The following is a 144,179-nucleotide window of genomic DNA, read 5'->3' as shown; positions in this document are numbered from 1 at the left end:
CATCGCTGACATGCTTGGCGATAAAAAAACGGGCCGCTATTGCCTGAAACCTCGCACTAAGGTCCATTAGCTTCAGCTTGCTAATACTGTGATAAAAATATCACTGCGTTAGTTGCAGAAAAGTATTGGTCCTCCCTATTTCGTTCATTCTCCAAAGAGATTTTGATGGAATGCGTAAAATGAGAACAGGTAAAATCCATTCCATGGTTATCCTATGTTAAATAAAATTCTCAGACCTAGAACTTCCTCAATTTCTTTTCCCCTAATGAACTTACTGGCAATGTAAAAAGAGGTTATAACTATATTTTACCAACTTAGAACCCAGAGGAGACTCAAAAAGCAACACTCTTCAGTTACAGTATCACGCTACTCAAACCTTAAACAAGAGGTGGGGTTGAACACTATCTTCTTTGAGTAACTATTGTAGAACATAGGTTCTATCTTACCTGTTTTAGATTAGGCACTGTTCATTTCTTGGTATCACACTCCCAACGGTGCCCTTGGTTTCATAGTTTACCATCATGTCCCTGTGATGGCATTGCCAAATAAATGCTTGCCAACAACTTATGTTTTTTGTGAGCTCTATATTCAATGCAGAAGGCTTTTTCTATGGTCTACATTGCAATCTTGTGGTGCCAGACCTTATAGTACCGCCTTTTACGTTTACAATATAAATTGTGTTGCCTCGTGATTATTAGTTTTATCTGTGGGGCCTTAAAAATCAGGAAATACATGAGCTAAAATGTTTCAGCAATAACTGAACCATATCAATATTACCTGAAAATTGTGTTTGCACCCTGGTATTGCTCATTTTAATTTGGTTGAGTGTTCTTATTTAAAATGCCTTTGCATATGCAGTATGTTTTGATTATTATGAATCTATGCAGATTTAGGCTATATTGATTGATTAATTGACTGAAAGTTGGCGGTTAAGACGTCCCAAGCAACTTAGCGGACCCTTTACATGTCCTTTTAATGGATTATTTGGAGGTTTTTGTTTCTCTGGTTCTGTCTCTTAATCTCATGGCACTTTATTGTCAATAGATATATTATGAATGTAATTCATTTTAAACATTTGCTCTATGATCTGTTTTTACTTTGTTTTACATTTTTATACTGTGCACTTTTATGGTTCGCTGAACCGAAATAAAGATGATTAACTGACTATGGGCTATTATGTACATATATACATTTGCTTATTGGGAAATGAATATTGTACACATTTTCTGAGCCAAAATCGCTGCAATTACAATTAAGTATCCATATTCATGACACCCTGCAGGCAGTGGAAATCCCAAATTCGATTGCATATACAAATTCTGCTGCAGAAATTATGCAGTAGATATACCACAAATATTTTTGTTGAGCACAGGTTTGTTTGGGAATTGCTTGTGCCTCACCCTGACAAGGATTGTGGTTGCTGCTTGAGTAGTGTTTCACCCGCTCTCAACCAGTAACTAAATTTCCCAAACTCTAAATTAGCATATCTGGCATTCAATTAAGTCTTTGCTCTGCTTGCTCAATGCTCACCCCTAGGAAATTGGGTTACTGGTAGAGGGGGGTGAAACCCCACTCAAGCAGAAACCACAGTACCTGTCAAAGTGAAGTCACAAACAAATCACAAATTAACCTGTGCTCACCCTCTGGTAGCTTGGCACCAAGCAGTCAGGCTTATTTTAAGGCAATGTTTAAAGTATTTATGCGTAACTGTAACAAATGATAGACAGAATGCTGAATGATTCAAACAATTTCCCCCAGTCATGAGATCTGGGTTAAATCCATCAATCTTTTGCCCGCTATGTCACCCCAGTTTGGGCCCAGCCATATGCAAATCAGTCTTGACCCTGTGGCTCATGGGAACAGTCCAGACCGAATTGCCAAGCCAGGTCCTCCCTGGCCCGGAAACAAGCCTCCTGGGACCTGTTTTAGGGTATGTCACCCTTCGTCAGCCAGGCTAGCTTGAATCCAGTGGCAGAGTGAGCAAGGGACCCACGTCTGGGCATACCCATCCCACTTAGGGTGAAAAGTGAAACTGCAACAAATGATGGACGGAATGCTGAATGATTCAAACATTCTTCCCCAGTCAAGAGATTTGGGTTAAATCCATCATTCTTTTGCCCACTATGCCACCCCAGTATGGACCCAGCCATGTTCAAATCATTCTTGACCCTGTGCCTCATAGGAATAATCCAGACCGAACTGCCAAGCCAGGTCCTACCTGGACTGGAAGCAATCCTCCTGGGACCCGTTTCAGGGTATGTCACCTTCCTAAGCCAGGCTAGCATGAATCCAGTGGCACAGTGAGCAAGGCACCCACGTCTGGGCATACACATCCCACTTAGGGCGAAAAGTATAACTTCAAAAAATGATGGACAGAATGCTGAATGATTCAAACATTCTTCCTCAGTCAAGAGATCTGGGTTAAATCCATTGTTCTTTTGCCCACTATGCCACCCCAATTTGTACCCCGCCATATGCAAATCAGTCTTGACCCTGTGCCTCATTGGAAGAGTCCAGAATGAACTTCCAAGCCAGGTCTTCCCTGGGCAGGAAACAAGCATTCTGAGACCGGTTTCAGGGTATGCCACCCTTCATCAGCCAGGATAAGTTGAATCCAGTGGCACAGTGAGCAAGGAACCCATTTCTGGGCATACCTATCAAATAAGTATTGACCCTGTGCCTCATGGGAATAATCCAGACCGAACTGCTAAGCCAGTTCCTACCTGGACCAGAAGCAAGCCTCTTGGGACCGGTTTCAGGTATGTCATCCTTCATCAGCCAGGCTAGCTTGAATTCAGTGGCACAGTGAGCAAGGGACCCACATCTGGGCATACCCATCCTACTTAGTGAGAAAAGTGTAACTGCAACAAATGATGGACGGAATGCTGAATGATTCAAACATTCTCCCCCATTCAAGAGTTCTGGGTTAAATGCACCACCAGCTTCGTGATCGTTATGACGGGGAGGGGAGACGTAACGTCTTCTGTCTGCTTTCACCGAGCTACTGATAACTTCATAACGATCGCGAAGCTGGCGGCGTTTATTTAATCACATCGCCCAAAATACTTGAGATTTTGTCTCCAACCGGCTGGTGGAGACTCAAAGGATTTTTCTACATTGTCCCAGACCACGACTGCTTGGTGTGTGTCTACAGATGCTGAATTCATCCAGATCCTATACTATTCATTCCATAGGATCCTCTTCGATTAATTTCGGCTGTCAACTATTGCTCATCTATCCCTTGTCCTGTTGGAGACCCGCCCTTGACGCATCTTAAACTGCGCTAGTTCCTAGGGTCGAAACGTCAACGTTGCAGTCACACTAGTCTACACAGTTGCACACGCCCCAACACATTCTTGGGTTGTGTATTCATGCATTGAGAACATTGGGAAGTATTACATTACTATTATTGCTCTAACGTCTTTCCTATTTGTATAATATATGTATAGCACATTTTCCACGTATCATCACAAAGTCACCTTTTTGCACTTTAATCACTTTATTATCCTACCTTGTATTGCTTTATTGACAGCCATGTTCAGTAATTTATGTACAATACAAAATTCCTTGTTTGATTAAAAAATAATTGTCCTTGTGGTGTATTTGGTTCTCCAGTAGGGTCTTTGAACCTTTAAAAAAAAATCAGGTACTTCACAAAAAGTCAAATGTTGTGGATACAGTGATTTCACTTGTACAAAGCAATTGACACCTTCTCGCCAGAACCATTACTTTGTGTCATTAGGCATACCATTGGAGGCACACTGGTGTTCCCATGCAACCATCCATGGGTTCTATCAAAGTCCACAAACAATTGTAGACAGAGATTTGTGCAAAAAATGTACACATCCTTAAGGCATGCGTAATCTTAGAGAAAAGTTTTCTCTTCTCAAAAACAATTAGAACTTTGAATGTTGCATGTACTGTACAGCACACACTCAAAGTATTAAACATATTAAACTGCATCAAGGCATTTGTTTGTGTACTACAAGAATCCCCTTCAGTACAAAACCTATGCTTCACTTACACACTCAATCTTGCACTCTGGTGCAGTGATGTGTGTTAGTGCAAGGCAACCTAAGGTGGGCCAGCAAAGGAAGAGTGTAAAGACATGCTATTTGTTAGTAGGTATGGCACTCTTCTGCTCTCTCACTTTCACAGAAAGCAGCACAACAACTCTGGTTGCTGCTCTGCAGTGCCTACAATAACTGTAAATCGGGTCCCAAGTCTGGTTTTACGCTACAGAAGTCACATTCGTGATGCCCTCACATTAACCTTTCCATGGAAAAATCTATTGTATTGGCAACTTGATTAAATTTGGCACTTTCGCCATTTTTTTGTTGTGCAATGCAGATTTTCTTCAATCGAGCGCCGGTGCAAAGGAATAGTAAATCTGGGCCAAAGTATGCATTACAGCTTTGCTAAAGGCTTGCATTTACAAATGTCTACTTAAACATGTGGAAATGCCTTGTTTTATAGTAGGCACAAGCATCAGTAGGAATGTTATACCTTATTCTGCACATTAAACTTCCCATCTTTTATCAATTATTCGATAGAGACATGAGTCACTACTTGTGGTGCAGAACTGCAGAGGGCCCGTGGGTTCACAGTCCAGCCAATGGTTTACAATTATATTGCCTAATGATCTGTAGAGAATGCTTTTAGCAAAGTTAAGCAAATTACTTGCTTATCCTCATGACAGGAAAGACATTGAATTAATGTTAAACACATAAATGCTGTGCTGCTCTGCACTGAATCTAATGCTATCGATAAATAATTAATCGTAATAGTTTTTAATACGTCTATGGTTTTGCAAGATATTCTAATCCGTTATAATTACATGCCCTGTTCATTAAAACGAGCATTACCATATTTTAAGTAGATTTCCTTTTCTTATTGCAATTGTAATGCGTTGACTTTACATTAAAAATCTGCCTCTTTGTTTGGAGATACATTAAATTAATTTTAGGCACTATTATACAGCTTTAAGTAAAGGGATATGCCCAATAATGAAACATATATATACATTTACCAAGTGCACCAACATCTGGCCAGATCAATATCTGAATATATGAATTTGTGCTTTAATCTAATGAAGTAATGCAAATGAAATTCGTTCAACATTTATACTAGGTAAAATAATCAGTAATCATATAGGGCAAATAATAGAAATTCTGTTGTGGCTGCTCAAGGACTAACCTATTTTTAAAGAAAATGTAGTAAAAAGAGGGCTATTCTAGTTGCGTTTAAAATGATGTGCACCGTACAGGCATACAAAAAGAACATTTCATTTAGCTTCTGCATAGGAAGTAAGCCATTGCTATCACCATTATTTACCATCACAATGAGTAAGTGAGTCTGGGTCTTCTTGTACTGCACTCTTAACGAATGGCAAGGGCTGTTCAAGAAAACCTGCCATTTATGGGAACAAGGCACACTCTATTTCAATAAATGAAAAGTATGCGTGTTGTATTGTAATGCATGTCATTTCGACTTTTCTGAGAAGGGATTTTATAAAGTGGTACAATTTGCCTCTCAGAGAGCCAATTCATCATCGCCAAGTTTGATATTTCTGCACGTATTTCAGGAAATATGATCTCATTTATTCTGAAGAGATTGTAGGCCTCTTTTTTTGTGTTTGAAAATCTTTATTTGGATAATAACAGGAAATACATAAGGCCAGCAAATACAAAGAAGGTCATATCAAAAAAGATACCTAAACGAAAAACTAGCTAGCTACAAAAGCAAAAATGCAAGCTGTTTAAGTTTTATAAATAAATAAGGGAAAGGGAAGGGGGAGGGGAGACAAAGGGAGAAAGGAGCAACTCTTACAACCACAGACTATGTTATATTGCACAACTGCAAATGGATGTAAACAGTAATCATGTTACAATTAATAAATACAATATGCCAAAAGAAGGGTATAGAGAAAAAGAACAGAGAAACTAAGGGCCTGATGTAGGTAACTCTTATTTACCACTTCTTAAATACCGAATTTTACCGATTCGGTATTTAAGAAGTGGTAAATATGAAGGGGGGAGATGTAGGTATTTCAGAATCTGTAAATACCGAATCGTTAAGATTCGGTATTTACCGATTCTGTAAATACCGAATCGGTATTGCCCATTGATTCCTATGGGCTTTGAAGCCCCTAGGAATCAATGGGAAATACCGATTCTGTAATTACAGAATCGGTAAAATTACCGAATTTGCAAGGGTGACAGGGTGTCACTTTGACACCCTGTTGCACCCCTGTTCCTGGCTTGTGTGCCATGTGACACACAGACATGCCCTTAGGGCATGTCTGTGTGCCACATGGCACAGGTGTACATGCACAGATGTGCATGTACACTGGAATTCGTTATTTACCATGGAATAGTATTCCATGGTAAATAACGAATTCTAAAGGCCCTGTAGCACTGTTTAAAGTGCTACCTACATAAGAAAATACAGATTCGGTAATTTTACCGATCGGTAATTTTACAGAATCTGTAAAATTACCGATTCGGTAAAATTACCGAATCTGTATGTTTTTCACAGCCCTACATACCAATGTCCAAATACCGGTCGGAAACGGCCGAAAATCGGTATTTTCGGCCGTTTCCGACCGGTATTTAGACACTTACATCTGGCCCCAAATGATTACGAAAGTTTGACATTTTCAGAATTTAAACGAGAATTATTTATTAATCCCATTTTGCCTCAATAAGCTGTAAGTGACAACAAAAAAAGCTCTCCATTAACCCTTGGATTGCAAGAGGAGGCAAAAGCAATATCAAGTCGAAGATGGCACTTTCTGTTCCACCAGTGTTGGACAGAGAGTGTTGTTAGATGTTTCCAATTAAGTGTTATGTGCTGAAAAGCCAAAGCTAACATAAAGTCAAAAAGACCATGTTTATAAGTAGGGATATCTAAATACTAAAACAAACTCCCAAAGAAAAGAATGGGATTAGAAAGAGGAATGAGAATGTTAAACAGACAAGAAACGTAAGACCAATTATTCTTCCAAAAATAAGAAATGGGAGAGCAAAGAAAAAGAAGGTGCATGAGGTCAGCAGCAGGGGAACCACAAGTCTAGCATTTTGTGCCAGTAGAGTGGGAAAAAGTAGCTATAGAAGAAGGGGTGAAATAAAGTCTATGTTAGAGGAAGAACATAGATTGAGTGACAGAAGCAGATCTGGAATTTTTTAGAGAACGGGACCAGAGTTTATCCCAGAAAAAATTGATAGTCCATTCACATCCCAGATTCAACACCCACGCAAGTTCTACTTTACTTTTAGGGTGATCTGGAACAGGAGATAAGGTGTGTTTGTAAATTAGGGAGATTGATAAGAAGATAATTTCCTTAAGAGGAAAGAGGAATAGAGAGGAGAGAATAAACAGTATCAAGAATAACTGACATTAAAGTAGAACATTTCTGTAGAAAAGAACAGGGACAATTAAAGGTGGCCTGAAAATGGGGGAAAGAGCTGGGAGATAAACCATCAAATAGTTCTTGACCCAGTCTATTCCTTTTAATTGCCAGAATTTCCAAAAGACAGTTCTATTATTGATGGTAATAAGGGAATTATGCCAAATTGGAGAATCTAAAAAGGATTGCCTAGCCATAGTTTTAGGTTGGGTCAAAAGTTTCAATAGAGAACATGTATGTTTAAACAAGGGATGAGAAGTTTGAGGAGTTTTGGCAGAAAAGGACAGAACTTGCTTTAGAGAGAAGGGTGGAAGCAAAGAACGTTCAATAGAGAACCATAGGGGGGGTAAAAGGGGAGGAGTCAGAAAGGATCCATTTCGAAGCTTGATGGAAGCAGAAGGATTTATGATAAGTATGAAAATCAGGAAAATTACCACCCCCATTAGATTTGTCTTACGGAGAAGAGATAAGGATATTCTGGCTTTTTTTCATTTTTCCAAAGGAATTTGGAAAGGCGAGAATCTATGTTTTTTTTAAAGTAGAAGGCGGGAATATAGATAGGGAGCATGGAAAGAGTATACATTAAAATGGGAGTGATCATCATTTTAATTGAGTCCAACCGACCCCACCACGAAAGAAAAAGAGGATTCCAGGATGAAAATAATTTGTCAATATGAGATAAGGCTTCAACCATAAGAAGCAATGGAGTTGGAAAACCACATACCTAAGTATTTGATTTTAGAACTATTCCAAGAGAAACCAGTGGAAGAAAAGGAATGTTGAAAACACAATTTTGTTAAAGGGAGAATCTCTGTTTTATCCGCATTGAGTTTGTAGCCAGAGACGAGGGAGAATAAAGAGAATTTGAGTAATAAAGGAGGAATAGAAAATTCAGGAATGGAAATAAGGAGTAAAATATAATAAGCATATGCAGAAAGTTTTAAATGATGGTCACCATAAGAAAAACAGGAAATAGATCCATTATTATGGAATGATGATTAAACAGGGTTTGAGGGCAAGGATAAAGGGAAGAGGGGAGAGAGGAGAGAGGGCAACCTTGGTGAACTCCACGTTGTAAGGGAAAGTAGGAAGATATACAACCATTGACTAATACCGAAGCTCTGGGGGCACAATATATTAAAGAACTAAGCTAAATCAACTTGGGAACAAAACTATGCCACTTCAATGATTCAAATAAAAAGGACCAATCAACTCTACCAAATGCTTTTTCAGCATCAACGGAAATTGCCGCCAAGGAAGTGGAAAGAGAAGGGATTTTATTCAAGACATTAAGAAAAAGACGAGAATTATCTGAAGTTTATCTGCCCTTGACAAAACCACACTGCTCCTTACCAACCAAATAAGGAATAAGAGGTTCTAGACGTTAAGCAAGTCATTTAGCAAATATGGTATAATCTACATTGACCAAGGATATCGGCCGATAATTTTGACAAAACAGGGGATCTCGTTCTTCTTTGTGGATCAAACAAATAGTGGCTTCTTGAAAAGTGCTGTCTGCCTTATCAGAAAGAAAAAATGAATGAAAAAGTTCTAAGAGTTTAGGAAGTAATACATTAGAAAAGTGTAAATAAAATTCAACTGTAAAACCATCCAGACTGGGTATATTTCCTTTCTTTAGGACTGTTAAAGCATTTGATATTTCATTAAGGGATAAATCTGTTTCAAGTTTAGAAAAATTAAGATGGTCGTCGGAAGGGGCAGGAATATTATTAAGATATGAATGAATAAGGGAACTAGCAGGAGGAGACTCTTGGTTATAAAGATCTTTATGAAATAGCACACACTCATTGAGAATGTCTTGGTCCTTATGAATGAGGTTACCATCTGGGGAATATATAGAGTCAATTAGAGTACAGTCTTTATGGCATTTAAGATAATTTGCCAAAAGTTTACCAATTTTATTACACCCTCCATCATATCGAGCACTGCGACAGAGAAGTATGGAAGGCACATTATCAGTAGTAGTTTTATTAATGGTTAATTTAGCACAGATAAGATCCTAAAAAATAGAGTCAGACAGTGAGGTGTAGAATTTGTGCTCTAAGGCCTTAATATTGGCTAGAGTAGCTTTGAGTTGTTGAAGGAAATGTTTCTTTTTTTGTGGGACGAAATCTATGATAAAACCCCTCGCTGTTGCCTTAAAAGAGTCCCATAATATATGGGGGAAGAATTATGGACACTGTTCAGTTAAAAAAATAATTTACCAAAGGCGGTAAACAAAGAAAAAAAAGAGGGTCAAGAAGAAGATAATTATTAAAACGCCCCTTCTGTATCAATTTCCTGCGATATAACTTTGCATTTCAAGGATTGTTCTTAGTAGAAGTAGGAGAGACTAAAACTGAACCAACCCAACCGTTTTTGAATTTAAATGCCTTGGATTCTGTAAGGTGGGTCTCTAGTAGGAGAACCAAATCAGGGTTATAAGATGCAAAATGTGATAATATTCTCTGTCTTTTCATTGGACTAATAAAACCTTTCATGTTTCAAGAAATAACTCTGAATGTAAAAACAACAATGATGAATACAGAACAATACTTGTAACATTGGAATAATGAAGTAAGAGAAAAGAAGAGAAAGAAGGAAGAAGTAATAAAAACAGACTAGGTGCCAAGGAGAAAGGAAAAATGCATAGAAGAGGAGATTGAAGAAATCATATAGAGATAAAAGCATATCAGAGAAAGAAAGCAATATCACCGGGAAAAAGAAGGAGAAAGATGCAATAAGGAGGGAAGAATCAAAGGGAAGACAGAATAAAAAAAAGAGAAGACAGTGCATGTCAAAAAATGACGACTGATGTACGTACCTTACAGGAAACAAAAGGAAGGATGAGAAGCGGCAACAGACAAACGAAAATAGCATACCCAACAAAGGGCAACACACCACACTGGGGCTTCAGTTAGACATAAACAAAAGTGGAAACATGGATAAGAACACCAAGAAAATCAAAGAACCTATAAAAGGAAACATAAAATTATGCAAGTGATAACAAGAAGAACATTGGAAGTTGATATTATAATGCTATAACAGTATATTCAATTAAATAGCGAACAAGAGGAACAATAAAGTCAAGATTCAGGAGGAGGACCAGCAATCTCCATCAAACCAGTAGAATGAGACTGAATGAATCTTCTGAGATCAGCCGGATCTTCAAAAGGAGAGGTCTAGTTTAAAAAGGTGACCTTAAAGAGGCACAGGTGGAACAATTCATACTGCGCACCCAAGGATTGAAGAGCCAGACGAAGATCAAGGAATTATTTTCACCGCTTGGTGGTGGCCGTAGAAACATCATGAGAGATAAATACTTTTGTGGCAAGCCACGTCAGCTGTTTCTTGGATTGCGCTGCCCTTATCACTAGTAGTAGGTCTGTGAATTGTAAAAATAAGAGGATTACTCCACAAGGTTTAGAAAGGGCCGTTGAGATGGATAAAGGAGAGCTCAGGCTTTGTGCTCATTGTATATTCAATTTGGTCGAAGAGGAGAGACCCAAAAACTGTGGAAGAAAGGAAGTAAAGTATGCAACAGGGTCATCCCCTTCAAGGCTTTCAGGAAGCCCCTAAATGCGTAAGTTACTGCGACAATTTCTATTTTCAAGGTCTTCAGTGGCTCTTCTCAGCTGTTGAATCTCTTTCTCCAAAGAGAAAATTCTGGAAGATGAAACCTGTACCTCATCAAGATGTTGTTCCACCACAGTAAGTCGGGATTCCATGGATGACCATTTGTTATCCATGGTCTGAAGGCGAGAGTTAGTTTCCTCAATAAAAGGTCTAAGGGCGTGGATTTCCTCCAAAATAATGTCCATAGAAACCGGAGAGACAGCTTTAGTAGGGGAGGGGGGATCATGTTTGAGTCTCTTAACGGTAGTTGAAGGAGATTGAGCTTTAGATGCCATGGTCAATAGAGCTGAGTTATTAGTACAAGCCTCTTCCGCCAAGACCTTAGAAGAGTGTGAGGAATTATTAAGAGCTGTAAAATTGGTAGAGCGAGCTGCCGTGTCGTTAGCCTTCTGTTTCGTGGTGGAGTAGTGTAGGTATTTGCTTCTACCCCTTCAACGATATGTGGAGGGCCAGAAAAAGGCTATTTAGAGAGGCACTATATGAGAACTTAATGTAAAATTACCTCACAAGTGCAGCAAGTCTGTTAAGAAATTAGACCTTCCAATTTTGAAAAATATACACACGAGGAAAAGATGACGCAGATAGAAAAACCGACGAAAAATAGTCTATCAGAGCACTATGAGAAGAAGTTTGAGAAAAAAGTTGAAGAGGAAAAAACAAAATGGCGGCCGCAAATCAGTTAGAGAGTCACTTTTATAGGGTATCCATGAAGATGACGGTTGGAGAAGGCAGCATGCTGTTGGGCAATCGTTCCGATTTATAAATATGCCCACATGCTGTCAGAAGAAGCACTGGAACTGCTTTAAACACAACTGCGGTGTCCGGAGCAGTGCGGAGGGCCAAAGCTAGGTGGCCATCTTGAGTCGCAGTGAGCGTAACTCCCTCTAGGCCTCTTTTTAAAATGTAAATGTTCTTAATTTTTTTTGTTCTTTTTTTCATTCCTATTGTGTACTTGAAGCCCTTGTGTGCATGACTTAAAATCCTCTAATAAAAGATAGAAAGGTTTTGGACTGCTTCAAAAAGCACACCCTGTGGTAGCCCTCTTACAGGAAAATTATTTAAGTGAAAAATACCTCTGTACAAAAAGTTCTGTACACTTCTTTGGTCAACTTGTTTCGTCTATGATTTGAAAGTTTGAGTGTGGGGCAGGGTCAAAGGGAAAGAGAATGCGTCAATGGTTCGATGAGCATGGGCAAATGGATGGGTGAAGAAGTGGGTACCTGAGTGCATGGGAATTAATGAGCTGCACTACTATATGCCAGCTACGATGTATGCCCATAGACTGGTCTTGTAGTATCTCTTTGAAAAATACACAACAAAGAAGTAAACATGAACAGATAATAAGCCACTACTGAGTTAGTGACCACTGGATGTAGAAAGAGACACAGCTAGAAAGCTGACTAGATAGATCGGTAAGAAAAGAAATGATTGTTTTTGTAGGCAATGAAGTCATCCACTGTGCCACACCAAAGCATCAAGCAGACATTATGGGAGAGTTTTTGCACTGAAAATAAAATATTTTTTTTAATTGAGTGATGTGCAAAAATTGTAAATCCTGCTATGTGAAATGAGGAGAAAAGGTTGTCAAATACCCAGCAGCATATGACAATGTAATGTTACCTAAAGCCTAAGGGGCATATTTACGAGTCATATTTATAATCCCCCCAATCATAATCTCCAAACTGGCAGGAGAACACCCAACCATTAATCAGGGATTTGTGAAATGCGCTACTCACCCATGATGGCCTCAAGGCACTCGGAGGGGGGGTCATGCAGCTGTGTGCGTCTCTATCTTACCCAAAGAGCCAGGTCTTCCTGAAGGCATTCAGGCAAAAATCTAAGTCAGTGACGAAATGTGGTAGCAAGAAGGTGGCTTGGTAGGCTGGTTTCAGCATGGCCATGAGAGAGCAGAGGAGCAAGAGGGAAGTTCTGCTCTCCTAGCTGAGGTCCTCATGCAGTACATGGTATGGCGATGAGAAGTCGACTTCTGTGCCTCTAAAACGTGTAAGTGAGCCAAGCCCACTGATTCCACAACCAGACCACATAGTTCATGAAATCTACACAACATAAATACAGTGCACAGAAATTGTTTAGTTCAATTGCATTTTAGTGTTCAAAGTTCAAAAATATATAAAACATACTATAAAAAACTAAACATATACAGTACTTTCATGTCCAGCCATGTTAATAAAGTTTTGTTGTGTTGTATATTAACCCAGAAATACCAACTTGTAACTGGCCTGAGGTCTTACCATCACTGTAACTTAGCAACTATTCCAGGATGTAAAACATCAGCTAGTAGTGCACCTGTGAACAGTAGTCACGTTGTCATTCAACAATTCACCTAGTAAGGGCATGTGGAACTGTTATACTCTATCTTGGTAAAAAAGCAATACTGGGATGCCTTCTAGTATTAGCCTGATGTAGCGCACATTTGTAATTCAGCACCTGAGGTAGGTCAGAGAGTATTTGGCCTAATTTAGAACATGGTGATGGCCTATTTCTCCGCTAGAGTGTTGTAGAAAATTACTCTGTTGCCCTGATGGTGGTACCTTTCACCTGATTTTGAAATGACCGCCATGCAGTTGGTTATTTCTTAAAGGATTGTCAGGAACTTCCATCACAGCGGTTCCTGTCAATGCGTTTTACAGTTTGGTGCAGGGCTCCAGCAACATGTCGGAACCCTACATCAATCTGTTTTCTTTTTTTACAAAAGTAAATCCTGAAGAGGTATTATCTTTTTGAAAATAAAAAAAAGAATGCCCCCTTGCCATGGGAGTCACCTCCTATGGATTAAGGGCCATTTTGTGTTTTTTAATATCCCTCACTCCCAAGGTTTGGCTGTCAGTGAGAGGCAGTAATAATCAGCTATATATCTGCCAATCCTAATTGTGGCGACAGAACAAATAGCCAATTCTCTTAGTAGGCACAGCCATGGTCAAACTATGGTCTTCTGCATCTATATCGGGCAGATGGACCACTATGTAGGCAAGGCGGAAATACTGTCACTGTTGCTATGAAACTCTGTCTCCACCAACATCTAAATTAGGCCCAATATTTTGGTAACAGGTTGTCGTTGTACTGCACTACTGCATAGTCAGTAGGGGTGAGTTACAAATGCAAATCCTACTCAAGATTTCAAGATTTCAAGATTTGTTTTATTCGATTTTCACAATATATAAAATCATAAAATCCGCAAGTACATATGTACATCATTTCATCATTTCATAATAAATAACATTAAAATAGTATTAAATTGAATCATAGAATTCCGTTTCCTCAGGACATTTTTTTAAAAAACAGTCATGGTCATAATACATGTTACATTTTCCAATTGCTGTAGGCTTAGATACGCAGGCCTGCATTGCCGCCAAAAACCCTGTCTCAAATATTGTTTAATCCATCTTCTGCGTTCATTCTCATAAAATTTGCAAAATAAGAATCACATGAAATGTGGATTGCAGTGATAGATTGTCACATGGGCATAATTTCAAATTTCTAGACAAATCATTCTTTATCGGAAAAGTTACCAGGCGGTGGAATAAATCAAATCTCAACCTGCTCAAAATGAAACAATCAAAGCCCTTGGTACAAACAGATAAGTAGGGTTGAATTGCATAGCAGGTCAGGGACATTTGATGTTGAATTACAGTTTTTTTCGAGTATTCACCTGTGCATCTTAGGATCTCAAAATGATTCATGCATAGGCTTTTTAGTTCTTTCCTAGATATCCCACACAACAATTCTGGATTACGAAATAATTCCGGTCTTTGCAGGTCAATTAACGTTTTCCTGACATACTCAAGCCATGAAATTTGTTTTGCATTATCTAGGGCCATAACATCTTTAATAATTTCCCGGTTTAGTCCCAATGCTTCAGAGGCCCATATTCTCTGCCAGAGTAAAAGTGGTTATAATGTTATAAGGTCGGAAATAAAATCCATACCTAGTTCTGCATGGCAGTTAAAAACAGACGTGCCCTGAGGAAGCGCTAGCAAGTATATTAAAAAATGATTTTCTGCTATTTGTAGGGACGCTACGTTCTGGTGGCCCCAAATGCCCGCCCGTAAAGTGCAATGCTTCTACATTTTGCCACATATATTTTTAAGAGAATTTCGGGAGGTCTTTTCCCTAATTTCTTTGCAAAATTCATCAAAGCCGCAATAGAACGTTTAAACAATAAGGTCCTGCTCTTGACCTCCGGACCCCACGAGCCAGAGCCATCCAAAAGTACCCCCAAATATGGAAAGGTACTAGTATGTTCAATTGTAAGGCCATCCACCTTAATGGGCTTACATTTAGCCCGACCTTTCCCACATAGCATCACAAAGGATTTTTTAGCATAAATTTTTAGACCCCTTGCTTCCATAAATTCTACATATTTTGAGAGTGCCTTCTGGGCGCCCATCCTAGTTCTGGCCATTAGCACTGCGTCATCCGCATAGAGAAGGGAGACAACCTGCTTTTTGCCATACATCGGGGCATCAACTGTGCTGGCCTCCAATTCCACCTCCAGGTCGTTCGTATATAGGGAAAAGAGGAAAGGAGCCAGCACGCAGCCTTGTCTAACACCCTTCTCTATGTGGAAAGACCCTGTGCATTCTCCCCTCAACCCGTATCTCACCTTAGCAGTTGCACCAGAATTCAGCTGTCGTAGAAAGTGCACTACAGAAGGCTCGACTTTCATTTCATTCAGTATATGCCACAGCTTTACGTGATCTACACCGTCGAAAGCGGCTGAAAGGTCCACAAAAATGGCATAAAGACAACCACCTTTTGCCCGAGTATATTTCCCTTGTAGCATCACAAAGTTAAGGACCTGTTCCACGGTGCCCATCCCCTCCCTGAAACCATACTGGACAGGGCTTAAAATATTATTTTCATCATCCCAAGTTTGTAATTTCTGTAGAACCACCCTGCCCGCAATCTTCATAAGGGAGTCCAATAGGGATATGGGCCTATAGTTTGATGGGCTCTCCCTATCCCCTTTTTTGTAAATCGGTATGATTACCGATTCAGACAATGTTTTAATAAAACCTTTAGCACAACAAGCCACTAGGACACGTGTGCAAAGTGGGGCCCAAAGAGCAGTAATCATCTTATAGATATCATTTGGGATCCCGTCAGGGCCTGGCGCTTTGCTATTTATGCTGCTGTTTATTGCAAGTAGGACTTCCTCATATGAAATATCTATGGGTATTGGAAGCTGATCATACTCTTGTCTAGACAACCCATTTGTCTCTAGTGGCATCCCCGTTTCGCCACCTACGTTTTTATATACATTAGAGAAGAAATCTATCTATGTGTTTTCATCTATAGCGATTTCAATTCTTGCAATGTCTTTCTTAGTAAAGTAGGGAGCATTTATTGTCTGCCAAAACAATTTAGAGTCTCTACATTGCGACGCCATCAACAGGTTTTGCCAAGCCAGATCTTTAATTTCTTTTTTTCGGTTGTTCCGGGCTAGATTATAAGCCTTTCTGCGGGCTCTGATTAATTCAAGATCCCTCGGTTTAGTGCTTAGTGTAGCTTTAAGGTGCGTATGTGCTTTGGTACATTGGGAATCAAACCAACCATTACTCTTATTACATCTCTTTGTATTTGTTTTAGTTAGTAAATCCTGGATGACAGTGGTAACATGCCCAAAGGCATCCAGGATTTCATTGTTGGTGGATTCCTCATCTAAGCAAGCCAGTATCGGTATCAGAGCCTTAGATATAATATCATTAGTGGTTTTCCCTGGGTCCATTCTACTCCACTTTAGTGCATACCCATTCTGGCGTGCCAATACTATGTCTTGTGACCAAGCCAGGGACTCAATGGTGGCAGAATTATTACAATCAGGTAAATTTAAATACACGCTATGGGGCAAATGGTCACTAAGGCCATTTGGATGGATCACACATTTTTCCACCCATTTAGAATATCTAATGGGGAGAATAATAGAGTCAATGACAGATTGAAAACCCCTGGCCATAAAGGTCGAACTGAATTTGACCTCTGGCGAGCACATCATATTGGCAAAGCCAAGATCAAAAGTGGCCATGATATCATTTATTTTTTCCCCTCTATCGTTGTGTATAAAAGGATTTATGCCATCACTTTCTTCCCCGACATTTTCCCGAGATCCACATGCAGCCAAATTACATACCTTTATATTGAAATCACCCACCCAAACCAAAATTACATCTCTTCCTTTGGCTGAGTTTAGGTAGTTTAAGTCTGCTTGCAAGTTATTTAACACTTCTATAAAATCAGCATTTTTAATATTGTTATAAAAATTTACCACCACTAACTCTAAACCTGAGTATAGTATAACCGATACCATTTGAAAATATGATATGTAATTTTTCCTTTGAATTCTCTGGACCTTCAACAGATTAGATACATATACACAGATACCACCTTTGTGTCTACCATGCGCGGAGCGTACCGCTGGGATGTGAAAGGTTTTGTAACCATCCAGATGCTTTCCATTTAGAAGCCAGGTTCCTGGACGCATAGTAGATCCAAATTTTGCATAAACTCCCCCCAAGCACTGGTAGACACCTTGCTCTCCAGACCACAAATGTTCCATGAGACAACCCTTATTTGTCCTCGAGAAGGTGGGGGGCTAAGTGGTATAGAGCAAACATTATCAATAGGGAGCATAGAAATCTCCACATTAGCAGCAATATCCATACATTCTGCGTCCTTCTTTACCTCACGGGCATCAGCTTCAGGGCTGGCTAGTATATTAAAGCTATTTATCAAAATTTCATCAGCATTCCTATTTATGTTGCAATCTAGTGCTCTTTTGATAGTCATAGGACCTTCCTGCCATACTAATTCAGACACATTTTGGTTTTCAATGGGACCTTTTCTTCCTGTGATCCTCCTTCTTTATTCGCTTTGTGTGCTAACATCTGGGGCCCGATGTAGGTGGCCATTACCGGTCGGTAACGGCCGAATTCGGCCGTTACCGACCGGTAAATGGGACATTGAGATGTAGGGGGCTATGTTTTACAGAATCGGTAAATTTACCGATTCTGTAAAATACCGAATCGGTAATTTTACCGATTCGGTAAATCCCACATGTAGGTGGCACTGCAAACAGTGCCACGGGCCTTCAGGAGTCGGTATTTTACCCCCCAATCCAATTGGGTGGTGAAATACCGAATCCAGGTGTGCATGCACATCTGTGCATGCACACCTGTGCCATGTGACACACAGACATGCCCTTAGGGCATGTCTGTGTGCCACATGGCACACATGCCTGTAATTGGGGTGCCAGAGGGTGTCAAAGTGACACCCCCTGCACCCTTGCAAAATTCGGTATTTACCGATTCGGTAAATACCGATTCGGTAATGCCCATTGATTCCTATGGGCTTCAATACAATACAATTACCTACATCTGCCCTCCTCTTTTTTACCACTTCTTAAATACCGATTTGGTATGAATCGGTATTTAAGAAGTGGTAAAAAAGATTTACCTACATTGGGCCCTAAGTTTGAGAACGGGCTGTAACTGCAGTTATAGTCATTGGCTACTACGGTATTACCACGCAGTCAGTCGCAGTCGTTTAAACCAAAGTGTGCTGCGAATCTATTTTGCCCTTCAAAGAAGGAAGAAAACCCCTCTCAGCCCCAGCTAATTTCACCTGGTGGCCTCATCCTTAGTTTACCCTGGGCCTGTTGTGCTTGGTAATACGGCATCCGGGTGTGTATCCACCCGTTCCATTTATCAAATCTTGGGCGTTTCTGTTCCCCATAAAAAAACTCTAGTGGTAAGATCTCGATACCCTGGCCCCTTGGCCCCTCACCGTACATAACTTCACTTATTACCCCTTCTACTGGGGCTGGACTGTTGAAATTTATTACAATACAGTCGCCACTTTTTGATTTTCTCTTCCTGCCCAACCAAGACACCCGTCGGGCCATTATAACACTATACCCTACCCTGCTGCCTACTGAAGTGTTATGTGATAGCCAGTGGCCACCTTATTTTTTAACTGGCTATAGTCCTCCTTTACTCCCTCACCAAGTGGTGTAACGTTACCTAGCACCAATACCAAGGGTGCCGATTGGGGCGGTAAGTCAATAACAGGGAGAGTGACCACATTTTTGATAAAATCGGCCTGGTCTATACCCTCCTTACCCTTTTTTGATGAAGAGGTTGGTAAAGGCATGTTCTGTCTATTTTTTTAATTTATTTCCTCGTCAATATTTTTTTCCCTTTGCCTTCTTTCGTCAGCTCCTCCTTATCTTTAGATGGCCTCAGATCGTCCGCTACAATCTTTGGTAACGGGCAAGTATCAAGTAATAATATTTCAGCCTGATTATTTAAATCTACACAGGTACCCCTATTCTGGCCATTAGGTGTAAAGTTCGCCAGTTTAAGAGTATTCTCTGTAGTAGCCTCATACAAGAGGTCCAATTTATTGTTAATTACCTTTAATGTCTCAATGAGAGGGAGCGTAAACAATTTGAGTAGCTGTTCCATATGAGATACAGTGAGTCCCGCGTCTCCAGGTGCAGCTCGAATATTAATTGGAGGCTGGGGACCCATGTTATATGAGAGTCTTATTGGGGCAGGCAAATGTATGGTGGGGGTATTAGATGTATTAAATGTAGAAATTACTTTAGTAGGCATTGATTTTGCAAGTTTGTCAGATATTTTTGATACTTTTGGTTTTCTACCTATTTGGCGACCCCCTCCCCTCTTTCTTTTACCCATTTGTTTGGAGCATGTGGCTGTATTTTTAGGTGTTTCAGCAGCCTGTGTATTCTTGGTGGTAATGGTTATAGGATGAAAATCCTCGGAAGATAGGCTAGTACAAGAAGATATATTTACGGAAGTCATGCCAGTTCCCCTTTCTAATCCTTTGCCTAGAGAACTTAGACGAGTTGTGCTTAGTCTTTGGCAGTCAACATGGTCCGGTGTAACAGCATTCTTTAAATCGCCCAGGGAGGATCGCTTTGATCCTGTTAGTTCCAGGGATAGCCGTTTCTCCGTGAGGACTATTTCTCGCTCTATCATCGCGGTTGCTCTCGTGATGAAATTATCAAGAGTCCCAGATATACTCGGTACGCATTTTCTCCCCTTCCCAACATGATTCGCCATGTTTGGATGTAATGTGACAAATAGTGCTGGTTACTTTAAGTCAGGAAACCCTCTGGGTACCACGTAAACATTTGTGTTCTTACCAGTCTAAGGGTGACTTTAGGGAGATGGCCCAGCCCAGCCTTGTCCTGCCTTGGACGGCCGTAGACGGCCCGCCCTTTGCCCGGGCTTAGCCCGGCGACGCCCGCGCGCGTCCCGCGGCTCGGAAGAAGCACCGGAGTTTTGTGCGCCTCCAGACGCGAAAGTGCTCGTAGGTGGGCGCGTCTGTCCCGCCGGGAATTATGGGGGCTGTAGTCCCCCTGCTCAGTGGCCGCAATTGATGTAGTGAGCGGCGGTGGGTGCGACCAACAACCGATATGGCAGTGCGCTTAACAGCGCTAGACCCCCAATGCAGCAGTCCTCCCAGGCAGGGCGGCAAGAATCAGCAAGTCCCGGCAAGTGGTGAGTGGCGTTTATGAGTCTCCTACTCAATAACAATAGGTATGCAGCCAATTGTGCTATATTTATGCTTCAGGATTAGGGGAGGAGTGTATCTTTTCAAATATTAAACAGAGAGAAGTGTGGTCCCATGTCTCAGAAATGAAAACTTATGTCACCGTTTAGTAGTATTTAAATCACTAGTGAAAATCCCCACTGTATTCTATCTGGTGGTTGAAGGGTGGAAGAAGCAATAGTGAGAGGAGAGGAAAATGTGTGCCACATTTTAAGGATTGGATTTCTTGTTTATATCATTTTCTGTCAATCTGTTTTTTGATTTAAAAAAAAGATTACGCTTCAAGCCTGATGTGCAGGCATTACTGTAATGCTGCAATGATTCCAAGCTACATAACGTCACCAACTAACAACAAATGGTACTGCACTCTTAGGGTCCGAGCCACAAAGTTTGGTGTAGTACTCGTTTGTGACTTACACTTTACTCCAGGCTTTCTCCCCCCCCCCCCCTCAGAAGGGCATACTGGAATTAAAGTCCCATAAGGCCAACAACAGAGCAACATTCCCTTCATAAAAAGCATCCAGGTTTGCTAATTAGAATGACTGGGGAATTAGCCAGGTTTTCAAAGCGTTCCTGAATGTTAGCAAGTTGGGTTTCTTGTGCAAATAAAAAGGTAAGGAATTCAATCTGGCGGATTTGTTCGCAGAAGAGGCTCGCCCACCAAGAGTGGATTTTTGAAACTAGATCACACGTAGCAAATGATTCTTGAATGTCAAATCCAGGGGCGCTCTTCTGCTTGAGCAGAGGAATGTCGCCCCACTTAAATTCCCCCAAAAGCCCCTGATGAAAAATGTAATGGTAATTCATTACTATTTCATTTTTCATCCCACACGTCTTGAGCCGAGCCTCAGGGCGGGGGTGGGGCTGTTGATTAGTGACACCAGAAGGGAAGAGGGTGGGCTGGTATTGCAATGTCTAAAGAATTTATTTCTTGAGATAGCTGGGTTAGAGAAAGCCAAAGCCACCAGAGCGATGTGGAGTGCAGAGTGAGGCCGCCCCCACCAATCCTAGAATGGCTCTCATGTTGGCAAGAGCAGCACTAGGATTGGTGAAGGGATTTCCAGCATCCGGTTCCTGTGGGCGTCGGCGAAAGAAGATGAGCTCCGGAGAGGAAGAAGTCATGTTTAGTCAGTCTTTTAATTTTAAATTAAATTTTCTGTGTACCTGCGTCCCCCCACCCACCCCTGCAGATGCCAGCTGCTCCTGATCAAATCCTGCCAATTCCTCAATGTTTGCAGGTTGCAAAATGGCTCCTAATAATGACTGTATCCCTGTACATTCACTGATGATTATATGATTGATTAGGTATTCAATAGTTTGAAGAATTTCCCAACATGTGCAAGGCAGTAGTCAAAGTGAAAGAAGCTGTTGAGGAAAAACTGTGAAGGGTATTGTGTGGACAGAGAAAGGTAGCTAGAATGACAGAACTATTGTTCCTAATGCATGCCATCCTGCCTAATATTAATCAAAAATACCACTTGCTCTAAAGGGGAGATCAGCAGAATGCAGGAAAATGGGGTGCTGTACTGTATTACGACAGCAGCACAAACCTGTTCTTGGAAACAATTGGGTAGGCATGAGGCCCCTAAAAGTATGGTTGCAATTTCAGCATAATTCTGCTGTTATGTCCAATAAAGTGATTTACCTATCATCTATTTATTGTACTAACAGGCAGTAATATGCAGCATGAATGTAAATAGTAAATGATTGTTAGGCTTATGAAAGACACTATGATCAAGCAATGTTAGAAATTGTGATGGATGGGGACCAATGGCTAAAACCAGGGGCCCTATTATAGATAGGGTGCACTTTTCCTGTTTGCACCTTAAAGCAGGTGCACCGGGTGCCAACAGGAAAAGTGAACCCTATGAGGAAGCATGCGCTGCCCTCAGGGAAGCTGCACACTCGCTCTGCCCCCCGGCAGTGCATTTGAGGGCAATACGAAGCAGTTGTTTAAAAACTACTCTATGTTTCTCTGCGCAGGGGGCAACACTCCTGCACTTTGAAGGGGGATTAGAGATCGCCTTGCTGGTGGGCGTGGTGAGTCATTGCACCTGCCTGCGAGGGGAAGTCGGGGGTTCCCATGGTACTCCCTTTCTCCCCTCTAGAGGGCTGACTCTCTGATATGCACTTTTAATGCACCAGCTTTTTGTGTGCCTTCTCAGGGCATATTGCCCTGTGCGCCCATATTGGTAATACTGAACGGTGCAGAGGCAAAGAGATTATCACATTTGCATTGGGCCATGTTCCCCATGCAAATGTGGGAACACCCTCTCTTGATGGCGCTACATGTGCGCCAGTGCTATCTGTATTACAGAAGTCACCGCACAAGCGTTTGTGGCTTCTTCTGCAATACCAAAGTACCCCGGGGTTCCAAAGAGGCCACACTCATCTGTTGCACCCCTGGGACACTTCACCTGAAGCTGTACGTAGAAAGTCTAAAAAGCAAGTGGGACTAAAGATAGTCATTCAAATACTCAGTTCATTTAGCATCTTTCTTATAGTTTGCTTCTAAGGATCACCTTCGTTTTCCCACAGCTTTTTGACACACATGACACAGAAAGTGCTAACCTAGCACTTGGGGCCAGATCACAAAACATTTTTAGCTGGCGTTATTGCATGCGTTTGGTGCTATGTAAGTGAGTGTTTGGTGCAAACACCTCTTATCACTACATTATGAAAACCTACTTGTCCTGTTAGCAATTCATAGCTATAGCCTGTGTCCATAGTTATTTTGTAGCATTTTGCTATGGTGGTTATGTGATGAGTCCTTTTTTGTGCATTGTGATTTTGTGTTGCAGGATTGCGTAGCATTTCATTGTACTGTGATTGTTGCATTCAATTTTAATTGATTTGTTGTGTCCTGTTACATTTTGCTGTTTTATTTTGCTTCTTGCTATCCTATAAAGTTGTGTTTTGATTATGTATTGTGGTTACTTAGGAAAATTAAACAAATGTAGCTCCATTTCGTGCTAAAGGCAGAATTTACTTCTAAAAGTCCAGTGACAAGCAACCATTTACCACTGTCTGAGGTGAAAATATACTGCGACTACTGTTCCAGCTCCTAAGATATTAAAGCGCCTGTCAGCTGAAAAACCGGCAATGCCCATGCCGTAAATTAGTCCCTACTTTATGGGATCCAGGCATAGCCTGCCACAGTTTTAGGCTGACTAGTGTCTTAAATAGCAAAAGAGAAGCAGCATCAATATTTGCCACTTTTAAAAGTTGTATAAAGTTTGTCACAGTAACTTTAAAGGAATGTGTTGCTTTTGGCTGGAAATGTAATAGTTTTTAACATCTCTAATGTAATTAGAGCGCACAACTCAGAACAATACAATAATACAACAAAAAGTAAACTATCAACACAACAAAAGCACAAAAAGGGACAACATAAAAACAAGTCAGACCCGAGTGCATCCTAGGCACCAAAACACGCCGCAACAATAACACAATACAGCACAAAATCATGACAGCACAACAATTCAACTCTTCACAACAACAAGAAGCAACTCAATAAATAGGCACAAAGATCCTGTTAAATATTGACACCTTCCCAATTTTGCTTTCATAATACAGTGGTAAAACATGGGTGCATAAAACATTGCTTCATTTACCACATAGGAAATGTAATCGTGCCAGTCAAAAAATGTGTGTATTATGACCACTTTTATCGGGTCCAGTTAGCAGCCCATCACCACTATATGGACTGCTGGTTCAAGACTTTATGGGTTTCACCCCATTTACTTTTATTTGGAGTTTTAGTTGTTACCCAGTGTAATGTTATGTAGAACACCCCTCACTCAGTTTTAGCAGTGGGGTTGTCTTAGCAGGGCCTGTTGTGATGTGCGTGCTTTAGATAAAAGTGTATTCTCCCAATGATCACAATAACATTCTTTTTTTTCATGGGAAAATAGAACAAAATCTGCACACAGCTTTGTCATTGGATGCGCAATCTCTCCTACCTGCTGTTGTCAGCACTCAATAGATAGCTATACAATCATCTGAAGATTCTCAAAATTCAATCGGTGTACTGACAAAATTAATTAAATTGGAAACAAGCTACTTTTAAATCCTGGTGGAATGCTTGTGTTTCCATCATAGACTATTGTTAAAGTCATTACTGTGTCAGATGATGTCTGGAAAGCTCCTCAATTTCAGTCTTTGACGTTTTCTCCTTCGATTATTAGAAGATTATGTATGCTCTTATATTTTTCACCATGTTAATTTTAGTTTTACTTATTGTTATGCTTACAGTGGTAATCATTTATTACTCTTCCTCTTTATTCTTATATTATAATTTAATTACATATTGTTCTCACCCCTTTGGTTTATAATGTCTATATTCTTCTTTGTATACAGCTTGATAATCAAATTCCTCACATATCTTACGTTCCATATAACTTTTTTATTAAATGGGATTTGCTGTACATATTACAATGCAATTCAGTTTTTTGTAATTCCTCAATAAACTCAAACTTAAAAAAACATGTAAACAATAAAAGCAAAAGTAAGGAAAGTATTGGATAGCAGAGGGGTAAAAAATACTGGGGCATATTATCAAGGGGGTTTATCTCCGCTTTTTTGGCTTTAAAAGCCAAGAAAGCGGAGATAAAATTATCTCCCTATTACCTAGCTGTCGCTAACACCAGTTAGCGACCGCTAGTAGGAGATAGCGACCATCTTGGGCCCCACTTTGCATGTCAGTGATATTTATCACTAATGACATGCAAAGTGGGCGTGCCAAGATGTTAGCGACTGGAAACAGTCGCTAACATCGCTATCTCCTATTACCAACTTTTGGAGATATTCGCGCTAAGCAGTCAGTGCAACAGTAGGGAAAGGGTTGGATAGCGGAGGGGTAAAAATTACAATTTCACTCCAGTCAGTGCACCAGTAGGGAAAGTGTTTTATAGTGAAGAGATAAAAATGACTATTTCCACTCCAGTGAGTGTAACAGTAGGGAAAGTGTTGGATAGCAGAGGGGTTAAAAAATTACTATTCCCACTCCAATAAGTGCAACAGTAGGGAAAGTGTTGAATAGCGGATTTGTAAGAATTACTATTCGCACTCCAGTGAGTGTAACAGTAGAGAAAGTGTTGGATTGCGGAGGGATGAAAATTACTATTCCCACTACAGTCAATTCAAAATTAAAAACAAACAAAATTTTAACAACAAAATATTTAAAAAACGAAATCTATTTAAAAAAAATCATAAAAATATATATAAATGTAAAAAAAGTAAATACGAATATATTTAATATTATAAAGTAAAAATTATATTATAATGTTAAATACATATCACTATTACTTACAAATATTATATTAAATCAAATATGAAAATAATTTTCGAAGAAAGAAATATTTTTAGTTGCAAATTATTTATAAATGAAAACATTATTACATAAATTCATTTTATTTACATCCTATCCTATAACACCACAGAATTCGCAACCCACATCTTTGTTCAAAATAAAATGTACTACCATCATTTTTTTTTTAGTCCTCATACCACCATTATTTGCAAATTGCAGCCTGCTAGCCATTCTCTACCTCCCCAGATAGAGTTCGGTTTTTAAATTCTTATTATGCCATTCCAATTCTGCAAAAGCCTCCCAGATCCTATAATGCGTATTAAACTCTAAACCTGTATCCTTTTTACAAGTGCTTTTTGCCACCTGGAACCAATCTACACTGAGGTGTGGGGCAACTTCTATCCATTTTTTAAAAATGTCTCACCTAGCAAGGAGAACCAGATAAAAGAGCAGGGCCTGCTTATCCCTACTAAGGGGCGAATTTAGCTTATCTTCTACTCCCAACATTATTAATGGTAAGCGTATTTTAATGTTGGCACATAGGATTTGATTTATAGCCTTTTTCCACTGTGGAACAATAATCCTTTAACAGAGGGCATTCAAAAAACATATGGCTGTCATCAGCACTCAGCGCACCACATCTATGACATCTTGGCAGCTGTTACAAACTTTGCTAATTTAAATGGTGTCCAATAAAATCTGTTGAACGTAAAAAAAATATTCCTTTTTAAGTTTGATGGTTTAACTACTTTATAAAGCAACTTAAAGGAGAGTTGCCACAACTTCTGTGGGTCCCACATCTGCATCACTCTGTCCCAGATCTCATAGGGTGCTTTGAATTTTTTCCCCTCAAAAACACCAATGTTTGATACCGGTTGCTTATTACTTTCTTCTTCATTGGGGTTTCATTCTCAAGTTTTTTTTCAAACTCCCAAAATCCTTCGGTCTCATTGATATTTGCCTACCCCCAGGACAGCAGCTGGAGATACCTAAACCTTGAAAGAGCTCCCCCTGTCTTTGCCCACAATATTTCCCATGGCACCACCTCTTTCAACATTATAAGATACCCCCAAAGCTCTATTCCAGCCCGCCTAAGTGGAATACTTAATAGATCTTGCAAACATTCCGGCGTGCCTGGCGTATTCCATATTGGGGCCCCCCTGACTAGTATTCAATTCCTAGTGTTTTCCTAGTTCTGACCCATAGAATTAGTGCTGCCTTTAGCGTCTTCAATTTTACTTTTTAAAAATGTTTTATTTGCCCCGAATCTAAACAAAAACCATTTCGCGCCCCACTCTTTAAACATTTCCTCTAGCAAGCCACCCCACACCCTGTGCCCCAGTGTACCTAATAGCACTCTACAGTTCTCAAACTGGAAAGCCATGCAATATATCCTTAGGCCTGGTAATGATCACCCTCAATCTGCCAATTTGCGCAGCAGTTTCATCCAGGACATACGTTCTCCCCTATCTGCCAACACAAAACTGCTCAATTTGCCCTGTATTTTATCCATCAGGCCTCTCTAGAATGTAAGAGTTATACAGTTAAAAGAAATGTAAGCTTTGGAAAACTGCGGACAGCCACGCAGCACACAAGGATGCCATCTGCAACCACCACCACCTCATTAGGGGGGCCAAGAGGACCTCCTTCAAAGACCGCCTCGACAACAATGCACACAATAGCAAGGAGCTCTTCAACATCGTGAAGGGACTCTCCAACCCCAGTTTCAACATCAACGACATCCCGCCGTTGCAAACCCAGTGCGACTCCCTCGCCACCTTCTTCCACCGCAAGATAGCAGACATCCACAACAGCTTTAACACCCAGACAGCCCCAAATGGCAGCAACACAACAGACCCTTCGCACACCATCGACCATGACCCCCTACTAGCCTGGGCCGATTGAGCATCAATGACACCATCAAGACCATGCGCACAATCCACTCCGGCTCTCCGTCAGACCAATTCCCGCACCACGTCTTCAACAGAGCAAGCATCTCCATCGCACCCCACCTGCCCAACGTCATCAATCTCTCCCTCGAAACCACGACCTTCCCAGAGATCTGGAAACACGCCGAGATCAACGCCCTACTCAAAAAACCTAAGGCAGACCCAAGACACCTGAAGAACTTCCGGCCCATATCTCTGCACCCCTTCCCGGCCAAGGTCATCAAGAAAACCATTAACAGACAGTTAACCCAATACCTCGAAGAAAACAGAATCCTGGACCCTTCCCAGTCAGGGTTCTGCAGCAACCACAGCATCGAGACTGCCCTCATCGCCACCACCGATGGCATCAGGACCCTGCTGGACAATGGTGATTTCGCAGCACTCATCCTCCTAGACCCCTCTGAACCTTCAACACCGTCTGCCACTGCATACTACGCGCACGCCTCCATGCCACAGGGATCCAAGACAAGGCTCTGGATTGGACCACCTCCTTCCTATCCGGCAGAACCCAGAGCGTCCGACTCCCAAGCCTCCGAGATCATCTGCGGCATACCCAAGGGATCCTCCCTCAGCCCGACTCTCTTCAACATTTACATGGCCCCGCTCGCACACGTAGCCCGAGAGCACAACCTCAACATAACCTCCTACAACGACGACACTCAGCTGATCCTCTCTCTCACCAATGACCCCATCACCGCCAAAGCCAACCTCTACGAAGAAAAGAAGGCCGTCGCCAACTGAATGAAGACCAGCCGTCTGAAGCTGAACTCGGACAAGACGGAGGTCCTCATCCTCGGCTCCAATCCTCAGTCTGAGACGACTCCTGGTAGCCGATGGCACTGGAGGCAGCCCCGACACCCACCGACCACACACGCAACCTGGGAATCATCTTCAACTCAACGCTCTCAATGACCAAGCAAGCCAACGCCGTCTCCTCCTCCTGCTTCAACACCCTCCGCATGCTCCGCAAGATCTACAAATGGATCTCAACAGATACAAGAAAGACAGTCACCCAGGCCCTCGTCAGCAGCAGACTTGACTATGGAAACACCCACTACTTTCTACGCGGGAGCCCCCACCAAGCTCATCAAATGACTGCAATGCATCCAACACGCCTCGGCATGACTGATCCTCAACATACCACGCCACGGCCACATCACCCCACCTGAGAAACCTGCACTGGCTCCCCATCAACAAGAGGATATCCTTCAATCTCTTCACCCACGCACACAAGGCACTCCACAAGACCGGCCCAGCCTACCTCAACAGACGGCTGTCCTTCTGCATCGCCAACTACCAGCTACGCTCCGCCGACCTCTCACTCGCCACCTTCCCGCGCATCCGAAGAACAACCACCTGTGGGAGATCCTTCTCCCACCTCGCCGCCAAGACATGGAACACCCTCCCACTGAGCCTTTGACAGACCCAAGACCTGCTGACCTTCAGGAGGATACTCAAGACATGGCTGTTCGATCAGTAGCGCCCCCAGCGCCTTGAGACCCTCACAGGTATGTAGTGCGCTTTTCAAATGATTGATTGATTGACTTGATTCGGCAATAACACAGTTTTTATAAGATTAACCCTTCCATATACCATCAGTGGGAGATTCTTCCACCTGGTTAGTGCTTTCTCAATATCCTTATCAACCCTCTCTTGATTATGTTGCGGTATATCCTGCAATGTGTTAACAATACTTATTCCCAAATACCTGATCTCTCTCTTGACACTCCCCCCACCCCCAAGTCTGGAATATTCCAAATTATAATCCTGTTTTTTTCCTTATTTACTAGGTATCCTGCATAGGCCCCATATTCTTCTGCTAATCGTTCTACTGATGGGATTTTGGTAACAGGGTCTGCTGTATAGACAATTAGGTCATCAGCATGCAAAGCGATTTTCTTTCCAAATGCTCCCACATGGAAAGCCTTGACCTGGTCATCTAGAAGGAGCACCTGGGTGAATGGCTCAAGATATATATATATTAGACAACAAGGGAGAAATGGGTTAGCCCTGTCTCTTCCCTCTAAAGATCATAAAACTCTTAGTAAGAGCTCCATTTAGGAAGGTCCTGCCCGTAGAATGATGATATAGGGCTTTTAGTGTAGTTAAAAAGGAGGGCCCAAACCCCATAATTTCCAGTACTGCCCATAAATACTCCTAGCAGACTCGGTCAAATGCCTTGGGGGAGTCCAATGTGACCACTACCAAGGGAGCCGACCTCGCTGTAGCTATATCAATACACCCTATTAATTGCGGGGTCGATTCATGAATTTGTCTCCCAGGAATAAACCCTGCTAAAATGCTGACAAAGATCCTATAATCTGCATTTAGCAGGGATATCGGCCGATATGATATTGCCTTTACCGGGTCCTTAGCAGGTTTTAATATCAGGACTTAAGTGGCCTCCCTCCAGGATTCTGGGACCTGCCCCTCCCCCTATAAATCATATTAAACAGAATTTCCCAAACAGGTAATATTTCTTGTGTTGCTATTTTGTATACTTCTGATGGACAGCGTCGAGCCGAGCGGCCTTCTCATTTTTAGATCTTTTAATTATTTCCCTGATCACTTCTTGCATAATTAGGGCTTCCATCATTTCCTTCCCTTCCTCATTCATTACCGGAAGACCAAGCAAGCTAAGCCAGCTTCTTAACTTTGGAAAATCAGGAATGATATTTTCCTTATAATGTTGCGAAAACAGTGCTACTATATGTTCCTGCATAGTTTCCCAGCTGTTCTGCTTCACCTCTAAATCAATTCTTAACTCTTTTATATCATTTCTTGATCTTTCAACCCTGGCTTTCTAGGCTAGCAAGGCTCTTGCTTTCTCGCCATACTCAAATTCTTTCATATTCTCTGCTTGTCATCTTGCCTTGTACTTTCATTCCAGCCTGATTTTCAATTCGAATCTGACCTCTTCTAACCTTCTTTCGGTCTTCTCCCTTTCCTCTTCTGTGCTTATAGTGTGCAAAGCCTACTCTAAAATCACAACCTCCTTTTCCAAATTCGCCAGTTCTGCCTGATCTTCTCGATTTTTTGCACAGGTGAGGCTTTTTAGGATCCCCCGCATATATGCCTTAAAGGCATCCCATACAATTCCAAGGGGGGCAGTATCTTTGTTGTTGACAAAATACTCTATTGCTGCTTTCTTCAGAGCTATCTCCACCCCCTCTGCTAAAAGAAGGGCATGCTTTAGTATCCATCTCCTAGGTGGCTGCAGTCCAAATGCTTGTAAAGTTACTATAACGGCTGAATGATCTGCCTGTGAGCTGTTAGAGTTTCGATCTTTTTAATATTCATTGCAAAACATCTATCAATTAAAAAGTAATGTATTCTAGAAAAGTGATGGTGCTTTTTACTGTGATACGTGTACCCCCTCATCCTCCCCTTCAGATACCTCCACACATCAAATCGATCAAGATTCCGTATCATACTTTTCAGGGTGTTCCTCATTCTAGGGACATACACACTCTCCCTTCTTGTTGAGCAGTGCAATACAGGACCCATAAGTACATTAAAATCCCCGCCCACAATTGCAGGAGCTGAAATTTCAGTGAGCCTTAGTTTTAATTCTACAATATGCTGTGGATTGTCCTCATTGGGCCCGTAAAACCCCACACATAACAAATCCCTATCCGCCCACTTTAAACAAGCTAAAGCCCATCTACCCGAGCTGTCTGAACTCAACTCCTTAAATTCTATCCCACATCCTCTCCTAACTAGGATTGCTACACCCTTACAACATTGTGGTTGATCTGAAGCGATGAAGTTTTGGACCCATACTCACCTACCAAACATCTCCTTACTTTCATTTGCTACTAAGTGCATCTCCTGTAAAATCATAATTTGTGCTTGTTTATTTTTTAAATATTCCATCACTTTATCCTGTCTGGGTTTAGACCCAAGACTATTCACGTTCCATGTAAGAATGTCAATACTCTGAATGTTAGCCATAATGCTTCCCTAGTTGTTCTGTTCCTTGCTTTACTAAGTTATTAAAGTTCTCCTACATAGAAGATTCTGAGGACTTTTTTAGATGTTTTTCCCACTGCTCCCCACCCGTGCTTTCCCACCACCTTAACACCCCACCCACCTACACCATCCCTGGGGAACCCTTCCTATCTTTTAAGGCATAACAATGCCTACGGTTGTACCGTAGGGGAATTCCGAAAATACATTCAAATTTTCAAACTCTAGAGAGCGACCTATCCTGTAACCCTATTGATCATTTAGAAGTAGCTCCCTTTCTGATCCTGTCAACTAATGAATCCACATCCTCAACTGTCTGAAAGTTATACATTTGATTATTCCACATGAAACAAAGCATTGCAGGAAATGTTAGCTGAACTTTTGCTCCCATCTTCCGGAGCTCCTCCATCTTGCCTCCTAACTTCTACTGCCTCTGTTCTGTAGCCTCACACACATCAGATCTAACAAGCAGGGAATATACCTTTACCAAGAAGGGACCATTTTTTAGCGCTCTACTGAGTATCTCTTCCTTGATGGTATAGGAGAGAAAGTTAACCAAGATCTTCCTAGGTTTAGTTCTTTCCAAATTGCTCCCAAACAGCTCTCTATGCGCCCTTTGAATTTCATGCATGAGATTTATCTCTTCCTCATCTTTCAGGATCGTTTTCCGTAAGAGCGAGATTATGAAGGCCTTCATATCTGACCATTCCTCGGTTTCAGGAATATTCAGAAACCTTAGATTTTTTCTCCGAGAATGGTTCTCCACTCTCTCCAGATCTTCTCTTAGAGCTTGATTTTGCCTTCCAAGTTTTGGAATCTCTGATATGCTCTTCTCACCATCCTGCTTCACTATGCCTACTTCTTCCTCAAACTTCTTAGTATGCAGGGTTACTTCATCCAGCTTCTGCGTTAGCTCAGAACATGAAGCTTGAATGCCTAGTTGATTTGCCTCTGAGATCTCAAAGTGCTTTTTTATATCACTTTTCAGATCCAACAATATGCTTGCCAGCGAGATTCTTGCATCAAGTGTTCCCATATCTGTGCTATTTTGCCTATCCCCTTTACTTCTTAGAGCAGAACTTCCTGGTCTTCAGGTGATGCCAGCACGGCAAACCTATTGCTCAAGGGGACAGTTATGCTATCTCCCTGGGGTGCCCCAGTCTCATCCCTTGAGGTGCTCAATTCCACCAAGTCACCGAAACTATTTTACTCTTGTCCGCATTGATGGTAATATCTGATGCATTAGCCCTGCACCCAGCCCTACTCCCAGGCGTTTCTGAGGTGCACTCGAAGGTACGCTCTTCTGAGCTGGGGCTTGAACTCTCTACGCCATTTTTCTGCATACTTCGAAGCACATGGGAAAATGTGAGGGAGTAATTTTAACTCTAAAGGGTAAAGCACCAGATTTTTTGTGCCTTTCCCCTCGTTACTTTTCCCAACTGGTAACTTTCCTGATCCCCTACCTTGCGAACTCCCTCCTCATCACCACTGCTTTGCCTTAATAATAGATTTAACTCCTTTTGCCAATTCTGGCAATGCGTCAGGTGAAATAGGAAGGAGATTTGCCTTACCTCCAATGTTCCTGGTCCACAACGTGTACCTGGAGGGAGCGTGACCTTCCTTGTTATTTCCTGTCCCCATATGCAGATGCAGCTCCCCACTCTTGCTCAGCTCTCCACCCTTCAGCTGCTTCCCCTGTTTTGACACTCTGCTCAGGCTCCTCCCCTCGCCTCCCACCTCCTCGGCATACTGCAGGCAAGCTTGACTTGTTCTGACTCTGCCTCTGCCTCCAGTTCTGATCCCAGCCTGCCAGACTCGCTGAAGATTTCCTGCTGCCTCGCTCCAGTGCGTCCCTGGGGACCACGGCATCCACCTCTGGTCTCCTCCCAGCTGAGAAACGCGACGTTCCGGGATCATCCCAGGTGCTCGGAGCTCCGTAAGAGCATGCTCCTTTTCTGCTCCGATTTCGACTTTCTTAAGACCTCGGATCTGCCTCTCTCTCACCAGCACTTGTCCCGTAATGGTGCCCGCGGCCCCTAGCGTCTAGCTAGTAGCCACCATGTTCCTGCACACTCCTATGTACTACCATCATTAACATAATAATTAACAATTAAATAAATAGTATTAATTAAAAAACTATTTAAAACACATAAATATTAATTAACTTCCCATCTTTTACCCTATAAATCCAACAACCCACACCTAAAATTAATTACCAATTCCCATATTCAATTTTCAATTAATAAAATGTAATTAATTAACAACTAATTATGAATTAATTAAAATTACTTCCCTCCCTTTACCCCTATAAACAATACAACCGGCACCTACAAATAATTACACAATTTCCATATTTAATTTCCAATTAAATAAGTTATACTAATTAAAAAACGAATTAATAATTAATTTAAACTAAATTTCACCCTAATAAATACAACAACCCATACCTAAAATTAATAAAACAATTTTCATATTTAATTTTCAATGAATTAATATTAATTAACAACAAATTAATAATTAATTAACATAAATTACTTACCATGATTACAACTATAAAATATTAATCAAATATTAATCCATAGAAAAATAGCAATATAATTAAATAATTATAATTAAACTAATTCCCACCCTATTCCCCTATAAACCCACAACCAACTATGGAACTAAACCATGCTAAATGTAATTAAAATATAATGGATAGCTACTAAAATTATAACACAAATATAAAAAAACATAAACAATACTTCTACAAAAAATTACATCACATTTAAAATATATACTAAATACATAACACTAATTCAATCAATATTTTAAACAACTAAGGGGCCCATTAGGATGGCGGGCATATTGCCCCTGCCGGGCCAGCGGTAGCCAACGCTGACCCGGTGGTGCGATCTGCCCACCACCCATACCAGAAAGACCCCCCCACCAAATTAGTATGGCTGGGGGTCTGAGGCGGACGGAAAGACTGTCCGCTGCTTTTCCCCCGGTCGACTTGTTGACCGGGCGGAAATGGGGCATAACATGGTAGCAGCGTCTGTAAGACACCGCCATCCATATTATGATAATGGCCGAGATAAACTAAGACATGCGGCTTCTGCTTTTGGGTGCCCATTGCCCAGGGTGTTGGGGGGGTGGGGGTGCACATGGGGGATACCTATGGTACCCCCCTGCATTTGCATGCACAAAGTGGCAGGCATTTATTACAGTGTGGTGGGCGCATTTGGTCCCCTTCCCTTTTCTTTCTTTGGTTCTCCCTTTTAGCCTCGCATATTCTTATCATTAATTTTGTTGTATAGGCGGAAGATGTGTTGTGATGATGGATATGGTCCGAGCTATGGACCATAGTGACGTAACCACCCTTCCCCTCTTCCCATTGGCACCGTACTTCACACCACTCCTCACATTCCAAAAGTGTCTGTTGCATTTGTGGAGTTTGGCAGTTGTTAGCCAGCCAGCTGAAGTGTTGGTCGTGTTGGATTTTGAGAGAATAAACTTACAGTTCAAATGCTGCTCGTGTCATTCTTACACATCTCTGCACAAGTACCTTATTTACTTTCATAAGCATGGTACCAATGGACTGAAGAGGGGTCAGCTGATGCTCGACTCCGGTATTATTACTCCGGATTTTTGAGTAAAGCTTCAACTTCAAAAAGTGTAAAGAAAAACACTATAATTTCTCTTCCTTCGAGATGGACCACTAAGGGAAATCGTTCCTTCTTGCTATCTTTCAGCTTCTACGTTTACTAACAGCGCATGCACCAAAGAATGTAAATCTTCCTTCTCGGTCTTGTTAGCAAGAGTTACAAAAAACATGCAACCTGAACACTCACTTTATGAAATAAAAAAACAAAAGAAATGTAAATATTAAGAAATTGTTAAACAAAATAATAGTAAAAAGATAGAATATTAACAAAATAATAGGAACATTTTAAAAAACTATAGAGGCTATGTTGCACACATCAATTTTCTGTAGGAATTTGGCTTCTGCTATCAGCCATGCACAGGAAACTGTGTGCCTCAGCTGTGTGTCTTCCTGGTTGATCTCAAGTGCCCACTTTTATTGCTGCATTAATGCATCCCTTGATTTCCTTGCACTCAACAACCTATCTGCCAGCAGCTGGTGCAGTTCTTGTCTTGACCTTAATCTAAAGATAGGATAATCAGTTGAGTCTCCTCGTTGAACTACATGTTCCAAAATATTTTTGGGCTTTTGAAGGACAGTTAGCAGTCTGCCCACAATCTCTTTCTCTGACTCAACACAGTTGACAATTTGTATAACTAAAAATACTAATATTCAAACAGGTACTCAGTTACCTGACCACAAGACAAAGAGTCCCACAACCTTTCCTCAGCAACCAAAAAAGGTATGGAAGCAGGCTGAGCAATACGGTTATTGCACTTCATTGAGATGTTAAGAGAGGGAAAGGGTATCACACTCTGTTGACCTTGCATGACAGAAAAGGGGTTGGCACTGTTGAGAAGTGTACTGACTGCCCCTGTTCTTTCATGTCCTTGCATCATCCTACCTTATTAGACCCTCTCTAGAGTTTCCTACCTAATTGTTCCAAGACACAATCAGATGCAACTGTACTCCAGTCCACCACAAGAACAAACCTCTGGCAAGTGGATATAATGGAAAGTCTGATTTTGCCCTGCTGTAACACCAGGGCCCAAGGAATACTCAATCCGTAGAAGTCCACATGATTCAGTCAGGGTACTGAAATGAATCTAAGGAAATACCCAATGCAAGAACCAAAAGGAACACTTTGTCTTTGACTCACCACAACCTCTCAGAGGGGCTTATTCCATAGTCATTGGACTGCATGGATTTTTGAGAACTTGATCCCTACTTACATATTTTTTTTTTACATAGTTTTATATAGGGCGAACTTGACCCGAATCGGGTATCAGAGCGCTTTACATAGCACCAGTTGCATTACATGAGGACACATTCATTTTTTGTTAGGCACGGGTAGATTAAGTGATTTGCCCAGATTCGCAGGATGTTCAGCATCATTGCCGAGACTCAAACCCAGTTCCCCAGATTCAAGGTTGACCGCCCCGGCCGTTTGGCCAACTCCTCTCCACTATAATAAAAGATGCTTGGTCTCTTTTTCTATGCTTACCGAAGTCACTGCTGAGTTCTTCTGACATTATTTCACCCACTCAGGTAGGCCTTATAGCATATGTGTTCCTTTATTCCATTTGGGCCAGTGGTTTTGTGGATTTTTTACCTTCTCATAGATGTTCTGTCAGATATTTGGCTACACTTTGGATCCTTGAGTCCTGAATTTACATGCACAAGCTAGTCACTTTGTAACCATGAATGGCCTGACCTGATCCCCATATACATCTTGAGCAGGTAAAACCATAAGTAACTTTCTTGTGAAATACCCGTTTAATTATCTATGAAAGAGCAACTTTTTTATAACTGCCTTCTTGGTCTTATTGTACTTTCTCATGACATCATAAGCACAATGCTTGTTCTTCTGCTGTATTTCTATGTTCTCAGTTCTGCTCTGTTTTAGAAGTGTTTGACTTTTGCAAACTCCATACTAAGCTATGATTATTGTGATCAGCCCAGCTACCTGATATTCCATGTTGTGTAATTGTCCTGCAATAACACAACTGTGCCTTGTGCAACAAAACTGAGAAGAAAAAATGAATGACTTCAGTCCCTCCATTCAGCATAATTTAGAGTGTAGTACTCCAAGGGCCATCAGTGATGGAAATACATATTCATTTATTATGTAGTTATTCGGATTTTTTATATAGCACCAATAAACCCCAAAGCCAACAGAATTATTTACATACGGAATTTTATAAAAGATGAGGAAGCACTGGCCACACATGAGCTCGAAGGAGTTTACAATTTAAATACAATATGATGTACACTGTTTGTCTCAGGATGTAGTCTGAAATTTTTGCAAACAATTTTAGATCCGTAGCAAAAGGGAACACACATTTGCAATACAATTTGTCTTGCCTTTGGGACCTTATATGTATTTAGCTATGCAGCACATTAACCTGGGTGCTGAAACATCTACTGTTCTTTAACGTGGACAGAAAGTAAGCACCAAACGGCGTGTCACACCAGGTATGGGAACACATGGAGAGAAATATTGCCTTTCAGCGTGAAATGGTATGGTCCAAAGCTCTGTTTTTAATATAAAATCAGGGCCTTCGGTGGTCATATCACTGAAAATAAAAGATTTGAAAAAAATATTATTGTCTATGGGTGCTCGTGTAAGAAAGTTTCTATGGACTGCAATCTAGAGAATGCTAAAGGGGTTCTGGTATTTTATTGACCTCTGATGGTTGTTTTCTATCAAGAAATTTAAATAGAGGCAGTTAGCAGAGAAATATATAAAAGTAAGTCCCTCAGCAGAGAGCAGTTCTGGTATTTTACTGACCTCTGCTGGTCATATTCTACCAAGACAGTTATATAGAGGCAGATGAACAGAAAAAAAAGTCCCTAAGTGGAAGCAGACAAGTCCTAGGACTGATCTCCAGAGTCCACAATGTACATACACATATAAGTATATACTAAAGTATTTAAGTATAGACAAAAGTATATACAAGAGGTCTTGAATGCTCAACATAAAAATGAGTACATAACACATGTACACCATAATATGCAAAACAAAAGTAGAAGTGCATGCACTTTCCATAACACTTTCCCTTCTGCTTTGCTGGGAAATACTCGGGCTGGAATTACTGATTGGGCCAATATCCTTGCACCAAAATATGAGGATTACAAGCAACTTTCCAAAGAATTATAAATAAAATGTGGACCCAGACATAACAGATTCGAATTCGTGCATTTACCCCTATCTTGGCTTTGTTTTTTTTTTTTGCGTCTGGTTCAGGGAGTGAGAGACTGGGCTCGGAGGAGGGCAGAGTAAGTGAGTCAGAGCATGGGGACCATTTGCAGCAATCCTAACGCTTAGAAAAAAGGTAATTGGGGGCTAGGCACCACAACTACCAGAAGTCCCCTCAACACCACAAAGTGGTCGGGATCTAGAACTCCAGAATCTTGAGTTACCAGGGTCAGAGTTTGTGGAGCCAGTATATGCGGGCTTGGGTTCACTGGGCAAGTTGGAATGTCTTTGACTCCTTTCCTCCCAGGGAAATACTGCTCTGGATTATTTCTCATGAAAGTTTAGTTCTCAGTAGAAAATTAGCAAGATTCACGCTTCGAAAAAGAGTGCAAGTGACTCTCAAGATGGAGCGTGGACGTGGCAGTTTCCTAGAATTTGTTTTACCTCTTTTCTGAAGCATAGCCGATGAAATATAGCTCCAGACTTTAGGAGCGCAGCCAGAGTAAGCCCGTTTCAATGTATGTGTTTTGTTGAAGACAGGCTTTCCAGGTAAATTAAAGTCAGAGCTTTAAGACATTTTATTTATTTAAAAAGTAATTTAAAATGCCTAATAATATGTAACTAAAAAAGAGAAAAGCTTCTGCACATTATAGACCAACAGTGGTCCCTAGGTAGACAAGGATAACAGTTAATACTAAATTATTTAATGTGATACATGTGAATTGAAGGCGCAATGATTGTATCGCAGTTACATCAGCAGAGATACAGCCCATGAAATATACATCAAATCAATAGGGATGGCATCAGTATTGTATTAAACAGACCATTTCCCTATTGATTAAACACATCGTTTTGAATTTATTATATGGTTTGGTATTCCATTTTATCTTTGTCTACTTAGAGACCATTGTTGTTCTATAATTAATCATTTGTAAAAAGCCATATCTCATGTTCACTTACTCAGTTTTTCATCAATGTACTGACTAAATCGGTCTTTACTGTGTTTTTAACTTTAATATTAATTTGGTACTGATTGAAACTATCACCTACTCCTCTGGGAAGTGCCTGATGCTTGTGCCTAAGCTACCTGAGTTCAACAGGGTTTTTCTGTGGTTTGTTCAACAGCCTAATAAAATAGGGTTTTGTTAATATGGCACACCCTCTCAAACTAATAAGCCACTTTCTGACAAATACTCTTAGAAACTATTCAACATGTTTAAAGTACTATACACTTTTGATGTTAATGTTATGATCTGTTCCATGTCCGTGGTTTGCAAATGGCTCAAAGTCCAAAGAACTGGTTTGGCAGAGCATGGAAATGTTTCACAGTAATCGTTGCCAAGCAGTCCCATGTCCCCACATCCAGAGTCTAATGTTTGGCTCACTTGCCTGTTTTGGGGCTGCATAACACTGGCGAGTGGGGTCCATCAAGGAAGGAAGGTAGGTGTGGGGACAGTGGGGCTGTTTCCTGAAGCTGTAGGCTGCGGCTTGTCCCTGTTGTGTGGAAGAGGCTGGCATTAGGCCGGTACGGCTTTCACACAGTGTGTCGGCCAGCACTAGCCCAGTCTCACCACACCACAGCACTCCACAAAGCTGTTTAGAGACTCCCAGAGTCTGCCTGACCTACTGGCCTTCCAAGCACAAGTAACAAGCTAATAAAAGACCTTTTTTGTGGTGGAACAGGTTGCCTTCCAATGGGGGGCCTTGAGGAGAGACTTGAGGGGCATAGTCCCCAGCACCCTGGCAAGTGGTGGATCAGGCTGCCTAAGCAGTGGCCCTTTGGATCTATAAAACTCAGGTTTCCAGCACCTTCAAGAAGTGCGCAGGAAGCAGGAGCAAGGATCATCCACAGGGGCAAAGAAAGCCACGAGGGCTAGAGCAGCATCAATCCATTTTAAAATATACTTTAAATATGAAAATAGAACACACGGTCAAATCGTTATCTCTTGACCACCTCCAAACACAGACCTCTCTGTAGGCGTGCTCGTGCATCTCCCCTATTCACTTCATCCGAACTGTATTGTACTGTATTGCACTGCACTAGGGAGGCAAGCCGGTGCCCAACGATTTGCAAATTATTCTGAAGGGGGAAGTCAACCGGGCCAAGTGATCTTGGGTACCCTGGCCTGTGGAACCCACCCAACGAGTCAGCAAGTAGAGATCTTGCAATCCAAGGGCCCATTCGGGTAGAAACTCACAGCCTAGTGCCCAGAAGAGAGCTTAGGTAGAGAAGGCAACTGAGTGTAAGTTGCAAGATAGGCCGACAGCCCAAGGCTCTAAAAAAAACTCTGTAAAGCCCAGCCCTCTCATACAGTGGATGGTTCAGCTAAAAGAAATCAAAGCCATCAGCACCATCAGAGACCCGAAGCACCCAAGGATACCTAAGTTTATTCGGTTTGGGAAGATATTTTGGAAGCTTTCCTACAAAGTCTTCCCCTAAAGGGGACTTCTAGCAATGCTCATAAGGAGGTCACAGAAAACAGCAACTACTACAAAGGTGACAATGACAGTGGCAAAGGGAAGGGGGCATCCTCCAGGTGCTGACCCCTATGCTCGATTGTCAACAAAAGCTGGTTGAGCCAGACAGGGAGGGGGATCCATTGCAATTTGGCGAAGCTCGGAATAGTCCAAGTAAAAAGGGTGGCCAAGAAAAGGGGATCATGTCACAAGCAGTCTCAAGGAGCTCCAGGGAGGTCGCCTGCTATTTACCCGTTACACAGCAGACTTGGGACCAGCTCTAGCTGGCGCCACCCTTGTCACCCCAGGAATTTGTTAAAGGAGAACCCATCTTATGCAGCACACGGATGATCTTGTGCTACTTGACCACACAAAAATCAGTTTCCAAAAAACTCTTACCACTCTAAACACATACAGTCTTAGGAACAAGCTTGCAGCCAATGGGAATAAAATAAAAGTTGTGGTCTTTGGAAACTACCCAAAAAAGTGACTCTCCAGATGGTGGCTGAGGAAGCAAAGGTTGGACTGCAAGCAATACTATAATTATCTGGTGGTGGGGCTAAGTGAAACCAGGACCTCGATCCGGCCCCTAAACAAAAGGAAATATAAGGCAAGAATGTCACTTATTCAATGTGCAATCTAAACTCCACCCTTGATAGTCCAACGTCCACCCCCATACAGAGGGTAGTCTCCGCCAAGCTGCTCTCTACTCTTAATTACACCTAGCAACTATTCTCAGGCTAGTTGGCTACCACCTTAGAAAAGATCCAGTGCACAGCCTACAAGAAACTATTCCACCTCCCAAAGCAAGCAAGAAGCACCTTCATTAGGCTGTGAGGATCACTGACAGAATATCGACGACAGGAATATCAAGGTACACAAATATCGTGTACAGAATATGGATGTCAAGAATATCGACATTCTATCTCTACAAAGGTAAGTACAAAAATATCGAAATCAAAATAGTGTTGTTCAAAATACCGTTGTTCAGAATATTGTTTTTTTTTAAATGTCTCAAAAATAATATGAAATAAAATAAATAATAAATATAATTAATAAAAACATAGCTAGAATTATTAAAAATGATACAAATTTGAAATATAGATAATGAATTATAATATTTAAATACATATTTAATTTTAAAACAACATTTTACACTACATTAACTAAAACATTAGGGACAATGTTGGATAGCGTAGAGGATAAAATTACAATTCCCACTCCAAGGAAAGCAAAAGTAGCCAAAGTGTTTGAAGACAGAGGGGATAAAATAACAATTCCCACTCCAGTAAGTGCAACAGTAGGGAAAGTGTTGAATAGCGGAGAGAAATAATGTACTATTCCCACTCCAGGGAGTGCAACAGTAGGGAAAATGTTGGATAGCGGAGGAGAATAATTTACTACTCCCACTCCAGCAAGTGCAACAGTAGGGAAAGTGTTAGATAGCGTAGGGGATAAAATTACTATTCCCACTCCAACAAGTGCAACAGTATAGAAAGTGTTAGATAGTGGAGGGAATACAATTAGTATTCCCACTCCAGAAAATGTAACTATACAAAAGTGTTAGATAACAGAGGAGATAAAATTACTATTCCCACTCCAGGGAGTGCAAGAGTAGGGAAAGTGCTGGATAGTGGAGGGAATACAATTACTATGCCCACTCCAGGGAGTGCAATAGTAGGGAAAGTGTTGGATAGCAGAAGGGAATCATTTACTATTCTCACTCCACGGAGTACAACAGTAGAGAAAGTGTTGGATAGCATAGGGGATAAAATACCTATTTCCACTCCAACGAGTGCAACAGTAGAGAAAGTGTTGGATAGCGGAATAGAATAATTTACTATTCCCACTCCAGCAAAATAATAAACATTAATTAACAAATATCTAAATAATAAAATATAATTTACCTCCCACCAAATCCCCCTATAAATGCCACCAGCAATATTGTAAAACATGACACAATTAACATAATTGCTTAACAATTAATTAACTAATAATAATAAAAAAGCAAATTAAATACAATAGGTAATACATTTATTCACACTATTAAGACTATAAAATAGCAATAAATAAATATTATATAAAAATATATTACATTTGAATTACTTCCCACACTACTTCCCTATAAATACCACTCAGACAGGCTTCCACCCTAACCATGGGACAGAGATAACTCTGTTTGCAGTTGTGGTGGAGGAATCCAGGAAGATCCTTGATCAGAGAGGTGCAGTGGCGGTCATTTTGCTGGACCTGAGCACCACATTCGATACTGACAATCACGACATCTTATCTGACAGACTTAGAATGGTGGGAGTCTCAGGCCAGGTTTTGTCATGGATCAAGTACTACCTGAAGGATACAGTATTTCAGGTGTTCGAGGGGAACTGCACCTCCAAATGCCTACCACTTCAGTGCTACGCTGTCTACGCAAAATGCGTAGGAGGCAACACTACGCCTACTCCGTGGGCGTAGCCGATTCGGACGCCCAGGCTTACTTTCCACCCTTTTCCCCTATAAACCCACAACACGCTACAGAACTAAATCACAATATTTTACTTTTATAGAACTAATAACTTCTAAAAATGATTAATAAATATATTACAACTACCCTATTCCCCTAAAACCCACAACCCACTACAGAACTAAAATATACAAAAATTACTTAACATAAAATATTTACTACGAAAAATGTCAATACATTTGAAAAATAAACTATACTTTTAACATATATACTAAAATACAGCACACCAAAATAAATTCTGATATTATTGACAATGATATTTTACCTAACGATATTACTAACATCGATATTAACGAAAAACAATCTCCATATTCTGGTTGACGATATTCTTGTAGGTCGATATTGTGTCCCATCGATATTTAATATCAATATTTACACATCGATATTATGACTCTGTACCGCACCCAATAACTCCATGAAGTCGGTGATAAAAACAATATTCATAAGTGCCAACAATCCTTGGCCTCGGAATCTAGAGCTAGCAAAGGAAAGCCTGCAACTAGCAGTGGGAAATTGGGATAGAAACATGATGAGTTATCCCTTCATCACAACTGCAATAAGGAAACAATTGTACGACTGCTCCCGTGAACTGGGCATTGAAGCCCTGTCAGCCACAGCTCCACATGAATCTGTAACAGTCCCCCAATTTAATACTCAAGCCAAACACTATCTTCACCAGGCAGTGGGCAAACATGCACTATGTCTAATTTTAGCCGCACGACTAGTTTTACTCCCATTTAGGGAACTGAAGGAACAGGATCAACATACGGTCATAGCTGCTAAATAGTCTACTATGCGAAATAAAGGGGGTGTGACAGAGAGGCGTGTCTTAATGGAAGCATCCAACTTTGAAGGTCTCTAGTTCCGTACAGTGGCATGGTTTGACCAGGATCACCATACTGCAACCTAGCTTTTTGTTGCATGCCAGTAGGCCAGCTACATCCTAATGCATCCAATGTTGCCCCGTACTGCATAACCACTCTAACATCCAGTTCTTAGCTGCTTGTAATCTATTAGATCCATATTATTTTTATGATTTTTTTAAAGTATATTTATTAAGTCCTTTGTGCTGAAAGTTTGAAAAACGTATTGCCTTTTTGCAATGTTTTTAAGTAATCACACAATAGAATTGTCATTGTCATTATCAGTAGGGGTGGGCAGAATCGCGAAATTGAATTTCGCAAATTATCGCGAAATTGCGCAAAATCTCCGTGAGCATGCGGAATTTTCACGAAGATGCGGAGATTGATTTTCCCGCCCGTTTGCGATGTGTTTTTGTGTGCTCGCGGGGAATTGTACCCCTAACATGCGGTCGCTAATGGGCACGGCCTTCTTGCTCGCGATGCTTATTTCCTCTTCCGGGTCGAATGACGTGTTCCGGGTCGCAAATTCGCGTGGGATAGCACGACCGGTTACCAATAATCCAACATTTCGTGGCGCACGCGAACGGATAGGAAAACTCGTCGGCGAATTCAGGGACCCGGTAAGTCGCTACCGCGCTCGCAAGAACGCATTTTTAAAGCGCGAACAAGAAAACACTTCCATTTCGTGGCAGATTGCAAAAGTTTTGACATGTTCGCGCTCTTTGCGGAACGCGAAAATGTCAAAATATCGCAAATTCCACAAGCGTAACGAAATTTCTCACCCAGGCCTAATTGTCAGTACCATCTTATCAGGGCTAATATCAGCCAGTCCTAGCTTTTTCGATTTAGGGGTGTGTAGTGTTTAGTTTGCCATTGGTATGAGCCTACAATTCCCAGGTTACATGTGCATAGAGCATTAGACAAACTGTTCATTAGTAAAAAAAAAATTCTTTTTTCTTTTAAGTGAGAAATGCTTCTTTCATGTATCTCCATGCCTGCTTCAATCTTGGAAAAACAGAGGCTGATTGGATACTCACAACATTATATGCTTTTGGGCAGTTGATGATGGTGACCACATTGTGACTGACTAAATCCACTAACTCTCAATAAGCAACACCGAAAAAGATTCCTAGCAGCCACAAGTATTGTTACATCTCCAGCCACTTAAGACTTTCTCTAGCCAACTTCAATCACTATTCTGGAATTAGTTTTTTTGCTTTTCCAATTTAGCTGAACACATAACAATCACAACAATGTAATGTGCTGCTACATAAAAACACAGTACTAGCAAAAGATGTCACACATCACAAATGGCCACTTGGCAGCAATGTTGAAATGTCACAAACCAGTTGTCCTATCGGTACACAATATACGGAGATGGCTGCACTTGGTTTTTTTGTGCAGCGTCACCTCCCCTTAACCCTAGCAGCAGCACGCAGGCATGGGTCTGGGTACGGGATCCGGGAGCGTCACCAGTGGTGGGCAAGGGTGTGTCAGGCAGTGTTTCACTGCTCTGATGTCTGGCGCACCCATAACCAACTGCCACACCGGTGGGCCGTCATCCTGGACCAATAGCAGAACCTGCTGGACCTTCTAGGTGCTGAGGTGACGGGGCTTGGTCAGTAGCTAATTAATATCACCATTGTGTGTTCTATGTAATTACAAATACAATTGGAATAGACCGCTTCCGGCACACCTCCACAATGAAATCATAATGGTCAGAAGGGTGCCCTGGCTGGGTAAAACTGCCAAAACCATAAACGGCGATTGCATAACGGTCAGTTTTAGAGACCCTAGAACCGTTTTGCATATCTGTAGAGGTTTTAATAGGTCTTTTGACTCTACTATCCAGACCCTCCCAGTGTCCTTCTTCTTTCCACCCAATCATATGAACTTTGGTAGAGGTAGAGAAGATTGGACCAGAGTCGAGCGGAGGGGTAGATATAGACGTCATGATGTAAGCTCGGCCATGCTGCCCCAGTTTGCCCCCCTTGGTGATTTCAATCGGTTTAGCTGTCTAGATGGCCTAGACGGAGTGGACTGACTACTCTTCGCTGCCCACGTTCGAAGATCTCCCCCCCATATACTGGTAGTGGCTCAATGGCTGGAGAGGTTAAGTCATTTGAACCACCCCCTGCAGAGCACCGGCAATTGGCTGTAGCTCACATGAAGTCACCTCCCCTCATCACATTAAACCCCTAGAGCTACCCCAGGAAACAGATCCAGCTGATGACTCCCACCCATTAATCCCTTTGGATTTATCTGAGGAGCCGATAACCACTTTAATGCCCCCAAGTGTCCTTGGGCTTGATGAGTCCACTTTTTGTCCCCCTGGCTTCAAGATAATGAGCTGGAATATCGCCGGTTGGCGACAGAGGATGTCGTCTTTGGGCTGGAGGGAATCCATCTCCAAGTTTGACATCCTCTGTTTTCAGGAGACCTGGTCTACAGACATCTACTTTGATGGCTTTGCGGCCTACAATTGTTTAGCACAAGAGTCTAATATGGGCAGGGCAAAGGGTGGCCTTGTAATTTTACTGTCTGTGAACTTTCCAGTATGTGTAAGATCCCACACTATTGTGGGTTCTCACTCGCAAGTCCTAAGGTTAGAACAAAGAGGGGGCCGTGACGCTCTGTTAATTAACCACTACAACAACTTGTTTGATTCCACCAGTACCCATGTTGTAGATGAACTTGAGACAGCTGTAAAAAAAATTAGTAGAGACATTCACAAGCCCTGTGATATTATTTGGGGAGGGGACTTTAATATCCGGACCTGCCCCAACTCTTTCACAAATGTATGTGAGTTTGATGGTGATAATGGGGAGAATCGGGCCCACTTTACTCACTCTCCTTATGGCGACTCCCTTAATACCCTTTTGTTAAATTTTGATCTGGTAATCCACCAACCTGCTGTAGACAAAGATGGTAATATTGCACCGACCTTTGTTGGGAGGAACTCAACCTCCGTTATTGACCACCTGTTGTTATCGGTGCATATTGCCCCACTATGTACGGTCCCCATTATTGTTGATTTTGGCATTAGTGATCACAATGCCATTACCATGTCGATTTCCATCTGGGGGACTATGTCTAGTTCTAAGCGCAGGATTGTTGATGATATTACCCCTTGCAGGCAAAATGGTATTAGAATAAAATGGTGTGGGGACAACTCAGATAAACTGCTCCAGAAAATAGTGGGAGCAGGTTCTGAAGAGCTATTGCGTTGCCTTGATGTTGATGCGTCCCCCTGGTGTATTATTACCAATTTTGAGAGACTTGGCGATAAAATCAAACGGTTCCTCACTGTTGCTAAGGGTATATAAAAGAGGGCTGCCGTAGGATGGTTCGACAGAGCCTGCACGAATTCATTACAAGAACTAAAGAGTGCATTGTCGTGTCACCCTAGAGATAGGGATGCCGTTACACTCCTTAGGGCGTCCTATAAAAACCAGTTGACCCGTAGAAAACAGGAACTTAGGGAGCAAGCCTGGGACAACTTGACCAAAGCAGCAGAGCTCCGTGACAGTAAGTTATTTTGGAGTACTGTCAACAGCCCATTCCTCCTAAAGGAGGAATTCCCTGTTCTGACAGCCCAGGTTAGTGAGGATAGCTGGGTCCTATACTTTACAGGAATTTTTGATCCTGCTGGAGAGGGTCAGGCTGGTAGTAGTGCCGAAGTTCCCGGACCTAAACAACCCCTGGGGATTACATTACTAGAGGTAGATAATGCCATCCGTAACATCCGAGGGAAGGCCCCGGGACCAGACGGAGTTCCGGTTGATATGTATAAAACCGATCTGGCACTATGGAGTCCCCTCCTGACCCAGGTGTTTAATGCCTGCGTTATGGATAGTACCCCCTTTTCCTGGAGCGAATCTATAATTTTGCCAATTTATAAGAAGGGAGATAGAGGAGAGGCTAAGAACTACTGCCCTATCTCCCTTCTGGAATCCTCACTAAAAATTATGAGCAGGGTCTTATTGTTATGATTGGAGGATTGGGCTGAAGCAAATAATATCCTCGCGGCCTCCCAATATGGTTTCCGGAAGGGTCTCGGCACAATTGAGCAGTGTATTAATTTAGACCTCATTATAGGGAAATACACTAAAGCTAAACAGGGCTCTTTATTTCTTTGCTTTGCAGACCTTTCCAGTGCTTTTGACCTGGTGGATCATACTCTCCTGTGGTCCACCTTAATTGGAATGGGAGCCCCGGCAGCAATAATCCACTTTCTAGCAAGACTTCATAATAAGCTGTCAGCGCAGATCCGCTTTGGGCATGCGAGGGAATGTACGAAGAAGATTAATGTTAAATCTGGCATCAGGCAAGGCTGTGTCTTGGCTCCGTTACTTTTCTCCCTTTTTATAAATTTCATGGAGTCCGACTTGAAGATGGTACAAGCCGACGCTCCTCAAGTCGAGGGTCAATCTATACCGGTACTGCTTTATGCAGACGATACTGTCCTTCTCTCGAGAACTCCAATAGGTTTACAAAAACTCATGAACCACTTTTATGATTTTAAAAATTAATAACTCCAAGACTTTTATTATGGCATGTGGGAAAAAGGTGAACCATCTTAAAACTTTTCAGTTCAAGGAACATCGAATTGAGGTAGTGGACAAATTCTGTTACTTAGGCATAACGTTTAGTAATAGTGGGTCTTGGGCACCGGAGTTACTCAATGTCAAGGCCAAGATGGGTAAGGGATCCTCAGGAGTTTTCCGCTTCGCCTCTAAATTAGGCAGTCGTCGCATCCCTGACATGTTGAATGTTTACCGGCACAGATGCGCTTCGATTGCCCTTTATGGAGCAGGAGTGTGGGAACATAGGAACCAAGGTGACTTGCAAATAGCCGAAAACCTTTTCCTAAAGAGACTCCTCTGTCTCCCTCCCTCAGCATCCACTGAACTGATCCATAAAGAGGTGGGGTTGGAATACTTGACGGACCTTACAGGTTTAAGACCCCTTATGACATGGAGGTCTATTTGGGCTAAGGACGAAACTGGATTTACCAGGCGCATAATCCGAGATTGTCTGCGCCTGGACAAAGCCCGCCAGATCCCTTGGTTAAATTATGTTTTAACTTCCTTCAAAGAAATTTTTGACCTGGACATTCTTAGTGACCCCTTATGTGCCATCAATATACCTAAACAGGGAGGAGGAGCCAAGCTGGCGACCGAGATGGCTGCATAGACGCTCGGCTCCGTGAGCCTTCTCACCCCGCGCATACATCCTGGCAATTATCCTGAGCCGTAACGGCATATTTAAGTAGGCGAAGGATAACTTTCACTGACCTTTTGCTCCTGAGGCTTTTACGTGCGGCAGACCCGTGGAAATGTCCCCGACTGTTTTGCGGCCTTCACAGAGCTGGAACCGGGGTGTCGAGTGTGGAGAGTAGCCGGCCGCGACTGCGACTACTGCGGCCTCTGGTGGAGGTGAGCAGTCGGCCGGAGGGCGCCGGAGCTCTGATGGGCCGATGGAGACAGTGCCGACCCGGTCCATCTAGCAGGGTGCCTTGCGGGCTGTGCGGTGAAGCAGGGTCGAGGGGAGTGTACGATACTTGGCCCCCTTTCCAGTATTGTGTCCGGGCCGGACTGCTGACTTCTCCCGGAACCGGCGGGCGGCTCCCAAGGAGCGGCGGAGATTTTGTTTAGCCTTTTGGTTGCCCTTCCCTGGGAAGCCTGCCTTGACTTTTGGGGTCCTCGTGGTGAATCCTGTTGCGCCCCGTGTGGGACCCGGTCCCGAGGTGACGTGGAGAAGGACGAGGTCGGATCAGCTAAGATGGCGGATGTCACCCTCTTACGTAGCCAACAATTAGGCAGAGAAGCTGCAGTGCGGGAGAGTCCTGGGATCCAGCGACACGAGAAAGAGCCCACGTCCAGAGATATACTGGCTGCGCTAACAACCCTGCATTCGACCCTGATCCGGTACACCCGGGATCTGGGAAGAAGGATGGCCGCCATTGTTGCCCCACCGTCTCACACGGGCGTAGTTCGATCTCAAGGAAGCGCCGATGTGCCCGCCTCTGCGTCAGTGATGAGTGCTCCAGCTGCGCTTATGTTCGTGGAGACACTGGAAGACCCGGTTCATGAGATCGATTTGGACAGATCTGTTGTACATGTGAGCGACTCGTCAGGGCACGTGTCTGCTCGGCGGCTGGGGAGACAACGACGTTCTATGGTTTGGGCTGCCCCGGCGGGTTTTCAGCGCTTACCGGATGGTGTGAATCCTTTTCCCTGGATGGTGAGACTGTGTTCGGACTGGAAGATGTTTTTGGGGTCGATACTGACACAGACGGATTTCCGCCATACGTCTTCGGCTGGGATTTGGTGGCTGAGGTCCCATGGAGTAACAAAACTGCCCGGTCCGCCCGGAACACTTGGACCCTCCACGCTTCTCTGTATGCCGATTGCTAAGTGGACGTATGTTGGTACTACTGATAAAAAAGGCCAGGGGTAAGACCGTCTAGGACATAGTGGAACTTGTTGTTGGCTTACGGTGATTTGGGGGACACTCAGCGGGGATGGTATTGATTGTGCATCAGTGATTTATTGTTTTCCATGGCTATCCTGATCTTGCTTTTAGAATGTTTACTGTGCGCGGTGGTGGGGGGGGGGCGGGTAGCCAGATTGCTGGCCCTTCCCCACATTTTCCAATTTTTCTTCTTTTTTCTCTTTTTCTATATTTCGGGTGTCTCCTTTAGGGCGACAGGCACGCTGCTGGGGGGGGGGGATAGGCCATAGCCTTCTGCAGGGATGCAGGGTGAGGGGTAGGGGGATGGTGTTTGTTAATTTGTCCTTTCTTTGTTTCTATGGCCCTTTGTCTTTCTCCTTTTTGGTGTCGTCGTTTTCCGTGTTTCCTACAGTATGTTTCGTTTTGAGGGGTGGGGTGCAGCTTTGCTATGACACATGTTTGCTTTTGCATTTATCCTGACTCGTATGCCTTACCCACAATACTTCAACGTATTTGCACTATTTGTGACTTCCTGTTTCATGCTTGCTACAGTGGGACCATGTATAACCGCATGGCATCTATTCTGCTTTTTCTTTATTGTAAAATGAACCTTCTCGAATCCTGACTCTTGCACAGTACGTTTTACTACAAGTTGTATCCTGACCACTTATTATACCCCGATTTTCGGGCTGCTGTATTTTTCTACATTGCTTTGCAGTACTTACGACTTGTCTAGCGGCCGGCCGGGATGGTTGTAGGCCCATGCTTGTATTTACTTGTAGTAACAATAAAGGTTCTATAAAAAAAAAAAATATATATATATATATACCTAAACAGGTGGTTAAAGGTGTTTTTTTGGAGAAGAAATCCAACAGGCGTAAAGAACAATGTAGCCTTTTTACTACACATGTATTTTATTTCTCCTATCAAGAGGAAGGTTATGGCATGCCTGAGTATCTAAAAGTAATTACTAAACAAACCCACCAGTTCGTTCTTACTAGGTTAAGATTAGGCATTGTCCATAACCTGGTGGCATTCCCTAAATGAAAATCTATACTTCAACACCTTGCCCCTGTGATGGTATCACTAAACAAAGCACGTTGCACTTTATGCTAGTTTGTCCACTGTACTTGCACTGTCGTATTTGTTATCTCAAACCTCTTTTTAAGAAATATTCTGTGTCCACTATTGCTACTGCCATGAGATTATTGTTTACACTTGCTACCCCGGATATCTGTTTTTTTACCGCAACCTTTATTTTAAAATCAGTGTCCATTAGAAAAAGCCTGGAATTTTAACATTGTCTTTGTATAACTCGTTGCTGCTAGCCCCATATAACTGTATCTACCCGAGTTGTCCTTATCGTTTGTCTTATATTGCAATTCTTTTAACCTGTCACAATTTTAATATGTCCTTTTTTGACTGCGTGTGCTTTTATGATTGTTTATTGAATAATCGAATAAAGCTTATGAAGTGAAGAAGTAATTACAAATATTAGATTTTTCCCAAATAGCAAGAATGCTGCTGCTTACATGCAGGTAAGTTAAGTTGAGAAATATTATATTATGTGATTGTTATTCTTCTAGACAGATGCTCCATGCTGTAACTCTTACTTGTTTGCAACTTTGTGCTCGCTTGGGCTGATTATGTAAGAGAGGTTAGAGAACTTAAGTTAGGTAATGCAGACTAGAGAGACTCATTTCCTTTGTCCTGTCACTAAGATAGTGGTAGTTAGTGGTAGCCAGTTGGTAATTTAGCTGCCTGTGTGACGCGTCCTCTCACGTGACTTCAGTCCTTGACTCCTTAGTCATTAGTAGAACCTTTGTAGTTTGTATAGTGAGTGAATATAGCAACCAACCAATTTGGTGTATGCAATATGCATGAATCCATCTATGCATTTAAGAAGAAGACTAAATGCAGACTTAGGGGCAGATTTATAAGCCCCTTGCACTGGAAGTACGTCACTGTTTGTGACGCACTGGCAGCGCATTTCTTTATCCCTTATTTACAAGGACACGAAAAGCCACCCTGTGTGTCTTTTCTTGTCCTTGTAAATATTGCCCCTTTACACACAGAACGTTGCGTGAAAAGGGAGTTCCATGGGTGTTGGTGTGGGTGTTCCCATGCAACACCCATGGAACCAGCCACATTTTCAGATTTACGAGAAATTGTAAACCTGGAAATACGTCAGTTTGCTACGCCAACCTAAGGGTGGTGTAGCCAGGCACAACAAAGAGAAATGTTTTCATTTCTTCTCGTTTTTCCTCTTTCAATGCATGCTGCATTCTACAGTACACATTGAAAGAGGAAAATGCCTGTAGTGACTGTTTTTGTGCAAGAAGATGCCCCTTCCTGCACAAAAATAATCTCCCCATCGCGCAGGCATCCTTGAACCATGGTGCAAGGGTGCCTGCTCAGGCGCATGGCAGCTGTTTGTGCGCCAGCGCAGGGGAGAGCACAAGAATGCAACACATCATTGTAGATATGTTACATTCCTGTGCTCTGAAAGTGCAGCAGCGTGGCACAGCCAAAGTGCTTGCGGTGCAGTGCTGCAGCACTTTCTCGTAGATCTGCCCCTCAGTGAATTGTCCCATCAAAGGGGGTTGAGATGATTGCGAATGAGATCGAAACTTAGAAGCAATTATAATTTTTTTGCAATTCATTCCAAAGTCTTTGGAATAGGGGGGCTAAGTGGGTTTAAGATTCAGGAATCGGAATGGCACTGCAGAATAATAAAGATAGGCCATCCGTGACCGCAATACTAGTCTATTACTAGTCAATTTAGGATATGTCAATGTTCTTGCAATTGCCGTTTCGAAACAAAAGATCTTTTTGGAGTGTTTTTTTAAAATATTTATTTAAAACAATCAATTTTAGTCACTTTAAAAATGTCTTACATGATCAGCATTCAGGGGCTAGAAGATGGGGTCTGCCGAGGTGGATGATGGAGCTGGAGGTGCCTCCCAGCAGGAGCACTCCTCTGCAGATGGCTGTGCTGGCCCCAGTAAGTCCTCCTGTTATTAATATGAATATATATTTCACTAACTTTTACCGCACCTTATTTAGAACTATTATTTCCGTTTCCTAATTTATTTATTTTTTACATCAAATCAAACTGCCTCTGACTCAGTATTAGTCTGTCTGTACCTTCATTGTTTCTGGTTTTCTGTCAGCTTTCTCTCTCCCCTTATATATTTTGTGGACTGCCTAGCGGTAGTATTGTAAGACTCAGAGAACCCATTGGTCCTTACTACTACTAGCACTAGTACTATTACTCTGCTATGCAGATTGCATGCCCAAGTAAGGAATTATATGCCTTTTTGTTGAGATGAGAAGTATTTCTTTTACTTTCTCATGCTCATCAGTAATGATGGTCATGTTGGACACCCCAAAGTTGTGTATTTTACTTTTTCTCGTCTAGGCATAGTACTAATATTAGAATCAGTTAATGGTGAACAACAGATTACTGTGCACCATGGCTGGAAGGAAGCATGAAGCAGACGGCACCATTGTATTATCCAACCAAGAGAGACCTCATGTTCCATTTTCCGCCCCGTTGGCCACTCTTTTTCTTTTCAAAAACTCAGATTCACCAATTGCTGTTGCCACTGAGTCCAGTCCTTTGGGTTATCCTCTTCTTGACAGGCTTTTCAAAAATTGCCACCAACAAAATGCCCAACCTGATATTTTATTATTTTTGATAGTACACAAGATAGGGAAGAACCGCCACTCTCCAAAAGGGTAAATAAAATGTACAATTTCTTCAGGGCGAAAAGTATACAGAGGTTCGGTGCTGAAGGTGATCACCTCCTGTTCCTGGGGTGATGAGTTAAACACATAAGCTGGATCTCCTTCCTCTGGAAGGGTTAACCTAAAGCACTCCTTCGACAAATGTGTTGCTTTGTTCCTTTGGATATCACTTTTCAGGCTGATACCCTGATTCATTGCATTGAGATATTCCCCTTGAAAAAAGGCAATTGCCCGAAATGCATTGGGGACACGCTCAGAATGCTATGACTCAACAGTAGTATTGCATACTTCTAGAGATGCTATTTTCCTTTGGATTATGCAAAGACTGATGATACAAACATATTGACATGAAGTAGTACCTGTCAATCATTTGGAAAATAAATTTTGAATATTGGAAATTAGAAAACTTTGGCTACATACCTTTATTGAAGAGACACATTTGTCAAAGGAGTGCTTTAGGTTAGCCCTTCCAGAGGAAGGACATCCAGCTTAAATATTTTTGATAGGACATACTGTCTACTCTACTCTAGTACCTGAATTGTAGTGATGTTTGTTGTGTTTGTATTCTATTTTCAAGTTTGCTAGTGCAGGAAATAAATAGGGGAGGCTTTTATGGCATTTTAAAAGTGTGAAATGTTTTTTCTAGGCGTACCGACCAGCAGTGTCGGGGCCAACGGAGAAGGTGACACCAGTCAGAACGGAGCTGATGCAGCGACTACATGGTGTGTGCCAGCAACAGTGGCGGGCGGTAGTAAGTCATATTCCTTACTTATTGACAATACAATGGCTGCAAAGGAGTACACTGTACTATTGAGACTAAGTTGCTGTGAACAGTTAAAGAAGACACCCTTTACGTAGCATTAGCATTGGCGGGACACAGTAACTAATAGCCTCTTCTATCTTCTACTCAGCAGAAAAAGTTTTATGAAGAAGACTTAGAGTCAGATGACCTTGAGGGGTTGATGGAAAAGGGGAAAGAAGGATGGAAGGAGGAAGGACGGATGACATGTAACATATGACTGGCAGAGAAGGATGCGTGGGTGAAGGAATGGGGCCCAGGATGCATGTAGGTGGCTGATAGGATGCATGGGTGGTTGAAGGATGGGTGAAAGGTGAGAGAAAGGAAGCCTGAATGCCTGGGTAAAAGGAATCCTCGAGGGGTTGATGGGTCAAACTCACAGGCAAGCAAGGACGCAAGGGTAGTAGTTTAAGGACAAATGAATGTTGTTGGTAAAAGGTTTGTTGAGAGATTGAGAATGATAGCCCTGTTTGGCTGGATGGATGCCTGGATGGTATTCAATCCTCATAGATAGAGACTGGATGAAGAGAATGTAAAAGAAAATTAAATCATGCCAGATTAGCAAAGCCAAGGGTGAAGAATAAAAAGTAATGCTAGATGAGCAATGCAATGATAAATGGACAAATCCCTGGGAAGAAAAAAATAAGGCTGGTTTTTTCAAAGGTTTTTGATTTAAATGGAGGTTGTATTTCAAGAATGCTCCCTTCACTCACAATATTTTGCAAGCACAACACATACATTGTGTATGTACCCACCCATCATCAACAGCCTCCCTCCGACTCCGAGGCCCAATCACGCTCCCTACCCACCATGTCATTTCGAGTGTGTCAGCCATGGGTGACCTATCAGCTGCATGGCTACAACAATCAAACAATAGTAGTACTTCATGTCATTGTGTGACGTTGTGACATGTACTATCATTCATATTAGTAATCATATCATCTGCCTTGTTGTAGGAGTCAGGGTGAAAGTGAAATTGAGCATTTGCCATTGATTTAACCGACTATGGCCATAATAGAAAAATAGATAATTGTGTAATAAAGATGCCCCACCTGCGGACAGTAGTAAAGTAACGTGACGTGAGTCTGTAACATGAGTATGTCTGTCTAGGTTGCAAGCTGAGTGACATGGCATGCCTACAAAATTATTTTAGCTAAACAAGACAGAGAAGAAAAATACTTGTGTACTCCATAGTGCCTAATGCCTGAAACTCTAATCACATCCAAATATTAGGGGCGGAGGAAGTGAGGATACCACAAATGGTATGTACTGCTAGTGCTATTGGGCCACTATAGCTTTATGTGCATAAGTTTGTGTTACTGTTTTGCAAATTGTATTGGTTGCAATTGTCTTTTTTCCTTTCTTGATATGGCTCTCCTTCCCAACCCAACAGGCAGGAGTTAGCAGCCAGGATCCAGCAACAGAAGCTGGAAGCCATCAGGGATGAATATCAGTGGCTGGTGAATCTGGTAGAGAAGGAGGAGGGAGGAGCAGCAGCCACTAATGCCCCAGGCCCAAGCCAGGCCCCCCCAGTGCCTCCGGTGGTATGGCTCCATGTTCAGGCAGCCACCCACTGCCATTCAAACACTGCTGCCCACCCCTGTTGTTCCTGAAAAAAAATCAGTGCTGCATGCTCCTCTGGATGGCGGGCCTAGAGGCCAGGGTGGAGGAGCGATTCAACGCCCTACGGCGCAAGATCCGGCAAGCCCACCACTAGAACTCAGTATTCACCCGTGCCACTTTTTAAATCTTTTTTTTTGGGTGGGTGGGACCTGTTGGGGGGATGGTGGGAATGTGGGATATGGGGTTCTGTTTTGGTGGACATTTGCTTTTATGGACAATTTTTGGGCACATGCTGTATGGACATTTGTTGGGGTTAGGGAGAGGGGTGTGTCAGGTACTGTGGGTTTCCTTCTAGTTTATATTTGTATGGGGAATACATTGTTTCCAGTTTTACATATGATGTAAACCCTTTATGGGGTTACTCTTACTTCACACTGTTTTCTTTGCTGCAGGGCTGCACACAGTTTTTAAAATCTGCTGATAGTGTAACACACCAACAGATAGGTGTAGTACCCTCACTTGTCCTACTACTCTCTGTCTCTCCTTCTAGTCCATGAAGTCTGCAACTAAAACCCTATGGACTCAGATGGAGTATGGGTGTGTGAATTAATTATTTTCCACAGTATATACATTATTGCATCCTCCAGACTTCCTCTCTTAACTGTGATTGATTATTAGGCGAAGCGATGGCTGAATGGTGATGGTTTGGTTTTCCAAAGTGCCATGGTGATAGTAGATGGTAGTAGTAGAGACAGTAAGAGTTGCAAAAAAGAAAATGAAAAAGTCATCTGAGGTAGACTAGAGAGCGACTAGTTGAAGTACAATACGCACGAAGAAGACTGCCAAACGAGAAACCATGATAAGCAATAAAACAAGTAAAATAAAACAGAATGGTGGGCTATCCTAGTACAAGTTACAAACTAAAGTCGACTCGAGCTATGAACGTTTGAAGTGGACAGGCGTAACCTTAGTGCTGGAAGGATGATGATGCTGGCAATTATGATAGATTATGGTCCTCTGGAAAAAAAATGTAATATTGAATACTGGCTGTGCATGGGTGGGCAATCTAATATATGGCAGTGTTGGCTATAGTTAGTTATACTTAGAGCAGAAATTAAGATCCTCGCCCTGCCTGCACTTGAGTTGGTGTTGCTTTTACGACATCCGCCCCACCAAGTGTGTGAACAACTAATGGTGTACAGTTATGTTAGTCACACCCATAAATCACGCAGATCCTGGGACAATGGTTGGGGGTTCGATGAATGGGTGGGAAGGGGCATTTGAGGGAAAGATTTGACAAACACTATGGACAACACATTCATCTTTGGAGCCGACCATCACAAATCTGTTATGGGAGGGAAAGGAAATGCATGCATGATGATGAGTAGTGGTAGACTAGTAGAGGGCAGTATATTCATTATCGAGTTATCTGTCTGCCCCCAGAGAGACCCAAGTGACATACATTATCTTTTGTTGTACCAGGCTTTGAAAGATAGCAAATAGATATCTGTAGGAGTCAAATAGTCAAACTTAAACAACACAGCACAGTCATAATGATTGAGAAGTTAAAAAAATACTGTATGTATTGCCAAATTGGGAGTTGCATCTCTGCATTCCTCTTGGACTCTCCGTCCGTCAATCCGGGGTGCCTTTCGGATGCAGTTTGTTACGGTAAGTGTTAGTTGTATTTCCAATTTTGGTTGCAGGATAACAGGCATGTAGATGGAAGAACAAAAGAATATTGAAAAATCAAGGACGAAAAAAATACATGTTAAATGGCATAAGGAGGAGTGCAACAAGAAGGGTTTCAGAAGCAGCATGGCTAAATCATGTCTCTTTCCGGCAGTTACTGCCAGCCGCAGGCCCCCACCCAAACTCCACTTAGCTTCGAATTTAAGCCAGACTGCAGAGAGTTAGCAAGCACACGCGCACACACACACACACACACACAGAGCAACATAGCATTTTCCAAATGAGGTAAAAATTAAATCCATGCACCGCTGTCAGCCACACCACACTCATCATCACCACCACCACTACAGAGACATTTATGTTGTAGTTTACCTTTAGGCAACTTCAAAGTCTAATCATACACCTACAGCAGTTAAGGTTTAGAAGCTCTCTGTGCACCAGCTCAATAATGCAGATCCTATCACCACATTCCCTACGCTCACTCTCAGTAGCCCACAACTGTCAGTCCACTTTAATTTTAAACATATATACAATGAAAGGAGCGTGTAAGTTATATATCACAATTATAAATCAATTATTGTACATTATTACAACTACTCCAATCCACAGGCCAATTATTTTCAAATTTGTTAAACTTCAAAGTCATCATCATCATCCAAATCAGTAGAATTCAGTGAATTTGAAAACTTCCATGTTCTTCTGGTGGCATTTCTCGAAGTGGTCATGCTTACGCCCATGCCCTGAGTTGTTCCATCAATCATCTCTGATCCTCCTAACTCTAACACCGAGTATGGTGTCCAACTCTGTACCAACAGTGTCCAGAGTATGTCCCAACTTGTCCCGACTCAAAATGCAATGGATCGGCCTGTAGTAGTGCAATTTGTTTATTGAACGACAGGAAGGGAAATATTGACTTGAGTGACTGGAGTCACTTTTCTGTGTGTAGAATAAGAATAGTAATACAAACAAGAATGTCCACGGGTCTACGATAGAAAAAGAGAGAGACTACCTAGTCACATCTAATACTAGCCATATTTCTTGCAAGTACAAGAAATCAGTAACATCCTTGAAATTAAGGAAAACCCATCAGTCACCACTCAATACCGCCCTGGTCATCATCTGGGACTCCTTATGATGTTACCATCGTGTGGCATACATGATGATACTGTGGACCAGAGGACAGTGTCCTACATCTATTAATGTCACACTATATGTACTTCCAGATGTTTAGCTGGCGGAGAAAAGTGATGGGAAAAGAAATTGCAGTGCATGAAAAGAAATTATAAGCAAAAAGTGATTTAAAATTGAGTAGATGAGAGAGACTATATTTTATTATTTCACTCAAATGCCAAGATTAAAAACAGAGCAACATAAGGCAGTTCTAACAAATATCTGCCCGGGTTAGTGTTCTTAGGTCAACATGTTTCAGCAATATCAAATGGACCTCTTTGTCCTTGCCTTCCTCAGGACCTTGTAAAATATAATTGCTACTGCAATGTGTGACAAACCTGCACAATAGGTAAGCGGGGATTAATACATTGATGTTAAAGATATGACATGATGGATTTGACTTAATAAATTTACGATGATATACGTTAATGGAAGGCACTATAGCCTTTTTGGGATGTTTACTTTTTGAGACACCTGTACTTTTAGTTTCTACCTCTTTCACAGATTACCTATAAATGAGTAACAGTACATTTTATATCTATTCTAGTGGTCTAATAACCCACATGCAGAAGGATACTGATATACACCTTCAATTTCAGGTGATATTTTTTCATTTTATTCACATTTATGTGTTTGTCACACATTGCAGCAGCAATGATATTTTACAAGGTCCTGAGGAAGGCAAGGACAGAGAGGTCCATTTGATATTGCTGAAACAGGTCGACCTAAGAACACTAACCAGGGCAGATATTTGTTAGAACTGCCTTATGTTGGTCTGTTTTTAATATTGGGCATTTGAGTGAAATAATAAAATATAGTCTCTCTCATCTACCCAATTTGAAATCACTTTTTGCTCATAATTTCTTTTCATGCCCTGCAATATCTTTTCCCATCACTCTTCTCCACCAGCTAAACATCTGGAAGTACATCTAGTGTGACATTAATAGACGTAGGACACTGTCATCTGGTCCACAGTATCATCATGGATGCCACACGATGGTAACATCATAAGGAGTCCCAGATGATGACCAGGGCAGTATCGAGTGGTGACTGATGGGTTTTCCTTAATTTCAAGGATGTTACTGATTTCTAGTACTTGCAAGAAATATTGCTAGGATTAGATGCCACTGAGATAGTCTCTCTCTTTTTCTATCTGTAGACCCATGGACATTCTTGTTGGTTATTAGTTAAGTGATTGGGGGCTGTGGCCACACCAGGTCTTAAAATATCCCCTAGGATCCCTCTCTATCATATTGTTCTTTGATTAAGAATAGTAGACATCACTCACAACAAATAACAAGAACTCAGCGTGCAATGCATTCCATCATTTACCTGTTCTTCTGTGGCAGCCCTTCTAGGCTAGGTAAGGATAGATAGATAGTCAGGGCCCAGGGCTGGAGGCAGCAGGCACACATTTGTTTGTTTTTATTCTCTATACAATGTCTGGCTTGAGGGAAATAGCTTTAGGGTGAGACTGGACTCTGGAGTCAGGGCTTACTTCTTCACTGATTGCACAGGGCACACAGTTGCAACTCCAATCCAGCAATAAAAGAGCAAGGCCCTTTGCTATTTTGGCACCGTATTTGGCAAAACACTGAGGGAGCACTAACAAAAGATATCATAAAAGATTGCCTTGCATGTGACAATGGGAGGAAAATCCCGTGGTTAAAATATATCGAATCTTGTTTGCGCAAAATTGGCCTTAACTAACTATATAAAAATCATGAGGGCCCTCACCTTGTTACTAAGAAACAGCTGCAGGAGCGCTGGTATAAATATGTGCAGGAAGAGAGAATAAAAAGGGAGAGAGCAAAAACAAGAGTATCAGACTACCTTACTAGGAATCAGGGACGTGTTGGCTCACCACAAAATTATTTGACTGGTAATACGAGCGATTGGGAGCGCAGTTTATTGTTTTGCCTTAGAGAAGGCACCATAAAATATTAATTGAACTTTCCATTAGGCTTCCAAGCCAACCTAGACACCTATCCTTGTCCCTGTGATGGGAAATCTGGGCAATCGATGCTGCACTTTTTATTCTTTTGTAGTTTTTATCTTGCATACACTAAGGGGCCGATTATGATGGCGGACGGACCTTAGTCCGTCCGCCACCATAGAGTAGGAGGGAACCTCCGCATGGCGTGTGGAGTTCCCTCCTGTGCAATTAGGATGTGACCGCCACCCTGGCGGTACATTCTCTATTTGTACCATTTCGGCGGGTGCGGCTTCAAGCTGCATCCGCCGCAATGGTAAAAATGCATACATTGCATTTGTATGCAGAAAGCAGCAGGCACCGTGCGGTGCCTGCCGATTTCTGCATACAAATGCAGGGGGGTACCATAGCTACCCCCCATGTGCACCCCCCACTCCCCCCCCCCCTTCACCCAGGGGTCCCGCAACGGGCCCCCGCAGTGAAGTTACACATGCTTTTCCACGGCGGAAAACCAGCCGCGGAAAAGCATTTTGCACAGCCCATCCTAATATGGCTGACGGTGCCTGAGAGACACCGTCACCATATTAGAGCTTTTCCGCCGCGGTTGTAATCCAACCGCGGCGGAAAAGCTGCGGATGGAAACCAGGACCCACCAGCCATCCTAATGTGGCGGTGGGTCTGCAGAGGATTTTCCGCATCCTCCGGGCCGGCGGTGGCTTCCCCCGGCCCAGAGGATGCGGAAAATCCTTCATCGTAATAGGCCCCTAAGTGTTTTCTTCTTTGATGAAGATCCACCATGTTAGCAATTGCAGAGAATCTAATGAGGCATTTCTCAGATTAGAAGATGAGGGTATTATTAACTGTGTTAAGCTGTTTTTGAAAGTTGCAGTGTGGGCATGAAAATTAATGTCTGCATTGGAAATTTAGTCTGCGCAAGAGTTTGCATTTGCACTTTAAAATCTGCTCTGATATGCACTGTGCTGTTTTTAATATATTCTTATCATGATTTTATACTGTACTTTTATAGCTCAAAGATCTGAACCGAATAAAGAATTTATTGATTGATTGATTGAGTAAGGCAGTGGGGATGGATTTGTGAACCAGAGACAGACACAAACAAATTTTAAAGTAAATATTGTTCCTTAGCTATATTTTGTTTTAGGTTTTTTTTGGGACGTCAAAGAAAGAAAGTAACAAAAAGCAACTAAAGCCTAGTTGTCAGGGAAGTAGAGCTTGCCATCAACCTCCAGTGGTTCACCCAGAAGTAAGATACCTAACACACTACTTCCATGACCTGAGTCAGTGTCGTCATCTTCCTGTTGTGCTACTTCAGGTATGGTGTAATCCTGTGATATAAAGTGCTGATTCATTTTGATCATGGTTAATCTCTCCATATTTCGGGGCAAGAGACTGGTCCTTCACACTGTCAGAACAGCACCATCAGCACTGAAAACTCGCTCAGCAGTGACACTAGCTACGGGGCAAGCAAGATAGTTTATCACCAGCCTGCTGAGTACTGGCCATTGGCACCTATTCCCATACCAATACAGCAATGGGTTTTGATCAAAGTAGACTTCTGTTGGGTCATGCAAATAGGCCTGGTCCATCTGCTCAATTGTCATGGGTTCTCACTTTGCACTGCCTCTTTTGCCTTTGCTTCAGCACTGGACTTAAGCCCTACCTGTAGAAACCATTCCTGTGCCGATGTTGGGGCTGATGCTCCTGTTCTAGTTGTTGTTGATGGTGTTGTTGGTGGTTTTGGCTGATGTGAGCCAACTGCGCTGCCTTCAGGCTCTGAGTTTGAACTTGAAGGCTGGCTTGCAGTAGTTGCTGTGCTCTGGGTGAACAGGCCTCTAATTCACTGCAGTTCTTTTTCTTGCTGTCTGTCTTACAAAACTATCCAAGTTTTGTAGTTGGCAACATCCCCAAATATAAAAGGAATGAAAGTTTCCAGTAATGGCTTGCACCGCGAATCAAGAATTGTGGCACAAATGTAATGGTTGGATGACACAATGCCTCTTTGCACCCTTGTATTTTCAGATAACTGAAGTATTAAGCTCTTCACCAACTCAAATGCTTCTATTTTTCCTCCACGCCTGCGTACATTGCAGACACCTACTTTAGCTGTTCCTGTAGCATGAGCAACAATTGATAGCTTGGCCCATGGTACAGTCCTCCTTGCTGACATCACATGTGAAGACCCCAAAAGGAAGCAGCATCTCTGTCAGGCATTGAACTTGGACCCATTTGTCCATCTCAATGATCATGCCTTTCACAGTAGCATCACCTCTTTGTATGACATATCCATTGATTGGTCTGTACTGCTCAAACAGACATTCACGCATTTAATAAGTTCAGTTCTGACATGTTGGCACCTCCCGGATGAGTGCTTTAACTGGCATTTTATTATCACATTGTATGATCCTCAGCTGCTTCCGGGCTTTAAAAGAATGGCTGAAATGTGTGCAGATTCTTCTGCAGGTGGTCAGTAAGTTGCTGACTCAGTCTTCTTCTTTCAAAAAGTCTTGAACAATGTTGTTAATGCATTGAGCCAAATACAGGACCCTGAAATAGCCACCAACTGCCATTGTCCGTGGCAACAAAACCAATGTTAAGCACTCTCGTTGCAGCCATTCAAAGACCTTATTGTTAAAGGCTTCCACAATTTTTGCAGCAGTATAGTATTTCTCCATGGCGAACATGGCTACTGTAGCATGCTTCAGAGTGCCATTAAAAATGTCATCAGTGTCAACACCTGCAGATATCTTTTCTCTAACCCCCACAAAAGAGATCGAATGTGCAGTGATGCACATGTACTCAGTGGCTTAGCAACTGGTGCACATGTCTGTTGTCAGGTGGATAGGGTGAACAGCGCTCTGATGCAAAGCTTGTCCAAGCAATTCCAGCACATTGTGATGTAGTGTTGAAACAACAACTCTGGTGAAATAGGAACGGCTGGGAACCTTCCATTTCGGGCAGATGGCTGCCACAAATTCCAAAAAACCACCCCTTCCACAAAAAGAAAAGTGAGGAGGTCCAGCGCTAAGATTTTAGCCAGTTTCACATTGTCCAAACGTGCCTTTGGGTGGTTGCGTTTGTACTGCCTCTCTGACCTAAACGTGCTGAGAATGGTAGCCTGAATTTCTTCTTTTACACCAGATGTTAGGTTCAATGCTTGTTTTTTCATTGCAGTACTGTCTTGCCTTAGACCCCTCTGTGTCTCAGCCTGACTCTTGTGCCATTGCAGCATTGCTGATGATGTGGGCAGTACCACTGCATTGCTGGGTACAGGGCTGCTTTGTGGACCAGAGAAAATGTCTCCCATTTTTTCACCTTCCACCGTGATCAGATCTTCTTCTTCCCCTCCACCAACATCAACTTTCTTTGGCCGCTAATGTGCACCTCTCACCAGACCAAGAGGTTTTTTCTCAGATGGGTTGTTTGGCCTCCGGTACCAAGCTTACCCCGGCTAACACCTACTCCACAAATGGAGCATATAACAATGTTCACCTCGTTCCCGCTAACCGAAAAGAAGTCCCAAACTGGGGAGGTCAACTTTCTGACACTGGTGGTGCCACTTGCAATGTTGGATGAACTGGTAGATGGGTGTGATGTTTGACTCTCTGTAGTAACTTCTTCTTCTGAGGTGGTTGTGGTCGTGGTAGATGTAGGTCGCTGCCGGGACTTTGTAAATATGGCAGTTGGAGGTGGTGCTGGAGGCATCTGTGTTGGTGGTATCCATACAAATCCCCCATAGTAATTTGGGATGGGGTAAATTCGGTCTCCAGTGGGGCGAAGCTAATGTCCTTGATGACTGGCTCATCATCATCATCATCCTCTTCTACATCTACCTCCATAATTCTAAGGCTTTTTGGAACCTTCCTTTTTCCTAGCCTTGTCTTATGGCTGTCTCACTCTTAGACTGAAGTAGGACTCAAGTGGTGTCTCGATCATCATTGGGGGGCTTGCAGCAGAAGTTGATTGGCTAACCCTACTTTTCCTTACTGGGGATCTGGAAGACAATGGATCCTCTGAATGAGTGGCTTGCTTTTCTTCTTCCTCCTCAGCAGGAAGTTTGATTTCCTGAACTTCCCCTACTGCGGGAGGAACAACTACTATAGGAGGGGTAGTTGCATCTGGTGTTGCCCACTTATCTGAGTTTCCTGCATTGATTGGGTACTACTTTGTAATAAGGAAAAGTTAATTTCAACATCACTGCTCATTGGCGTTGTCGTGATTAGACTGACTGCCTCTACGACAGAAATGGGCTTGGACCTAGGTTGGTGGGATGGGTCCACTGATTCAGGGTGCTGCTCCCAGCTTGCTCCCCGGACACCTCTACTGCAGGCACAATTTTTGGTTACCTAAAAAAGGTATTGGGAGACATAATGATGGTGGTAAGTGGCAGTGTCTTCTTCTTCTCAGTGGCAACTTTCTTGGTACTGGACCTGGTACTTTCTTTGGGGCCATCTTGAAGATGTCAGTTAGCACACAGTGGCACAAGTTGAAGAGATGTGTGTCTGTGGTCACACGTCGTGTGCAGGGCCATACCTTCTGTCTGGCAGTACAAAGGGTGATGCTGTCTTCATTTTTGTGCAGCTAAAAGCAAAGAAGCAAGAAGAAAATCTGTGAAATGTGGCATTGTTGTGGTTCAATTTCTAGTAAAAACAAATATAATATAATCTAGTGTGTGTAGTAACACTTGTTAGAGTTATTTCCTCAGTTTAAAACAATTAACAATACAGTTCAACCTTTTGTGAGAGTTCTATGACAACAATGGCTTTCATGGTGTACTGTGTACACTACATTCAGGAAGGATAGGGAAGAAGAAGAACAAAAACAAAAATGGAACAGTTTGGCATTGTGCATCACATGGGATGCAGCACTCAGGAAGCTGCAGCTGACTAACAACAACAATGGAAGCAATGAGCCAAGGGGAAAAAAGGGAAGACAGACATACAGACGTATATGGCAAAAGCACTCTAACTGCCTCCACAAAATGGCCACCAGTCACATGGTTATGCAAAAACAACACGCAGGAGGCATGGAAAACAAAAATAATGAACTCAAGCAGGCCTATATGGAGTATGGACTACTATGGACACAGATTTTACAAAATGGCCCCTGGCCACATGGGGAGGCTCAGCCAAGGCAAATGATGGTCCACTGTTACAAACTCACTCACACACTGGCCAGACAAAAGAGGCATGCTAAACAACACATATTTAATGCAACAATGCCAACAATGAAAATCCACAGAGCTAAAAAGGGCATTTAATTTAACAACGCACATTTAAAAAACGTGGTAAAATACCACCAGAAAAAACTATTTTTTTTATTTTTAATCTACTGCCATCCGTGGCCAAAATTATGTTTAAATTCAACAGACACCACAGAAACAATCATTTCATGCACCCATGAGTAGCTCTGGGCCTATTGTTGGAAAACCCATTAGCAGACTAGGCCACATAGTGAATCAATTCAAATCAATATTGCACATTTATGAAAAACATGGAGAAAATGTAGTGAACTGTGCTGCATTTTTTGCTGAATAAAGAACAAATTGCATGCAAAACAACAACCAGCAAGGAGACATGGCCACCACAACGAAGGCATGCAGGCCTATGGCAGAAGCACACTAGCTGCCTTTACAAATTTGCCGCCAGCCACATGGCCAGGCCACAACAACAAGCAATAATAAGCCTACAAAGGGAAGACAATGCAGGCCTACGGCAAAAGCACATTGGCTGCCTTCACAAAATGTCCGCCAGCCACATGGCCAGGCCACAACAACAAGAAAGGGAAGACAGACAATGCAGGCATATGGCACACTGGTTGCCTTCACAAAATGGCCACCAGCTACATGGCCAGGCTACCACAACATGAAGCAACAAGCCAAGAGGAGCAAAGGAAAGACATGCAGGCCTATGGCAAAAGCATACTAACTTCCTACACAAAATGGCCACCAGCCACATGGTCAAAAGTCACAACAACAAGCAGGAGGCCTGGGAAAACAATGAACGCAAGCAGGCCTATATGGACACAGACTTTGCAAAATGGGCCCTGGCCAAAGGAGGAGGCTCAGCCAAGGCAAATGTGGCCCACTATTACATACACAGTCACACATGGCCAGACAAAAGAGCATGCTGAACAGCACATCTTTAATGAAACAATGCCATAACGAAAATCAACAGGGTTAAAAGGTTTGCGAGTTACAACCACACATCCAACAAAGGCATTTCATTTAACACACATGAAAGAAAAAAGGTGAAATGTCACCAAAGTGCCATCCATGGACAGAATGAGGTTAGTAAACTTTACGTTCAACAGACACCACAGAAACAGTTGTTTGATACACCCACCATGAGTAGCTCTGGGCCTACTGTCTGAGAAAGGCCTATTTTTAATTTTAGGCAGACTACTGGGCTACTACATAGTGAATTAAATAAATATTGCAAATTGTTTTCAAAACATGTAGAAAAATGTACGGAACTGTGCAACGTGTTTCCTTTATAAAAGAAGAAAAAATACTTACAAAGATACAACTAGGCCCTACTGAAACTACAGGCCACCCACCAAAATAAATGTTTTAAAAAACAATGAAAAGTACAAATAAAGCTAGGTGCATGGCCCCAATCAAACAAACAACACCAATTTTCCAAATTACTTGTGAAATCTCAAATTCAAAGTCCTCAAATCCAATGATATATGATGTAGGAGACACAAAGAATGATCTTTACAGCTCCAAATCCAAATGAAAAGTGATCAGGAGATAGTCAAAGCACTGGGAGGAGCCTGCTGGACAGGAACAGGAAGTTGGAGACTCTGGGGCATTTCCTTTGTCTTGAAAAAAAAGTGAAAAAAGAAAACGGACACTTTGCACAAAAAAGTACAGCCACATTTCAATTTGAGGAGTTTTTTTTACCCAAATCATAATTTTGAGAAGGGTTTGATGCTGCTCAGGGAGAGAACCTTCTCTAGATTGCAGTTGTAATAGATTCTTGTGCGTACAGGATTGTGGTCTTCACAAAACATCCGCCGGAAGTCCGATGGCATGCTCGAGTGACGTGCACACAATCACAAACTCTCGTGGGACCATGCGGACGCCTAGTAAATTTTGTGGCGCTCGTGAACGGCTCGGGAAATCTCGTTGCTGATCGCAGGCACCCGGTAAGTCGCTCCTGTGTGTGTGAAAATGCATTTCGGGCACATGAAAACCAAAAAACTCTGCTCCATTGTGCAGAGTTTTTCGGCAACTCGGCGTTCGCGTACGCGGAGTTGCCAAAACTCTGCAAACTCTGGGAGCAGAGCGTAGTTTTATGCACAGGGTTACAGGTGATATGGGCTAGTACCCCAGTCCACAGGCACACAATAAACAGCACAAAGCAAATCATTGCCCAGGTAGTGCTCCTCTGATAAACAGGAGAAAAAAAATATTACGCACACACTACTCAATACAATACATACATTTACAAAAATGTAGATGAAAGCTAGTGGAAATACGCATGGTGACACCCTCCTAACAGTTTACACCCCTAACATTCCATGGAACCTTTGACCATGATATTACCAACATACACTGGGCACAATATAATGGGGTGTAGTTAGAAAAAGGGAGGCCGACTGGCTTTGCCGAGACTCACTACATTAATAAAGGCATAAATATGCCATAATATACCAAGGCTGTAAGATTGAACTTACTAAAGATGGCACCATCTTACAATGACACTAATAAAGGCATGCAATGACTACCTGTTAACTTTGTGATTATCAGTGAAGCTTTTCCATGCCAATGTTAATGTTGTCATTGTCAATAAAGTATTTCCATGACCTCCACTTAATCAAGTAACAATGTACTGCTGACTTTACCATTGTTATTAAACTGTTTCAATTATCTGACGCAGGGGTCTCCAAACCGGTCCTGGAGGGCCGGATCCATGCCAGATTTTTAAAATAACGACATGTATCTCAATGGGGATATCCCAAAAATCTGGCATGGATCCGGCCCTCCAGGACCGGTTTGGAGACCCCTGATCTAACGTATTGTATCTACGTCTATCTTCAATTTTTTTATGTGATGCTACCCAACTTTAGGGCCCACAAGCAGAAGTCCCTGCACTCCAGAGCCTTGGAAGAGGAAAACCCCAGGTCCCAGAATGCTTGAATATAGGTGTAATTTCTCTCTGGGTCACCAATTTGTGACCCAGTGAGACTTAGGCTGAGACTTGGAAAAATTAACATGGGACTTGTGCGGCAAGTTGCTGCACTCCTGACAACACCCCAAAAGAACTCTGACCATTGGTGTTGCTTCTGCGATCTTTGAGAACAAAATCCCCTTCCTTAAAAGGCATGCCTGCCAGATCCCTTCCATCCAAAGCTTCAAGGGACAACCCCTCCTGTCACTGGCTCCAGAGGTCCTTTATTTCTAGAGAGTGTTTTGTTGAGTCTTCAAAGGCAAGGTGCAGTGTGGAAAGCAATTAGATTTAATCCCCAAACTCATCTCTCCCTCTAGCAGGTTTTATTACTCACAAATGGCCCTATTGTTTGGGGGCGGCCTTTGACCCGCTAGCTGGTCTGTAATTTAACTTAGCCCAACAGAGTGAGAGGAGCTGAGTCTGAGAAAAAGTTTAAATCACAAGGAGTGGGGATATGTAGAAATGAATGTCATATCTACATTCTGGTTCCTGAATTTCTATACAATTGGTGCGTCACACTAGTATCTAAACCTAACTATGATGAAACTCTACTTTGGTGTAGATGTTGCCCATAATTCATAATGCAGTAAATCACTGTACATACTTCAGTGTTCACCACAAATGTACATACTGACACTATCAATGCCCACTCATATTATAAGACCTGTCCAGGTCAGCACTAATCTATGAAGGTCCACTCTGTGACAGACAACATGTGCACAGACACTGGTTTGAGTTGGATGGTGGTCTCCCGCACTCATCAAGCATGTGTGGGTGTGTGTGTGTGCATGGGTTCAAGTTTAACCAGTCTTAAGCCTCTCTTTAGCTGCACAGCAGTGGACCTTATCTTAAAAGGTGGATACTGGTGGTTAGCACTCTTCATTCAATCCACAGTGCTTACAGTGAGACTTACTCATGGCAGACATTCCTATGCCAGGTAATCCCAGAAAGTAAAACAAAAAGAAACATCTAGGATGATTAAAAAGGGAACTCATTTTTCACACACATGCTTAGTCTTTTGTCCATTTTATGAAGCCAGTAGTACAAAAGATATTAAGATTTAATACATGATATCTTGATAATGGATAGTTATATTGATTCTGCGAAATTGGCATCTATTTGAATAATTCTGTTTGTGAATAGATCTAATCCTATAGCCCACAATATCTAATCTCAGGTGGCTATGTGCTTTATAAATCCAGACCTGAGCTGTTATTTTTTAAGATAATTCCATTTTCTGATCTTTAGAGGGTGAAAGGCTGTTATGATTTCAGGAGGATTTCTTTGATATGTGCTCTTTCCATGACTGACACTTTGATTGGATGTACCACAACCACTCATAAATAGATGGTATGCTAGTCCTGCTACCTAGATGCCCAGTCACTACAGCCCTGTCATGTTTGTTAGCTTCATGAGTCTCATTCTGCTCTTGGTAACAGCAACAAAAACAAACTAACAACGTCCCACCCATCATATATTATGCTTTGATCATCCAAGCCCCATATCATGGACCAATTAATTTCCCCCAAATGCATGCTTGTCATGTCCTGGCAAGGATCCTGCATCTTTAATTCATAAACCATGGACATATTTTATGACTAACACAGTATTCCCTGCTAGATAACTCTAATTTAACATCATTGAATTTGAAAGATAATGATGATCCATTACTGTATTCCATTCCATGTGGAATATGAGCAGGATCAGTACACAGACATTCTTCATCAAGTGAGAGGATTATGCCTTCTTTCTTCACTTAATTTAGAAACAGCAGTTTAAAAGACAACCACTATACTTCCCCAAACCTGCAAATACCCAAAGTCTATAATGCTTGTATGTTGTCATGAACTCACCTGGTCCCAACCGCAGAGACAACACTGGAGTCAATGCCTTACCTCCTATCCATCTAAGAGCTGCACAAGATCAAGTGACCAAACTCCTCAGATCACACATGGCCCCTGAGCAGGAAGGGGGCTTGGGATACAATAGGAAAAGAGGGACTTGTGGTGTTTGATCTGTTCAGCGGCTGTGCAACACTGCGCAAGGGGATCTTTCACTGTTGGGACCTTCTACTTTTGTGAGATAGATGTGCACTGAACAAGAACCTCTGGTTTTACAATGAAGCAATGCAATGGAAATAACAAGAGGAGGCAGTTACCATCAGCACACTAACAGGTCTCTACATATAATGAACATACATTAACTTCAGTGATATACGCTTACATATTTTTTCAGTAGCACAGCATGAGAACTCAATAACGAAAATCACAGATTGGAGTGTATCACTCCCAGCGACAAACTCGGAACACATATTGGAGTTACTTGTACACCCAGGGATAAACTCTGAACAAAGATCGGAGTTACTTGCACTCCTAAGGATACACTAGGAACACATTTTGCAGTTACTTGCACTTCCACGGATAAACTCGCAACAAAATTTGGAGCTACTTGTACTCGCCGGGATAAACTCAGAATAAAGGTTGGAGTTACATGCCCTCCTAGGGATACCCTCAGAACATATCTTTGGGTGCAAGGTTCATGCATATATCAAAGACTCAGAAATGCTTTCTCTTGGTACTCTTTTCAGCAGAGAAACACAAAGCTCACATGTTTAATCCTTGCACAATACCAGCTCGAGCACCATGGTAATGGAGAAACGGCGAAACATCAGCCCTCATCCTCCTGGACCTGTCAGCTGCCTTCGACACGGTCTGCCATCGCACTCTAAAGACACGCCTCCAAGAAGCCGGAATCCAAGAGAAGGCCCTTGACTGGACCATGTCCTTCCTCTCCGGCAGAACCCAGAGCATCCGCCTCCCACCCTTCCGATCCGAAGCCACCGACATCATCTGCGGCGTCCCCCAGGTCTCATCCCTCAGCCCGACACTATTCAACGTCTACATGGCCCCCCTTGCACAAGTGGTCCGCCATCACGACCTCAACATGATCTCCTACGCCGACGACACCCAGCTCATCCTCTCCCTCACCAAGGACCCAGACACCGCCAAAACAAACCTCCACGAGGGAATGAAGGCCGTCGCCGACTGGATGAGGAGCAGCCATCTGAAACTGAACTCAGACAAGACAGAGGTCCTCATCATCGGACCCACCCCCTCAGCCTGGGACGACTCCTGGTGGCCGACCACACTGGGAACAGCACAGACACCCACCGACCATGCACGCAACCTAGGATTCATCCTCGACTCTTCCCTCTCCACGTCTAAGCAGGTCAATGTCATCTCCTCCTCCTGCTACAACACCCTCCGCCTGCTCCGCAGGATCTACAAGGGGATCCCCACCGAAACAAGAAGAACGGTGACACAGGCCCTCGTCAGCAGCAGATTGGACTACGGCAACGCACTCTACGCAGGAATCCCAGCCAAACACCTACGATGACTACAACGCATCCAAAACGCCTCTGCTTGACTGATCGTCAACGTCCCCCGCTGCAGCCACATCACCCCCTACCTGAGAGACCTACACTGGCTCCCTGTCAACAAAAGGATCGCCTTCAAGCTCCTCACCCACGCACACAAAGCACTCCACAACGCCGAACCAGCCTACCTGAACAGTAGACTCAGCTTCCAAACCCCCACCCGCCAGCTCCGCTTACAAGCCTCGCCCTCGTCGCTGTCCCCCGCATCCAACGAACGACCTCCGGCGTCAGATCCTTCTCCTACCTCACCGCCAAGACCTGGAACACCCTCCCTACCCACCTACGGCAGACCCAAGACCTACTCACCCTCAGAAGACTCCTCAAGACCTGGCTCTTCGAGCAGTAGTGGCACCCCCCCTCCCCTCAGCGCCTTGAGACCCTCACGGGTGAGTAGCGCGCTTTACAAGTACTCTGATTGATTGATTGATTGATTGGGGAGCATCAGTCATGATATCATAGTATGCCATAAAGGGTCACTGGGTTTTTGATATATGAGCCCTGTATGCTAGAACAATAAGCGGGGCTCAGAAAGGGATCGTGAGCTATGTGAAAGAGAAGGTTCAGGAGGGGGTTGTGACATGAGTATTTAGGCTTCACTAGCCCTTCTCCTTTTTTCTGTGCTACTGTAGGAAGAGATAAGTGGCCCTCCCTTTTGAGATCTCTTTTTCTTTCTGTGTGATTTTGCTCCTGTTTGACAATCTATGTTTATTATACTGATGGCTGAAAATGGAGACATGTAAATTCCTCCCTGTAGTTGCTGCATTCATTCTCATGTGTCTGTGAAATCTGGAGGTGCAGTGTGATCTGCCAACCACCAGGAGTAACTGTGATTGCCTCTGTAAATCTGGTTAGAAGGTGAATGGGTTATTTGAGTTGGTAGATAAGCCAATTAACAAGGTAGTCCAGTGCCCTAGAGCCTTTCAAGAGGAGACCCCCTAGCTTGGTCTGAGGCCCTACCTGAACCCCTCCCAAGGATGGAAGATTTGACACCACCTTGTGGATTCAGTGAACCCTGGAGGCATAAGGGCCCAAGGGACATAACACATTTGACAGGCTCAAGGGAGTTTTCTTGGCTCGGACCATGGGCATGCAAGAAAATAGCTCAGGTGCTGAGGATTTGGCAAAATCACAATTAATTCTGGATTTACTCCATCCTACGACCCCATCATTGGCGACCTTGATGAGATGGGGTCACTTGGGGATTCCGATGATGGTTTGGAAGCTGGAAGACACTGACAACCTTCTAAGTCTCTCAAGCCATGAAGTGAAAAGGGCCATAATTCAAAGGTCTCATTGGAGATGATGTACCAGAAGATACCTTCCACCCTAGATCAGTTGTATAGGCACCTAGGACAAGGATGCACAATATTTGGCCACTCATCAGAGAAAACCATTAGACCAGGTAGTTCAAGGGCATCCCAGGGTCCCTGCCCAACTCCTGAAGGCAAAAGTGTCATCAACACCAGAGATTGACAACTGCATTGCCAGATTTCTGGCACAATTTGAGAAGGACCCCAAAAAGGTCATAGACTTGTCTTGGCAGACTTGCCAGGACAAACAGTTGGAAAAAGCAGGACCTCTCACCAATGATATTGGCTATAGCAGAAGGGTCCAAGGAGTCAAGGACACTAATGTCCCCAGAGTTGTTCTCGGGATGACCCCAGAGGGCAGTCATCATCCTAGAGAATGCAAATGTTTCCATCTCTACTGACAGGTGAAGATAGCTGCTTTTAATAGTAGACCCAAACTTGGGAACCTGTCCATCTCAGATGCTGGCACAGTTGTCCAAAAGGGCCTACTTGCAGATCCCATCCTCAACAAACTGGGCAGATATATTTCTATCTTCTCCTCCTTCTGTAAGGCACAATCCCCATAAAGAAAATCTCCAGTCAAAAGTTTTTAAGATGGACAAGAGGAAGAGGTAATTCTTCCAGCCATTCCCCCAACCAAGGTCCTTATAGAGGGCAGGGACTTTGTAGAGGCCACTGGCAGTGCTAGAATCACTTCAGAAGAATGTTCCCCTATAGGGGAGCTGGCAGGTATTGTGTGGGCAGGCACTTCCGCAGAGGGAGCTTCAACCCATCAAATGGATACATCAGTGATTCTGATCCCTTTTTCCCTCATAGAAATAGAGGAGAGGTAGACTTCCTTTGCTCATAATTGGTGGGAACTGTTCATCTGCACCAGGGCCCGACAAACTTTTCAGGGTTTCTGGATAGAGTGTAATGGCTCACCACAGCAAAGGTGGAAGCTGAGGCAGAATTCATTCACTGCCTGAGACTTGGCCTTAATATATTGGAAAGCACCTTACCACCCTCAGGCGTCATGAAAACATTTAATGCAACACACATCAAAGTTGCAAAACCTATATTTTTTTTATTGTTTGTGTGCAAGAAGGGTCACCTTCCTTCACATAAACAATCAAAGGCAATTTGCTGTTTTTATGTGTGCTGCACAAGGCAGCACATATGGAAACAGCAAAAACAAGGAGAAATAAAGCATTTCTCCACATTTCTCCTGGTTAATACCAGGTTTTCCCTGTACTTCAAAGCCACAGGAGATTGATACAGGCAGCAAACTATCTGCATAAACTTGGGGCCGATTCCGAATCTAGCCAGGGTGTGAAAAAGATAGGGCCATTCAAACGAGTCAAAGGCCTTCTCTGCATCAAGCAAGAGTAGCAAATGCTCCTCATGGGCCGATTTGGTAGGTGAGATGACATGCACCAATGTACATAGGTGGTTTTAGGGTGATTGCCAGTGGACGAAATCCCACCTGGTTGTCATGTATCATTGACCTTATCACTCGGCTCAATCTTTGGTCAAGACAATGGTCAAGATTTTCACATCCCAGCTCAGCAGTAGTTGGCATAATTGAGGCAGCCTTTTCCCTGTTTTGTAATGAGGGAGATATGCTTCTAATAAACATTGGGTTTCTGGTTGGCAGAGGTATGCACCCTGTCCAAGCTGGAACCACAATTCTAGTCAGGGTAAGTCAGAAAAACACCATAAATTAACCTGCACTCACCCTCTGGTAGCATGGCACAGACCAAGCAGGCTTAACTGATGAAGCAATGTGTAAAGCATGTGTGCAACACTTTAAACACTAACCCAGTAAAAACACTATAAAAAGGCTCCATACCAGTTTAATGGATTATGATTTTATAAATAAAAAGAAAACAAAGTGAGAAGGTCCAATAAGTGGAAGTCCAGGTATGAATTTTTAAAGATTAATAGTAAAAATAGTGTTTAGAAGCAATATGCACCTATGTGGGACCAGGCCAAAATCTAGAGTTGAGGTCGACCACAATGGAGCGCGGACTGGGAAAAGGGGCCACACAAGACCTGCTGAACAAAAGTTCCTTGATCCTGGTCACAACAGCAAGATGTGGGGTGCAGCTTCGTTGTTGCTCCTGTAGTTGAGGTGATGCGTCAATTTTCTACATGCAATGATAGCGATGCAACAGTTCTGAAAACCAAGAGTTGGGTACAAGTTGCATTGGTTCCAAAACCTATGCGCTGGGTTTCTCCCCACAGTCAAGGGGATGCGGTGATCGTCTCTCTGCAGTGGCGGAGATGCTGTGGTTCCAATGTGTAAGTTCCAATGGCGATGTGCTTGTATCAAGTACAATGCACCAGTTCTGTTTACACAACAGTGGTATCATGCTGATTCTTCTCATTCAGCAGAGGTTGCCTCAGTTCCACTGGAGACAGCATCTGGATCCACTTCAAATGGACGAGGCACAGGAGCAGGGGGTAGGACTTTGATCTCCCTGAATCTTCAAACAAAAGGCAAACCAAAATGCCCTTGGAGATTATTCTGGGTTCAAATAAGTTATTCAATTTCTCCTCAGCAGTGCAGAGTTTGGCAGGCAGCAGGGCAGCACAGCAAAAAAACAGTTTTTCCAGAGCAGCAGCCCAGCAGATTGACAGTCCTTGTAGCAGCACAGTAGTACTTCCTCCTGACAGTGTTCTTCACAGGTCAAGTAGAATCTGATTTAACGAGGTCAGAGACACAGTACTTATGCCTAGTTGTGCCTTTGAAGTGGAGGTGACTGCATAGTGGGGCTCTTAAGTGCACAGAGGTCCTCGCTCACAGCTCTGGCGCCGGTCTCACAACAGGGCGGGATGCATCCCTTTGTGTAGGGACTGGACATTGCCTATGCAGGTGTAAGTGCCTGCTCCTCACTCCCATCCTGCCTAGGAAGGCCCATAAGGATGTGGATGTCCACTCAGTCACACCTAATCGTTTTTGTGCCTGACTGTCTAGAGAGAATGCACAAAGTTCAGCTGTCGCCCAACCCAGACATGTATTGGAGACACACTGCAGGTACACAGAGCTAAGAGCAGAGAAATGCCATCTACTTAAACTGCCATTGTTAAAAATAGTAATGATAGATCCAACCTTGCCAGTAAAGAGGATTTATCATTACTATTCTAATGGTATGAAATATGACATAACGATTCCTTGTTAATCAGGAATTACAGCTTATATGTTTATTAAGGAATTCCCAATGTTAAACTATGAGAGGGTGAAGTAGAGAAAAAAATAATTTGGTTGATTTTCACTACCAAGTCATGTTAAACTTAAAAGTGCATCTCCTACCTTTTAATTGCACAGCACCCAGTCCTATGGGCCACCAAGGGCTTAATCTTGGGGTGACCTATGTAATAAAAGGAAAGTTTAAGGCTTAGCAAATGGTTTTAAATTCCTATATAGCATGGCAGTAAAACTGCACACACAGGCTCTGCAGTTTGAGGCCGAAGACATATTTAAGGAGCTACTTCTGTGGGTAGCAGAATCTGTGCTGCAGCCCCAGTAGTAGCTTTTAATTTACAGGCCCTGGACACATGGAGTGTACACTACTAGGGAATTATAGATAAATTCAATATGCCAATTGTAGATAGTTAAAACCATGGATTAGGGGAAAAGCACATGCACTTTAGAACTAGTTGGCAGCGGTAAATTGCACAGAATCCTAAGTCAAACAAAAAGAATACAGCAACAAGGTGAGACAAACAGGCAAAATGTTTGGGGCAGATCACCTGAAGGCTGGAAGGTCTAACAGTGCCCTATTAAATTCCGGATGAAGTGAGACTGAAGACGCAGTTTCCCAGAACTGACAGTAAGGATGGTGATGGTCAGGTCACTTGTACCCCTGTACAATTCCAGGCCAAAACCATCCTCCCCTGGGGCGCTGGCCATGTTCAAAGACGTGACAGCTTCTGCAACATTCTCCTCTGATATATGCAAGTCCAGGGCCTCACTATCATACCAAGGGTGGGTGGGGATTTGGAGAGGTGACATGAAAGCCTGCTCCTGCAGGGTATCAGTCGAACAGTCCATTGTATAAATGCTGTCTGAAAGGTACAGAATTCCTGCTCAATGTCCAGCAGCTGAGTCAGGGGAGTCCTGGCATAGATCTGGAACAGTGAATACACCATCTACACATCTTCTAGCAACAGTTGCATCGACCAAGAGGCACCACGCCTTCTAATCATGCTCGTGTATGATCTGACGTATTCAGGGCAATGCCTTCTCCACTACCAGGGGTTATATGCTATTAAGTTAAAAGCTTTTTTGACAGAAGGGTTCACAGACTGAAGGGGATGAAGCAGGCTCACTACTTCTCCAGAATAGTGTGTATGTCCCTTCCCAATACAGCCCTCCTAGAAACAGCCTCGGAGCCTCCAATACCTCCTCAACATGGCTCGGAGGTACGCCATCACCATCACCCAAAGGAGCTGTTTGGAGGCCGCTGTTGGTTTATTAAGTTCAAAGTAGTTCCAGAGGAAAGCCTGAAGTTATGATTTTTCCTCTGGAGTTATGAGTCGAAAAGTGTTCATGCGCCAGGTGCAGGACAAAGGCCACATAAATTGTAGGCCCAGAGTGAGGACAAAGTTTCCACAGTGAGGATAACGGGAGTGGTAGTGCCATTGCTGACACCGAGACAAGATATAGCCGCAATTCTGAACGGTGGGCTGGAGAAAGGTAAGTTTATTTCATTTCCGTGGGATGAAAGAAGTGCCACATATCGTGTAAGGACTGGTCATCCATTAGTTCACAGACACAGTCTGGTTATTGTCCGATCACATATCGGGCATCCTCAAATTATTCAGAAGAGGATATGGTATCAAATTCCAGTTACCATCAATGATGACTTTATGGGAGCCATATCTCGTAAACAGCCTGTGGAAATGTGAGAGCCAAGGGCGTTTTGCCCTCACAGGAGCATATATAAAGCTGACTGTCAGTGTTTGGTCCACAATTTGAATCATGCAAAAATGTAGCAACCATGGTCATCCGACCAGGATTTGAGGACTTGGATTAGAAGCCTTTTGTGGAACAGAAGCATCACTCCATTTTTCCAGAGGGGAGACTGGTCATTGCTAGTCATAGGTGTCCCCTCGTCATATCCTGTGGAAAACAGAACTGTGGCCACCCTGTTCATTTTAAACTTTGCTGATTACTCCACTGTAAGATGTATTTTTTCTGATTGAGCACAATATCCGGAATAATTAGAACGTAAAAAGATGAGAATCTTCTTATATTTGATGGAATGGGTCATGCCATTCACACTGAGTGACCATATAGAGAGGTTTTTCCACTAGAACCCTTCGGGTAACCACCTCTCGAAGAAAAGGCAGGGAGGTGAACCAATTGTGTCCTTGGGAGGCAATGTATGCAACAGTCAGTGGCCAAGTAGGGATGAGTCAATACATTGGCTTATGGGGGGACCTGGATAAATCCCTACTGTGGCGATGTTCTGACCAGGGGTATCTGTCCTTTGTCTGGTCCTGACAGTTGCCTTCTTCTGTGGTACTTGCAGTCGTAGAGAAAGCAGTGGAGAGGCATCTAGTGATGAGTGCTGTTGGGCTTCCATATCCTCTAGCCAAAGCTCCAGGCCAGCAGGTTTTCAGAAATCGTTCACCATACAATATGTCACCGCTAACATGACAGCACATTCCAGCAGCCCAAATCGTGATTCCAGTTTCAGGAGCATTGACCGCAGGGCAATAAAAATGTTCTGTAAGATGTGTGTCTTGTAAGAATAATCAGTGGAAAGAGTAATATGGTTGTCGTGGTAGAAATATGTGCTATGCTTGCGGGCTTCCGATAGGACCATCTGCAGCTGTTGATGGTCCAGAAAACAAGTTATGATTGGGTGGGGCCTCTGGCGAGAAGAGACAGAATACGAAGCAGTGCGATGGGCCCATTCGAACTCTAGCGGGAAGGTGAAGGTCAAACCAAACCCATCAGCTGTGGGAGGAGGACTGGAGGAACCTGGGGACATCTTGTGAGTCAGCCGACTCAGGGACTCTGAAACTGCGGACATTATTCCTGTGCAGGAATTGCAGTTGATATTTTTGTGAATCAATATTTTAACATAATGTATGTTTAGTTAAAGGCAACTATATTTTGATTTCTGATATTTGTATTTTCAATATAATTAAGTTCTTGATAGTTGTGGTTTGACAAGTTAAGTATAGGAAGTTGATATTTATATTATTGATATTTAATTTCCAATATTTTTGCATTTTGATATTGTATACATCAATATTATGTCACTGATCCAGTGGTGCAGAAAAAGTACAAGTATATAGCACAGGGAATGCATCAGGTTATGGATATAGAGACAAAGCACTAAAGCAGAAATAACTTCAGAAGGATGGATTGTGACTAAAGAATTTTAACAAATCACAGCAAACTCTAATCCTTTACCTCCTACCTAAGATCTATAAAGACTACCAGAGCCGACAAGGAATGTCGATTGTCTCAGGCTGTGACTCAATTCTAGAGTCACTCTCAATATATATTGAATTTTTTCTTAACCATTGAGAAAATGGGGTCTTACCCAAAGAAAGTCAAAGGACCTGGGTATCAAACGGTATAGTGAACAAGGTGGACCTAGACATAATTTAGTCAAAACATTAAATGAAGCACTTTCTAGATTTTTTGTTGTTATATACGGGACTTAATCCTGTAAAAGAAAAAGGGAACATATACCGGCCAAATGCGTATCTGAAATTAACAGTACCCAAAGTAGTTCTGAACACAAAGTAATCTGGGGCAACATAAATTTGCAATTTGTTTTACAATATATACAAAAATTTGAGACAGTGAAAGTAGAGGGTTGCTGCCAGGCGCAGTAGGAAGTGCAAAGTTGGGTGCTCAAGTGGAGAAGGAAAAGGGATAAAGGAAGATTTGAGAGGAGAATCCAATAATTCTTAAAATAACGCTAAGGTTCTACTCTCTTAGCAAAAGTGATGAAGACCTGCCCCAAGCGTTTTTTTGGGGAATTTACAATAGTTCTTTGTCACAGTGTCACAGCATCTGTGTAGATAATCAAGGGGAGAGGGGAACAGGAGTGCAGGCCACAGATTGGGGGAGATCGTCGACTTTTTGACCCTTGCGCTGTAGGGAGGATCAACACCTCAGCTATGGGTCTTCCTCAGGACGTGGTTGGGGGGAGAGGACCTGGTAGAAACCATATATGAGTCAAAATCCATTATATTCAAATACCACCATTAAAAAGCCCAACTAATGGGTTGGGTACATTACCTTGGTTGCAGTGAGACAACGCCTCAACAAAGAGATAGGCAACCTAAAGATAAAAGAGCATATGGCTAAGCACCTATAAATTAATTGTTGGCACAATGGACACAATACACATTTCACAAGTGTATCCAAAAAAACGTCACTCACCAGTCAATGATGTGCCACAAATTCCATAGGAAAATAATCTTTTATTCAGGCCTTACACGAAGGAGTGCCTGACAGGAAATTAATTCCAAATAATTCTAAAAACAAACACACAACGGGACATGATGAATATATCATCCAACACACGACATTTAACATCAACTATACTATGATAAACTTTGTCAGAACACAGTGGAAAGCATTCTGGAAATCATTCACTCACCCGCTCCGTAAAAGCCGGGATGGGAAAAACTTGGGGGTCATAACAAAATGTCCCGCCAGAAGATCGAATCAAGATGTGGTGCTGTGAAAGGTAATACACTAATTAATAGTGCGCTAAATCCCAAGTGAGGGGCAATTACTCTAAACAACAGAAGAGGTCAAAAACCACCAACGTTTCACCGTTACCTGTTAGTTAAAGGCAAAAACCCCCTCCTCGGGTTCCGTCAAACAGACAACCCGACGGCAGGACCAGCTCCTTCTTATACCCCAGGCGCGTAGCGTGCACGCTAAGAAAAACTTGCTCCGTGTCACGCGTACCATTCCTAGCTCCCGGAAACGAGAGAGAAGAAATACTCACGGCGAGCGCGCCGTAAAGGAAAGTAGGGGACAGAGAAAATGTGCAACGGTATGTGCAAAGTTACATATATTATAAAGTAAACATTACAAACAATGCTAACCAATACCAAACCCCCCCAAATTGAATAACAATTACTCAAAACGAAACATAATTTACATGTGCAAGTGCTAAACATGAATTAAAAAAGTCCTGTATTGGATCAATTGGGACCATACTGGTTATTGAACGTATATATACACACATGCATAGTGGAAGCTTGAGAATTATATGTTATTACAGTATAGTACTAAAACCGACGTGTGAGACATCAGTATGTTATCAACCATTATAGAGAGGCCATATGTCTAGTGACTTCCTCATATTCATTTGGGCCCCTGTTGGCAGTGTCAAATACATGCATCCATTTATCTACAGACATTTATATACACACATGCATATTGGATGCTTGAAAAATATATGTTATTACAGTATAGTACTCAAAACGACGTGTGGAAAGTTATTATGTTATTAACCATTGTAGAGAAAGACCATCTGTCTAGTGACTTCCTCATATTCATTTAGGCCCCTGTTGACAGTGTCAAATACATGCATCCATTTGCACTCACGAGTGCTTAGGATGCTGGCAAAATTCCCACCACGCGGGTTCTTGGTGACTTTCTCTGGCTCAATTTATGCCATCCTTTGCCCGTGTGGCTTCATGTACATAGGCCAAACTGTGCAGAAAGTAAAAACTTGCATCCTGCAACATTGCAGTAGAGTACGTTGTAAAGTCCAAGGGGCACCATTGGTGGAACATTTTGTAAGGTTTGACCACCCCCCAGAAAGTTTAAAATGGTGGGGGATCGAAGGTGGGTGCCTTTAACTAACAAGTAACAGTGAAACGTTAGTGGCTTTTGACCTCTTCTGTTGTTTAGAGTACTTGCCCCTCACTTGGGATTTAGTGCACTATTAAATAGTGTTTTACCTTTCACAGAACCACATCTTGATTCGATCTTCTGGCGGTACATTTTGTTATGACCCCCAAAGTTTTTTCCCATCCCGGCTTTTACGAAGCAGGTGAGTGAAGGCTTTCCAGAATGCTTTCCACTGTGTTCTGACAAAGTTTGTGATAGTATAGTTGATGTTAAATGTTGTGTGTTGGATGATATATTTATCATGTCCCGTTGTGTGTTTGTTTTTAGAATTATTTGGAATTCATTTCCTGTCAGGCACTCCTTCATGTAAGGCCTGAATAAAAGATTATTTTCCTATGGAATTTTATGGCACATCACTGACTGGTGAGTGCCGTTTTTGGATACACTTGTGAAATGTGTATTGTGTCCATTGTGCCAACAATTATTTTGTAGATGCTTAGCATATGCTCTTTTATCTTTAGGTTGCCTATCTCTTTGCTGAGGCGTTGTCTCACTGCAACCGAGGTAATGTACCCAACCCATTAGCTCGGCTTTTTGATGGTGCTATTTTATTTAAATATAATGGATTTTGACTCATGTATGGTTTCTCCCAGGTCCTCTCCCCCCAACCACGTCCTGAGGTAGACCCCTAGCTGAGTTATTGATCCTCCCTACAGCGCAAGGGTCGAAACGTCGACGATCTCCCCCAATTTGGGGCCTGCACGCCTGTTCCCCTCTCCCCTTGATTATCTACACAGATGCTGTGACACTGTGACAAAAAACTATTGTAAATTCCCCCCAAAAACCCGTGTTATTTTAAGAATTATTGGATTCTCCTCTCAAATCTTCCTTTATCCCTTTTCCTTCTCCACTTGAGCACCCAACTTTGCACTTCCTACTGCGCCTGGCAGCAACCCTCTACTTTCACTGTCTCAAATGTTGTATATATTGTAAAATAAATTGCAAATTTATGTTGCCCCAGATTACTTTGTGTTCAGAATTACTTTGGGTACTGTTAATATCAGATACACGTTTGGCTGGTCTATGTTTTCTTTTTCTTTTACAGGATTAAGTCCCGTATATAACAACAAAAAATCGAGAAAGTGCTTCATTTAATGTTTTGACTAATTTATGTCTAGGACCATCTTGAATCTTTTCTTAAAGCAACCAAAAGAAGATGATGGACGGAGAGCCAAAACTTTTCAGACACTCACCCCCAGTCACAGATTTGGGTTGAATCCATTATCAATCTTTAGCTCACAAATCAGTCTTGACCCTGTTCGGCAAGGGAACAGTCCAGCCCAAACTGCCAAGTCAGGTCTTCCCTGGACTGGAAACATGCATCATGGACTGGTTTCAGGGTAACACTCCTCATCTTAAATCCAATGGCAAAATGGGCAAGGGACCCATGACTGGGCATACTCTGCCAACTTAGGGTGAATAAAGCAAACACAAGGAGAGGATGGACGGAGTGCTGAAACTTTTCAGACACTCACCCCCAGTCACAGATCTGGGTTGAATCCATCATCATTATTTAGCTCACTTTGCCACCCCTGTTCAGACACAACCATATACAAATCAGTCTTGACAGTGTTCCTCATGGGAATAGTCGAGTTAGAACTGCCAATCTAGGTCCCGGGATGCCCAGGATGATTGAAACCAGTCTTAGGATGCTTGTTTCTGGTCCAGGGAGGACCTCGCTTAGCAGTTCAGGCTGAGCTGTTCCCATTAGGAGCATGGTCAAGACTGATTTGCATATAGCTGGGTCTAAAATGGGGTGGCGGGGTGAGCAAAAGAACAATGGATTAAACACAGATTTTTGTGATTGGGGGTGAATGCTTTCATTTTTCAGCATTCCGTCCGTCATTTGTTCCATTTGCTTTTGTTGCCCTAAATGGTACGGGTAACCCAATTGTGGGTCCTGTTCTCACTGCACCACTTTATTCAAGCTAGCCTGGCTGATTAAGGGTGATGCCACGAAACCAGCCCAAGGATGCTTGTTTCCTGGTCCAGAGAGGACCTTGCTTGGCAGTTCGGGCTGAACGGCGCCCATAAGGGGTACGATCAAGACAAATTTGTATATAGCTGGATCCAAACTGAGGTGGCGTGGTGAGCAAAAGAATGATTTTCCACGAAATCCGCGAATTTGTGCGAACTTGAAATTTTTTTATTTTGGGTGTGTTCGCGGGTTTTTTTTTCAGCGCGGCTACCGCGAACTTACCCATGCGGTCGTTTTGGGCACGACCATCTTGTTCGCGGGTGGAAAACAGCTCAGCAAACTCAGAATCAAGGTAAGTCAACGCAGCGCGCGCAAACTGTATTTCTGAAGCGCGAACAAGCAAAAAAAATTCGCGAACTTGCGAATTGCGGATTGTTTGGCAATTTCGCGCGATTCGTGGAACGCAAAATTGCCACAATTCCGCAAATTTCGCGAGCGGAACGAATTTTCAGCCCATGCTTAGATTAAACCCAGATCTTTGTGACTTGGGGTGAATGTTTGCATTGTCCAGCAATCCGTCCATCCTTTGTTCCTTTTGCTTTTGTTGCCCATACTGGGAAGAGTATGCCCAGACGTGGGTCCCATGCTCACTGCTCCACTGGACTCAAGCTAGCCTGGCTGATGAGGGGTGATGCCCCAAAATAGGTCCCAGGGTGATTGATTCTAGTCCAGGGAGGACCTCGCTTGGCAGTTCAGGCTGGACTGTGCCCATAAGGAGCAGGGTCAAGACTGATTTGCATATAGCTGGGTCCAAACTGGGGTGGCGTGGTTAGCAAAACAACAATGGATTAAACCCAGATCTTTGTGATTGGGGGTGGATGTTTGCATTGTTCAGTATTCCATCCGTCATTTGTTCCTTATGCTTTTGTTGCTCTAAGTGGTAAGGGTATGCCCAAACACGGGTCCTGTGCTCACTGCACCACTGGATTCAAGCTAGCCTGGCTGATTAAGGGTGATACCATGAACCAATCCAAGTATGCTTGATTCTGGTCCAGAGAAGACCTCGCCTGTCAGTTCGAGCTGGACTGTTCCCAAAAGGAGCAGGGTCAAGACTGATTTGCATATAGCTGGGTCCAAACTGGGGTGGCGCGTGGTGAGCAAAAGAATAATGGATTAAACCCAGATCTTTGTGAATGGGGTGAATGTTTGCATTGTTCAGCATTCCATCTGTCATTTGTTCCTTCCCTTTTGAGTTCTTCCTTAAGCCATTCCCTAAAAATACTCACTCATTCATTCAAGATACAACAGATTTTATCAATCGTATAAAGACAGAGAGTTTGACAGTGTAAACCAGGTCTTAGTTTCCTTTGATGGTATATCACTGTACATGAACATCCCACAGGATGGGCCGCTTGAAATCATTGAGCTTTCTCTGGATAAAAGTGAAAGACCTCATCAGGTCCCCATAGAATTCATTTTGAAACTAGCCAAATTGACCCTTACACAACATAATGTCCTATTTAATGGAGAACCTTACTTGCAAATCAAAATGACTGCCATGGGTTGTCCTTTTGTTCCAGTGATGGCAGTATTTTACATGACAGACTTAAAGGAGAAATTCCTGTACAATAAATGTAAATGTAGTTGAGCTTATATAGCGCACAGCTACCCGCAGTGGGTTTCCCGGCGCTTGCTTAGGGAACCCTTCCTGGTATTCCCCTGTGAGATAGCAGGGTATCCACAAGGTGAAAGTAAGGCATCCCGCCGCGAGGGGCCGTTGTGGAGATTAAGCAAGCTATTGCCCAGAGTCGCAGAGTGTGAACACGTGAGTCGAGGAGGCACCGGGGCGAGAATTATCGAGTCCGTGGCATTTTTAGGCCAAGACCCCGCCGAGGCGGGGAATTGAACCCTGGTCCAGGACCGATCTTAGCTTCCGGGTCTGCTGCCTCTAACCCCTGAGCCACACTACTCCACAATAATAATCCTTTCACTGAGAAAATAGCAGAATGGTATCAAAACATTGACAGTATATTTTGCATTTGGACATGGCAGACCGCTGAGTTACAAGTGTTTTCAGAGTGGCTAAATATGAGAACAGTGGACATAAAACTCAACACACAGTAACATCAAGATTGATTTCCTGGGGATCGCAGTGATACCACTGGAAGGAAAGTTCACTATGACTTTGTTTACAAAAGAAATAACAGGACATGCCTTATACTGTTTCATGATATATTATAGAACTTGTAATAGGGTGGATGGAATATCCATGATGGAGACTGAGTATTCCTACCCCCAAGATCGTAATCAAATCCAAAGTCTACATGAACTGTAAATCAAATAATGTAATATGTAGATTTATTTGTCACTGTAAGAAGCTCTATCGAAGACAAACAAGCCAATAAATCCACAAATAGATAAGCACTAAATCATGAATTAGGTTTACGGTTGGCACAGACCTACTTTTAAAATACTTATTAATTCAGCAACACACAGAAATGGAGTTGAAATGGACTGTGATTGCTGCCATCAAAAAGGTTTGAGAGGGAGCGTAAAGAAATTGATATTTTTGCATGATAACCTGCAAAAAAATCTTGGACTGGTGTTGCTGGTTTTGTGATGTTGAGAGTTCAGTGACCCCTGCTAACCAGCCAAATACACAAAAGGAGCACCAGGGGGTAAAAAGTCAGGTCGCCCCCTACTCAACAATTTATAATCAGAGGGGCAACAGATGAGGGGCAGCGCAAAGGAGAAGAGGCAGAGGCAGGCCCAACCAACAGCCAACTTGGCAGGCACTCTCACCCCAAATAACCCGTAGCAGAGGCAGAACACCCCTTTAACCGACCCTCTGAATAATATACAGCAGTTGCAGAATACCCCTATAAATGATACAATGGATATATTCGTTAATCTTTCTGAGTCCAGAAAAAAGGTTTAGGGTTGGTCCCGACACCTAAACATGACACCTTTAAATGTAGAGTTGAGTTTTATGAGTTGATAAGAAAATTCAAGATTCATAAGTTCTTTGTGAACAAGGAAGTGGAACCTCCATAGATATTTGCTAATAATTTACATCGCCCCTCCAGGTTTTGCACCCCCAGTTCATCAGTGGGACCTGAGGTGGCAGTATTTGAACTGTGAGTACTCCATGATATTGATGTATTGGAGCAGGCACAAAACCAGCCCCATTTTCATAATATGAGCCGCACTGACTGGTCTGCAGTAAAGTCACTGCAAGACAAAGTGTTGATAACGAATAAACAAGCTGTGGTAGTCCTTAATACACAGGACTATGAAACGAAGTCTTAAGGCTTCTTGGAGTACGTACTAATTATTAACGTTTAGCACGGGATCCCACACCGGGAATACAAGACACCATCAAGGCCATGGTGGTGGACACTCTGGGGAAAAAGTGGATAACCCATAAGGAAGCAGAATTCCTTGCGAATTTGAAACCAAAGGTGCTGCCATTTTACAGCTTGCCGAAGATCCACAAAGCACAACGCCCGCCGCCAGGCTGCCAGGTTGATTCAGGAATCCAATATGTATTGGAGCAGTTGTCCCAATTTAAGAACTTCTATCTGAGGGAATCAGTCATTACGCAACCATCCTTTGTGCAAGACACCACAGATGTCCTTAACATCTTTGACTCTGCGGAGTATGATCCCACGAGGCAATTCTGGGTAACTATAGATATCGAATCATTGTATACCAGCATACCCCAAGATGCCACGCTGGTGGCAGCAGCACGTGTTCTAGGGGCACCTGAGTGATTTTATGCCACGTCTCAATCTTTTGTCCTGCAGTGTATAGAATTGGCTCTCACAAGGAATTTTTGGGAATGGAAAAATCTGTTATACCTCCAAGTGTCGGGAACATCTATGGGGGCTACATTTGTGCCAAGTCTGGCCTGCATTTATGTGGGACAGTTCGAGGAGAATGTGATTCATCATGCCTCCAACCACTTCCAAGAAAATATTTCTCTTTAGAAGAGGTTATTGATGATGTCCTTTGCATTTGGACTGGACCAGAGGACCAACTACTAGCATTTTTATGGCTGAATGAAGCAGATAGTTGTGTGTGGTTCACTTTGACCATCAGGAGGGACTCCGCGGTGTATCTAGATGTAGATATAACAGCAGTGGACAATAGATTATCTACGACTGTCCCTCAAAAGCCCACTGACAGGAATTCCCTGCTGCACTATTGCTCCTTTCATCCTAGAGCATTGATTGACAACCTTCCTGAGAGACAGTTTTTGAGGTACCGCAGGAACTATTCTTCCACAGAAAAGTTTATGAAACAATCTGAAGAGTTGGTCACTAAATTAAAAAACAGAGACTATCCCACAAAGGTGTTCAAGAGAGCCCACAAGCGCCCCTTGAACACACCCCATGAGGCCCTACTGGAGAGGGCTTTTTTAATGGATTGCTTTAGTACTTCTAAATGCTCTCCACTTGCTCCTTTGTTTAAGTCTAAATTCTCAAAGCCACAGCTGCCCAGGGTTGACTTAAGGTGTTACAAACAAGCCTGACTGGACCCAAAGATGGTATTGTGACACAGTGAGGTCACACAGCCACAACATACATTACAACACTTTCCCCACAAGGTGCATTACAGAAAATCTGCTATTGAAGAAGAAAGCAAAAATGACATTGAAATATAACACAATCACCAATGGTCCTGATGAATTGCCCAAATGAGAATTGCCCAAATTAAGAAGACCTTGATCATATATTGTCTTACTGAGCTGTCACATTAACAAAATACGTTTCACACTTTTTCTTCCCCTCATTACTACTTCCCACTATTATCCTCTGCCTCCCCCTCTGTTTGTGAAGAACAATGCAACTTTGAGTTGATAACCCTGTTTTGAGTGGGATTAAGTGAGTCATAATATACTTTATGCTCCAAGAAGCTTAAGTGTAAGCAGCTTGCGCCACCAGAGTGTCTTTTTTTTATACATCGGTAGAGCAAGCCTGTCAATCATATCAATGAGGCAATGCAAAGTCACTCTGCATGGTTTTGCATGGCCTGAAAGTTATGGAGTAAGACAAACCTGTGAAAATCACTGCCATGGCTTACTCTGTGTCATGTAGGTGTTCCATGGGCGTTTCGGTGGGTTATCCCACGTAGCACCCGTGGATTTTGGTGCTGCCCCAGATTTAGTTAATTACCTAAACTGTCCAAAACCTTACGCCTCCTGAATGCAGGCTTACGAGGAGAAATATTTTTATTTCTGCTCATTTATTTTCCTCTTTCCATTTGAACTGCATTCTGCAACATACACTGAAAGAGGAAAACGCCTCTCAGGATTGTTTTCATGCCAGAAGGTGCCACTTCCTGCACATAAACAATCCTGCCTATAAAAGAGGCACATGGTGCAAGGGTGCCTATGTTAGCGCTAGGCAGCAAATTATGCACCAGTGCAAAGGGAAAGGAAAGGAATGCAACGTATTTCATAAATATGGTGCATTACTGCCCTTTTACAGTGTCGTAGAGCAGCACAGGAAGAAGACTTTAAGCACTGCTCTAAGCCAATTCCTCACAAATAAGGCCCTTAATTTAGAGGTCCATATCTGGTGTCCAATGAACAGTAAAGAATATAATTCTGCATGAGTATCGAATCCCAAAACTACAATATCCATGAACCTTTGCATTGGTATTGACGCATTTTAGCCTGTATGCCATGTGCCCAGCTCCGACTCACCAAGTTCACGGACCCAGAACACCAGGCACTCTTCTCTGCTGGCTATTAGCAAGACATTTTGCTTCAGGAGATGTTAGAAGTCATACGCACCCTGATGATGACCTAAAACATTGAATTTCTGTAACATAGAGGTGAGTCTGAGATAATTGGGTGTATGAAAACGATATAATTTATTAAATCGTTTCATCAAATTTAAGTGTTTACAAAAAATTTAACAACATACCTTCAGTATGTCAAATCACCCAACCACCAATATGGTGCGTCAAGGTGCGTTTCGGTCTTGGATTTTTGATTTTATTCACCCAAGGTGGTACTTGAATACACTAATGAGATCTCCAACACCTCTTCTCTGGATTTCTTTTTTAAAACCTCCAACTCATCGAGACAGTGAGCTTTAGTGGCCCTTCTTGCATCTTCTACAATTCACAATTAAAGTCCATTTTGCTCCTAATAGTCTGTGTCCCTTCTTCCACTCGAAAAAGTATAACCAGCTGTCTGCAGTCACAACACTGGGTTCCAAATGAAGTATATATGTGACATGATGCATCCCTAACCAAATCCGGAGAAGTACGTGGTTGACATTTGGCATTGTTAAAACATACCAAGCCAAGTCCTTAAGAGAGACTGGAATAAAATGGGGTGATAACGCACCGACATTTGATTTGACAAGACAACTAGATACAAGAAATAAACAGCGGCGCATAGTATTAAAAATGATGAGGAGCCACCAACTGATGAAAATCTCCACCACTTGTTTTCATGACCATCCAAAATCGGACTGTGAAATGAAATTGACTCCTGCCCAATCCAAATTGTGAAATGTTGGACTGGTACATTTTCTTAGCAACTCATGTTTGTGGTGACTTGGTTTTATTTCTAGTTAACCCCTTGTATTCTTCGGACCGCCCTCGGCCGTCCACCGTCACAGTTGGCGAGTGCGTAGGACAGCCGCTCGCCGTCCAAATCCCACCCTCTATTTAAATCTCCCACACACGGCAAAAATGTGCACAGCATGCAAGGAGTTAATAGTCCTATAAAGACAACACAGGGCCTAATTTACAAAGGTAATCTTACACTTTTGTATAAGTTTACTACTTTTAGGTATTCACAATGGTAAACTTAGACCAGAAGTCTAAGTTTACCACTTTTGTTATTCATATGTAGTATATTTACATCTGCGCTCAGGGTGGAACCTCTGTACTTCGGTGAAATCTCCCCAAGTGCAGAGATTCCACTCTGAGTGTAGAGAGCACACACCTCACCTGAGTGAAGCGGCGAAAATTTCATCGCCCTATTAGCAAGCTGTCGCTTACATCAGTTAGCGAAAACTTTTAGGTGATAGGGAGCGGTTTGGGGCCCGTTTGCATGTCAGCGATATTTATCGCTAATGACATGCAAAGTGGGCGTACCCAACCTGTTAGCGACTGAAAGCAGTCGCTAACATCGCTATCGCCTATTATCAACGCATGGGTAGCGATTAAAATATTCGCAATTAGCGCGAATATCGCCAAATCCTAACGGCTGCTCAGACCACTTCTTAGCCTGTATATCCAATGGGAGGTGGATATTCAGGTTAAGTCCCTATTAGCGATAATGCCTGAATATCGCTGAATTTCCAGCGATATTCACACATTTCGCCGCTTTCGCCGGATATTTTATCGCTTTGGAGATAAACGTTGCTGATAAAACGTTATCTCTGCGATAAAATCCGGTGATGCGCGGCGATAAAAAAAGTTCGCTAAGCTTATTTAGCGATAAATACCGGTAGTTTTTGATAATATGCCTCTCAGTGCTGTATTTTCTTTACTTTTTTGCAATGTTCTCTGGTTTATTGGTGAAAGAGAAGGCTGACTGATGTTTTATTTAAAGTAAAAGCAAATGTACAATTCAGTTGAGGGATACAGCTGATTCATTTAAAGCATACATGAGCTGATTAAAGGTCTAGCAGTAGCATTACTTCTTCTCTGAATTCGGGGAAATCAATAGTCATGCTGGTAGTGGAAAATTGGAACTGGGATTTTCCAATATTCGGGGTCCCTGGACACGACCCCAGCCTCGAAAGGGCTATAAGGCCTCCTTTGACCCACTGGGAGGCAAGACCCCTTACCATGGAAAAGGTTTTTAGTGGAGTAAAAAAAATCTTATTTTCCATTAGTTACTTTCTCATATCCTCCAACTGCTGACTAAACAGCCTTCCATGACCGCATCCAGAGATGATAGCAAGCAGAAATAATCATTCCTGAGCTGCTGCAGAAGCACGCAAGTTGTTGAATGATGTCGTACAGAAAATGGACTTGTTGTTCCATGAGCCTTAGTAGTGATGAACAGTCCGGACTCTCGTTCATGCGATCTACCAAGGCTTGAAAATACTTTAAGAACGATTGTACCATGTAGGTTGTTGTAAACGTGTTTGCCATTCTGGAAAAATTGGAATCCATGTCGGATCCTTACACTACACTTTCCACTATGTTTCCAATAGGAACCATAGGTAATATATCATCTGAAATTACGTTGCCCTGCGAGGAAAGACCAGCCAGAAAGTTATCAACTTCGACATGACAATAGCTGTGAATTCCTCAAAGAACTTATGTACTGGGTATCGTTTTGCCGAAAGGCTTGGAAGAAAAGGTTTGCCCACTTCATACCATTCGTGCTTCAGAACCCTCTAATAGCACTGTGCAACTTGGCTGACAAAGATTCTGGGGCATATTACCAACCAATAGAGATAATTTTTGTCTCTAACTTGTTTAGAGACAAAAATTATCGCCGCAAATCGGCGTTTTTTATCGCAGATAAACCTTGCTATTAGCAAGGTTTATCGCAAATGCGATAAAAAACGGCCGCAATGCATGAATATTGCTGAAAAGTCAGCGATATTCATGCATTATCGAGCAAATGCTCTTAGCCATGTTATCCACCTCCCATTGGATAACATGGCTAAGAACTGCTCAGGGCAGGTGTTAGCTTTTGGAGATATTCGCGCTTAGCACGTCCACTTTGCATGTCATTAGTGATAAATATCACTGACATGCAAAGCGGGGCCCAAGATGGTCGCTATCTCCTATTAGCTGTCGCTAACTGGTGTTAGCGACAGCTTGGTAATAGGGAGATAATTTTATCTCCGCTTTCTTGGCTTTTAAAGCCAAAAAAGCGGAGATAAACCCCCTTGATAATATGCCCCTCTGTTCTTCATTAGTGTGTTAGACCTGTCAGCCTTAGAGTGGCGTTCCCCTCACCTCTTGGCTTCCTCCTCCATTCTTTCCAGATTTGTGTTTGCTGTTCTTTGGACTCTGTGCACTTTACCACTACTAAGAAGTGGTAAAGTGATTGTGCTCTCTCTTCTAAATATAGGATGCTCTCTCTTCTTTTTAAGTTTGAATTTATTGAAGATTAAGGAAGCAAAGGCAGAAAGTGAAAAAACAATCAAAATTACAGTCAATTGATAGTAATCTCACATAAAATACTAAAGCAAACATAAAGGCATTAGGAGGAAATGAAGGTAATAATAAATATACAATATAGAGAGAGGCAATGGAAAAAAACAATAATTGAAAGAAAACATACAATCATTAACAATATTAAATATGAATAGCAATAGTAAAAGGCATTGAAAGAAAATCATGGTGGTTTACGAACTTCAACAGCGTTAACTTGAGATTACTGGGATGAGGAAGCAACAGAGGATAAATAAGTAGTTAGAGGGAGCCACAGGAGATCCCGCTTGACTGCAAGGGTAATGGGAGTAACAAAATTGGTGTCTAACCTATGATTAAAACAAACTGCATTCCACCAAGCACGGAAAGTGACATCAGTCACTTGTTTCTAATTAGAGGTGATGAGGTAAAAAGCAATAGCTACCAAGAGGTCCAATAGGGCGTAATGTTGTGAGGATTGGGGAAAAATGAGGGACAAGGAACCGAGAAAAATATTAACAATGGAGAAGGGGAGGTGAAAGAGAAAAATCTTCTAAAGCTGGGTCCAAACCAGGTTCCAAAAACGGGAGATGGGCGGGCAATCAAATAGCATATGTTTTAAGTCCGCAGACGAACAGGAACAAGACCAGCAAGTGGCCGGAGTGTCAGGAGAAAAGGACGATAAAGTTAATGGTGTAAATAAAGTGCGATTATAAATAAAATATAAAGTTTGGGTAGTGTTAGCAGCTCTAGAGGTCCTATGTATCTTTGACCAAATTTTATCCCATAATGGAATGTGCCACTCCTGCAAAAAATCCTTTTCCCAAGCCAGCTCAACCTTGGATTTAGGTCTATCCAGTATAAACTGAAAAGATTTATACAAAAAGGAAGCTGAAGGAGTACTATCTAATGCAGAAGAAATGGAACAAAAGGAGGAAGGGATATCATTAGTGAAGGGCAATAAGTGAAGATATTGAATGAGAACAGGGTAGAGTGAGGACGAGCAGAGGAGGGAAGGGAAAAACGTGATTGTAGATCAGAAAACAAAAGGGGTAGGTTAGAAGAGATGAGCTGAGAAATCCATTTGAGACCACGAGAATGCCAGGATTTCCCAAAAATGGAACGATTCTTAATCTTAAGGAGCTTATTATGCCAAATAGGTTGTAAGTGAGTAGAAAGAGCAGACGGATAGGAAGAGGACAAGTAAGGGGTAAGGAGCCTATAGGAATTAGAGATGATAGGGTTACGTAAAGAGGTTATTTTAGAAGTAAAAGCTAGAATCTCAGGAAATTCAAAGGGAAAAAGAGAGGAAGACTCTATTTGAAGCCAGAGAGGGGGATAAAAAGGAAGATCTGAAGAAAGCCACTTAATGGCCTGTTTCAAAGAGAAGGCTTTGTGATATGATTTAAAGTCAGGAAATTTGAGACCGCTAGTAGGTTTGTCTTTTTTCAAGGAAGCAATGGCAATACGAGAACGCTTACCTTTCCACAAAAATTTAAGAAGAATGGAATCGATCGTCTTAACCCCTTCGACGCTCATGACGAGCTGGGCTCGTCATGAGGTAGCCTCCTCGCACGCTCATGACGAGCCCAGCTCGTCATGTAAAGTGCGAATCCGCAAAATCCAGCGTACGGGCGGAAATCATGCCGCACGCATGCGGTTAAAGAAGTGAGCAGGAATATGAATGGGGATTATAGAAATAGTGTACAATATAATTGGGGCTAGCATCAGTTTTATAGAATCGAGACGACTCCACCAGGAAAGAAATAAGGGATTCCATTGTGTAATAGAAGTGGTCAACTTGTTGGAAATACAATCAAAATTAAATTTGAGGGTATCAGAAAGGCGAGGTGCAAAACAAGTCCCCAAATATTTAAGTTTCAAAGGTTGCCAAGAGAAGCCGGAATTCTCAAAAAGATGTTTTTGACATAAAGGATTTAAGGGCAAGATTTCACATTTATCAACATTTAAGCGATATCCAGAAACTGCAGAAAAGGAGGACACTTGTTGTAGAAAGGACGGCAGAGAGGATTGGGGATCATAACAATAGAGAAGAATATCATTAGCGTAAACCGAGAATTTAACTTGATGAGAACCAAGCCGAAATCCAGAAATATTAGCATCATTCCTAATTTTAGTGAGAAAAGGTTCCAAAGCCAACACAAACAAAAGGGGAGATAAGGGGCAACCTTGTCGTACTCCTCTCTGTAATGGAAAGTAATCTGAGACCAAGCCATTCACAAATATCGAAGCTTGAGGGCACGAATAAAGTAAGGAGATGAAGGAAATAAATTGTGGGTGAAACCCCGCCCATTTGAGAGCCTGAAACATAAAATCCCACCCTATCCGGTCAAAAGCTTTCTCGGCATCCAAGGAGATGGCAGCCAAAGGAAGAGAGAGTGAGGAGGCCCTGCTCAAAATGTTAAAAAATACACAGGAATTATCGGACGATAAGCGACCTTTCCCAAAACCGGATTGTTCTGGGCCAATTAAGTCGGGGAGGAGAGGATCCATTCTGAGGGCCAAAATTTTAGCGATGATTTTATAATCCGTGTTTACTAAGGAAATGGGATGATAATTCTTACATAAAGTATGATCTTTGTCATCCTTCGGTATTAGACAGATCAAAGCTTCTTGAAAAGAACCTTGAAAGGAGCCAGAAGAACAAAGGAGTGTAATAATGTAAGTAATTTTGGAAGAAGAAGGGAGGCAAAAGAGTCATAGAATTCAATCGTGAAACCGTCGGGGCCTGGTGCTTTCCCAAGTCTTAATGAGGAGACTGCGCGGGATAGTTCAGAAAGGGTAATATTAGCCTCTAGGGTGTGAAAATCAACATGAGAAGAGGGAGGAGAGGGGATATCTTGAAAATAGGAAAGAAGGTTGTCTGGGTTAGGAGAATGCTCAGGAGAGTAAAGAGTTTTATAAAAAGAAACAAATTTGCCTAAGATATCTTAATCTTTAAATAGTGATATACCGGTAAATGTAAATGTAGTTGAGCTTATATAGCGCACAGCTACCCGCAGTGGGTTTCCCGGCACTTGCTTAGGGAACCCTTCCTGGTATTCCCCTGTGAGATAGCAGGGTATCCACAAGGTGAAAGTCAGGCATCCCGCCGCGAGGGGCCGTTGCGGAGATTAAGCAAGCTATTGCCCAGAGTCGCAGAGTGTGAACCCGTGAGTCGAGGAGGCACCGGGGCGAGAATTATCGAGTCCGTGGAATTTTTAGCCCAAGACCCGCCGAGGCGGGGAATTGAACCCTGGTCCAGGACCGATCTCAGCTTCCGGGTCTGCTGCCTCTAACCCCTGAGCCACACTTCTCCACTCCGAATAGAATCAACCTTCTGTCTGTTTTTCCGTAATTTGAGGTAGTTGGCTAGTAACTTCCCCATTTTGTTTTGACCACCGTAGTAACACGAATTGCATTTCAACAAAGAATTTGAGGCAACAGTGGTAGTAAATTTATTAAATGCAATTTTAGCGTTAATAAGTTCCTTGAGGGATGATTCAGAGTTGGAGTGGTAGTAGGTATATTCAAGTTTCTTAATATTATCCAAAAGTTGAGCTGACTTAGCCTGGGACTGTTTCTTCTTGTGAGATACAAAATTGATAATATAATCTCTAGCTGCCGCCTTAAACGAATCCCATACCATCACAAAGGGAGTGTCAGGGCTTTGATTAAGATACAAAAATTCGGTAGCAAAAGATTTACATTTGGTGAATTATTAAATCTCCAACGTCCAGGATGAGGGGAAAAGGGGAGGAGATCGATATCTACAAACACTTGGGCGTGATCAGAAATTAAAATGGATCCAATATCAGAGTGAAGGGTAAGTTGAGCCAGGAATTTACTCAAATATAAATAATCAATGCGGGATTGGGAATGATGGGAAGGGGAGTGGAAACTATATTCTCCAAGGTCCGGGTTGCATAAACGCCAAATATCAACTAGAGCATTGTTGCGGATAGAAGAGATGAATTGTCAATGCATTTTAGAGGCAGAAAATTTCACTTTAGAATTCCTGTCAAGAATCGGATCTGAAACCTGGTTACAGTCACCACCAAAAATAACATAGTCATCAGTAAATGTAGTTAAGTTTGTTTGATATAGCAGGCCAGAACAATTTATCAATACCAGTAGGTGCATAAACATTGAAGATAACCACAGGAATTTTGTCAATGGATAGTTTAACCAGAACCCACCGACCCTCAGAATCACATTCCTGAGAAAGAAGAAAAACATTCAACTTTTTATGACAAAGTAATATAACTCCATTTTTCTTACCCATAGCCTGTGAGTGAAAAACATGACCCACCCAGCCGCGTTTAAGTTTCAAAGACTCACTATCAGAGAGATGGGACTCCTGCAAAAGAGCCACATCTGCTTTAAGTCTAGCCAAATGGGATATAACCCGTTGCCTCTTAATAGAGTTATTCAACCCTTTAACGTTCCATGTAACAACTCGGAATTTAGAACGTGTAGTATAGATATGAAAAAGAGCAATAGAGAAAAAGTGAGAAGAGGAATGATTAGAAGTGAAACTGCAGAAATTCCGAGAGTAAACTGAGAGAAAAAAGCAATAATAGAGTGATAGAAGTGCACAATTAGAAAAAAGAAGAGGAAAGAAAAGAAAGAAGAAGAAAAAAAGAAAGAGAAGACTGATAGACAGTGAATGACGAAGATAAACAAAGAAAAACATACTTACAATTACAAAATGAAGAATGGGGTGACGATGCCGGAAGACGACGACCTCAACAGCAAGAGCAAAACACTACCGAACATCCGGGGAAGGACAACATGTTTACTGATTAAAGGGTAAATCGGGATGACGAGAAATAGGGGAAGTCTGCAAATGTAGAGAAAGAAGACAAAAGGTTGACAAAAACGAAAATAGACCCACTATTAAACAATACAAAGACTAAATAAAAAGAAAAATACAATTGTACAAGAGTAAAAAAAGAAAGGACACAGGAAGGATGATACAGAACAATAAATAAATGCACAAATTAGAGGACACAAACTAAATTACATAACATCAGCTCCATGTCGACGAAGAAATTCCTGCAGAGCAAGCGGATCTTCAAAAGTCGTGGTTTTGTCTTTGCAGGTGACCTTGAAAAGGCAAGGATGAAGTAATCCATATCTGGCATTAAGGGCACGCAATTGTGGGCGCATATCCAAGAACTGCTTACGTCGGTCAGCCGTGATTTTAGCCACATCTTGAGAGAGATATAAACGATGACCTTCCCACATAATCTGTTTTTTAGATTTGGCTGCAGATAAAACTTAAAGTAGGTCTGTATATTGAAGGAACAACATAATGACACCACGAGGTTTAGTGGAAATTTTCAGACCCAGTCTATGAGCTTGTTGAATGTTAAAGGTAGAGGAAGACTGAAGGTCCAAAATCTTTGGTAGAAATGATTGGAAAAACTCAGTTGGGTTAGATCCTTCTGTGTGCTCCGGCAAACCATAAAGACGGAGGTTATTTCTTCAATTGCGATTTTCCAAATCCTCTGCCTGTCGCTTGAGAAGGGAGACATCTCTTTCCAGATCTGTAAGTCGAGAACAGGATGTACGAAGGGCTTCAGTAGATTGCTCCACAAGAAGAATACGGGATTCCAAAATAGACCATTTAACGTGCAAAAATTGTAATGTTTTGGTTGTTTCAGTCATAAAAGGCTTTAAAGCACGAATTTCTTCCAGAATGAGATCCATAGCAGCAGAATTTGAGGAGTTATCTGGAGAAGGTGGGTCTTTCTTGAGCCATTTAGTCGAAGACGATTGCAGGAGCTTACTGGAGGATTTGGATTTTGGAATAGCTCCAGAGGTTGCGTCTGTTTTGTGTGGCGCGGAATCTTCCATGTCAGGAGGAGTAGAGTCAGAGTCTGAGCAAGGGCGCGGCTGAGCAGAGGTAGAAAGCTTAAGGTTGCGCAGCCTCCCCATAAAGAGAACATAGATAAATGGGAGAAAAGTAGGTCAGACCAATATTGCTCAATAAACCAGAGGTAATGGTAGGCAGGAGCATGTGGCAGTTAAATATACCAACAAAACTGAAGTAAAAGAGCGTCAATAATCTCTAAACAGACAAATGTGAGGAGAAAACCTGGTCCGACTGGATCCGGAGGGAAAATGGTGGCACATTTATGCAGATAAGGGTGCTGGACACGCAAAAATTCAAAACAGTCATGTAAGGCAATTATCAGGGCCCAAACATTGGAAAGGGCGATGAAGGATGAAAAAACACCATTGGAGCATTTCCAAGGTGCGCAGCGCCCAAAAAACGATTCTCAGCTCGAACAGGGAAAAAACAAAATGGCGGCCGCTGTAAAAACAGGCCGATTTTTGAAGAAAATTAACAATTGCAGGCGACGTTGGAGGTGACAGAGCAAAGCATAATGCTCACCTCATCTTCATGTGCAGGCATCCATGTTTTGCTGGCATAAATCACCGGAGAAAGCTCAGAAATTGGTCCCGGTCGGACACTCGGCAGTGGAGCTCCGCTACAAAGCCGCCATCTCAGGTGGCGCTCAAGCCACGCCCCCCAGGATGCTCTCTCTTCTAAATATAGGAACATTGGCTTATCCCCAATTGGCTTATTTATAAGTCCCTTGTAAAGTGATACTACTTGTACCCAGGTCCTTGTACCTACTTGTGGGCCTGAAGCACTGGTTTTGTCATTCACTGTAGTCCTTATACATTTCTCAGGCCTGCCATTTCGGGTCCTCTGCCATTTCTGTCCAGGTCCTACCCTCAGTAACGCTGAGGGTAGGACCTGGACAGATCCAAGGACAGGGTGCACTGTAATCAAAAAGTTGGATATGTAATTTTAAGTTTTACATCTCATGGTGGTGAAACACTCAAATTCACTACTGTAAGGCGCATATCTAACACAGGATAAGATTGGTGTTACCTAATTGTATTTTATCATTGTTATTTTTAAGGATAAGAGATAACAGTTCATGTTTGGTGTCTCTGGAATTCTAATTTAAAGTCCTAATTTATATGAAGTCATATTTTACATTTCAATTCTAAAAATGCCCAGACGTAGGTCCTGGGCTCTCCATGCCACTGGAGTCAAGCGATCCTGGATGATGAGGGGTGAAACCCCAAAACCAGTCCTAGGATGCTCGTTTCCAGTCCAGGGTCGACCTGGCCTGGCAGTTCGGGCTGGACTGTTCCCATTGGGCCCAGGTTTACGACTGATTTGCATTTGGCTGGGTTCAAACTGGAATGGCATGGGGAGCAAAAAAAGATAGATTTAGGCCCAGATCTCTGTACTGGGGTGAATGTATGACATTGTTCTGCATTCTGTCCATCAACTGTTCTTTTTGCATTTTCTTGCCTTAGCCATTTGGTGACTGCAGTCTGTCTCTGGTCACACAACTAGGTGTAGTTGGAAGTTGTGCTATGTATATTCCTCCTAGACAGCCACACATAATGGCAGCTTAGATATGATTGGATGGGCAATAACAGGCACTATGAAAGGGAGGAGCTAAGCCAGCCTCACTTACACCTGAATTGACTGTGTCCACTCACCCCACTAATGACCCTGCATTGTCACTTCAGTCAGCCTGGCGTCAGGGCAGGGGAGACAGGGAACTTAAGCGGGACGTATCCTCACTGCGCTTCATCTCAGTGGGCCTGAACTTTGACCTGGACTACCAAGTCCAGATAGCCACAGTTGGCGCTTTCTGTGGCTAGGAACTATTTTGCAGATTATTCTTTAAAAATTCATAACTTCAGTTCTACTGGTTGAATTATAGTTTTCTTGGTCTTGTTTTATTTATTACATTTTGCTCTATTGTTCCAACCTGACACATTGCCTCTAAATTAAGCCTGATTGGTCCGTTCCAAGTTACCAGGGAGATGAGCACAGGTTAATCCGAACTATGATTGTGGTTGCTGCTTGACCAGGACTCATACCCCACTTAAACAGTAAGACACTTTCTAGCATTGGTGATCAGTGGTGAGGATTGGGGCTTGTGTTTGTGCAATGTCATACAGTAATTTGGTATAATTGTGATCCCATATCTAACACCAATTTGTCTTGCCTTGTGGGCATGGGCAGAGGCCCACCTGTTGCCAGTCTTAACAGAGGAACAGGAGGGAGCGAATGATGAGGAAGTATCAGAGTAGGACCTGCAGGAGGGTCTTGGAGTGCAGCCTGCTAAGGAGGGGTATCACTTACTCCCAGGATTGGAGAACCCTCCCAGTGCACAAAGCCCTGTGGGCCACATGTAGGTCGCCCAATACCAGTCAGTAACGGCCGAAATTACCGAATTTCGGCCGTTACCGACCGATATTAGGCTTTTTAGATGTAGGAGGTCAAATTGAAGGATTCGGTAATTTACCGAATCGGTATTTTAAGGAATCGGTAAATTGACGATTCCTTAAAATACCGATTCGGTAAATTACCGAATCCTAAATGTAGGGAGCACTCAAATGAGTGCTTTTCCCATTTCAGGATTCGTTATTTACCACCAACTACAAGTTGGTGGTAAATATCGAAAACCCTAAAAAAAGCAACTTTTTGCAAATTATAACAGTGCCATGTGGCAGACATACATGCCCTTAGGGCATGTATATGTGCCACATGTGCACCCATGCACTATTCAGGGGTGTAATAGGGTGTCAAAGTGACACCCTGACACCCTTGAATGTGTTCCCAATTTTACCGAATCGGTATTTACCATCATTCCTATGGGCCTGGAGGCCCAAAGGGATGAATGGGAAATACTGAATCGGTAAATATCGATTTGGTATTTACCGAATCTTACCGATTCTGTAAAATTTACTGAATAAATACCTACATCCCATTTACCGATTCTAAAATACTGAATCAGTAAAATTTGATATTTTAGAATCTGTAAATCTGGATTACCTACATCTGGCCCCTAGTCCTTTGGCAACCTGACCCCAGAGGACGGGTGAAAAGGAAAGCAGAGAGAAAATACAGGTTGGAAATGGCTAAGCTCAAGAAGGAGGAAATGGATCTAGCCATGGAGGAGAAAACATCAAGGACATCAAGGCCAGGCAGGCAGCGTTTAGCAGTGATGGTGGCAGCAATTATATTGTGTCTGAAGGAGACAAAAAGTTACACAAGTTCAAGGATCTGGTGCTCAGTTATGTGGTGGGAGATGATATTGACAAGTACTTTTTTGCATATGAGGTAGCCCTGAGGGTGAACTAGATTCCAAAAGAGCACTGGGGGTGGGGGGGGGGGTTGTGGAAACACTTGCCATCTGTGGAGCTGGACACACTTCATAATTTAGAGGTTGAGGACCAAACCATGTCTAATCCTACGACAGCCATCTTGATTGCTAAGTTTGATCTGGTCCCTGAGAAGTGCAGCCAGAGTTTCAGGGACATTCAGAAGCTCCCCAACTAGCCCTGGGCAGATTTTGTGGACTACTCTAGCAAGGCAATGAAGAGTTGGTTGCAGGGCAGCAAAATTAATGACTTCAATGGGATTTTCAATGTAATTCTGAGAGAGCACATGCTTAGTATTTGTTTTCCAGAGCTGCACCACCACCAAGTTGACATCAGGCTGACTTACCTGAAGACGTTAGCTGAGGAGGCGGACATCTGGGTCAGTGGCAGAGTGTCCAAGAAGGTATATGGGGGAGACTCACACAGGGTGGGCAGGAGTGCCACCAGAAGAAAGAGGAGGGAGAAAAACTTAAGCATAAGGAGTTCTGAAAGGGTCCCCCAAAAGATTCCCAAGGTAATAGTGATAACCATTCACAGTCTGAGCCTAAAAGAAGGGGTTCTTTGATAGGGAGACAGGGAGGTTTGCACCTAAATGCATAGAGTGCTTCAAGTATGAGCACTCCAAGGGTGACCCAAAATGTCCCAAGGAGGCACAGCTCCCCATCGGGGTGTGGTGAGTGTAGCACTCGGGAGGAGGTAGTCCCAGTTAGCTTGGAGGAGCAGACAGAGGTGAGCCTAGTTTAAGGACGTAGCAAAAAAGCCCATATGCCTGATGAAGCATCTAAGTATAGGTATTGGATCACCATCAATGGGCAATGGTTGGAGGCTCTAAGGAACACAGGAGCCAGCATAACTACTGTAAGGTGTCAGCTGGAGTCCTAAGTGCAGGTCCTCCCTAACACATTCCACTATATCATATTTGCTGACAATTGTGAGAGCCATCTACCGATGGCTTTGGATCCCAGTGAGTGGGGGGATCTCAGGGTTGCTAAAAGTAGCTGTGAGCCTTGCCATGCCTGTAGATTCTCAGTTGGGCAGTAAACTGGAGCACTCTATCAGGAGGAGGGTAAAACTCATGCCACACTTGGGGCCCGATTATGATGGCGGTTTTCCCGCATCCTCCGGGCCGGCGGACGCCACTGCCGGCACAGAGGATGCGGAAAAACCGCTGCGGACTGAAAAAGACCCCCCGCCAGATTAGGATTGCTGGGGGATCGTTTTTCAGTCCGCAGCTTTTCCGCCGCGGTCGCCTTCCGACCGCGGCGGAAAAGCTATAACAGATCAGACACCGCCAGCCATATTAAGATGGAGTATAATGTATGCTTTTCTATGGCGGCTTTTCCACCGTGGAAAAGAATATGGACCTTCACCTCGGGGGCCCATTGCGGGCCCCCCTGGGTGAAAGGGGGTGGGGGGTGCACATGGGGGGTACCTATGGCATTTGTGTGGACAAAGCAGCAGGCACTGCGCGGTGCCTGCCGCTTTGTGCACGCAAATGCGGTGCATACATTTTTAACATTGCGGCGGGTGCAGCTTGAAGCTGCACCGGCGGCAATGTTAAAAATACAGGATGTGACTGCCAGGGTGGCGGTCACATTCTAATTGCACAGGAGGGAACTCCGCAGGCCATGCGGAGGTTCCCTCTTACTCTATGGTGGCGGACGGATTTAGGTCCGTCCGCCATCATAATCGGCCCCTTGGAGACATTAGAATTACCTGAATGGATCTTTATTTTTTGTTTAAATCTATTTTTATTGATTTTAGTATTTCCATAGTCATGACAGGCAACTTACATGAGAACATACAGTTCTGTATGCGATCATTCACCAACATCCGGATGCTTATTATCGTTAGGTTCGCATGCATACTGATGGTTCGGTAATTGATGATGGGAGTGCTCACGCAGGAGCTAATTTAACCTTGATATGTAGACATATTACAGGACGTAAAGGTTACAGCTCAGTAGCACTGTATCAGAATCATGACAGTGTATAATGTCTTTCCAGCTCATTCAACTTGGGCCTTTAAACAGATGTCATACAAAAGAACATAGAAAACTATAACAAAAGCAGCATGTACTTTTAACTCCCTCACCCCCTCCCCATACCCCACCCCCAGTGTCCATCATCTATTCAGTGGTTTTGACTGTGCTAGCGGCGACTATGCGTGCGTAGGAGCTCAACCAAGTTGTGAAGTCGTATTGGAATATTACGGTGGGACGTTGGTGGAAGGCGCATCCCCACCTGTGTGGTCAGTATCCGTTCTCGCTGGTTGTCGCCCTAGTCCCTCCCTCTCCAGCTGTTGTAGCAGACCGAGCATTCCTTCCCAGCGGGCTGCCAAGTATTCTTTCCGCAACCCTAGTGTTTCCTCCCTTAGAATGGCGATTACTTCCGCCCTAGACCACGCCACAAGCAAATAGCTCCACGCCCGCACGTGCGGGGGGTCCTGCGTCTTCCACCTCTTTGTTAGGAGACGCTTCGCAACCACTAGTCCCAGATCTAGGAACTGAGACGTCGCCTTTTCCACAGGAGACCTTCTGAAGTGGTGCAGCAGGTGTACAACCCATTCAAATGGTATAGTGCGGCCTGTAACAGCCTGTTGATTGTGTACCAGTATGTACCCAACCTAGGACAACTCCATAACATATGTAGCAGCCCTGCCCCTTGCACACTACACCTAGGGTATGTTGCATCATTGTGGTGAAAATACCTGTTAATCAGCTCGGGTGTAAGGTATGCCCTATAAACAATAAAATAAATAGTTGTATTTGGTGGAATCTCATGTTTCTGGGTATGCGCACCAGGCTTTTCAGTATCCTCTCCCATTCCTTATCTGCCAGCTGCCGCCCCAGATCTAGTTCCCATTTGCGGCGGAGTGGGTCTAGGCTTATTGCTGCGTGTGCTCGGAGCAACGCCGCAAACTAGCGCAAAAGGTGTCGGCCTCTCCCCGTGACGTGTAGATATTGTATGGTTAATGTGTTGGCTGGGTTCCGTGGTCATGTCCCCCCATTTAGCAGTCAGCTTCACCACTAGGGAGCGGTGTGCTAAAAACTGCCCAGGTGGAAGCCCCTCCTCCGCCACCAGGGACTCATATGCTATGAGCGTGCCATCACGGTATAAATCCCTGAGGGTTTGTATATCAGTCTCCCGCCATTCTGCAAGTGTGTGAGCTGCGAGCACTCCTTCTCCACTAGGGGATCCCTCCAGTGGTAACGCAGGCGCATAGGGAACAATAGTTTTGGTGAGATATAGGGCTCTACGATAGCATTTGTGGGCCACCGCCAGTAGAAGTGGCGCTGGTGGCATGACGTTGGCAGCAGGATGAAAGAGTCTAGTTATGTGTTCCAGCGAGCAGGCTGGCAGTATTGTTGCTGTGTGCGCTTGACCCCGGTCTACGAGCCAGCGGGGACCCATTGCAGCTGGGCGGCAAGGTAATAGTGTTCAAAACAGGGCACGGCCAGACCTCCCTGGTCTGTTGGAAAATATAATTTCACTAGTGCCAGTCCATGCCAAGCATCGCCCCAGATAAAGTCCCTCAGCAGTTTAGTAAGTGTGGCAAAGAAGGCCGCCAGAATAAACAGAGGTAGATTGGTGAAATAGTACAGGAGTCGGGAGAGCATGATCATTTTAGCGAACACTACCCTGCCAGTGGTTGTCAGCGGCAATGTGTTTTAGTAGCGCACCTGCGACTTAATCGTCGTTACAGCCCACCCCAGATTCCCATCCAACAGGTCCTCCGGTTGACGGTATATCTGTATCCCCAGGTAACAGAAAGTGCCCTCCCGCCACTGCACTCTCGCACCACTAAGAATGAACCCCGGGTCACGGTTTCCCTCACAGAAAGCATAAATGCAGGATTTGCCCGCATTCACTCGGAGTCCCAAGGCGGCTGCATAGTTCTGCAGCAGGTGAGTCATCTGATCAGATATGTTCTCTGTGTCCTTCACATAGACCAACAAGTCATCTGCATAGAGCGACACTTGGTGAACCGCATCCCCTAGTGGTATTCCATCCTCCAGCGTTGCACGTATTGCCACGGCCAGGGGCTCAATCGCCAATGCGAACAATAGTGGGGACAAGGAGCACCCCTGCCTGGTGCCCCGACCTACCGGTATGGAGCTGGAAATGGATGGGCCCAACGGTACTCGAACTGTGGGATTTATGTACAGCAAATCTACCATTTGGAGGAACCCCATGTCCTGTCCGTATCTGAACAACACCGCCGACAGGTAGCCCCATTCTAAGCAATCACATGCCTTTTCCAGGTCTAGGATAAGACATCCCGCCCTAAGCCACTCCTATGTAGCCTCAGTCGCCACCCTAATGTATCTCCGCAAGTTCAGCGACGTGCACCGTGCGGGCACAAACCCATTTTGGTCAGTGTGGATTAGCTGGGGGACTACTAACGCTAATCTGTCTGCCAGATTTTAGCAAGGATCTTATAGTCCACATTGAGCATCTCCAAGGGTCGATATGATCCAAGGACTGTGGAATCTCTGTCCGGTTTTAGCCGGGAGACCAGATACGATTCTCAAATCGAAGGGGGCAATGTGCCCTCCACCAGCACCATGTTGTATAGCATGTGGAGCAATGGCACCAGGGATTCACAATATGCTTTGTAGTATTCGTCAGGCAGAAAGTCCGGCCCAGGTGTTTTCCCGGAAGCCTTGGCTTTGATCGCCTCCCCAATCTCTTCTAAGGAGAGGGGCCCATTGAGCATCTCCTTGTGTTCCTCCAACACCGTGGGCAATTGGACAGATTCCAAAAATCTCTCCAAGACATGCCTGGGGCTGCTTCCCCTACATCTGTAGAGTTGGGCGTAGTGGTCGGACATAGCTTCGTGTATCTCTCGCTGTGTGTACACCAAGGTCCCCTCCGACGTATGTATTGCTCCTATCAGTGCGTGACTGCCATCCTGCCACAGCAGCCAGGCTAGCAATCAGCCTGCTCTGTCAGCTCTGGCATGTGTTCGGGCCGTATGCGCTGTGTAGTTATGACACCTCAGATGCTCCAGGAGTTCCACATGCTGGCCACGGAGATCCTCCAGTCGGACCGAGTGCCTGCCGCGCTCCTCCCTCTCACGCTTGTATTGTAACAGCTGAGCTTCCAGTTGTGTAAGGTTGATAATGTCCTACGTGTATTCCATGTGGCTCTCGGACAGTGTCCCCTGACTGCCACTTCATTGGCACTAGCCCGCTGCTGACTGTCCCCTCGGTAATGTCAAAGTACGTAAGAAAAGCCATCCCCAGCGATGAATCAAAATCCGGGTCCTCCAGCACGCTCGGCTGAAGCCGCCATGTGGGCCCGCTTCCCAACTAATCTGGAACCACAGGGGGTTATGATCAAAATGTGTCCGCCCTAGGTATTCGGAGTTCACAACTAGCGGGAGCAGGGACTGAGAATCCACCAACCTGTCCAGCCGTACATGTAGATCATGCACTGCAGAGTAATAGGAGTAGATTCGTTCAGTTGGGTGAAGTCTTGTAGCGCCAAGTGTTCTAGCCAGTCTCCGAACGCTTGCACGTTTGACACTGCGGTTGTCGTGTCGAGGGGGAAAAGATCTGTCCAGGTGAACATCGAGCACGATGTTGAAATCCCCGCCCAGCTGCCATGGGAGCCTGGTGTATGGAGGCAGGATCCTTGACAATCGTGTTAGGAATGACGGCTGATCTATATTGGGCGCATATATCAACCCCAGCAGTACCGCCTGACCATTTAACTTCCCATGCATGAAAGTGTACCTGCCCTCCCGGTCTGTTACTACATCTTCACATATGAATGGAGTGCCCGCCCGCACCCAGAACAGTGTACCTTGCGAATGCGCTGAAAATGTTGTGCCATCTATCTGTCCTCTCCAACGTCTCCAACGTCTGCAAAGCCTTTCAAGTTCCGCCTGTGTCATGTGTGTCTCCTGTAAAAGGGCGATTCCCACTGAGTGCCGCTGAAGGTAGGAAAATACAGAGTGGTACCTCGTGGGTGTGTGCATGCCACGTATATTCCATGTTATCACATTGTGGTCGACGTCTCAGTTCAGGAGCAAACTTCTCAGTTGGCAATCTCCATGGTCCTGCAATGGGGAAACGCCCGTATCCCACCCGCGGCCGGTGGGGATGTCACCGGCAGCCAGTTCTACCTGGATCTAAATCGCGCCCCGGCCTCAGTATAGTCTGCTCGTGGTGTGTGTCAGCCACCCACCTCCACATATAGCCACTGAGCCAGGCTGCTTCACAATGTCCCAAGGGGCCACACCTCCCCCGCCACGCCACCGTCCCTGCAGGGTTTGAACACTGGAGGACCCTTCTTCAGAGCATGTCTCACGCGCACTGCACAGGCTCTTCTGGTTTCAACCGGGTCCCCACCATGGCCTAATTGCTCCGTTTGGCAGCAGGACACCCTGTCAATTGCAGGTCTCAACTCCTGCATGGGCCACCTCAACTCACTCCATGTAGAAGCTTTGGGCCTGTGCCTCTTATCGATCACACTCCCCACCTCTGATACAGAAAATTGCGCCCGTCTTGTGGTCCAGCGCATCCTCCTGGCTTGTTGATGCCACTGTCGCTGGGCACCGCTGATCACTCGCGGCTGCCTCCCAGGGGCCCCCTGCTTCCACTGTCCGTCCGCAAGCTCCGCGACCCCGCTCCTTATCTATGCACCTCGGGGAGGTTTGTTCCAAGTGCCTTTCTTGGCGCTAATGGTCGCTCTCAGTATCCGTGGCTAGGGTTGCAGCTGCAGGCTTCAGGCTGCAGCCTCTCACCATGTGTCGCCTCTCTGCCCACCCACTCCTCCTGTCTCTCCCAGCTCCCCTGGGCCTTGGCTTTAACCTCTCTCGGTAAATGTGCCCTTCAGCCGCCCCCCCCCCGAGGCGTCTCTGCGCCCGTTTCTGCTGTCAGCCACCACTGCAGGGTTTCTCGCTGGGTATTGTCTCTTTAGTGCGCTTCTGACTTGCACTACCCGGGCCCTCTACGGCTGGCCAAGTCCCACCAGGAGCCCGTCCGTTCCCACCGGCAGACCGCTGCTATCGCCTGGGGGCAGGGCACTCCGCCAACTGCCAGACCCCGCTTCTGCTTAGGCTGCCTCTGCTCGCTCCACGTTGCTGCAGTGAGCCTCCGCCTGTGGCCGTGCCTCTCACTCATTACCTCCGATATAATGATGAGTCTTAGCTCCTGCACAGGCTGCCACTGCTCATTTCATGTTGCTGCCTGGGGCCTGTGTCCCACGTTGATCGCACTCCATACCTCCGGCTTAGGAAATGGTGCCTGTCCGGAGGTCAGGAGCCTCCTCTCGGCTTTCTTTGCTCACTGCCTTCAGGCACCGTTAGGTGCTCACGGCTGCCCCCGGGGGGGCCTCTGCTTTCTTGCTGCACACCCCGAAGAGTCCTCACTTCATCTATGTGCCTGGAGGGACTTTGATGGGCCCGATGTCTGTTGCCAGGGGAGCAGCTGCCGGCTTCAGATCCCCACCGCACGCTGCCTCCCCCCTCGCTCACCCCTTCCTGGGTCTCTCCACTCTTTCAGGCCCGGCCATGACCACATCCACTGAATGCACACTCCGGCGGGCCCCCCGAGTGACTCTCCTCATTGTCCCGCCGGTCTCGTGTAATTGTCGCACGAGTGGCACCTCCTCAGGATCACTTTATTGGATAATTAGGGTTTTTTGGCCGGAGCACTAAATACTTGCGTCCGGCATGATGGCTGGCTTGCCACGTCCCCTGAATGGGTCTTTATGACAACAAGGTCCAAGGCTGCTTGAGAAGGGAATCAAGAGTGCCTGGAGCCTGGAGTGAGGGCCAGGCTGCTGCCAAGAACAGCAAGGGCAAGGGGTGTGGGAAACGAGCCCCTGAAGTTCCAACAGTCCAGGTTAATGGGGCACCTGAGGAGGATGTCCCTTGGCCAAAAAGGGAGGACATTGCCACCCTGGCTGACCTGCCCGAGCCTGCTGGTTGGAAAGTTGGGGGTGGGCCCACTAGGGAGGAATTCTGCACAGTGCAGAAAGAGCGCTCCGCTCTAGAGGGATTCTGGTAGCAAGCTGAGGCCAGTCAGCAGTTGACACCTCTGGAGATCTCCATGTATTTTGGGAAAAGGACCTCCGATGTAGCTAGCCTAATGTTGATGGAACTGGCGCAGCCATGTGCCATGGTCCCCTAGTGTTGGAGGAGCTTCCTACTAGATTTGACTCATAGCATACATCTAGCAGGATGTCTGGGACAAGACAAGACCTTTTCCAGGCTTATTGACCACTTCCATTGGCCCCAGATGAAGACGGCCTCAGAGGCATTCTGTAGGTGCCGTCCCACCTACCAGGCCTTTGGGAAGTCCGGAAAAAGGGTCAAGGCTCCCAAGTCCCACCACATGTCATTGGCTCTACCTTTGAGAGGGTAGGCATTGACATTATTGGACCCTTAAACCTGAAGAAAGCTTTAGGCAAAAGGTTCATCCCAGTCTTTGTGGACCATGCCACTCGCTACCCAGAGACCATCCCTCTGAGGTCAGTGGCCACACCTGCGGCAGCCAGGGCGCTGATGATGATATTTTACCATTGTGGGTTTCCCAAATCTGTAGTGCCTGACAGAGCCTATGACCTCATGTGTGCTTACATATGGTCCATGTAGGATGAGAGTGGGGTAACTTATAGGCTCTACACACCCCAACACCTCCAAATAAAAAGTCTGAGGAGAAATTCAACAAGACCATCTTGGATATGATAACAGAACTTCCTGAACCCTTGAGGAAGAAGTAGGACTTCTTACTTCCACGCCTTCTCTTTGCCCACAGGGAGGTGCCACAGAAAGAAGTGGGCTTTAACCCCTGCAAAGTCCTCCATGGCCACCCTATCAGGGGACCTCTTAGCCTTGTGAGAGAGGAGTGGGAGCAAGCTCAATGAATGAATGAATTTGGGTTTTTATATAGCGCATGGCTGCCCGGAAGCGTCCCAGCGCTGAGATTGCAAGAAAGGAATTCCCCATATGATGTAGTCAGCTACATGCTGGCCCTCCGCAACCAAATGCACTTCTGGTAGGTGAAAAGTATTTTAAAGGTCAGTCAAGAGGTTTTGAAACTCTGGTATGACCAGAAGCCCACTCTGGTAGAGTTTCAACCTGGCCAGAAGGTGTGGGTTATGAAACTTGTGGAGCCCAGAGCTCTCCAGGATTTCTGGACAAGCCCATACAAGGTGAAGAAGCGGAAGGGGAAGTCAACCTACTTGGTGGATCTCCAGGCTCTAGAAACACCTTAAGGGTGTTGCCTCAAACTGCACTTTGAGAGGTTAAAATTGAGAGGTTAAAATTAGGCCTGGGTGGAACAATTTACTCAGCTCGCAGAGTTGGAGGAACTTGGGAACTCTGCACTATGCGTGTAACACAGAGTTTCTGCAATTCTTTTTTCTGTTGCTGCACGTAAGACGTATTTTGGTCTGTGCTGGTGATTGTTTTGAGACTTGCTGGCTGCTAGTGAGCGCGTGTTAGATCTGGCGGCTGCTAGGAAGGCTTCTGCCCACAACCGCACCTTCTGGCACCTTTTTCATGACACTGGTGAGCACAAGCGACCACAGCTGCATCTTGAGTATATTATCTACTTGAGAACCAGCTAAATCAAGTCAAAAAGATGTTTTTTGAATTAATATTCTACTCTAATGAACTGTTTAGGTTGTTTTTTAGTGATAGAAGCCTTTTCTAATTTACTTTTTAATACGAAGGAAGTGCTCCAGGGACTCCAACTTCCTGTTCCTGTCACTCAAGCTCCTCACAGTGCTTTGTCCATCACCTGGTCACTTTTCATTTGGAGCCGTAAGGATCACTCTCCTTGTCTGCTGCATATATATCATTGGATTTAAGGTCTTTGTTTTTACGATATCATGAGTAAAAAAACTCTTGTTTAAGGGTGGTGTTTGTTTGATAGAGGGCATGCACCGGTATTTATTTGTACCTTTATTAGATGTTTAAATGTTATTGTGATGGGTGGCCTACAGTTTTAGTAGGGGGGGGGCTAGTTTGTTTGCATTTAATTTCTAATCTTTTGTAAAGGTAAAATGTTGCACAGTTCAGTACATTTTCTCCTTGTTTGTTAAATTTGTAATATTAATTTATTTTACTATGTGACCTATTCTGACACTTGGCCATACAGCCAGTAGGCCTAGTACAAGTCGTGGGTGTATGAAGCAACTGCTTCTGTGGTATATGTTGTTTTAAAACATAATTTAGGGCAGGGATGGCACTGGATTAAATTACAAATGTGGGGGGTTTTTGTATTTCACATTTGTTTTTCTGCAAAAAGAATATAGATGGGGTAGTATTTGATGCTTTGAGAGGATGTGTGTTGTAAAGTTTTTATAGTTCAGTTCATTTTTGTTTTGGCATTGCTGAATTATTGGTAGTGTTTCCTTGAGTGTTACCATGCCTCCTTAGTCTGGCCAGTGTTTGAGTGAGTGTCTTTGCCATAGACCACCATTTGTCTTTGTTTTCCATGGCATGTGGCAGAGGGTCCTTTTGTGTAATCAGTTACATAGGCCTGCATATGTTCTTTGTTACCGGCATGCCTCCTTCCTTACTGTTGTTGTTTGACCATGTGACCGGTGGTGATTTTGTGTAGCCAGCCAGTGTGTTTTTGCCGTAGGCCTTCATATGTTCTTTGTCGTGGCTATGCTTCCTTGCTCGTCGTTGTTGGTTGACCAAGTGTGCAGCCGCCCTTTTTCTATGTTTTAAAGCCATTTAATAGTGAGATTGATAGGAGAGGGCAATGCCCTTTTGTTATTTGTTTAACTTTTCCATGAGATCAGCATAATAACGTGTGAGGATCAATGTAGTATATGTATGTTATGATTATGAACAGTGTTTTATATTATATGCATTTTTTAGCATTTTCACCTGCACAACCTTGCCTCCCAATGGGTTTCTCATAGTCTTCTAGTATATCAGTAATTATTTATTTTAAAATATATATTTTTTTGAATTTCTTTAAACTTTTTTCGTTACTTTTTCCCATCATTCATCCATCCACGCCCTGCCTGTCAAAGCTGCAAAACAGCATTAATTTTAAAGTATTATTCCATTTTCCCCTGGATCCCCTGCCTGCAACAAGTGCACACACCGTCTTAAATAAAAGGAACCAGGAGCTATTTTTAAGCAGGTCCTGCACATATGCTCCAGGGCAGTATTGATATACAAAGGTATGCAGCTCCTAAGAGTGCAAGGGAAAGACAGGTTTTTCTTAAAAGTGCCCTCACACACCCCAAAGAATGTCATGCTTCAACATTGGGCCTGCTCCTCTTCGGACTGGCGCTGCAATGCCCGACGGACTCCCTCGAAGGGGCTCTTTAGCGGACATCATTTTGTTGATGAAGTCGTAGGGTGGGTGCGGGTGTGTGGGCTAGGTAGTGCAATGAGTGTGGAGGTTAAAATAGGTCTCAGGCAACCCTAATTAATGTGTTTACTCCCAGGGAGCACTAGCCTAACTAAAAATAGTGAGCCCCAGCTGGATGTAATGATAGGGCTAGTGTGGTGTGCAGTGCCGTCTACCCTGGCTCCGTAGCCAGGGCAGGACGGAAGCTAGTTGCACTGCCTCCTTGTCTTCAGAGAAACAAAGTGCTCTGTTACCTCCTCCAGCAAAGCCCCATTTACCTTGGGGTCTTCTTCCTCAGGGTCAATTGACGCGGGGCTTCAAAGAAAAAGGAGGTGTACTCAATAATTATTCAGGAGAACCAATAAAGTCCAAAAAATCTTCTTTATTCAAAAAATAGTATTTATAAGTTGAATCACAGCCAACACGTTTCAATTATGTGCAGGTGACTGCAGTTTTGCTGACAATCCATCATATTTAAAGTGGGTCACATAATTTCACTCTGCATCTTTACTTTGGATTTACTATAAGGATTGCAGTATTCTGTCCATCTTTTTTTCGGATCTTTGAACTGCGGGACGATATGTTATTATTACTTCCGAATCGTAAAATTTTCACTCCGAGCATATAGCAACTGAATTTTAAGAAATGGACTTTGGACTTTATTTTTGCTATATATAATAGAGGAATTATTCAACACGGAATGTGTGCCTGATTGATATTACGATCACTTGACTATCTATTTTATACCCTGACGAAGTTCCTCGGAACACCGGAACGAAACGTGTTGGCTGTGCTTCAACTTATACATACTATTTTTTGAATAAAGAAGATTTTTGGGACTTTATTAGATCTCCTGAATAATTATTGAGTGCACTTCCTTTTTCTTTGAAACTCTTTGTATCAGTTGCACCTATCCTCGGTGGGTGCTGGGAGTTGTAGCACCTATTTTTCAACAACGATACATCCAGATTTAATGTGCTTAACCTTGGTTAGCCATGGTGTTCTTCTGTGTAAAACAATTGACCCGGGGTACTCAACTGCATCTGGTTACTAGCCAACTTCACGAATCACTGAACCAGTATTGTGGTAGTGCTAGAGTTCTATCGAATCACTTTTTGGTCCTGATGAAGTGTCACAAGACCGGTTAGGGGCTATTTTGGCATGAAACATGTCATCCCTATGCACCACACTAGCCCTATAGGATCATTACATCCAACATACAATGACAGTCCCAACAAGACACACATTGAGCCTACCACCTGCTGGTTTGTCTTCTCTCTGGAAGTCACCGGTGTCAGTAGCACTAGAAAAGAGAAAAATCCAGACTACTATTATGGGCATGTTTAGACAGGAAAGGCTGTATGGGATGCAGCCACCCAACAGCACATTTGTACAAAGGTAAGCTGGTTAAATATTACCACTTCTCCCTTTTTCTTTTGTGGAAGGATTGGGATTTTTAGAATTTGTGGCTGCCATCTGCCCAAGAAGGAAGGTTCCCAGCCAGACCTATTTTGCAAGAGTTGCTGTTCCAATGCTCCATCACGAGGTGCTGCAATTGGTTGGACATGTTTTGCAGCAAAGTTCTCTTCACACTGACATGTGACAGACATGTGGGCCAGTTCTCAAGCCACTAATTACTTGTGTATCATTGCACACTGGATCTCTTTTGCAGGGGTTAGGCAACAGCTATCTACAGATCTCTGTGTTGAAGAAAGCTTTAAGGGGGTTTGGTAGCAATCAACAATAGTCATGTTCGCGATGGAGAAATCCTGAATAGCTGCAAACATCTTGGAAGACTTTAACAGCAAGGTGTTTTTATGACTGTGAGCCACATGTTTCAGAATTGGATTTATTGCAACAACAAAGGTAATAATATAGTTAAAGACATGGCAGATGGGGGCTACTTCAGGGTCCTGTGTTTGAAGCATTTCATGCATTGCATCGACATCATTGTGCATGACTTTGTCAAAAAAGAAGACCTAGTCAGCAACTTAATTACCATCTGCAGAAGAATCTGTACTCATTTCAGTCATTCTTTTAAAGCCTGGAAGTCATTCAATACGCTAATAGAGTAGCAATTAAAGGCCTTATACAGGAGGTGTTAAAACATTGGAACTTGACTTATTGCATGTTGCAACATCTGTTTGAGAAGTGCAAACCGATCAATGAGTATGTCATTCAAAGAGGAAGGGATGCAATTTGGTAAGGCATGACTATTGGAATGGAAAATTGGGGCCTTGGCAAATGCCTGACAGAGATGTTAATGTTAAGAGGATTTATAGAGCGCATGGCTACCCAAAGGCTTCCCAGCGCTAAGCAGTGGACTGATGAAATGACAGTGGGAGAACATGCACTTAGTTGACCTCGGCGAATAACCATGTTTTCAATTTTTTTCTAAATGTCGCCTCTGCGGATGTAAATCTCAACTCTCGTGGGAGTGAGTTCCACAGCTTGGGCGCCAAGTGGGAAAAAGCTCTCCCACTCCATCTGGCCCTTTTTATTCTGGTGGTTTTTAACAGGCGCTCAAAGCTTGGCCTCAAACATCTGTTGGGAAGATGTCGGCACACCAGCTTCCTAATCTTGCTGGACCCTTTGTTATTTATAGCTCTGTGGGTTAGGCAAAGTGCTTTGAACCTAATTCTGGCCTCAATCGGAAGCCAGTGAGCCAAAACTGGTTCTTTCATTGGGATTTGATACAGGAGTCTAACTGCAGTGTTCTGATCTACCTGTAACTTCCTAATCACATAATTGGGTGCACCCAAGAGGAGTGGATTCCCGTAATCCAATTGTGAGGTGACCAAGGAATGTATGACCATTTTTCTTAGCTGTGCAGGGATAAGCATAAGGATATTGTACAGCATTCTTAGTAGCTCAAAGCAGGTCCCTGCCACCTTCCGTGCTTGGGTCTCCATGGTCAGCTCATAGTCCAAGGAAAAGCCAAGGTACTTGATGGCCGTACTGGAGACTGGTGCAGGCCCCAAGAAGCTGGGCTAGCTTACTAGAGGCCTAGGAATCCCTACATTACCAAGGACCATAATTTCAGTCTTATCCCTGTTCACTTTAAGACAGCTTCCTGTCATCCATTTAACTACTTGTTCCAGAAAGGGGCCAACTGACCTGACTCCCCGTAGGTCCTGGAGTCCAATGATACCACCAACTGGGTGTCATAGGCGTATGACGTGACGGAAATACCATGTTTCTGTACTACATCAGCCAACGGCTGCTTGTAAACATTAAACAGTGAGGGTCTTAGTGATGAGCCCTGTGGTACTCCGCACTTTAAGGGCTTCCTGTCCAACAGGAAGCTATCCTTCATGACGTGAAAGGGCCTCTCCTCCAGGAAGGATTTTAGCCACTGCGATGCTTTGCCTTTAATACCTGTTTTACTTAGTCTGTGTGCCAGCAGTTCATAATCAACCGTATTGAACGCTGCACTTACATCAAGCAAAAGTATGCACAAGACCCCCCCTGATCAAGAGTCATCTTCAATTTTTCGGTTATTGCTAGTACGGCTGATTCGGTACAATACTTTGGGCAGGATCCCATCTGTGTGGGGTGTAGCAGGAGATGATCTTCCATGAATTGTGACAAAATTTTGTTGACATGGCTCTCCAAAATCTTGCTATTAACTGGAAGCAATGATATTGGACAACAATTCTCCATTAAAGGTACATCCAGATTTGGTTTCTTTAGCAGCGGTTTCACTATTGCTTGCTTCCAAGCGACAAGGACTCTGCCTGTCTAAAGGGAGAGATTTAGCATAACTTCTATTGAGGGCAGGAGGACCTCCATGGCCTGTGCAAGGATATGTGGGGTGTCGTATCTAAAGGGGAGCCTGATCTAATCTCTTTGATAATCATTTGTACCGTGTCAGTGCCAAGATCTGGGAAGAAGGATAGGACAGGACTTACGACCTCCTGCTGACCTAATTCTGGAATGGCAGGGTCATTCCAGGTTGAATTCCCCATAAAAGAGCTATAGATATTTGCGACCTTTTCATGAAAATAAGTGGCTAGCGCATTACATTTTTCTTTAGAGGCTTCATGGTAAGGTGTGTCTTGATCGGTTGTTGTTAAAGATTTTACCACTCTAAGCAACTCTTTAAAGGAATTGTGCACATGCATGATCTTTTCCTCACAGAACACTGCCTCTTTTTTTTTCAAATGGTGGTTTTTAATCGCTTGTCTATATTTCTCTTTAAGTAAGGTGTCAAAGGTCTCTCTCCAGTCCCTTTCCAATTCTTTGCAACCCTTTTTCAGCAGTACTAGCTGGTCATTAAACCACTGGGACGTTTTGGGCTGATAAGATGAATAGGAATTCATGAGGGGAGCGGCTCCCTCCAGTGCTCGTAGGACCCACCCTTTCCAGTTAGCATAAACTTCAACAACATTTCTGCCAGCATTAAAGCCGGACGATTGCAGAGCTTCCACCCAGATTTCAGATCTCAGTTTAGCCCAGTTTCTCAGCTGGGGTGCTGCGACCGACTTAGTGAGATGCTACTTCCTTTTGAAGTTTTCTACAGAAAGTCAGCAAGGAGGACAGTACGATGGACCCAGTTAAACCTTTGTTGTATCTTCCACAGGTTCAGTTAAAAAAGGTTTCTGAAAGATTTGCAGGTGTGAACGTAAATGATGATGCATTTAACTTGGTTTAGAGCTTTATCCTTTGCTTGGCTGATAGTACAAGGCTGCAAAGAGACATAGTGTCATCCAAAGAGAACATCTGTGGAACAATACTGGGTTCACAGTATAACCAAGTTGTGGCCGCTTTCATTCCTTTTTCAGAAGAGGAAGTTTCACAATACAAGACGCAGGTTGTTGAATGAGCCAGTGACCTGGATGGAAAAAGGCTGGACATTAGAGTCCCACTACCGGGCAGAAGTTCTGGAGTGCCGCCTTCAATTTCCAGAGAGGGCAGTCCTGTTGTCTCACAGCAGCCAACATCAGCAACAAGAACACCAGCGGCAACAACAACAGGAACAGAAGAATTGTCCGCAACCTCTGCATTGACTTGATTTCAAGTGGCAGGTCTTAAGCCCAGTGCAGAGGCGAAGTCAATAGAGATCGCATAAGTGGCAGCTGCAATTACCATTCAAGGGATATTCCAGGACTATCTGGATGACCCAAGAGATGTCTGTGTGGATCAAAACCCATTGGTGTATTGGTATGGGAAGATGCACCCATGGCCAGAGCTCAGCAGGCTGGCAATAAACTATCTAGCTTGCCTGATAGCTAGTGTGTCGACTGAGAATGTGTTCATAACATAACGTGCATTTGTAAAGCACACGTTCAGTGCAGCTGGCACAGTTGTCACAGTGAGAAGGACCAGTCTCTTGCCTTAAAAAGTGGAGAGATTGACCATGATCAAAAATGAACCAACACTTCATACAACACAATTTTACCATCCTGAAATAACTAGGAGGATAAGGGTGACTGGTCAGACCAACTTCTTGGCGAACCACTTGAGTTTCAGAGTAGGCCACCATAGAACATTTAAATTATTTATCTACAAACTGCTAAGTCACACAAAATTGATATAGGTAGAGCAACATTATATATTTTGTTTGAGTCTGACTGACTTATGCAGCCCCACCATTTATTAGGCAAATGTATGGCCGGTTTGGAGTTTGCCAGTGAACCGTGAAGAAGCCTTCCCATTTCCTTCAAGTACATAGAGACAATGTCGGCCTCTGCCCCATATCCTTTTTTTCATCTCCTAGCAGGATTGCCCCAGAATATTTGATTTACAAGACTGCCCAATGTGTGCTGCTTGAATCATAGAAGAGATACAATTGTGTACTACATGCTTGAATTGGAACAGGTAACTATTGCACCAATGAGTGATATATTATTGAGTGATTGTGAGTGATTATTCATGATTCGTGTGGTGCCAGACAGTGAGGAAGGGTGTTCAACTAATTTGTAAACTTGATTTTGATGATTTGCAAGATTTGGAGGCTGTTTGTGATAATTTTCCCTGTAGGTGATTGACCCTTTCACATTAAATAAGATTTTCTTGCAGGGTCCACTGCTTTTTTCTGGTTTCAATCTTCAGAGACTGGACCAGTCAGTTTAGTTAACAAACACAAATATACACCAAAGAAATTACTCAAATAATATTTCTTATCTTGTTCAATAACAGCAGTGCATTACAGGTTGATAACTCTCATTTGGGTCGGAGGAGTTGGACGGATTTGTTACCAACACCACTTACCCACTCACAAATGAAAGGATCTATATTTTAGATATAGAAGAACATCATTCGTAAACATCATCATTCATGCTTTGTGTTGCGTAAAAGCTTAACCTTCTCTACTTCAGACTTTAAGTCCACTTCTACTGACTGGAGGAATTTGTAACTTTAGTTGCTCAGAAGTTACCATTTCTAGTTTTTGTTATAATATTAGGTATTCATTGTTGTGTCATGGTGGTAGTAATCTAGTCTTAGTTTTTGTAAAGCTATGATATAAATATATAACCTCCTAGCATTGTGCTTTTCTTACAATGTGGTTGCCTGTGATGGATACTTCTTTTGATTAATCCTACAGTTGGAGCTCACGTATGCAGGAGTGGGACCTCTCTTGTTGTGATGCACACTAGCCTGCTACTACTACCACCACCATTAAGAAGGCACCTTCATAGACCCTTTTGTAAGGCTTTGGAAGATTGAGAGAGATAGTTCGGGAACTAAAACTTTGGAGTGGATCAGCCCTAACCAAGCCTCCTACCCCGACACCACGATTGGGCCTGCTGAACATGTGGGAGGCTACAGATCTTACTGAAACGGAGCAGCAATTCAGAACGCTGGGCTTTACCCTCTTTAAAAGAGAAATTGCTAGAGGATGGGGAGGTGCTAGACCGCCGGGAGTGGAGGTGTGGATGAGAGAACTGGATACATGTATGGTTGCTGAAAAAGAAGTGTTTATTGCTTGTGGGTGTCCGAAGAAATGGGATAGGAAGTGGGCCAAGTGGAACATGTATAGAGGAGAACTATATGTGTGTCCCCAGTGGTAGAATTAGAAATACGGAGGAATAGGGATGAAGAGCGGGAAACGTAGGACAAAAGCTGATTAACACTGTTGCTCGTGGTGATGATACATATGAATGTGATGTGACAATAAGTTATGTACTATTGTATAGGATCTGTTCTTTATGCAATAAACATATTTAAAAAAAAAAAAAACTTTGGAGTGAAATGAACTAGTTTAATTAGTAACTAACTTTTACTACAGATAAGTACCTTGACTTTCCTTGTTTATCTAGGTTTTTGTAGGTAATAGATGGGCAATTGCAGCATACCCCCTAATGGTCATTATAGTTACAGAGGGTAGAAGGACAAGTGTATAACTAACTGGTATACACTTTGATAAGCGGAATTAAAAAACAGGCTGTGCGAAAAGGCAGCAGTGTAAAGTAAAATTAAAATATAAAGAAAGAAAAACTACTTCAGACATAAAGTCAAAGAATAATTTGTCTGTTTACTTTCATGCGACAATATGAACAAAATCCTCCCTCTTTACCCACAACACGCCCACCCCTCTCAGCAAAGAAATCTCTCTGTTCCCAACAAATGTCCGATGTCCAAAGAAAACTTTCCAACAAAGTCCAAAGTTCCGGCCCCAACTCCCTTCCCAATTCCCAATTCCCACCCCCTCTACCCTTGACAAATGTCTCTCCCACTAAAATAAAGAATTAAACAAAGGGCTCAGAAGAGGGCATTCTCGAAGCAGGTCCAGAGTTCCAGGTGTTATTTTTCCAAAGGTGCCATCTGACTGGTAAGCTACGCCAGCTCCCCCCCCCCTGTGAGTATGGCACTGGAAGGCCTGGTGTGTGAGGCAGAAGTGGTGGTTCGGGAAGCTGCTGGTGGCTGGCTGGAGGAACTTGGGGCAGAGGCAGATGCCGCTGGCTCACCCTCCTCCTGATCCAGAGCCACCGGCCTACGGTACTCACCCTAAATGGCCGCCAACCTCTGCTGTTGCAGCCTGGGGCCTATCTCCTGCTGTGTAGGTGGTGGAGCAGCAGGAGTAGCTATTTCTAGAAAGAAAAAAGGCAAATTGTAAACAATGCTCTGCCTAAACACTTACATAGAATTATATAGTGGCACCAGAGCAGTACATTTCTGGTCCCCTAGGACACCGGGACACCGGGACACTCCTCGGAGTAGCCGTGCGCTATAGAAGCACCCCCCTTAACATAACATAACATAACATAACATAACATTGGAATTTGATGCGATTTTAGTAGAGTTACAGAGTCATTTTTTTACCTACACATGCCTTACATAAAAACACTGACTGTCTGAAAGAAATGAAGGTAGAATACCACCACATAAAAAAACAGAGTGACTTTCGTTTCCTTTTAAAGGATTTCCTAGCAAAAAACTAAACAGACATTTTGGGGTCTATTAGGATGGTGGTCGGATAATCACTCCGACCGCCGTGGTAGCGGGAAAACACCGCCCTCTAGGACCGCGGGAAAACCGCCCGTCCCATTAGTATGCTCCGCAGTCGACATCCGACCGCGGCGGTCGGATCACGGCATTTAACACTGCCTTGGTTGCTGCTGGCAGCAGCACCGCCGCGATGTCCAAAAAAGCCTGTCCTGCATGTCCCTGCACTGGGAGGGAGGCACTGCACAGTACCTGCCACCTGGTACAGAGACATGTAAGGGGGTACCTTGGATATCCCCAAGTGCACCGACACATCCCCTAACACATTCGGGCCCGCAATGGGCCCCCGGAAACATTCTCCACCTTCCTTTCCATGGCGGTCCCACCGCTGCGGAAAGGCTGGCTACCGCCGGCATCATAACCATGCCGGCAGAGACTGCCACTGTACCGACACCATTGTGGCAGTCCAGGCTTGCCCGCTAGGCTGGTGTGCAGACTGCAACCAGCGGAAAAGAGGCGTGCGAAAAATCTCACTGCCGTGTTCGTCACCACCATGCTGACGGGACCGGCGGTTTTCTGGGTTGCGATCACAGGCGGATGTCCACCGCCGGCCCTGTGGTAACCAACCCGCAAAAGGTAAGGGGTCCCCAGGGGACCCCTTCCTCTCTCTCAGCGTGTGCTGAAATATTTTTTCAGCAAAAAAAGGGGGAGTTAGGCCCTAGGGACAAAGAGTAAGCAGGGCCAAATAAACTTTGCATACAAAAGATTAGCCTACCCTTAATATATTTGGTTCTTTTATTACTCGAAGCAAAATAGATAAACACATTTCTTCTGTTTACCATAGAAATTTAATTATCAATCCATTCAATATTTTCTTTTTTTTCAAAAGTGTATTCATATGTGGAAAAAGGTTCACATTGTCATTTCAACTTTCACCCACATACCAAAATCATGTGATTCATTAAGAATAAATTATATCAATAAAAAACAAACCATAATCATAAACAATTTTTTTACAAAAGTGAGGTGATATTTGTCAAAACACATATACAAATTGATCAAAAGTTAATTCAAAAACATGACATCAAAAACTAATTTTCAACATCATTTATCACATCAATGCATTTTGAACAATAAAGCTTTTCAAACAAAAAAGACCAGTTTGTCGGTTTAATGTGAGTATAAATCACTGCGCCTCGGTGTGCTACGAGGCTTATGCAGAGCAGGCAGTAGTTCCACGGACCACTGCCTACTTTTAAAAAATGAAACTGAAACGTTTAATTTTTAAATGCAACCCATTTTCCTTAAAGGAAAACGGACTGCATGTTTTTTTTAAAACTGCTTTATTTAAACAGCTGTCTCAGACATGGTGGTCTGCTGACCCCAGCAGGCCACCATCCCTGGGAGTGTTAGCCATTCCTAATGGGGTAACAAATAGCACCTGCCTCATGAATTTTGAAGAGGCAGGTCATTTGCGACCACATTAGGAATTGCAAACAGTGTCTGAGACACTGATGTAAATTACTCTTTGTGAGTCGCAAATTGCGAGTCACAAAGGGATGCAATTTGGGACTCACAAATTGTAGGGGTCGTATATCTAGCCTCTGGTCATACATGGCACATATAATATGTGGCTAGCCTGTCTGCCATAAGTAGACGGTAGGAAAAACAATGCACTGCACAACAGGAAACAGAATGGGGTATACATTTTGTTTTGCACGTTCATCACAGAGTACCCCATATGCAAAACTAAAATGAGGCCTTTAGTTCTACTTTACTGCCTGGCCTCGCCCTTCACCCCAAATTATTTCCAACAAATACATTTGCCTGGCAGTAAGGAGCTTATTCTGCTGCAGGGTAAGTAGGAGGGATTGGCTGGGAAGGTAGACGTTTTGCTATAGAATAGTACAATATCACTTATCAGCATCATGTCACAAAGCTTTGCCTTAATCAGTTACAGTAGTTGATGAATGTCGAAAGGTAAAAATTTGAACAGGCATAAATCTGCTATGGAAGCCAAGAAATATATGAATCACATGGCCAGAAAAATGTGGCACATGCCTAGAATGGGTTTTAATTTTTTTGCAAAGGCTGGGATAGAACTTTGGAAAGAATAAAGGAGTGAAGTTCTAGGACAAGATGTGACTGAGTGGGCACTGGGAGGGAAATACACTTTTTTTCAGTTTGCAATGCATTGAACACTTCTTAAATGCTGCATTATTAACTGAAGCAGAACCACGTTGGACAGCAACCATGCTACAGTTAGGCATTGGGTGGCGAAATGCAATGGGCAGGGAGGTGATGTTTGATGATGGTAAGATACATATCTGCCTCGCTCAATAATTACAGTGAGTATACTAGTAATTAATTTGGCAATAAACAAGCAATGTGAATTACCACCATTTGTCCCTGCCACCAGTGATACTCTTCCATAAACCAACTCTGCTTCTGATGCACTGGTGCAGCCACTGACCTTGGCAATGGTAGTTTGTGCAGCTAGAAAAAACTTTACACATTTTAGATGCTAGATAAACCTCCCCTTATTGTTTTATTTAACAAAATTCAACCACAATATATCACTATAGTTCGATTAGCAGTATCTTTGATCGAAAATACCACTTTGGGCATTTTGTTGGTTGACTGTTAGAAAAGCCTGGTTGTCAAGCCAACTAAAAACATTTCGTAATGGTGGGACTGTGAATCATTGAAACGCAATGAAGGGGTGGAATAAATTGGTCAATGAAAAGGACATATGGTCTTGGTTTGTAAATGCAATGGAACCGTTCTCACACCACTTTCCTGCCATGCAGCACTGTTACCGAAACTGCTGGTATACTGTATAAATGAATGATAATACATACTACAACACAACATTGGGGAGGGTCTACCATGACCATGGCCATGCTCTCGTTTTACTGTTTTAGCATGAGCAAGAAAAAAGAAAGCCTTCTCAACAAACATGTGTAGAATAGCTTACTTGGACCTGAAATCTTCATAGTAGAGTACCTAAAATCTGTTCTCTTAGTCTTACAGTACCAGTCCACAAGATGTATAAGGGGAGATGGAAACCTTACTAACTTAACCCCTGCACTTGGCCTACTCCAATTAGTACACAACCCACATATACATTTATGAAGAAACCTACACCAGCCCTGTGTTTGAATTTTCTGTGGGAATACTTGTCCTCAGTTTTATTACATGCATGGACTCTTCATTATATCATTCACCTCATAAATCACAGTGGGCAGACATATTGCAAGATGACAAGGCCATAAAACATTATTAGAGTATCATAACTCATTCTGAGAGTCATAAATCATTATGGCAGGATCATAAAGCATGATTACGAGACAGGTCATAAATCACGGTTGACCTGTGATAAATCATCTCTGCCATAAATACAATCTTGCTGCATGACAGGTAGTAAATCATTAATAGCTGACATGCCCCAAATCATTCCATATATCTATCAAGTCCTTTCCATTTGCTCGTCATAATTTTGCCACCGTTTGTTGTTGAGGCCATCCTCCATGCCACTTTTTGGGGTCATACAGCTTGTTGGTCTTTTGTTGCTTCTTTCTCTGATCATGATCTTACTGCTGTTAGGTTACTGCTGTTAGGTTTAAACTTTCTACCTTGTCTGTCTATTTTGTGCCCTGCCAACCGGCGGGCCTGGGTTATCTTGCTGTGCTCCGCTTACTCCCCCGTTGTCCTACTTATCCTGCCATAAAGCATCCCAAGGTAAGTGGCCTTTCTCCGGCACATCGCTCTCCAGTGTGCCTCCTTTACCAACCAACCTGATAAGTGTTATGTCTTTTGTCCAGCCGGACAAGGAATTTATTTAACAATTTTCTTAATAAAAACTGAATGAACACATTAATAACAAGTGGGCACAGCCGTGACCCACAACATTCAGACAAAACAACGAACAGAATGGTAAAAGGAGCAAAGCAAAAATATGTCTGTGTACTTGTAGTCAGTGTTACAGACAGAGATTGTTATAACCACACTATTGCATTTCACAATATTTTAAACTACTGCAAACTCCCTCGAAATCCCACAACGGAGATTCAGGAAATGATTGGTACGGTTACCACAGAAGGACTCGACTCAGGTTTTTTGTCAAAAAAAGAATTTGATTTCCTCAATACCAAGTCTCCCCGCATTCCTGTCATCTATTTCTTACCCAAAATCCACAAAAACCATCTATCCCCTCCAGGACGCCCCATAGTTTCTGGTTGCGGGTCTGTCTTAGAGCCACTCGTCCACTATATTGATTATTTCATTAAACCCTTTGTACCCGAAACCCTCTGCTATATCAAGGATAGCATGAAAATGATTAACATGATAGAAGAACATCCCTTTGACCCCACATCCAGCACCATGTGCACGCTGGATGTGGAGTCACTATACACTAACATCCCACAGTATGACTCTTTACGTGTGATCGAAAAGGTACTTGATTCAAGGACACGGCCTCACAATGTCCCATCCTTGTTCATCCTACAATTACTTGAAATCTTTTGTCCGGCTGGACAAAAGACATAACACTTATCATGTGTGTTTTATCAGCTCAGTATACCATTGTGTCCACGAATAGGGACCACTGTTCACTGGTTAGAGCGGCAGACTCTGAAGCAGAGATCAGGCCCGGGACCAGGGTTCAAGTCCCAACGCGGCAGGGTCTTGGGCTCAATGTCCGTGGACTCGATAATTCTCGCATCGGTGACTACTCTAATCATGGGTCCCACGCTGCAACTCTGGGCAATTGCTTGCTTAATCTCCACAACGGCCCCTACAACACTGGGATGCCTGGCTTCACCTCGGGGGTGCCCAGGAGAGGCATCTCACAGGGAGAGCCAGGAAGGGTTCCACAGCATTATACAGCGCCGGGACGCCCCGTTGGGGCAGCTGTGCGCTTTACAAAATACACTACATTTACAGAATACACTGCATCAAGGTACAATGTTACAGGAAGCCACAAATTATTGCGTTTCATTGCCATGTGAAGAGGGAAAACAAAAGCAGTATCCAGTCTGTGATCATGGCAAACATTATACCACCATGCTTTAAAAGAGATATTAGTAAAAATATTCCAATTGACAGTGATCTGTTGAAAAGCAACAGCTATTAGTAAGTCAACAATCTGAACATTTAGTGTAGTGTCTTCCCAGCAGGGAGATAAACTTCCTAAAAAGATATGAGTGAAAGGAAAGGGGATTTGTGTGTGGAAGATGGCATTAATTTGGGACCAGATTTGTTTCTAGAATGCATGAATGACATTGCAAGAAAATAACATATGAAATAAAGTTGCGTACGGTGAAGAGAAAGACCAGCAAATATCAGAAACTGTGGAAAACTTCTTACTTAGCGAGTGTGGTGTAAAAAGAAGCCTATTGTAAATAAAGAAAAGTGTCTGTGTGATAGTGGCAGCCCTAGATGATTTGCAGAGCTTGGTCCATAACTTATCCCACAAAGGTATGGTCCAAGAAGTGGCAAAATCACATTCTCATTGTTCCTCAACCTTGGATTTGGGCCGATGTATAGGTGTAGTGCGGAGGAATTTGTAAATGGTGGAGGCTTTAGATGTGGTACACAAAAAAGAGTGAAGCCGTGAAGTTGGAGTAGGAGATGCAGGGTGAGTATGAGATTATAGAAGGTGAGTATAAGTGGATAGAACCGCCTCTTAAAGTATAAGGTATTTGCGAGCGAAAGAAGCAGGGAGATTAAAATATTGGCTAAGTGTTGAAAAGGGTAGGAAGGGAGAATTAGAGAAGAGTTGGGATATCCAAATCAATCCATTCTGCCTCCAAGACTCCCAATAAAAGGGTTTATTGTTAATGAGGAGATTCTTATTGTGTCAAATGGTGGTGTTCAAAAAGTCAGCAACAGTAGTGGGAGGGGTAGGCGTAAAAGATAAGAGTAATTAGGCAGTAAATCAATGTATAGGAGTGGAGAACAATTGTGGCTTACGAGAAAAAGAAAGATACTCAGCAAAGGTAAAAGGGGACAAAGAGAGACGTTCAATTGTGATCCATAGAGGACATGCATCATCAGGATCTCGCAACCAAAAGGAAGCTTGCCGCAGGAGGAAAGCCTTATGATATGCTGGAAAGTCCGTAAAATTGACACCACCTTCCGATTTGGGACGCGTTAGTCTGAAAATAGACATACAAGGCTTTTTTCCCAACCAGAGAAAGGAAGAAAGCATAGTGTTGATTTTCCTAAAGAATTTTGTGAAGATAGGAACTGGCATATTGGAGATTGTATAAAGGACAATGGGGGACAGCATCATCTTAATGGTGTCAAGGCGCCCCCACCATGAAAGATAGAGAGGATGCCACCTAGTTGTGAGGTCTGAAAGTTTCTGGGTGCATTTATTAAGACAAAGCGTGACTGTGTCTAAAAGGGAGGGAGTAACGTGTAATCCAAGTATTTAATATGGGAGGGGCTCCAAGTGAAATTGGAAGCATTAAAGTCAGGTTTAAAAGTAAATTTTGTTAATGGTGAAATTTCCCACTTATCATTATTCAATTTATATCCAGAGATCAGTGAATAATCACGTACCTCAGCAAGGAAAGCAGGGATAGAATCAGTAGGGTTGGATATAAAAAGCAAAATGCCATCTGCATACGCAGCAAGTTTGATGTGGGATTGCGATGTCTGAAAAGCATGAATATTAGGATTCTGACAAAGCTTGGATAGAAAGGGCTCTAAATCTAAATTAAAAAGAAATGGGGAAAGAGGGCAACCCTGTCAGACACCCCTTCCTAAATCAAAAAAGGAGGAAACCAAACCATTAGCACAAACCGCTGCTCTTGGGTTGGAATAAAGAAAGGAAATTAAAGAAATAAATTTAGGACCAAAAGCAAACCATTTTAAAGTGGAGAAAAGATAAGTCCATTCACTCTGTCGAACGCCTTCTCTGCATCTAATGCAATCGCTGCCAAAGAATGTTGAAAGCGAGGGGACTTAGATAAAACATTGAACAAAAGTCTAGTGTTGTCAGTGATAAAACGGCCTTTAACAAATCCAGATTGTTCCGGTCCCAGTAAGTCAGGCAGAATGGGGTCTAATCTTGCAGCAAGTGATTTAGCATAAATCTTATAATCAATGTTGACAAATGAAATTTGTCTGTAATTTTTACAATATCTGGCATCTTTCCCTTCTTTAGGTATTATACAAATGTGAGCGTCAGAAAAGTACCTGAAGAACTACCTAGGGTAACAAATGAATCTATAAGGGAATGTAGTTTAGGTAACAGTAATGTAGAAAATTGAAGGTAAAATTCAACTGTGAACTAAGCCTGGGCGTCCAAATCGGCTACGCCCACGGAGTAGGCGCAGTGTTGCCTCCTACGCATTTTGCGTAGACAGAGTAGCCGGCAACACTACGCCCACTCCGTGTGCGTAGCCGAGTCGGCCGCCACCCGCCTCCCTCCCGCCCTCCCCTACATACATTATTTAAGCAAACTACCCTTAATAAAACAATTTTAAAGCACATACCGTGTCTGGGGCTCGTCCGGGGCTCCCTCTTGGAATCGCGTCGTCATGGATACCAATGCGCATGCGCGGCCGCCCGCGCATGCGCATTTCTCGGGAGAAATGCGCATGCGCGGCCGCCCGCGCATGCACATTGGTATCCATGACGACGCGATTCCAAGAGGGAGCCCCGGACGAGCCCCAGACACGGTATGTGCTTTAAAATTGTTTTATTAAGGGTATTTTGCTTAAATAATGTATGTAGAGGAGAGCGGGAGGGAGGTGCGTAGTGGGGCTACGCGGAGTGCGGGAGTGGGCGTAGCTTCTCGCCCACTCCGCGTAGCTCCGCGGAGCCCCACTACGCCCACTACGCCCAGGGTTACTGTGAACCCATCTGGTCCAGGGGCTTTATCTTTCTTAAGGTGTTGAAGTGCGGTAAGTAATTCATGTTGGGATATGTCTGATTCTAAAGAAGTCAAATCAAGAGGAAAAGTGTGAGGCTGTTGTATATCAGAAAAAAAATTAGATAGGGAATGAGCAGTAGGTTGAGTTTCAGAAGAATAAAGGGTGGTGTAGAAACGGGAGAATTCATCTAAAATATCAGTATCCCTATGCTTAAGGTCAGAATTATCACCAAAAACAGATTCAATATTCAACCTATTGTGTTTGACTTTCAAGTAATTAGCCCAAATTTTCCCCGCCTTGTTCTTACCACCATAAAACTTCGAACTGGATTTCAACAAATATAGCGAAGCATCTTCTGTGGATTTTTTGTTGAATTGCATCTTGGCATCAACAAGAGCCGTCAAGCTATCTTGTGAATGGGAGGTATAATAGGAGTGTTCCAATCTCTTGATTTTTTGGAGAAGATCACTAGCAAACCTATGAGCAGTTTTCCGTTTCTTGGCCACATAACCAATTATGAAATCCCTCGCGGCAGCCTTAAAGGCGTCCCAAATTGTGTGCTTAGGGATAGAGGGGGTATCGTTAATTTAAAAAAATTCATTAAAAAAGTCAATAAAAGAGGAGTTAAATTTGGGGTCCAAAAGTAGAGTGTTGTTAAAACGCCATCTCTTGGGTCCAACAAGCTTAGGCAAGATATCAATATTGATCGAGACGGGAGCTTTATTGGACAACAAAATGGGGCCAATTTCTGCATGAGTGAGAGTCTGGGAAATGTGGTGAGAAACAAAAATATAATCAATCCGTGACTGAGAATGATGAGATGGGGAATAAAAAGTAAATTCTTTAGTTGTCGGGTTGCACAAACGCCAAGCATCAATAAGTTTGTGTTGTGAAATTGCTTGAGCAAAGACTTTATGGGGTTTGCTAGGTATGAAAGAAGCTTTATAATGACTATCCAAAAAGGGATCAAGAGGTTGATTACAATCTCCTGCCATAATAAGATTGTCATCTATGAATTTGGTAATACTGGTGGCCATCTCGTGTCAAAAAGTAGGATCCCCTCCTGTGGGAGCATAAACATTGAGGAGACAGAGTGGAACACCCCTTAAAGAAAGCTTGACGTATAACCATATACCTTCGGCGTCTGATTCCGTAACCAATAAAGAGTATGAAATAGATTTACGACATAAAATTACCACACCATTGCGTTTACCATCACCCGGGGCAAAAAAAACTTCACCCACCCAACCTCTTCTAAGCTTGGCAGATCCAGTTTCAGACAAATGGGTTTCTTGCAGAAAAGCAAAATCAACATTCAACTTGGCTAGGTGAGATAAAATTCTCTGTCTCTTAATGGGAGAATTAAGACCTTTAACGTTCCATGTGACAATACGTACTGACATTAAAAATAATAAAAATATGATAATGAGAGATAACAGAATTGCAAAAAAGAGCCTCAAGAAAAGTGAAGTCTGAAATTAATGAAGAAGTAGAGGATAGAAATAATTTAGAGCGGGCAGAATATTCAATAAAGTACAATCTGTAACGGGGAGGAATGTGAGAAAAATAGGAAAATGAGGAAAAGCTGACTGAACTGAGAGAAAAATACAGAAGTTGAGAACCATGCCTGCAACACAGGAGAAGAACAATACATTGAAGACAGCAATAAGGGAGAAAAGAAGGCAAAATGAGAAATGACACCTGGAAGATAAAGAAGTAGAAAAAGGAAGGGAGAAGAAAAAACCAAAGAAAAAGGGGAGGAAAAAACACATTGGAGAAGAAGATATACTTACAAACGAAGGAAGGCAAGGGAAAACGATCAGGAACAGAACCAGGATGAGAGGGGGGGAGGGTGGAACCACATCAAGCAGGCAAAGCTACCAGGGCCAGCGAAACGGACGGCCAGGAGAACACCACAGAACGAGAGGTAAATCTACAATAAACATGAGGTAAAAAAAGGGTAAGCCAAAATTTCAAAGAAGGAATGGGTACGATCAACAGTATCAAAAATGAGTCAGACAATAAAGAGGAAATATGAGAAAACCATGAAGCAACATTTTAACATGCGGAAATGTTAAACAATCAAAAACGGGGACTGAGAAAGAAGAGAGTCATAATAACAAGAGACAATAAGATGGATGAGGACCAAAATGTTCAAGTAGGGAGTGAGGAGGAAGGTCCAGAGAGATCCATGACGTTCGGTCCGCAAGAGTTCAAGAAGCTTCTAAGGCGAAGAGGATCTTCGTATGTCGTTGTTTTGTTGTTATACGTGACTTTGAAAAGACACGGGTGAAAGAGTCCATATCTGGCCCCAATGGAACGGAGATCAGCCCGCATATCCAGGAAAGCCTTGCGACGACTTGCAGTGGCCTTGGCATAATCCTGCGCGAAGAATAAAGATGACCCTGACCAGGTGAGCCAAGGAGAGGCTCTGGCCACTGACAAGACCTTCAGAAGATCCGTATATTCTAGGAAATAAATGATGACTCCTCTTGGTCGTGGCGTAGTGGAAGTTGAAGAATATAGTCGTCCAAGCCTGTGAGCACGCTGAATATTAAGCAGTGGAGCTTCTGGGAGGTGTAAAAGCTTGGGAAGAAATGACTTGAAAAAGGCAATGAGATCATTCCCCTCACAGCCCTCCACCAGGCCATAATGCGCAAATTATTGGGCTGATTGCGATTTTCAAGATCCTCTACTTGACGTTGAAGGGAGGAGACCTGCAATGTCAGATTGGAAACCCTAGCTGAAGATTCCTGAAGAGAAGAAACACTTTGCTCCACTGAAGAGACTCTTGCGTCCATTTGTGCCAAGTTATCCGTTAGCAATTGAAGTTTAGCATTGGTTTACTCGATGAAAGGGCAAAGAACCCTATTTTCCTCCAATAAAATCTCCACAGATACCGATGATAGAGGTTTGGGCGGAGAGGGAGGGTCTTTTTTCAGTCTTTTGGTGATGCCTTTCCCTACGACTACAACAGGCTGCTCCATCATAGAATGCGCGTCTTGAGCAGTAGATAAGTGAGAAGCTTCGTATTTGGCGGATCTGAAAAAAGCTTGGAATTCTTAATCAGGGTGCGCCCTTGAGTAGTGGAGTCAGAGGACTGCTTATTCCTGCCCATAGAATATAAACTTGAGGAAAATAACAAGAGTCAGGGGCAGGTAAGCGGTAAAGCTATAAATCTCTGCTATGGACTCCAATGTTGGTCAGAAGAAGGGGAGTCAATACTCAATGCGCAATAATAAAACATCAAGCTAGGAAGCAAAAGATAGTGAAGCTCAAAATGGCCGCCACAGTTGAGGTGAGGTAATTTCCTAAATGCTTCATAAGGGTGTAGCAGACATAAGTGAGAAGCATTTGTTGGCCCAAAAAGGAAAAAAAAGAGTTATTATGTGGCCAGAGGACTGCAGGTGGTTTGAAGTGTCCAGGAGGCAGGGGGTCACATCGAGCGCATCGCGGCAGCAGAGAGATGTAAAAAAAATGGCGGTCGCGGCTAGTAAAGAGCCGCAACCGAACTTACTCCGCCGATTTTAAAAGAAATATGCCTGAGCGATCGCCGGAACAGTTCTCATCTTATGCCCACCACCTTCCGACAGCCGATTCAGGACTTTTGCGAATGTAAGCAGTGTCCCGAACTGCGGGTCTCACTGGCATCACCCGAACGCTCACCCTAGAGCTGCCATACCCGTTCGGGGCCGAGCCACGCCACCCACAAGCTGAGTCCTAAAGCCCAGCTAGCTGCTTAGCAGAACTAGCTATGTTCAGGTACCTCTTCTTGGTTACTTCTACCAACCTAGTTTGCCTCGAACCCATGAGTTTTCTTCAGGACATTTCCCCCCTGGCCAGGCATGCTAATATTAGTTAGTTTGGAATACCTCCGGTTATGCTTCCAGTGTTTAATGTAGTGCTTGATGATCTTTCTTCAAGACCTTTGATATCATTGTGTTACAGGAGACTTAGGAGATATCTGCTGTAATGCATACTGGTTGTCCCTGTTACCCCTTTGCAGCTCAATAAATTGGTTCAGGAAAGAGTTAGGGGTGCCTAACATTTGGTTGAGGTAATCCCTAAATGCCTAGGCCACTTCCGTTTACATGGATAGTCATTTGAGGAGTCTTTGATATTGTAAGTGACATCTCAGATTTTGATATGTGGTGACTTCAATTAAGTCTTGACTTGGATTTTAAGATGCTGCCAGGACTAGCTTCCGCATTGGTGACACCTCCCACCCCCAATGACCTGCCTCCTCGCTGATTCCCCCACTTCCATCCTAACCCAGTAGGGTGTCAGCACCAGTAACATCACTGACGTATTAATTAGAAACAATGAATCCTATATCTATAAATCAGTGTATGGGAAATATCACATGAGATAAAGAAAGACTCAATTCCATTCAAAGCAATTTATAGAGCGCACAGCTACCTCCGAAGAGGCTTCCATGTGCTATTGGATAGCTCTGACAAAAGGAAGCGAAATACTGCCATTCTGAATATCCCATAGACAGCTGTAAAAAAGGGAGGTTTTTTGGCTATGCTTAAAAGAATATTCAAAGGTGTAGTATTCATTTTTCCACTGCACACAATTCTAATTAAAGAGGGTGCTTCGCCTGGAGAAGCACTTACTCAGGATAAAAGTAACACACTGAATGCATGTATGTATACCCCAACCAACGTTTGTTAGCAAAATTAGTATAATTAGAGACTGGGGGAAGTTATAAAGTTCTAATCTATACATTGCATTTTGCATGCTAAGGGTATCATCAAGACATCTACTGATGTTTCCTATTTGAGATGTCTGCAGATACTCAAGGAAAGGTTACATTGTACAGATGTGTTCTGCTCCATCCTCGCAGTTGTGTGCAGGCATGATCAGATCCTAATCGCCCGCTCAGTGTGTCATCTCCACTCGCAGATGTCATAAATGAAGGAAAAAGTTGAGACAGCCTGATACCTACTTTGGAGGAGTGATGTAGAACACAAAACAAAATCATCTGCTTAACTAACACCCAAAAACGGCTCCCCTGGGTAAGTACCAATGTTTTATTTTCATCCACTTTTCCAGGGTGGCCTGTGGGCATATGCACGTGGATGAAGACATTTGGGCGTTCTGCTGCAGAGAATGGTGTGACTGAAAGTATACCTTGCATACTTTCCAATTACCTTGAAATGTTACCTGGTACTTCTAAGCACAATGAATTACAGCTATCATATTAAAAGCCCTTAGATATACCTAGAGATGCCCAGTAAAACCCCGCATTACTTGAGGAACTATCATACTGTAATCAGGACTGTTGTTAAGCCTGATACTGTAAGCACAGCACCACACTAGAGTCACAAGTCTCTATCTGGGTGCTTATATGCTTCCCAGCAGCTGGCTACTCGCTGTACCACTGTGAATGAACTGTAACAGTGAGCTAGTGTCTCAGCCAGATTATCACTGTAAATTGTATACCGCATACCAACTACCAACACAGTAACCACGAAGGGGTGCAGCAGGCCATAACCAGTGGGAAAAGCATGAAAGTGTAATGAACTCAGGATAAATCTGAAGAATATCTTTTGCCCGCAGCTCTAGACTAAAATGAGTCTGTTACTATGCCTTGGCCTCCCTTACTCAAAGAGCTTTGTAGCTGCTGAAAATCAACAACAAGAGCTTTGCAAAAAAAGGCCTCCAGAAATAACACAATCAAGATTTTCTGTCAGGCACTATGACTAGACAGTCTGGCAAGGGGCTTTGGCTGCCCGATCTTGACAAGTCCCATGATTGGAAGTGTGTCTATGAGGTAAACCTGCCATTCGAGCAATAGCAGGCTTACTGGGGATTGAGGAAGGATGCTCAGGCTTCTGTCCAAGTATCCTGAATAGAAGTTCAGGCAAAGTTTTATGTGGCTATGTGGTGCGCATTCAAGTATCATGAGTGGGGGCTTTGACCATGATTTCATGAGAGAGCGTCTGCCACGTACTCTGCTCTTAAGATAACTAGTCCTGATTTAAATGAATTATTATTATTATTATTTATGAAGCTTGTAAAGCGCGCGTCTACCCCCAGCGGGGGTGTCCCGGCGCTGTAGACTACAGACTAGAAAGGAAGGCATACTTATGCAGAGGAGAATAGCCAGGTCTTCAGTCGGCAACAAAAAAGTGATTCAGACGGAATGAACCTAAGGTCTAGCAGGATGTTGTTCCAAAGTTTGGCCGTCACAACTGCAAAGGCTCTACCGCCCATTCTGGAGCGACGGAACCGAGGGACTATCATAAGACGTAGGTTGTTAGACCGTAGGGATCTGACCGATTGGGAGAGTACTAGTCTCTTTCGTAGGTATCCTGGTCCTGACCCATTAAGGGCCCGAAAGGCAAGAGTCAGTATCTTAAACTGGATGCGACTGGAGATAGGGAGCCAGTGTAGCTCTTTACGGTAGGATGCAACCGACTGACGGTAGGGGATATTGCCAATCAGCCTCGCCGCCGCGTTCTGAACAATCTGTAGGCGTTCGATTTGATACCGTGGGGCCCCAGCGTAGAGACTGTTGGCATAATCCAAGTGAGATGTTATTAGGGCGTGCGTAACCGTTCTGCGGGCATCCATGGGTAGATATGGAAAAATCTTTCTCATCATGCGTAGTTTCCAGAAACAGGCTGCAGTAACCTTGTTTATTTGGGTGTTACACGAGAGGGCATAGTCAAACTGAAAGCCCAAATTACGGACAGTTTGAGCAGACATGGGGGGGATTAAACACAGCAGGCCACCACAAAGTAGGCGGTATTGTGATTTTTTGATTAAAAAACAGGACCTCCGTCTTATCGGTGTTGAGCCTAAGATGGTTAGCAGTCATCCAGGAGCATATTTCGCCAAGGCAGTGGCGGAAGCTGGCAAAGCTGGAGTCAGAGTGATCTCTAAATGAAAACACTAGCTGTGTGTCATCAGCATAAGAGATCACTAAGACCCCCCACGACTCAACCACCTTAGCTAACGGGGCCAAATAAACATTAAAAAACAATGGGCTCAACGCAGAGCCCTGCGGAACTCCACAGACAAGGGGCTTACTCTCAGATTGAAAAGGTTTAAGGAGAACCCTCTGCGTTCGTCCTTTAAGAAAGGAGCTGATCCACGACAGAACGGGACCACCCAATCCGATCTGCTTTAAACGATCCAATAGTATCTTATGGGACACCGTATCGAAAGCAGCGGATAGGTCGAGGAGGACGAACACCTGTAATATATCAGCTCTCTGAATATGCTAGCAAGTTAGCACAGTGGACTGTTCAATTACGTGTAAGATCAGTGTGCAGTCTACAGGTTAAAATGCAAAAATCCATTAAGTCCACTTTCGTGTGGATTAGACACCATTGTTATTATTATTAATATTAATATTATGATTAATATTATTATTGTTATATTGATTATTAGTAGTAGTATTAGTAGTAGTAGTAGTAGTAGTAATATTATTATTATTATTGTTATCATTATTAACATCTCTGTTGTCCAACTAACATGATGGATGCGTTTTTGAGGTAACATTGCTCTATTCTCTCATTACTTCATGTCATGATGTTAAATAAGTAGAGCTCACATTTCCATTTTATATTGTCACTAGCACTATAATGAATTGCTTTGGCATTACAAAAACAATTAATTTTACAATGAAAGTTTAAATATGGTCCAAAAGAACATTGAAACTGCCTTTAATGTAGAAGCTCATAATTACTTTGCTCTTTACTCATGTTAAAACAACAGACCCAAGAAGACACTTTCATGCAGCAGGCATGTTAGCCCTATGTGCCACTGGTGAGTCAAAACTTGTACTAGACAAAACTCAGATCTTCCCCAGGAGGAGCATCAATCACCACGTTGTTATACCCCTAACAGCATTCTGTCCCCACCAAAGCAGGCCGACACTGAGCGGTACACAACCATACTCATCGATTTTGTTTGGGCTAGGCCACGTACCCCCTCCACCACACCCCCATTTCTCGATCGCTGTTCCCAGATAAAGGAGTCATGCGCAGTGGGTCCCATGGTGATTCCAGCGTCCTCATACAGCTGACATCCAGCTCACCTTCTGCACCCCCAACCTCCTGCTTCCCTCCGCAGTCCTTGCCCTTGCCACCATTCAACACATCCACCGAATGGCCACCGGCAGCAGATCATTCTCCCACCTCGCCGCCAAGACATTGAACACCCTCCCCATCCACCTGCGCCAGACCCAGGACCTGCTGACCTTCAGAAGACTTCTCAAGACCTGGCTGTTCGAACATTAGCAGCCCCCCTTAGCACCTTGAGACCTTCGCGGGTGAGTAGTGCGCTCTACAAATGATTGATTGGTTGATTGATTAATTGACACAACAGCAGCACAGGAACTATAAACCGTAGAGAGTCCGGTGTCGGCGTGGGTGTTAATTTGGAGTCTCACGTATCCTGAATGGCGGCTCTCAGCAGAATGCTTGAAGCAAGCACGAGCCACCGTTCTGTTGCCCTTTAATTCACTATCGAGCCCATTCCTTAGTGGGCAGGGCTCGAGTTACAGCAGGGTGCCACCTCTTTGAAATACCTGCACCAAAGCTCGCTGTAGTTCAAGGCAGCCTTTATTTTATGTAGAACACACTTCGGGCAAGGGCATTGGAGTGCTTTTTGTGTAAATTACATCATATAATACCCAAGGTAAGATTTTTACCTATATTAAGGCACGTGTACAGCTTGAGTGATTTGTCGAGAATCACAGGATGTTGAATGGGCACTGAGACTACACCTGGCTTCCCTTTCTCAAAATCAGCAATAGGGCCATTAAGTCACATCTCCTCCTCTGTGCCCGGCCTGCCCCTTTAAATCCTGCTCCACGTTGAGGTGGGCATGGCCGAGGCTCCCTCTCTGCTGCTGCTTCCTGGCCACAGAGGAGCTTTTACTGGCTGTATGTCCGCATGTCAGGTGGTGGCAATGCCAGAAAAATTAGATCCATAAGCTTCCTTTTAGTATTGAACAGTCGAAATTACCAAAAATGAAAGCATTACTGTAGTCTTGTTTAGAGGAACTCTGCCAAAGGAAGAGAGACTGAGTTGACATTGCTGGGATTCGAACTGTAGATTGAAGCAGATGCCAGGAGTCCTTATAACTCACTGAGCCATCTTCCCACCCCGGTGTACTTGCTCGCCTAATTTGAGGGGACAGGCTAAAGAGAGCCGCCACCGGTTTCCACTGGAGAGTGCTGGGCCTTCCTTCCTGCTGTAAGGCCTAATCTGCCAGTGCAGCTGGATGGAGCAGATGGGGCAGTGTGCGACTCTTTAAACACAGCCTAGGGTCCCGGTGAGTTCTGGCCACAGTTGGCTGGTCCCTCCAGATGATTCAATGGTACTGGTTGCAATTACTTTCTTCATTCTCTGCTCCTTGATCGTCGAATTTCCTGTGTGCTGTCCCTCAAATTAAAATTTCCTGCACACTGCCCCTGCCCCACGACTGTACATTGCCCAAGCAGTGCTGTCCTTTCACCCCCATGCCCCAGCTGAGGGCATGGTGGTGTCCCCCAATAGAGGGGTTCAAAAAATCACTTGGCATTACCGGTGTCTTCAAGCCAACCTTGGAATGCTTCTTCTTCCCCTGGGGGGATGTGCCTCTCCTCGTTGTATGCCCCTAATGCAGCTTAGACTGTTCATTTCTGGGTCCCGAGCAGCTGTTATTGTGCCTGCCCCTTGTGCCCCCTTCAGAGCGGCCTCTGCCAAAGCTGAAGAAAGCCACAGACTATTACAAGAGTGCGGAAGCATGAGGATGAGTCTGATGATCTGGAATTTCATGGTGAGTTTGCTGTCCAGGATAATGCTGAGGCTGCAAGCATGGCCTATCAGAGTGGGTAAGGGTCCTAGTTTAGAGATCCACTGGGAGTTGTTCCACAGGGAGGTGTTGTTGCCAAAGATCAGCACTTCTATTTTGCCTGTGATGCATTTCAGGCAGCTGCTTTTCATGCAGTCAGTGATGCTCATCATACATCTGCGGAAGATGACCGTCATGGTGGTGGGATCTTCTGAGTGGAGGAGCTGGATGTCATCTTTTTAGGATCTGATGTTTAGTCCTGGGGTTCGGACGATGTTGGTCAAGGGAGTCATGAAAGTGCTGAACAAAGTGGGGCTGGGGGACTTGAGGCGTGCAGCAGACAATATTGTTTGGTTCCGTGGTGAACGTTGGTAGGTAGATTCTCTGGGTTCTTCCAGTGAGGAAGGAGACAAATCATTTGAGAGCATCTCCTTGGATTCCAATGTGATGTTGTCTTCAATTAGGGTGTGATGGGATACGGTGTTGAAAGTCAGCTCAATCCACTGCAAGCCCACCTCTTTGCACAGCAGCATTGTCAGCCGACAAGGGACCGTCAACACGAAGCTCCAGCCTGCCCATCCAAGACGCCCAGCCTGCTCTTTGCACCATGCTGACTGCTGCCTGTGACACTCTACTTGCTCCTTGCGCTCCTAGCACACACTGGACTCTTTGCACCAAACTTGAGAAGGTAAAACTTCAGCAGGACTATTCTAGGACTGTATTTGACCCATGATACACCATGTTTGGCCTGAACTTTTGAGTTTGACCCTGTCCAACACAACCAGATAGTGGTGGTTGCTGCTTTCTGTTCTAAATGCTATTTTATAGTTTATTCTTTAAAAATTCATAACTCTGGATCTACTAATTAGATTTTTGTCTTTTTCATATTGTCTTATTCATTACCTTTTGCTCTATTTTTACATGGTGTGGGATCTTTTTGTGTGCTGTTTACACTGTTTTGCTGTTTGAAGTGTTGTTCAAATACTTTACAAATTGCCTCTGAGTTAAGCCTGACTGCTCTGTGCCAAGCTACAAGGGGGTTGAGGACAGCTTAATTTGGGGTTTGCTTTTGCCTTACCCTGACTAGGATTGTAGTTTCTGCTTGACCAGTCCTCACACCACAATCAGTAACTATGGGGCATATTATCAAGACAGGCGATAAAATTATCGCCGCTTTAGCAGCAGAAAACTGCCGCTAAAACGGCGATAATGGGCTTGATAATATGCTCTATGGAATTGCAATTGAAGCCCATATTAGATGTCTTTCACATCTAACATGGGCTTCAATTGGAATTCCATGGAGCATATTATCAAGCCCATTATCGCAGTTTTAGTGGCAGTTTTCTGCCGCTAAAGCGACGATCATTTTTTCGCCTGTCTTGATAATATGCCCCATAGTTACTGAGGACCATTCTTCCCCTCCTCTTTTATATCTGTACCAGGATCAGCAGATCCATCCATCTGGGGAATTTTAGTCAGAACTGGTCCTTTTATGGCTCTGAAGGCAGCTTCTACTGCTATCTGAATCATCTATTGTATTGTTGCCATAGAAGGAAGTTTGTTGGAAGGGCTAGTCATCCCCCTGATGACTCCTTCATGTTTGCCAAGTAGAGGCATACACAATGTCAAGTCCCTACTTAAAGACAACCACCACTTCCACTCCTGCAGGCACTGGCTGCCTTGAACAGAAACTGACAGAAAATTCCTATTTCGGTCAGTTTGTAAGTAATGCATCTTTCATCCAATCCTGCTAGAAGGTGGCCCACAGTACACCATCTTGGATCAGGCACCATTCCCAGGACAGAATACTTTAATTAATTCTTGCAACAATACAGAACAATATCCGGGTGTAAACCAGCTACTCCATCATTGAATCACTATGAAATAAGGAAGAAAGAAAAATAGTCAGCAGGTTCGTTATAAAGACTGCTAGAGCATGCCCAGTAAAAAGAAGTTTAATGTAGGAAGCTGTAAACACTGAAAGCAAGAAAGGAAGACTTGAATCATACTGATGAAGCAAAGCTTCGCATATTTTGCGACCTTGCCGAAGTCATGAACCTCGTTTATGTGTAACAAGGTAATAAGTGTACGTCTTACTAACGTTTATATTTAGTTTGAATAAGGATTAAGAAGCTTGCCTATGTGTATTCCTAATGATTTAATCCGTGTCTGTAAAATATGGCCGCCGCTTGTATTTAGTTACTGCGCATGCGTCAGCCACACTCACGTGTCCTGACGGGTCTGCAGAAGTGGAGGGAAATTTATGCGCATGCGTAATTCATAGCTTTGCCTGCAACGTGGTACTGCTCGTGCCACTGCTCTTGTGTATGTTATATGTAGCTAACATTTAGACTGCATAAGTATATTTTGTAGTGATAAGTTGAAAGTTCAAAACCAAATGATGTGTTTTCATGACGTTATTTCTATGTATTAATTTGTTTTCGCTTACTTTTCATGTACCGCGGGGAATGGGGGTCTGTTTGTACCGATGAGCCATCTTGGAGGTCCCTTCTGCGCATGATCGCCTTTCCAGGGACCTGACAACTTTGGCTGATGGAACTTAGCCAGCTGGCAGTGATGGGCAAGATGCTCCTGAGAACTGACCTGAAAAACCCAGGAAAACAGAGACAATTGTCCTAGCTCGGCAACAATGTAAATTGTCACTCATATTTCTGCACAGTTTCTCATGGGAACCCCAATCTCGCTAGGCGGTACCCAAATATGTAAATGTAGCATCTAAATAGACTGATATGATTGGTGTGTTACCCAAAGCCTACCTTAGGACCAATCGAAATTGGGGA

Source organism: Lissotriton helveticus, chromosome 8 (assembly GCF_964261635.1).
Source record: "Lissotriton helveticus chromosome 8, aLisHel1.1, whole genome shotgun sequence".
Classification (NCBI taxonomy): domain Eukaryota; kingdom Metazoa; phylum Chordata; class Amphibia; order Caudata; family Salamandridae; genus Lissotriton; species Lissotriton helveticus.
The sequence above is the reverse complement of the archived record's forward strand: the minus strand, read 5'-3'. Positions refer to the sequence as shown.